Below are 125,384 nucleotides of genomic sequence, written 5' to 3' on the forward strand. Positions count from 1 at the left end.
AATCTGACCATCTGGCAGCTGTTTCTCTCGTGGTGCCAAGTTCCGGGTAGAGAGCTCTGTGTGGATGTCTCCTGGGCTGGGTGCCACGACTAAGAGTCACTGACTCTGGCTCCACTGTCTGGTGGTAGTTTAACTGTTGCTAAAACACAGTCTGAGCAACAGTTGGCTAACAATTTGACATCATATATAGCTGTCGGTTTTTAAAGGGTGGTTGTATCACATTGAACATTGAGGTAGAGTAAGTATCTGTCTCCCTGGACTCATATACCTCATGTAAGTGAAATGGGGGGACATGGTGATGATGATGATTGATTGTGGAAAGATTGTCAAAGTTGTGAATCTGAATAGCATTAGGAAATTAAACAATGTGTAGGCATATTTAGGAAGACCTACCTCACATATTTTGGATGTTTCTGAGTTTGTGGGAAACATGTATTTAATCTCGATAACTAAGAGGTTAAAATGAGGGAGGTCAGTTTACTGTTTTGGTCAGCAGCATGTGCTTGCAACTGATAGGTCACTGGGCAGTGGTCTGCTCTCTCTGGCTCCGAGAGGCGGGGAATGATTGCTCGGATCCAGACTAACGGATTTTGCCCCGCCTACAAGATGCGCTGATTGTTCTTGTTTGTTCAACGAATCAACTTCCCAGTGCGCACTGAACTACTCCGCGTCAATTTCACGTTCAATGAATAGCCTTCTCAGAATTGTTGATGTTGAGGAAACATTTTACAACTTTGAAGAACATATTGAAGGTAAAGCACATTGAAATACAGATAACAATTATGGAATAGGCTTTTTTTGGCGTTTTTCTCTATATAGCCGCACGCTCAACTTCAACAAATTGATAGGCTAAATCAATTAAATCGTACACCAAACAATTAAATATAAGAATGGAGGCAATTTAATATTTCACGTTATAACTGAGAAATCAACGCGTCACACTGGCCACGGTTTGTGCAGGACCTCTGCAAAGGTATGATATTATTTTCCTTCAGCACACAACATTCGTTGTTCACTTGTTGACATTCATTACATCCTACGAGTATAAGTTAGTTTGAGTGAACATCGATGTGGGTAATAGAAATATCATGCATCGACTGTCATGTCAAAAATACAGTATCTGCTTCTGCCATGACTTGAGTCACATCGTTTCCTTATAACATAATCATATTGCTTGGCATGCCTGGCAGTGTTAAAACAAATAACAGTTTATTAGGCATATCACTTAATTGAAAACGTTTTCAAAGACCATAACTCAGGATCCTCTTAAACACTTTTTTAATGGCTATAATGAACTAATCAGACTTTCCATATGGGCAGTAATTAATATTGGGAGGCTGGGTGTGTGATACCCACTAGTCAGTTGGACAGGTTGCTGACATTCTGCACATAGCTCCTCTCTCTATTGGCTTTGTAACAGGACCCCCCAGCCAGCTGTTGTGCAGGGCAGCATGTGTGCAGCTGCAACAACTGGATGAATACCCATAGGGGTCCCCAGTCCTTCTCTCTCCAGTCCTACCCTTGTGCCTCTGATTCTGCATGTTTATAAACACTCCTTTGTATGCATTTACCCCATAAAGCCTTTGTACACTAACTAAACCTTTCTCTCTGTACCATAGACTCTGCCAATAATATGTGCTATCTCCATTTCATTCTGAGTGAAACTCTCTCGGGATGCATGCAGTATGAATGTAGCTAACACTGGCTCTCATCCTAGCCAACTCTAACTGAATAACACCCCTTGCTTCTTACAGCCAGACTCTCTCAGCCTCAGACAGCTTGTCTTCTTCTGTAATGTGTCAGGCCTGGGAAAGTGTGTCTCTAGCTCACAGGAAGTGTCAGTCAGGGCCCTTTCTCTTTCTGTCATATTGAAACTACAATGTTTTCTTCACAGATAAAATAAGTTCACAAACCTTCTCCCACACTGCAGTGCCAGGTGGCTTGGAGGCAAAAATGTCCATTCATTAGAATCCAGATAATAATCCTGTTGCTGCAGGATTATTTCCCTGCTGTAGCAGACTGGCTCAAAGATCCTCCATCTGTACTAGAGAGTTGGAGATACTCTAAAGTGTCTGGTGGTGAAGAAGCATGGGAACGGTCTGTCCGAGAAACTGTGGCGGCACTAATGACTTCTATGGAAATGACAGAGTCAGACTGGCCTTAAAAGGCATTGTTTGTTTGAGATGACCTGAACCAAAATGTCATTTCTGAAAAGGATTCAGTGATTGGTCTGCCTGTTTGTAGCTGGACATAATGTGTGGTTTTGACAGAATGTTAAAGATGTCTATAACACCATTACCATGTAGGATGATTAATACTGTAAACCTGTCTTCTCTACACACTACAAATTAGCCATATCTAGTTAAACCTCTCTCTTCATTCATTCAGTCAGTCAATCAATCAATCAAATGTATTTATAAAGCTCTTTTTACATCAGCCGATCTCACAAAGTGCTATACAGAAACCCAGCCTAAAACCCCAAACAGGAAGCAATGCAGATGTATAAGCACAGTCGCTAGAAAGGCAGGAACATAGGAAGAAACCTAGAGAGGAGCCAGGCTCTGAAGGGTGGCCAGTCCTCTTCTGGCTGTGCCAGGTGGAGATTATAACAGTACATGGCCAAGATGTTCAAACGTTCATTGATGACCAGCAGGGTCAAATAATAATAATCACAGTGGTTGTAGAGGGTGCAACAGGTCAGCACCTCAGGAGTAAATGTCAGTTACCTTTTCATAGCCAATCATTCAGAGTTAGAGACAGCAGGTGAGTAGAGCGAGAATTGAAAACAGCAGGCCCAGGACAAGGTAGCACGTCCGGTGGTCAGGTCAGGGTTCCAGAGCAGGTAGACTGGGTACAGGAGGGGTCAGTAAACACTGTAGCCCCGCCCGACGATACAGGGCCAACCAGGCAGGATATAACCCCACCAACTTTGCCAAAGTAAAGCTCCCACATCACTAGAGAGAGCTCTTCAAAACCACCAACATACTACCCTGAGACATGGCCGAGTATAGCCCACGAAGATCTCCCCCACGGTACAAACCCAAAGGGGGTGCCAACCCAGACACAAAGATCACATCAGTGACTCAACCCGACTCAAATGAGTGGGTTGATCACCCCTCCTAGGAATGGCATGGAAGAGCAGCAGTAAGCCAGTGACTCAGCCCCCCATAATAGGTTTAGAGGCAGAGAATCCCAGTGAAAAGAGGGCACCTGGCCAGGCAGAGACAGCAAGGGCAGTTGGTCGCTCCAGTGCCTTTCCATTCACCTTCACACTCCTGGGCCAGACTACACTCAGTCATAGGACCTACTGAAGAGGTGAGTCTTCAACAAAAACTTTAAGGTCGAGACCAAGTCTGCGTCTCTCACATGGATAGGCAGGCCATTCCATAAAAATTGGGCTCTATAGGAGAAAGCCCTGCCTCCAGCTGTTTGCTAAGACATTCTAGGCACAATAATGAGGCCTGCGTCTTGTGACCGTAGCGTATGTGTTGCAATGTACGGCAGGACCAAATTGGAGCAAGCCCATGTAATACTTTGTAGGTTAACAGTAAAACCTTAAACAGCCCTGGCCTTAACAGGAAGCCAGTGTAGAGAGGCTAGCACTGGAGTAATATGATATTTATTCTCTTTTTTTTCTAATTCATTCCTAACAGTCTCAATCAGGCTTAATAACCCAGACATGTCCTCCTGTGAATTAACAAACACTGTCGGTCTGGTGAAAACCCACATTCACTGTTTTGGAATGAGACTGTGTTAAAGCTTGTCTGTCTGACTGACTATTTCACTCACAGCATACAGTGTCACATGTTCCACACCCCAATCTGGGCCCATGTAGGTGTCCACACTGGAGCAAGTGCTATTTTTAGAACACACAGAATACTGTAAATAAAAGATGAAAGCTCTCCTTTCCTCCATAGACGTGGACCAAAACAACATTCAGCTCTTTTTAGGATGGATAGAGTCAGAGGTAGACATAAGTATTCAATGCCGGGCTGATTAGTTGTGATGCACTTCATCAAGCAGAGTTTGGTTAGGATGGCACTTTAATGTGTGTAGTGTGAAGATACAGTCACAGTACAAGGCCCTCAATGCACACAAGTGTGTATGCCTTTGGGGAGTGTTGGTATGACATGAATCCTTGTAGCCATTGATGTAAGATTCATGTGACAGACAAACAGTACAGATACTTTCCAGAGGCATTTAAAATGTTATTTGTGTTTACACAGGATTTTTCTGCGTAACTAATCTATCTGTGGTCCATTTCGATTGTCATGTACCATCTGACATTGTTGTCACATGCACATACAGTAAGCAACACATAAGCAGTTATATAGCTTCTGTATACAAGATGAATGGTCCTGAATACAGTGGTTTGGTACATAATGTGTCCTACTACAGTGGGTTAATTAGTGATCAGATTCCAGTGAAGCCTGTAGCGTACTGTGAGGCCTGTAGCGTACTGTGAGGCCTGTAGCGTACTGTGAGGCCTGTAGCGTACTGTGAGGCCTGTAGCGTACTGTGAGGCCTGTAGCGTACTGTGAGGCCTGTAGCGTACTGTGAGGCCTGCAGCGTACTGTGAGGCCTGCAACGTACTGTGAGGCCTGCAGCGTACTGTGAGGAATGTGAGATCTGAAGCGTACTGTGAGGCCTGCAGCGTACTGTGAGGCATACGGGATCTGTAGCGTACTGTGAGGTCTGTAGCGTACTGTGAGGCATGTGGGATCGGTAGCGTATTGTGAAGCCTGTAGCGTGCTATGAGGCCTGTAGCGTACCGTGAGGCCTTTAGCGTACTGTGAGGCCTGTAAGCGTACCGTGAGGCCTTTAGCGTACTGTGAGGCCTTTAGCGTACTGTGAGGCCTTTAGCGTACTGTGAGGCCTTTAGCGTACTGTGAGGCCTTTAGCGTACTGTGAGGCCTTTAGCGTACTGTGAGGCCTTTAGCGTACTGTGAGGCCTGTAAGCGTACTGTGAGGCCTGTAAGCGTACTGTGAGGCATATGGGATCTGTAGCAGACTGATGTCTGTAGCGTACTGTGAGGTCTGTAGCGTACTGTGAGCGGATGGTGAAGCCTGTAGCGTTCTGTGAGGCCTGTAGCGTACAGTGAGGTCTATGGCATTCTGTGAGACCTGTGAGGTCTACTTTAACTTTTGTGTGAGAAGGACTGGGTAGGACGGGGTAAATGTGGTTATGTGAGCAAGCAGGGTTTATGTTCTCCTCACAGCTTAACAGCACTCATGCTATTTCTGCATCACCCTCCAGTGCTTTGGAGCATAACGCAATCCTCTTACATTACATATTAAACATCTAAATGGGTCTGAAAGTTTTCTGTTCAAACAGTGTTGTTCTCCAATCTGGTCTCCAAGTCTGTAACCTTTCATCCTGAAAAAAAAAAGAACCTGAATTGCATAAAATCTTCTGCAATGTTTGAATATTTTATGAGTGATAGTACCTACAGTATGTTCGTAATTGTTTGTTTGTTGTTCATGTAGCTTACTTTTGTCGGTCTCATTTTCTTGTTGTTAGTAGTTACCAACTTGTCTCATTGCTACAACTCCCATACGGGCTCGGGAGAGACGAAGGTCGAGAGCCATGCGTCCTCCAAAACACAACCCAACAAAGCCGCACTGCTTCTTAACACAGCGCACATCCAACCCGGAAGCCAGCCGCCCCAACGTGTCAGAGGAAACACTGTGCACCTAGCGATCTGGTCAGCGTGCACTGCGCCCAGCCCGCCACAGGAGTCGCTAATGTGCAAGAGACAAGTGTGCATGAGACAAGGATATCCCTACCGGCCAAACCCTCCCTAACCCGGACGACGCTAGGCCAATTGTGTGCCGTCCCATGGACCTCCCGGTCTCGGCCGGCTGCGACAGAGCCTGGGCTCGAATCCAGAGTCTCTGGTGGCACAGCTAGCACAGTGATGCAGTGCCTTAGACCACTGCACCACCCGGGAGGCCCGTCTGTCTCATTTTCAAGTCGTAGTTTTGTTTGATGACTCGAGTCCACTGCCGTTTTGTATCAGTAGTTCATCTGGCAGTATGGTCACTGTGGATCAAAGTATGATTCTCCTTGAAGAGGAGTCCTAGACATGCAGTAGACATGCAGTAGGAACAAGGGTATAGCCTGAAAGTCTTTGACAAAGGTATAAATCACAGCAGAGCACTAGAGCCCGTAGGCAGCTCTGTCCTCCACAGCACCAGCTGTTTCACTCGCACACTCTTGACTTCCTGCCATGCTGAGAGGAGAGCGGACTACTCTTATCAGTCAGAGATGCTACCATAGCTCTATTATAGTTTAGGCTTATAGAAAAGATGTTGACGATAATTCATGATAGCCCTGTGTGGGATACTTACAGGTAGCACGGTCAAAGTACTTCAAAGTATCTATTTTCTGAGTATTAACCATGCTTTGCACCACAGGAGTTTATTTAATTCTCTGAGAGCAGGCAGGACAATGAAATGTTCAGCTATGTATCCTCTGTGATCTCTCTCTGGATGGTGTAAAAGTCTTAACTGATTGCAGTACTTAGAGCTGCTGTTCTGTTCTCCCCAGAGCCTTACATCATGTGCTTACTTTTCCATGAAAGTCTTAATGATCGTTAACTTGACTCTGTAATCTGCACATGCTTTGTTACTGCGTGCTGTTGACATGGCGATGGACAAACAATAAAATGGGGAGAAGACAGAACAATACTGTGAAATGTTTGATGGTCAGAAATGAGGCATGAAAGGAGGCTAGCTGTCAAGTAGTCAGACTGTAGCGCAGAGCGGTGGACTACAGCGGCCCAAGTAATGGAAAATAGCCATCTATGTCTCAGCTGTAACAGCAAAGTGACTCTGTGGTGGGTCCAGCTGTTGGTCCTAATAATGTACACCAGGCACAATAAATGATGAGGGCATTTGAGGTTCCTCCATCTGTGCCTGATGGCCTAGAGTCGCCTCACGTTCCTTTTTAGGGGGAGGCCAGTATCTTAGGACGGCTCGGGGACAGTGTGGTCTTCTGTACCGCTTTGTTCCTTTTCTTTAGCATATTTATTAATCATTTCCATGTGCACTTTCATGTAGAAACCATATGTTATATGCAGTGGCGATTTTAGCATGTACATCTTGGTGGGGCAAAAAATATATGTTTTTGATGCGTGCCAGGTGGTAAACAGAGCCCTGAATGATGCATTGCCACTGGTTATATGACATGACTTCACTGTTGTGCTGTTACAGTGGAATATAACACCTTATTAATGAAGTGACTGTATAGAGGTGAGACCACTCTTCTCCTCCTGTCTCTTCATTCTTAGCACCAGCCTCTCGTTTAGTGGTGGTTACATCACCTGTTCACCTGAGCATGTCCAGGGCGACCAGAACATGCTGTTTCCCTCCCACTGCCACGCTGAGCCTGCCAACAGCTGAGCCTGCCAACAGCTGTGGATCACGCTCAGACCGGACTAGATGAAAGGTCTAAAGGAGTCCTGCAGTGTCACCATGAGTCTCCGTTTCCCCCGGTAATTTCATCTGCTGCTGATGAGTCACGGACACAATCACCTTGGAATTTGACACCTGGATGAGAGGTGTGTGTGCGTGAAGTGCCGCTTTCTATTGTACTACCTTCCAACTTTAAAGGCATACATTTAATTTCTCCCAAATTTGCTGTTGATCGTTTCACAGATTGTGGGACGTTTGTTCATTACTGTCTGTATTGTTATTACCTAGCATAAAAATAATTGGATGGTTAAGACCTGAAGGTGAACTGTCTCCACATTGTCTTCCTTTTAATAGGTCATTTGACGGAATAATACATTCAGTAGTGTACAGTGTTGTGTAGAAAACCAGCTGATATTACATGGTACAGTATCGTACTGTAGGCAGCTTTTGGAAACAAAAGTAAAAAAATATATAATAATTACCCCCTTTTTCTCCCCAATTTCGTGGTATCCAATTGCAGGTAGTTATTGTATTGTCTCATCGCTACAACTCCCGCACAGACTCGGGAGAGGCGAAGGTCGAGAGCCATGCGTCCTCAGAAACACAACCCAACCAAGCCGCACTGCATCTTAATACAGTGCGCATCCAACCCGGAAGCCAGCCACACCAATGTGTCGGAGGAAACACAGTACACCTAGCGACCTGGTCAGTGTGCACTGCGCCCAGTCGCTAGTGCACGATGAGACAAGGATATACCTACCGGCCAAACCCTTCCTAACCCGGACGACGCTAAGCCAATTGTGTGCCGCCCCATGTGCCTCCCGGTCGCGGCCGGCTGCTACAGAGCCTGGGCTTGAACCCAGAGACTCTGGTGGCACAGCCTTAGACCACTACGCCACCCGGGAGGCACAAAACAGTTTTTGATGTAGTGTCTTCTAGTTCATCATTGGCTGCTAGTAATATTTGTACTGATCTCCAGATAGCCCAATATTTGACCACGGCACCCAGTTGAATGTTGTTATCTCTTGGGGCCAGTGCTGCCTCAGTGATTTTGAATCGCTAGATTTCTTTACTATGTCTCAAATTCAACACCTTGGAACATTCTTCCATCAATCTTCCCAGTTGTTGTAGTAGGCTAGGTCATATTAATACAATTCATCTAACGAAGGTATTATTGTTTCAGTTTTATACAGGTTACAGACCTCTTAAAGTTTGAACTTTGAACATTCAAGATTTAAAAAGTTTGTTTGGAAGCGGAAAACATCCTCTTCCGCTATCAAAGACCAACTTGATTTACAAGATTAAGGCCTGTACCTTTTATATAGAATAAGCAGTATGACTACAAGCAGAATAAGCTATTTCTGCATAACGTTTTCAATACTGTATATTAGTCAATATGCCGAGCTTAGGTCATGGGAAACTGGCTTGTTCAACCCAGATGGTTATGATTACCATTGACTTCTCTGTGTGTCTGCTGTGCTCTGACCTCCAGGCAACTGCCAAAATAATGGAAACACTTGAGTGAATGTTGGTGTTTCCTTTATTTTGGTATTTACCTGTATATCCTCTGTGGGTTGGTTCAACAGCCAGTCTGTTTTAGTGGTTATTTCTACCCACGCTGTCTCTTCACACTGTTTATAAAGAGGCCAAGGAGCAGGCTTGTTGACACATAAAACTGTTAGTGTTGTTGACAGATACAGCCGTTTGAGTGTGTCATAGAGGACATGAAACCTGCCTGTTAGAGTGTGGGGTAGAGGACAGGAAACTCCATACAGTAACAATGGAAGGCTAGAGCTCCATTCTGCAGTTACAGGTTATTACTTCATCAAAGCCTTGTCTTCTTCATACCCCCATGTCTCTGATATTTACACGTTCCCCATGGCAATGTCACTTACCCATCACACAGTTTAACAAATATATCTGCTACTTAAATAAAGTGATCGTCAATGTGTCTTTGGGGCTATGTACAATATATTACACGGTGAGTATATCTGAACCTAATACTACAATTACCTCTGCATTTGTACAGTGAAATGTAGACTTGAGCACATGGCTAGTGGCTAAAACTTCTCTTATTGGTTAATGTTCTCTGAGTTAGTAAGGTGTATGGTGGTGGACTCAGACAGTGGAGACACAGAGTAGCACTGCCTGCTAACAGCATTAAATGCATTACATGGAGATACCAGTGTAAGTACAGGTTAGTGTAAATGAGAAAGTGTGTGTGTGTGTGTGTGTGTGTGTGTGTGTGTGTGTGTGTGTGTGTGTGTGTGTGTGTGTGTGTGTGTGTGTGTGTGTGTGTGTGTGTGTGTGTGTGTGTGTGTGTGTGTGTGTCCCTCTACATATTTGTTTGTATGTGTTTTCTGTCTGTGTTCATTGTGTTTCCTGGGTGCATGTTTGTGTGCGTGTCTTTGTGTGTACGTGCGTGTGTGTGTGTGTGTGTGTCTGCTTTGCTGTGTCATCGCCCTCAGCACCCCTTTCACCTCCCTCTAACCTGTAGGAAGTGTCTGTGCGGAGCCAGAGAGGACAGCGGGACACTGACGCTCCAGACGACGGACTGCAAGATCCTACCCAACCTACAACACAGGCATGGGACAGTAACCAATAACCTGGAGCATACAGTACAGCATACAGTATAGAGCTCATCTTTTCGGTCAACTTCAAGACTGGAGGGTTGCTGATACTTGGAGTCTTCCTGTCTAGCATTGGGAGTAGCAGACAGTCAGTCCTAGCAGCCAACAATAGGCAGCCAGCGAGCAGAGGGAGCGAGTGAGCTGTGAATGTTTAAGTGTGTAACTGGGCCTGCCAGTCCCGAGGGAGAGCGGAGGAGTACTGTTACACTCCCCGACAGACCTTATACATGTTTCATCTGCTCCTTGGAGAACAGACGCCCCCTTTGTTGTCTCATCCATCCGTCTCTCCTGGCCCGAGACGCTGCTGCAAATCGCTAGTCTCGCCCGACGACCAGCAACAGCCACACATCTCCCCACAGCTGAGGACCAGGCCAGGCCCAGGGTATCTGAAGGGCTCACCTGTAAGCTAACCTTGAAAACCAGTGGTGAGGAACCAGAAGAGTATATAAGGCTATATGAGAGATCAGTAAATGAGGACGACCCAGTATTTGAGTGTGTGCTGTGCTATTGGAGCATCTTGGCACCTGACTCTCAACAACCAGCTACCGCCTCAGCTTCCGCCAACTACAGCTCCCAGCAAGCCTGCCAACTACTAAAACGGCGAGCCAGCCAGCACCTCTCCTCCAATATCCACTGTCCTAGTAGCAGTCTCTGAGTGTGATTGTGAGTCTGAGCCTCGACCATGAACGAGAACTTACGGCCCCCTTCGCTCCAGTTGAGCGTCCCCCGCGATGCCCCTGCCTACTCGGATGGGGGGAATGGAGGGGTCTCTGATGGTCCTGTGTGGTCAAGCTCGTCCACCCCAACACTACGACGCAAGCGCTTCAAGATGCGGCGCTTGAAGAACGTGCCCAGCGAGAGAGAGAAGAAGAAAGACAGGGGCAGGCTGGTGAATGGGTGGCTAGTCTCTACCCGCTCCCACTCGGACTCCAAGGAGTACCTGCAGCTGCCCTCCATTGAGATCACCCCATCCAGTGACGAGGATGGGGCCACCTGGTCCAACTGCTCTACGCCCAGTGCCTCACCCCGACGCAAGCGCTTCCTGCTCCGCAAGTGGCTGAGAGTGAGAGAGAAGAAGGAGCACGCCGGCAGCGAGAGCAGGTTGGTATGGAGTATTACCTCCCCCAAACTTAAACTTCTCCTTTCTTCCCTCCTGTTTCTCCCTTAAACCCTTCATGCTGCTTTGAGCCTGATGTCACTGTCCACTAACATTTTAGCCAGTACTAACACGAACAGAAAGAACCTTGTCAAGGTCCTTGTCATGTTAGAATGTCTGTTTTTTTTAATTGAGCTGTAAGATCAAATAAGAATCACAGGTTTATGATCGTGAGGCAGCAGCCTGCTGCCCATTGTGCTGCCCACAAAATCAATGCTGCCCATTGTATTCAACATTATATATGTATATATGTGTGTGTGTGTGCTTTACACACACCACGAGGCAGGAATAGAAGCTGTCAGTTAAAAGCTGTCAGTAGCGCCTGTTCAAATGCAGTGTTCAAATGCACCATGAGCTAGAGGTAACAAAATCATTCTGAAAATCCCTGCTGAACTGCACATAGATGTATTTAGAGAACATAGAGGCCGGGGGTCAGTGGATTCAAGCTGTCTAATGATTTGGTTACTGTGCATTACCATGTAAAGAGCCCCATGATCACTAGTTTCAAGTTATATTGTTATATGCACAGGATACAGCAGGTGTAAAACAGTATAGTGGAATGCTTAACCTCTGCACTATTTCCTAATATTCCACAATAGAAGTAGTAATATAGATAAGAACTAAAACACTTGAAATGCAAGACACTTGAAATGCAAGACAACACAAAAAAAGAAAAGACCAATAATGCAGTTATATATAGGTCTTACAGTATACACAGATCAAATCCAATTTTATTGGTGACATACACATGGTTAGCAGATGTTAATGGGAGTGTAGCGAAATTCTTGTGCTTCTAGTTCCGACAATGCAGTAATACCTAACAAGTACCTTAATCCCACATGTGTAAAGGAATGAATAAGAATATGTACATATAAATATGTGGATGAGCGATGGCCGAACGGCATAGGCAAGATGCAGTAGATGGTATAGAGGACAGTATATACATATGAGATTTTATTTTTTATTTTTTTTATTTCACCTTTATTTAACCAGGTAGGCTAGTTGAGAACAAGTTCTCATTTGCAACTGCGACCTGGCCAAGATAAAGCATAGCAGTGTGAACAGACAACACAGAGTTACACATGGAGTAAACAATAAACAAGTCAATAACACAGTAGAAAAAAAAGGGGGAGACTATATACAATGTGTGCAAGAGGCATGAGGAGGTAGGCGAATAATTACAATTTTTCAGATTAACACTGGAGTGATAAATGATCAGATGGTCATGTACAGGTAGAGATATTGGTGTGCAAAAGAGCAGAAAAGTAAATAAATAAAAACAGTATGGGGATGGGGTAGGTGAAAATGGGTAGGCTATTTACCAATAGACTATGTACAGCTGCAGCGATCGGTTAGCTGCTCAGATAGCAGATGTTTGAAGTTGGTGAGGGAGATAAAAGTCTCCAACTTCAGCGATTTTCTTTTTTCTTTTTCTTTTTTAAGTATTTTTTTTCTTTTTCTTCTTTTTATATTTTTTCCAATTTGTTCCAGTCACAGGCAGCAGAGAACTGGAAAGAAAGGCGGCCAAATGAGGTGTTGGCTTTAGGGATGATCAGTGAGATACACCTGCTGGAGCGCGTGCTACGGATGGGTGTTGCCATCGTGACCAGTGAACTGAGATAAGGCGGAGCTTTACCTAGCATGGAGTTGTAGATGACCTGGAGCCAGTGGGTCTGGCGACGAATATGTAGCGAGGGCCAGCCGACTAGAGCATACAAGTCGCAGTGGTGGGTGGTAGTGACAAAACGGATGGCACTGTGATAAACTGAGTTTGCTAGAGTGTTGGAAGCAATTTTGTAGATGACATCGCCGGGTCGAGGATCGGTAGGATAGTCAGTTTTACTAGGGTAAGTTTGGCGGCGTGAGTGAAGGAGGCTTTGTTGCGGAATAGAAAGCCGACTCTTGATTTGATTTTCGATTGGAGATGTTTGATATGAGTCTGGAAGGAGAGTTTACAGTCTAGCCAGACACCTAGGTACTTATAGATGTCCACATATTCAAGGTCGGAACCATCCAGGGTGGTGATGCTGGTCAGGCGTGCGGGTGCAGGCAGCGAATGGATCAGTGGATCAGGGAATCGCCCGCAGCAAGAGCAACATCATTGATATATACAGAGAAAAGAGTCGGCCCGAGAATTGAACCCTGTGGCACCCCCATAGAGCCTGCCAGAGGACCGGACAGCATGCCCTCCGATTTGACACACTGAACTCTGTCTGCAAAGTAATTGGTGAACCAGGCAAGGCAGTCATCCGAAAAACCGAGGCTGCTGAGTCTGCCGATAAGAATATGGTGATTGACAGAGTCGAAAGCCTTGGCAAGGTTGATGAAGATGGCTGCACAGTACTGTCTTTTATCGATGGCGGTTATGATATCGTTTAGTACCTTGAACGTGGCTGAGGTGCACCCATGACTGGCTCGGAAACCAGATTGCACAGCGGAGAAGGTACGGTGGGATTCGAGATGGTCAGTGACCTGTTTGTTGACTTGGCTTTCGAAGACCTTAGATAGGCAGGACAGGATGGATATAGGTCTGTAACAGTTTGGGTCCAGGGTGTCTCCCCCTTTGAAGAGGGGGATGACTGCGGCAGCTTTCCAATCCTTGGGGATCTCAGACGATATGAAAGAGAGGTTGAACAGGCTGGTAATAGGGGTTGCGACAATGGCGGTGGATAGTTTCAGAAATAGAGGGTCCAGATTGTCACGCCCAGCTGATTTGTACGGGTCCAAGTTTTGCAGCTCTTTCAGAACATCTGCTATCTGGATTTGGGTAAAGGAGAACCTGGAGAGGCTTGGGCGAGTAGCTGCGGGGGGGAGGAGCTGTTGGCCGAGGTTGGAGTAGCCAGGCGGAAGGCATGGCCAGTCGGTGAGAAATGCTCGTTGAAGTTTTCGATAATCATGGATTTATCGGTGGTGACCGTGTTACCTAGCCTCAGTGCAGTGGGCAGCTGGGAGGAGGTGCTCTTGTTCTCCATGGACTTCACAGTGTCCCAGAACTTTTTGAGTTGGAGCTACAGGATGCAAACTTCTGCCTGAAGAAGCTGGCCTTAGCTTTCCTGACTGACTGTGTGTATTGGTTCCTGACTTCCCTGAACAGTTGCATATCGCGGGGACTATTCGATGCTATTGCAGTCCGCCACAGGATGTTTTTGTGCGGGTCGAGGGCAGTCAGGTCTGGAGTGAACCAAGGGCTGTATCTGTTCTTATTTCTGCATTTTTTGAACGGAGCATGCTTATCTAAAATGGTGAGGAAGTTATTTTTAAAGAATGACCAGGCATCCTCAACTGACGGGATGAGGTCAATGTCCTTCCAGGATACCCGGGCCAGGTCGATTAGAAAGGCCTGCTCACAGAAGTGTTTTAGGGAGCGTTTGACAGTGATGAGGGGTGGTCGTTTCACTGCGGCTCCGTAGCGGATACAGGCAATGAGGCAGTGATCGCTGAGATTCTGGTTGAAGACAGCGGAGGTGTATTTGGAGGGCCAGTTGGTCAGGATGACGTCTATGAGGGTGCCCTTGTTTACAGAGTTAGGGTTGTACCTGGTGGGTTCCTTGATGATTTGTGTGAGATTGAGGGCATCTAGCTTAGATTGTAGGACTGCCGGGGTGTTAAGCATATCCCAGTTTAGGTCACCTAACAGAACAAACTCTGAAGCTAGATGGGGGGCGATCAATTCACGAATGGTGTCCAGGGCACAGCCGGGAGCTGAGGGGGGTCGGTAGCAGGCGGCAACAGTGAGAGACTTATTTCTGGAGAGAGTAATTTTCAAAATTAGTAGTTCGAACTGTTTGGGTATGGACCTGGAAAGTATGACATTACTTTGCAGGCTATCTCTGCAGTAGACTGCAACTCCTCCCCCTTTGGCAGTTCTATCTTGACGGAAGATGTTATAGTTGGGTATGGAATTCTCAGAATTTTTGGTGGCCTTCCTGAGCCAAGATTCAGACACTGCAAGGACATCAGGGTAAGCAGAGTGTGCAAAAGCAGTGAGTAAAACAAACTTAGGGAGGAGGCTTCTGATGTTGACATGCATGAAACCAAGGCTTTTTCGATCACAGAAGTCAACAAATGAGGGTGCCTGGGGACATGCAGGGCCTGGATTTACCTCCACATCACCCGCGGAACAGAGAACGAGTAGTATGAGGGTGCGGCTAAAGGCTATCAAAACTGGTCGCCTAGAGCATTGGGGACAGAGAATAAGAGGAGCAGGTTTCTGGGCATGGTAGAATATATTCAGGGAATAATGCGCAGACAGGGGTATGGTGGGGTGCGGGTACAGCGGAGGTAAGCCCAGGCACTGGGTGATGATGAGAGAGGTTGTATCTCTGGACATGCTGGTTGTAATGGGTGAGGTCACCGCATGTGTGGGAGGTGGGACAAAGGAGGTATCAGGGGTATGAAGAGTGGAACTAGGGGCTCCATTGTAAACTAAAACAATGATAACTAACCTGAACAACAGTATACAAGGCATATTGACGTTTGAGAGAGACATACAGTGAGGCATACAGTAATCACAGGTGTTGAATTGGGAGAGCTCGCTAAAACAGTAGGTGAGACAACAATCAGCTAGCACAACAACAGCAGGTAAAATGGCGTTGACTAGGCAGAGGGAGGGTCGGATTAACTACACACAGAGCCTGAGTGCGGCTGGGGCCGACAGATAAAACATAAACAAGCAGAATGGGGTACCGTGATTAATGGACAGTCCAGCGTGCATCAGCTATGTAGCCAAGTGATCAGTGTCCAGGGTGCAGCGGTGGATGGGGCAGGGAAGCTGGACTGGTGAGTGTTATCCAGGTAAAAAAATAATAACAATGACTAAATAGCTTGTAGCTAGTTAACTGGTTAGCTTCTGGAGGTTCTTGAGTGTGTTCTAAAAATAAAAAATAATAGCGATTCCATATCACATTGGGTGAGGCAGGTTACCGGAAGGTATAAACAAATAAAAAATCGAAAAGAGATAGAAAGTAAATATGGGTCCAGTGAGTGTTTGGGACGCGTCGATTCAGACGGTTAGCAGGCCTGTGCTAACAAGCTAACAGTTAGTAGGCCGGGGCTTAACAAGGTAGCCGTTAGCGGACCGGGGCTAAACAAGCTAGCAGTTAGCAGGCCGAATTAGAACGCAAGGAGATAGCAAGGGCTAGAGAGTTAGCCTTTGGGGGATGTCGCGATGGGGTGAGTCTGTTTATTCCTCTTCATGCGGTGATATCGATAGACCGGTCGTGGGTCCGGATATTGTAGCCCAGGAGTATGCTACGGTGGTAGCACAGGTGCTTCAAGCTAAGTGGGTGGAAACGCTAGCCAGGAGTAATCATCCGGGGTTGCGGTTAGCTAGATAGCTAGTTGTGAAGATCCAGCTGAAAATGTTCCGTTTGCGGTGGGAATCCGGGGATAAAAAATAAAAAATAAATAGGTCCGTTAAGCTCTGGTTAGTTGCGTTGTTCGAACTGGCGAGTGCTTTCCGAGCTGAAGGTTAGCTGATGACCGGTTAGCTGAAGACCGCTAGCAATGTTTTGCTGACTGATAGCTGGTAGTTAGCTGGCTAGCTTCAGTTGAGGGGTTCCGGATCCGAAGTAAATATAAATACTTTAGGAAAAATAGCTACATTGGGTGAGGCGAGTATTTAGAAGTTGAGGTTTAGCAAAATGTTTTAAAAGATATGCGAAGAAAAATATGTAAAACTATATATACAAGGGACACGACAAGACGTCTTACTGCTACGCCATTTTGGATCATTGAGTAATGTAGGGTATGTAAACATTATATAAAGTGGCATTGTTTAAAGTGACTAGTGATACATATATTACATCCCATTTTTAATTATTAAAGTGGAGATTTGAGTCAGTATGTTGGCAGCAGCCACTCAATGTTAGTGATGGCTGTTTAACAGTCTGATGGCCTTGAGATAGAAGCTGTTTTTCAGTCTCTCGTTCCCAGATTTGATGCACCTGTACTGACTTCGCAGTGGCTCAGGTGGTTGTTGAACTTGATGAACTTTTTGGCCTTCCTGTAACATCGGGTGGTGTAGGTGGCCTGGAGGGCAGGTAGTTTGCCCCCGGCGATGCGTTGTGCAGACCTCACTACCCTCTGCAGAGCCTTGCGGTTGTGGGCGGAGCAGTTGCTGTACCAGGCGGTGATACAGCCCGACAGGATGCTCTCGATTGTGCATCTGTAAAAGTTTGAGTGCTTTTGGTGACAAGTTCATTTTCTTCAGCCTCCTGAGGTTGAAGAGGCGCTGTTGCGCCTTCACGCTGTCTTTGCGGGTGGACCATTTCAGTTTGTCTGTGATGTGTACGCCGAGGAACTAAAAACTTTCCACCTTCTCCACTACTGTCCCGTCGATGTGGATAGGGGGGTGCTCCCTCTGCTGTTTCCTGAAGTACATGATCATCTCCTTTGTTTTGCTGACGTTGAGTGTGAGGTTGTTTTCCTGACACCACACTCCGAGGGCCCTCACCTCCTCCCTTTAGGCTGTCTTGTCGTTGTTGGTAATCAAGCCTACCAATCTAGTGTCGTCTGCAAACTTGATGATTGAAGCGTGCATGGCCACGCAGTCATGGGTGAACAGGGAGTACATGAGAGGGCTGGGAGCGCACCCTTGTGGGGCCCCAGTGTTGAGGATCAGCGGGGTGGAGATGTTGTTTCCTACCCTCACCACTTGGGGGTGGTCCGTCAAACTCCAGGACCCAGTTGCACAGGGCGGGATCGAGACCCAGGGTGGGTGACGAGTTTGGAGGGTTCAAGGGTGTTAAATGCTGAGCTGTAGTCGATGAACAGCATTCTTACATAGGTATTCCTCTTGTCCAGATGGTTTAGGGCAGTGTGCAGTGTGATTGCGATTGCGTCGTCTACAGACGACGCAATCGGTAAGCAATCGGTAAGCAAATTGGAGTAGATAAGGTCTTACCGAATACACAGGTATTACCATATACACAGGTATTGCCATATACACAGGTATTACAGTATATACAGGTCAGTCCAGTGCCAGCACTGTTAATACAATGTACAGGGGTTCTTGAGTGATTAAGGAAGGAATATACATGTATAGTGCATTCGGAAAGTATTCAGGCTCCTTGACTTTCTCCACGTTTTGTTACGTTGCAGCAATATACAAAAAATGTATTAAATTGTTTTTTTTTGCTCATCAATCTACACACAAGACCCCATAATAACAAAGCAAAAACAAATACAAATATAAGAGAAGAAAATAAGAAAATATCTAATTTCCATAAGTATTCTGACCCTTTACTCAGTACTTTGTTGAAGCACCTTTGGCAGCAATTACAGCCTCTGGCCTTCTTGGGTATGACACAACAAAGCTTGGCACACCTGTATTTGGGGAGTTTTTCCCATTCTTCTCTGCAGACCCTCTCAAGCTCTATCAGGTTGGATGGGGAGCGTTGCTGCACAGCTATTTTCAGGTCTCTTCAGAGATGTTTGATCGGGTTCAAGTCCGGGTTCTGGCTGGGCCGTTGTCCTGTTGGAAGGTGAACCGTCGCCCCAGTCTTTCCCTCGATCCTGATTTAATCTCCAGTACATTACAGTTTTTTGAAATACAGTACTGTAGAGCAGAATACACTGTACTTTACTGTACTGCACTATAGTCTACTGTACCGAACTATTTTATTTGTATTTCTTTTACCTTTATTTTACTAGGCAAGTCAGTTAAGAACAAATTCTTATTTTCAATGACAGCCTAGGAACAGTGGGTTAACTGCCTGTTCAGGGGCAGAACAACAGATTTTGTACCTTGTCAGCTCAGGGATTTGAACTTGCAACCTTTCGGTTACTAGTCCAATGCTCTAACCACTAGGCTACCCTGCCGCTACCTTGTGCTATACTATGTTGTCCAAACTTGTCAAACATAAACAACTATGATGGGTACAGAATTGATCACAAATAATTTTCACATCAATCATTACTCTAATGAGCTCCACCCCCAAACAAAACCAGTCTTCTTCTTTGGGAGTGGGAATCAATAGAATAAAAGCCAGTTTAATTGGACAGATATACACTGCTCAAAAAAATAAAGGGAACACTTAAACAACACAATGTAAATCCAAGTCAATCACACTTCTGTGAAATCAAACTGTCCACTTAGGAAGCAACACTAATTGACAATACATTTCACATGCTGTTGTGCAAATGGAATAGACAACAGGTGGAAATTATAGGCAATTAGCAAGACACCCCCAATAAAGGAGTGGTTCTGCAGGTGGTTACCACAGACCACTTCTCAGTTCCTATGCTTCCTGGCTGATGTTTTGGTCACTTTTGAATGCTGGTGGTGCTTTCACTCTAGTGGTAGCATGAGAAGGAGACTACAACCTACACAAGTGGCTCAGGGAGTGCAGCTCATCCAGGATGGGACATCAATGCGAGCTGTGACAAGAAGGTTTACTGTGTCTGTCAGCGTAGTGTCCAGAGCATGGAGGGGCTACCAGGAGACAGGCCAGTACATCAGGAGACGTGGAGGAGGTCGTAGGAGGGCAACAGCCCAGCAGCAGGACCGCTACCTCTGCCTTTGTGCGAGGAGGAGCAGGAGGAGCACTGCCAGGGCCCGGCAAAATTACCTCCAGCAGGCCACAAATGTGCATGTGTCCACTCAAACGGTCAGAAACAGACTCCATGAGGGTGGTATGAGGGCCTGACATCCACAGGTGGGGGTTGTGCTTACAGCCCAACACAGTGCAGGACGTTTGGCATTTGCCAGAGAACACCAAGATTGGCAAATTCGCCACTGGCGCCCTGTGCTCTTCACAGATGAAAGCAGGTTCACACTGAGCACATGTGACAGACGTGACAGAGTCTGGAGACGCCGTGGAGAACGTTCTGCTGCCTGCAACGTCCTCCAGCATGACCGGTTTGGCGGTGGGTCAGTCATGGTGTGGGGTAGAATTTCTTTGGGGGGCCGCACAGCCCTCCATGTGCTCGCCAGAGGTAGCCTGACTGCCATTAGGTACCGAGATGAGATCCTCAGACCCCTTGTGAGACCATATGCTGGTGCGGTTGGCCCTGGGTTCCTCCTAATGCAAGACAATGCTAGACCTCATGTGGCTGGAGTGTGTCAGCAGTTCCTGCAAGAGGAAGGCATTGACACTATGGACTGGCCCGCCCGTTCCCCAGACCTGAATCCAATTGAGCACATCTGGGACATCATGTCTCGCTCCATCCACCAACGCACCACAGACTGTCTAAGAGTTGGCGGATGCTTTAGTCCAGGTCTGGGAGGAGATCCCTCAGGAGACCATCCGCCACCTTATCAGGAGCATGCCCAGGCGTTGTAGGGAGGTCATACAGGCACGTGGAGGCCACACACACTGCTGAGCCTCATTTTGACTTGTTTTAAGGACATTACATCAAAGTTGGATCAGCCTGTAGTGTGGTTTTCCACTTTAATGTTGAGTGTGACTCCAAATCCAGACCTCCATGGGTTGATAAATTTGATTTCCATTGATCATTTTTGTGTGATTCTGTTGTCAGCACATTCAACTATGTAAAGAAAAAAGTATTTAATAAGAATATTTCATTCAGATCTAGGATGTGTTATTTTAGTGTTCCCTTTATTTTTTTGAGCAGTGTATAAAAATAGGATCCACGAGTTCATCTGACTCTGGGGAAGTAGATAAAATGGTTTTTATTGCTAAAAATCTCAACATATCCTAAAGCGTTAACGTCCCAATTTCTTTATAATGTTTTGACTTTTAAACGTTCACACCCTTACAAAGGCAAAAATGCAGTAACTACATAATTGGTTTTACTGCAAAATCTGAATTCTAAGTATTTTATTGTCCAGGCAAATAACAATTTCTGACACTCCATTATATATTCTGGCTTGTTCTTGTGTCAGCAAAATAAATACCACATGAATCAGATAATATACCTGGGCATTACAGATCAGACTTTTGACCAAATTCGTAGTTACTGCGTTTTGCCTTTGTAGGGCATTGTGTGAATGTTTAAATGTTAAAACTTTTAAATGAAAATGGGAAGTTAATGTTAAAGTGATACTTCCTTTATCTACTTCCCCAGAGTCAGATGAATTTGTGGATACCATTTTTATAGATCTGTCCAGTATGAAGGAAGTTAGAGGTAGTTTCGCAAGACAAATCTAACTAGCATTTGCCCAATGACCGGAAGTCTATGCTATCTGCTAGACGCTAGTTAGCAATTGCGCTAGCGCTAGTTCACAACTTCTTCAAATTGCACGCAGAGACATAGAAGTGGTATCTACGAGTTCATCTGACTCTGGAGAAGTAGATAAAGGGCCTCATTGCCAAAATCCCTAAGTTTCCCCTTGTTTTCTTTCTTCCACAAAATGTAAATCACAGTGCAGGTATCCCAAAACTACCACTAACAGGTCCCGATCATTATCATCATAAAAAAAGATATAGTCTTTAAATAATTCCTAACGCAACACTGCTGTAATGTTAGTAATAGATATGCATCTTTGAAATGATTTGCCAAGGATATAAAGCGCTCCGCACGTGCACAAGACAGGTTGCGGGAGACAATGCACGCAAATGGATTTAGAATTTTGGAATATTTATACCTTTCAGTTGAGACGTCGAGCGTCCATAATCTCAATGTTAATTTTGGCCAAATCACTGCAGACTCAATTGATCACTATCGAACACAACAGAAAGTAGCTACTTGATAAAGGCCTTAGGGGCCAAGTGTTCAGTTTGAGATTCTGCCATTAACTGCAGTAGATAACTTCATTGCCCTCTAGTGGTCATATTCAATATGCCCAAAATACGCAAAAGGAACGTATTCTGCATTGTGCACCTGGAATTTATGAATATTTCTTATTGTTTTAATGGAATACCCCTAATAGCCAGTGTGTAGAGTTAAACATGCGAAGGGAGATATTACACATTCTACCTTTGTGTACCTATTCAGGATACATGACAATGAAGATAATGACAGGGGACCCATGATGTCATACTGTTACCATAATTCTGTTACCGGGTGTTAATCCACATCACTTACTAAATAACTAAAAGAGATGTTTTGCAAACTCAAGGTGCCATGTCATAGCTGACACCACATTCTTTCTGCAGACATCTTTGAATCTTATTTCGGGAGCAGGTAGAGTCTTGAGTTTTTGGAAAACATGGGTCACCTAAAAAACTGAGGGAGATTTTAACCTCATTCTATTACCCAGCTTCACATCTGCACTGTTTTTCAAGTAAATGTTTTTTTTGTAAAATTGACAATGGAATTTGTTAAAAGCAGTCCTTGTGTATAGAGTTTTGTTTAACTTTCCAATCAATGGCTTTAGTTTGGAATACTTTTAAAGTGAAAAAAAGTATCAGCGTCATTCTGTTACCATGGAATTGCCTTACTGTTTGGAGTCACTGTCTAAGAAGCAGAGAATTCCATAGCACACATGATCATCTATTCTCAACTTCTTTCCTGTCCAGTAGAAGAACCAGTAGTTTCTCAATTTATTGACATGAGAAAAGAGCTAGTTGTAATTTGTTCTAATATGTACAGTATGTTGGACATACTGCTCTTTCATTGAAATTGTGAAAACAACGTTGATTCAACCCAGTGGAAGGTTTGCACCGGAGTAACACACAGCACACTAACATCAAGCATGTGTTTCACTGTTCACCTTTATCTGTTGTTTATGAAGCATGTGACAAATAACATTTGATTTGTCAGCAAATTACACAATAAGATGAGAACCTGCAGTGCAGACTATTCTTGTTATGTTAAGGGGAATGGAGAAGATTCTTCTCCCCTAGCAGGGAGCGGAGATGGTAGTAGCAGATGGTAGACATACAGAGGGTTATTATGTCATGTCCATGCCATTTGACTGAAAACATCCTATTTTACCTAGAGGCATGTGTGCATAACCATATCAGCTCCCTAAGTTAGATAAACTGGACCATTACCATTTCAGACTAATCACATCTACAGTGGGGAGAACAAGTATTTGATACACTGACGATTTTGCAGGTTTTCCTACTTACAAGGCATGTAGAGGTATGTCATTTTTATCATAGGTACACTTCAACTGTGAGAGACAGAATCTAAAACAAAAATCCAGAATATCACACTGTATGATTTTGAAGTAATTAATTAGCAGTTTATTGCATGACATAAGTATTTGATACTTAATATTTGGTAGAGAAACCTTTGTTTGCAATTACAGAGATCATATGTTTCCTGTAGTTCTTGACCAGGTTGGCAAACACTGCAGCAGGGATTTTGGCCCACTCCTCCATACAGACCTTCTCCAGATCCTTCAGGTTTCGGGGCTGTCGCTGGGCAATACGGACTTTCACCCAAATTCTCTATTGGGTTCATGTCTGGATACTGGCTAGGCCACTCCAGGACCTTGAGATGCTTCTTACGGAGCCACTCCTTAGTTGCCCTGGCTGTGTGTTTCGAGTCATTGTCATGCTGGAAGACCCAGCCATCTTCAATGCTATGACTGAGGGAAGGAGGTTGTTGGCCAAGATCTCGCGATACATGGCCCCATCCATCCTCCCCTCAATACGGTGCAGTCGTCCTGTCCCCTTTGCAGAAAAGCATCCCCAAAGAATGATGTTTCCACCTCCATGCTTCACGGTTGGGATGGTGTTCTTGGGGTTGTACTCATCCTTCTTCTTCCTCCAAACACGGCGAGTGGAGTTTAGACCAAAATGCTCTATTTTTGTCTCATCAGACCACATGATCTTCTCCCATTCCTCCTCTGGATCATTCAGATGGTCATTGGCAAACTTCAGACGGGACTGGACATGGGCTGGCTTGAGCAGGGGGACCTTGCGTGCGCTGCAGAATTTTAATCTATTGACGGCGTAGTGTGTTACTAATGGTTTTCTTTGAGACTGTGGTCCCAGATCTCTTCAGGTCATTGACCAGGTGCTGCAGTGTTGTTCTGGGCTGATCCCTCACCTTCCTCATGATCATTGATGCCCCACGAGGTGAGATCTTGCATGGAGTCCCAGACTGAGGGTGATTGACCGTCATCTTGAACTTCTTCCATTTTCTAATAATTGCGCCAACAGTTGTTGCCTTCTCACCAAGCTGCTTGCCTATTGTCCTGTAGCCCATCCCAGCCTTGTGCAGGTCTACCATTTTATCCCTGATGTCCTTGCACAGCTCTCTGGTCTTGGCCATTGTGGAGAGGTTGGAGTCTGTTTGAGTGTGTGGACAGGTATCTTTTATACAGGTAACGAGTTCAAACAGGTGCAGTTAATACAGGTAATGAGTGGAGAACAGGAAAACTAACAGGTCTGTGAGAGCCGGAATTCTTACTGGTTGGTAGGTGATCAAATACGTATGTCATGCAATAAAATGCAAATTAATTACTTAAAAATCATACAATGTGATTTTATGGATTTGTGTTTTAGATTTCGTCTCTCACAGTTGAAGTGTACCTATGATACAAAGTACAGACCTCTACATGCTTTGTAAGTAGGAAAACCTGCAAAATCGGCAATGTATCAAATACTTGTTCTCCCCACTATATATCCCCCTCTAGGCATGCAAAACCAGTTTGTTCACACCGTATTATCTGGTTCACATACACAAACAGTATTCCTTTCTGCTGTTGAATAGTCCTGTCTTGGTCTGTTTTGCTGTGAAATAAGTGATATATGAAGACTGAAAAGACCAACAGTGGGCTTATGTTACAAAAACCACCACAACTCAATATTAATGATCCCATCATCAATTATTTATTTGGCAGTATTGCAGACCCAAGATATTTCCATCATGTTGGGTAGAGGCGACACAGATAGCGAATATAACGAGATATTTACATATTTTTCTCCATCTCAACTCTTGTAGCCCTAAGGGAACCACTGCCTCTGACTGCCTCTGCAGCACACAGCCATGAATTAAGCATTCACAAAGGAAGCTGTGACCAATGACGGCACACTATTTTCCGGGCTGTGCCGTTGGTCCAGAATTAACCCACAGTGGATGTCTGTTTGTTATATGCTGCTCTGGCTCCAGCGTTCTCCTCCCAATCTTTATATTGCTATGAGTTATAATGTAGTGCAATGGGGGCTGTCAGTGCCTGCATGGCGTGTAAGTGCATGGTCAGAGCAGCCTTGGTGGGAACAAGGAACTGCTTCTTGCTCAGGTGATGTAGTGAGGAAATTGGGGGATGGTCTGGTGGAAGCTACTGTATATGTCCCCTGGCTGGCTCTCAGTTCCAATACCATGGCCATATCAGAGATGCTTTGTGCAGCCCCTCCCAACTGTAACACCACAATAAATGTACTTCATACATTATTCACTCCCACAGCATGGTTCTGGAAATGGATGGCCTGTCATACTAGCCTTTGCACACCAACAAAGTATGGTTTCCAGGTTTCCTATTTTGCATTGAGATTCTGTCTGTAGCAAGCCTCAGGTGAAGCCATTGTAGTCACATCTGGTTCAAGGCCATTGTCAGTGTACTTGAAAGCAATGCAATAACCATTCATTGTGTTGTAATTGTATTGAAGGCCCTGAACTCAGTCATTTCAACAATGCGAAAAGTAAATCAGTTACAGAGGAAGTATTGTTTTATTGTTACATTCTTACTCAAGGGTGATAGTGTATATACAAATGTGGCTATGAGGTATCTGTTTCACAAGGTAAATCTTGTAACCTGAAGGAATAGATGACTAGTTTCTACGGCTACAGGTTCAGTCCAAGCTCAAGTATGACCTAGCTGTGTATTTGATCAGTTAATGTATAAACATGGTACGATGACATTAATAGTTAAACTGGCTTGTGTGACTTATGTACCCCCTCCGGACGTTCTTAGCACATTTTAGCAGGACTTCACAGAGAACACCCGTCAAACATGCTGTGAGTACAGTACACTAACTACTGATAATGCTATAAGTTGTACCATGGGAGAATACTGGACCATGGTTTGGGCACTATTCCTTAGCAGTTAGCTGAATTCCTGTTCGACAATCCAAGACAGTGCACAACTATGTGTGCTTTGTCTGACTCGGAACAGTGTTTCAAACTAGCGTCTAGGCCTAATCATTGCCAAAGACGTGTTTGATAGCGTCTGAAGTTGTCTTCGATGTACTATTATCTGTCTAGAATTTGAATTGTTTCAATGGCAAATGTATTCCAGTTTGTATACAAATCCCACTGTGTGGATTGTCTATTATTCTCTCATACAGCAGTAAGATTGAAAGTGAGACAGTCGGACATGGCATGACACACTTTGTTTTCAGTCAGAGGTCAGATCTTTCCAGTCTCTGACACAAGGGACAACTCTGTTCGGAGAATATATTGGAGTAGGGTCTTCATTTGTGTCTTACCAGATATCAAATCTGATCCATATCAAAACTGATCCATGTCTACTGTATGATATCAATAAAGTATTTGTTACAGTTTTAGATGGTACTGTATATCAAGTCCTCTTGATATACAGTACCAGTCAAAAGTTTGGACACACCGACTCATTCAAGGGTTTTTCTTTATATTTACTATTTTCAACATTGTAGAATAATAGTGAAAAACATCAACTATGAAATAGCACACATGGAATCATGTAGTAACCAAACAAGTGTTTTAAAAAATCTACATATTTTAGATTCTTCAAAGTAGCCACCTTTTGCCTTGATGACAGCTTTGCACACTCTTGGCATTCTTTCAACCAGTTTAACCTGGAATGCTTTTCCAACACTCTAGAAGGAGTTCCCACATATGCTGAACACTTGTTGGCTGCTTTTCCTTCACTCTTCGCTCATCCCAAACATCTCATTTGGGTTGAGGTCGGGTAATTGTGGAGGCCAGGTCATCTGATGCAGCACTCCATCACTCTCCTTCTTGATCAAATAGCCCTTACACAGCCTGGAGGTCTGCTTGGGGTCATTGTCCTGTTGAAAACAAATGATAGTCCCACGAAGCACAAATGAGAGGATGGCGTATGGCCGCAGATTGTGGTGGTAGACATGCTGGTTAAGTGTGCCTTGAATTCTAAGTAAATCACAGACCGTGTCACCAGTAAAGCACCATCACACCTCCTCCATGCTTCACGGTGGAAAATACACATGCGGAGATCATATGTTCACCTACTCTGCAACTCAGAAAGATACGGCGGTTGGAGCCCAAGATCTCAAATTTGGACTCATCAGACCAAAGGACAGATTTCCACCTGTCTAATGTTCATTTCTCGTGTTTTTTTGGCCCAAGCAAGTCTCTTCTTATTGGTGTCCTTTAGTAGTGGTTTCTTTGCAGCAATTTGACCATGAATTCACCTGATTCACGCAGTCTCCTCTGAACAGTTGATGTTGGAATGTGTATGTTACTTGAAGCATTTATTTGGGCTGCAATTTCTGAGGCTGGTAACTCTACTGAACTTATCCTCTGGGTATCCTTTCCTGTGCTTGATGGTTGAGCTGTTCTTGCCATAATATGGACTTGGTCTTTTACCAAATTGAGCCAATAAGTTGTGTTGTGACAAAGTAGGGGTGGCGTACAGAAGATAACTCTAAGGCATTAAGGAAAGAAATTCCACACATTAACTTTTAACGAGGCACACCCTTTTACTGAAATGCATTCCAGGTGACTACCTCATGAAGCTGGTTGAGAATTGCAAGAGTTTGCAAAGCTGTCTTCACGGCAAAGGGTGGCTACTTTCAAGAATATACAATATATAACACTTTTTTTGGTTACTACATGATTCCATATGTGTTATTTCATAGTTTTGATGTCTAAACTATTATTCTACAATGTAGAAAATAGTAAAAATAAAGATAAACCCTTGAATGAGTAGCTGTATCCAAACTTTTGACTGGTACTGTACATCAAACGTACTCATTGGTAAGTGCAAGTAACTTACTGTAGTTACAATGTAACTTATTGTTTCAGTTTAAGATGTAAAGGTTTGTGTTTAATCTCCATACTGCAATACAGCTATGTACAGCTACAGCTACAGCTATGCAATACAGCTATGCACACTGTATGTCAATATACCACAGCTAAAGGCTTGACGCAAAGTTCTTTGGCACAACGCAAAGTGGTGTGCCTGGATACTGCCTTTAGCCGTGGTATATTGGCCATATAACACAAACCCCCGAGGTGCCTTATTGCTATTATAAACTGGGGGGGCATTGTGTGTGTGTGGGGGGGGTCTGGCAGTGTGTGAGTATAGTGTGTGTGTGGGAGGTCTGGCAGTGGTAGTTGCTTTAGCCCCTGTGGAGTCTCGGAGCAGATAAGACCTGGAATTATTTAGGGAAACAGGACAGTATCTTTCACCAGGCATTAGTGTCTCTGTCTGGACTGTGGATTTAAGTATTTCAGAGACAAAAACTTTCGGCAAGATACTGGAGATTAAAGATAACAGTTAACAAGACTTGGAAAGTGTTGCTAATGCAATAGAAGAGATTAGAAATGCCTCCCAGTTGACATTTTAGAATGGGTATTTCTGATATGGTTTGTTGAAGAGATTTCCAGGAGCAGATGATTATTTTTCTTTAGTGTACAGGTTTTCCTCAGCTTTCAACTAAGGAATGTGGTGAAGGAGAAATGTTAACCCTGCTCACGTTTTTTTTGTAAGAGGCTATTTCTTGCGAATCAACCACTGTTGATACTTATACAGATAACATAATAGGAGATATGGTTGCCGGGGGGATGGTTGTCTCATATTCTATTAAAGTCCTCCATTTTGTTTGGATTGCCTCTCAGAAACTCATCCTGAAAAGCCATTGCTTTGGAATTAATTCAAAGCCCGAAGAAAACACCATGACCACTACTCTGTATGCCTCTAAGTCTGATGCAATGCCAGTGCTCTTTAAACCTACAGTGTTTTGTTACATCTCCTACAGTAGCTATCATGTTCAAAGCACATATTGAACCAATTGTGTATGAGTTATGAATGATTTAGTGAGGCTTTATGCCACTTCAAATTTCATTGCTTGTGTTTTGAAAAAGGCATGCACAATGGTGTACACTCCATACACTAGTCTGACCATCACACACATGCAACCAAACTCAAGAGCAGTGAGTTTACTAATAACCTACACCTGATTTATTGTAGAGCATGTACAATCCAGGCATTGCTGAATGTTTCACAAGAGTATACATACCCTCCAACCCTTAAAACAACATCAATAACTACCTGGAAAACTTAGGCAGAACTTCACTGTCTGGCATGCCAGTTGAGAAACCACAGACTCTAACTTGACAGTGGGGAATATGACCAAAGCAACAACAACAAAAAGGCCCTCTCTAAAAAACCAATGGAGCCATGGACACAACCACCATTTTACAAGGTCTCAAAACACGTAATGATTGACAGTATTTTACTGAAGCATTATTTAGCCTAGTCTGCAGTTTTAAACTGGCTCCTCAGAGGCAACGTAGTGAGCAAAAAAGATTTCATAGGTTCTGTTTTACTTTTGAAGACTGGAGGAAACATAGCTCTCAGTTTCTCTTTGGATAATTCTGAACATCTGTCTTATGCAAATGTATTATGTTAAAAGCTGCCCCTATGACTGTATGATCATGTTACAGACGATGTCAAAGTTCTTCTTTGAAATGTGCTCATCCTTAGACATCGGACCATTTCTCAATGTCGGCTACCTACAACTAATGCCCAAATAAAGGATACACTTGAGTAAATTAGGGATACAAAGTATATTGAAAATAGGTGCTTCCACACAGGTGTGGTTCCTGAGTTAATTCATCAGTAAACATCCCATCATGCTTAGGGTCATGTATAAAAATGCCCACTTTCCTGTTATTTTTAGCTACCATGGCTAGAAGAAGAGATCTCAGTGACTTTAAAAGTGACGTCTCAAAGGAGCATTGTGTGTGTGTGTGTGTGTGTGTGTGTGTGTGTGTGTGTGTGTGTGTGTGTGTGTGTGTGCGCATCTCAGTCACCAGATCTCAACCCAATAAACCACTTATGGTAGATTCTGGAGCGCTGCCTGAAACAGCATTTTCCACCATCAACAAAACACCAATTATAGAATTTATTGTGGAAGAATGGTGTTGCATGCTTCCAGTAGAGTTCCAGACAAGGTGCATTGAAGATGTTCTGGCAGCTCATGGTGGCCCAACACACTATTAAGACACTATCTTGGTACTTCCTTTATTTTGGCAGTTACCTGTATGTCTTCAACATTTCTGGAAGGACTTAAAATGCCTCTAACTGGGAATCAAATCAGTATACAGAGATAGAATGGGTTTAATGGGTATCCAAGCAGCACAACAGGACGGGTGGGATTCTCTTAAATGCCACAGTATATGGTTGGTGAACATCACCAACCATTGCCTCGCCTGGTTCACCAACTACTTCTCTGATAGAGTTCAGTGTGTCAAATTGGAGGGTCTGCTGTCCGGACCTCTGGCAGTCTCTATGGGGGTGCCACAGGGTTCAATTCTTGGACCGACTCTCTTCTCTGTATACATCAATGAGGTCGCTCTTGCTGCTGGTGAGTCCCTGATCCACCTCTACGCAGACGACACCATTCTGTATACTTCCGGCCCTTCTTTGGACACTGTGTTAACCCTCCAGGCAAGCTTCAATGCCATACAACTCTCCTTCCGTGGCCTCCAATTGCTCTTAAATACAAGTAAAACTAAATGCATGCTCTTCAACCGATCGCTACCTGCACCTACCCGCCTGTCCAACATCACTACTCTGGACGGCTCTGACTTAGAATACGTGGACAACTACAAATACTTAGGTGTCTGGTTAGACTGTAAACTCTCCTTCCAGACCCATATCAAACATCTCCAATCCAAAGTTAAATCTAGAATTGGCTTCCTCTTGTTGGCTGGCCCTCGCTTCATACTCATCGCCAAACCCACTGGCTCCATGTCATCTACAAGACCCTGCTAGGTAAAGTCCCCCCTTATCTCAGCTCGCTGGTCACCATAGCATCTCCCACCTGTAGCACATGCTCCAGCAGGTATATCTCTCTAGTCACCCCCAAAACCAATTCTTGCTTTGGCCGCCTCTCCTTCCAGTTCTCTGCTGCCAATGACTGGAACGAACTACAAAAATCTCTGAAACTGGAAACACTTATCTCCCTCACTAGCTTTAAGCACCAACTGTCAGAGCATCTTACAGGTGACTGCACCTGTACATAGCCCACCTATAATTTAGCCCAAACATCTACCTCTTTCCCAACTGTATTTAATTTATTCATTTATTTTGCTCCTTTGCACCCCATTATTTTTATTTCTACTTTGCACATTCTTCCATTGCAAAACCTTAAATAGGAACCTTAAATAAAGGTGAAATAAATAAAAAATAAATAAAAATACCTTTACCTCTGTATCTCTGTATGACTCATGATCAGTGTTTGTGTGTCTTGTAGTGCCATCTAGTGGATATAACTAAGAAGTGCATCTATTGTGGTGAACCGATGTACATATTCTCAGGACACAGAATCACTGTAGCAGTGAAAATGTTGTATGAATACACCTGGAGTAAGTAGGGGCACATGGTATGCTTTCATAAGCTTTATTCTGTGTGATTGTGTATTGGTGTATGACTGACATCTGTTCCTCTCTGTTGTGTTCTGTCACACAGCAGCCAGCAGAGCAGCCAGCAGAGCAGCCATGAAGATGACTCCTCTCGCTTCCTGACTCCCTTCATCCGAGAGGAGAGGTAAATACAAGAAGATTCTGAATTTACTTGTATGTGTATTCTGTTTGTATTCTACGTTTTGTATTTATGCAAAAGGGTTTAATTGTTTGTCTGGTTTGATGAAAGCAAGGGGAGAGCGCTGACTGTATGAATCAGGATGCTCAGGAATTGACTCTATTCTGTCTACTTATTATACTGCTGCTTTTTCACCACTAGATGGCAGTTGGTCCTCAGCCCTACTCTGTTTCACCACTAGATGGCAGTTGGTCCTCAGCCCTACTCTGTTTCACCACTAGATGGCAGTTGGTCCTCAGCCGTGCTTGGCATCTGGACTGTAACGCTCATTATTGATAATTTAGAGACACTTTCTATGGTGTTGGTAATGATTGCAATGAACATGTTCTTCTATGGGACATGTCAGTCTTCAATTTAGCTGTTTTTAATCATTGTAATTTAGCAACAATAACAAGAAGTAATATGATAAATTTAAGGATTCAAGAGAGTATTAACCATTAATACAGAGTATTAACCATTATTGAAGAATCAGCTGAGCTGGTGCTGTTGAAATCCCCCCTTTTTATCTCTCTTTATTTCTCTCTCACTCTTCTATAGTATCTACGGTAGGCTACAACATTCTACTCTCCCTTTCCTCTCTCTCCTGCTCTCCTCTCCGTCCCGCTCTTTTTCTCTACAGTTCCTCCCCCGCTATTTCTCTGTGTACTGCTCCGAATAGGAACCTTACGTTTGACCTTATGGGATTTCTCCTGAATGCTACTCTTTTCTCTCTGCTTGCAATACCTGGCTGCTGCTGCTGGGGGTTGAACGGTCTGTACCCAGCTTTAGAGGGTACGGAATGTCATGTCTCCTCTGCAGGTAACAGCTACATTTAATGACTGCTCTGGATGTTCTGTCTGATCTGTGGCTGTCTGCAGCGGTTTGTTTGCTCACAGTGCAGCTACAGCACGGCACAGGCTAGCTGGCTTACCGGTAGGCTAGCTGGGATGCCGGTGGCAGTGTGTAGATGTTCCTGTGTAATAGGAGCAGGCTAGGTTATTAGCGTTAGCATTTATTGCACCAGCTGAAGAGGTTTTGCTCTGACAAATGCATTCTGTGGTTTGTTGTGTTTGCTAACTGGCTTACAGGATTATCCAGGATGACTGCCTCTTCTCTCATTGTTTTAGGTGCCATTTGCAGAATTCTGCGATTGGAAAATAACTGTTGATTATGCCATGGTTTGTTAAGGTATTCACCTGTATGAGTGAAATGTACGAGGATGTCCCTGTGAATGACATATCCTTTCTCATCTCTCTGCCTTCCAGGTCTGACAGTCCAGCGGACAAGATCAGGTAAGTCTATACTCTTCCCAAGCTTCCTTTTCTCTGCTGGGGTGGTGGAACCTGTGCTGTGGGGTTATGGAGTGGTGTATAGGTTGTGGGGTTAGATGGGGTGGTGTATAGGTTGTGGGGTTAGATGGGGTGGTGTATAGGTTGTGGGGTTAGATGGGGTGGTGTATAGGTTGTGGGGTTAGATGGGGTGGTGTATAGGTTGTGGGGTTAGATGGGGTGGTGTATAGGTTGTGGGGTTAGATGGGGTGGTGTATAGGTTGTGGGGTTAGATGGGGTGGTGTATAGGTTGTGGGGTTAGATGGGGTGGTGTATAGGTTGTGGGGTTAGATGGGGTGGTGTATAGGTTGTGGGGTTAGATGGGGTGGTGTATAGGTTGTGGGGTTAGATGGGGTGGGGTTAGATGCGTGGTGTATAGGTTGTGGGGTTAGATGCGTGGTGTATGGCTGCTGTCCTGTCACCCTATGGCCCCCAGCCCACCTACCCTGCATGTGCTAGATCTGTGGCTTTGTCCCTGCTGACTGAGGTGTCTGAATACGCTTTTCATTTGGAAAGGCGAGTCGGGAATACAGTTGCAAGCCATGGAATGTCATTGTTTGTTTTTTTACTGGAGAAACAACATCAGTCACAATAAGGGAAACAAACAGGGCTTTGTTAGTGGACAGCAGCCTGCTGCGATTCGTCTGTTAGCTACTCTGTTTGGTCAGGTTTGAAGATCTGTGTGCAGTCACTTCATTCTGAAGGGTCTCTTTAGACTCTTACACCTGTGGAGACCATTGCCAGGTCTGAGTAACACTGTTTATATGACACAAGCCTTAAAGGTGAGTGATAGTATTGCAATGGGGAAGGTTTTGATTTGGATGTGCAGTATGGTAGTTGTCTTTGTTCCCCTGTCATTACTCCTTGTGCATGTTTGTAGGAGGGGAAACTACTATCAACACACAATTCACAGTTCAGTAGGTCTGTCAGCAGTGTGTGATTTTAGTGTGGATGTGTGTGTATATGGGATGACTGGTTGTTGTTGTGTTAAGGTTGGGATTGCTGATTTGAAGTGATTTTATAGGTAGGGAGAGGGGTCTAAGGACAATGTTGATGTGTTTGCAGGTGAAGCTGCTGAAAACACAGTGAGCTGATCCTCCGTTGTCCCTCGTCATTGTTAGGCAAGTTTGAAGTAATTTGTCTTGGGTTACCATGGTTACTTACAATTAATGTGTTTACACAGATATATCCTCTTTCATAACTATCTTGTAAAATTTTCAAAATGCATTCCTATTGGTCGTTAATATCTATGACCTTATCTGTTCAGATTGTGGCGGACAGGATATGATCAGGCACACTGGTGGAGTGGTGGTATGTGTCTGGCCTGGGTTGAATAGCCAGTCATGCGGGTTGTGTGATGAACAGACAGAGCCAGGTTTGGACCACTATAGCCCCTGACCACCACCACATCACGGGAGCTACAGATGGTCGACTAAACTCCATCTAATACTCTTTCTTTTGTGTCCAGCCATTAAGTCCCTGCCTTTCAAAATAGCCAATACAGTAAGCCATAATAAGTGTATTGTGGGAGTGTGGATGAAGCCAGGTTTGTTGCTTTTCTATAGCCAAGTGTACCTTCATGTCAACTATGCAACTCAGCAAAATATTATAACTTTGTTTAGAAATGTATCTCATTCTTTAAGACAACACAGGATGGAAGCCTCGGTCTTCAGAAGCTTACCAAGCTCAAACATCCAGCTATAATGCTAGATAGTCATGGTTAAGGCAGATCACTGAGAGCATCTTCATGCATTATTGAGAAGTGTAATTTCAGGGCACAGGAAGTGCCTTTTATCTTTCTAGGCTGTGCAATATAACTCTCGGTTCTGTGGTCAACAGGGTATTTACCCTGTACTGAGACCAGAAGACTGGAGTGCTAGTGCCTTGGTGGTCATGATTCACACAATGTTGACTTGCGATCAGTATGTTGTTGGTTGTATTGAACACTGTAAGTAATACATGCAGAAATCCATTCAGTTGGCTAAAGTGTGGATGTGTTGTCTAAAAACGGTTTAAACCTGCACTTTTCAGGACTAAAATAAAAAGATGTTGACTTGAGTCGTGATATAGGTTTCGCTGCGTAGTAACAACAACGTTTGTACGCTGTTGATCTTTTGGTTGAATACACCAAGCCGATGTGGTAATTGGGGTAATTGGAAGGAAAACATACAAATACAAGGGTGTTACCAATGGTAACGACAGTAAAACTGTTGGCACATTCTCTTAAATAAAATACATTCTGTTTATATACCAGAGGTAGCCAATGTGATGTTATTGGTCAATCGCCTCCTGTTACACAGCTTGTGAATGCCGTATGTATTAGCTCCACACAGGTTCAGCTAAATGGACTGTAAAGTTATTCATTCAGTGCTTGTGAGGCGTTATCCATTTATTCCTCAATGGAATCGATTTCTCACATCGTTTTTCTTCCGCCTTTTAAATCGGTAGATCGTTGATCCATCCCTCCGTCCGTGGGGTGAGACATTACCTATTCCCCGTTCAGTTTGTGAAACCTGGTCCTCCTCGTTAGGGAGCACTGGAGGAAACAAAACAAATAAATCATTTGCAGAAAATTGACAAATTGTTGCAGAGTGGAGTTAAGTGAATCTTTTTTCAAATAAAACTGCACCTTGTTAAGTCTGTTTATACAGTAGCTGCAGTACTCCATCTTTGATTTTATGAGGTGACATTCACTAATGTTTGTCACTGAGCTATATAATGATAATGATGAAGATGATTATGATCATGATGATGGCAATGACACGGTAATGATGATGGTTTGGGATTTTAAATGATGACGTGATAATGGATGACTGATAATTCTGGGTCAGGGCAGCTATGACTGTAGGAGATGCTGTGAGGTCATGACACAGCTGCCCCCCTCTCTCTCTCAGTCTCTGTCTCTCTCTGTCTCCGTGCAGTGGAGTGAAGTGCTGATATGCCTATTCACATAGACACCGCTAGGCTCCAGTCTAGAGCAACTTGAGCTGCTAACACATGTCTCGCAGCTCCTACAGCACAGAGAGAGAGAAAGGACGGGCGAAAGAGAAAGGAGAGGGAGAATGAGAGAGCATCTGTGGAGGAGAGGTATGGTAGGAATGTAACCAATAGAGCACCTGACCTGAGCAGGAAACAACCTCTTTACTGGAGAATTTTAGAGGAAATAGCTTAACATTTTTATTAACCATATGGAATTTAAAGCAGAAGATGAGTCGGATGTTGTGTGTTACATTTTTACTTTGATGGTTATAATGGAAGCATTTGAGCCACTCAACCTTAACTCTTTGGACTTGATGTTGGTTTTAATGCTTCTCAGAAGAACAACCTACTGAGACGTTTGTTGTCTACGTTAGACATCACATTTTATGCTGGCATGAGACATAAGCTGTCTTTGTTAGAGCTTGGGTGTGTTGTGTGAGAGGGGATGTGGTGATTGTACTCGTGGGGGCCGGGAGGATGACATAGCAGGCCAGTAGTGTTGTGACAGACTGTGGCTGACAGAGAGACACAGTGGGACAGAGAGCAGAGCGGGCGAGGCCATGAGAGCCAGGCGAAGGGACAGCATGGTGTCTGTTCACCATGCACAAAAATAAGGTCAGGTTCTTTTGTCTATATTCTTATCAAGTTTTTACCTATAGTTTATTAAGTCTTGTACCACATGTAAAATGAGTCTGTTCTACAGTATTTGCTCTGTTAATAGAATGTGGTGTCTTCATATGGGGTTGACATCTTGTGTGTATAAAAGTGTATTCCACTTTTCTACTTTCCATTTTCTAAGAAAGTGAGTTGTGAGTAAAACTGCTTTGTTAAAGGTCCAATGCAGCCGTTTTATCTCAATATCAAATCATTTCTGGGTAACAATTAAGTACCTCACTGTGATTGTTTTAATTTAAAATGGTCAAAAAGAAACAAAAATAGCTTCTTAGTAAAGAGCAATTTCTCAATCAAGAATTTTGCTAGGACTGTTTGGGGTGGTCTGAGTGAGGAGGGGGAAATGAAAAACGATCTGTTTTTTTGGCAGAGAGGTTTGTAACGCTCTTTCTTACTGGTGTATTAACACATTTACTGCTGGTGATGTCACCAGGTAGGCCAAAATTCTGTCCCACCAAAACTGGCTCTAATTTCAGGTGACCTTTTCAAACAGCTGTTATACAAAAAGGGCATTATCATCATGTTCACAATATATAAAAGGTGTTTGACTGCACTGGGCCTTTTAAGTCGTTTTTTTCTGCTGATGGTGACATTGACTTCTCTAATCTTTGTTGTTAAATGCATTTTATGTTTCAATATCCAATTAACCTCCTGCAACTGTTTCAACAGCCCCAGTTTCCTTCCCTAAGCACTTCATAACAAACATAATACATTGTGGAATTTGATCCTTCGTTACAACACCTAATATATGTAACATAATCAGATCGCCACTCCAGTTAGCAGACGGTAGCTTAAATCACTACAGAACATTAGACAATTATAGATGTTTATAATTGTTTAAGACCTCCAGTGGAGTATAGGGATCTTCCAGCCGGCTTGTGGGCCTCCCAAATCTGTCCTGGGATCTGTGCTCCTCAGTCGGCTCCATTAGGGGTAATTTGGCTAGATTTATGTTCCCTGTAAAGCTGAGAACCCAGTGCGGCCTGCGGGCACTCCCTGTAACCCCACAGTGATGAATACCCGACAGACCATTTTCTGCTATCCTTGCGTAACTCTCTTTGTCTCTTTTCAATTACTGTGAATGATCGTCACTAATGAGCACATAGAGGGCTATTAGGAGAATCCCACCTCAGTCCACCATTACTGCAACATGGAATATGATAATTCTGGAGGTAATAGATTGGTCCAAGTTAACCAGTTTACCAAGAGGGGTTTCTCCGACACACATAATACTATGTGTTTTCAAGTGTCTTGGTTTTTAGAATTTTTTTAAGACTATATTAAGATTTACAGTTTCCAACAGTAAACGTTTGATGTCCCATATGGAGGCTGATTTATTAAACACACAAACAAACCCAATCAGAAAGTCTATCAGTCAGTCTCACAGGGTTGCAACAGCTCCTGCTACATGATGGGTGGGCATCTGTCTCACCTGAGATCTCCCTACACAGGTGAGGCCAGTTGCCCAGCTAGACACTCAGTGGTCCCAACTGGTGTATTAATGATATGGCTGGTACTTTGTCTCTCATCTCTGTCACCAATAGGGAACTGTATATGTTGTACTAATGTTTTCCCCTCACTGATCCATCCTTACACATCCATTAGACCATGTGTCTGCAGGTAGACCTGAACTTGAGCTGCTGTGCTGTGACGTGCTGACTAATCATCAGACCTCTGGTGACTGGCTGTAATTCTGTTATGATCATTAGTGAATCTGTCCTGCTGCTTAGGCACAGTAAACACCTGCATCTCACCACATCAGCAGACAAACTACTGAATGCTAATTTTATTACGTACAAGCATCATGTACCCATCATTATGAGCAGAGTCCATCTGCCCAATACCCAGTTAGGTAATTAAGTTAAATCCTTAATTGTGGAGTAGCGGTGGGCTGGTGATGAAACCACTGCAGCCCCAAATGGGTAACTTACCAGGGATACTGCATAACTACAGAGAACTGTCGACTGGTAGATGTGTTCAAAGAGGACATGCAGAGCCTAAATGAAGTTTAAATATCCCTCTCTTCTTCATCCCATCCCTCTTTTTTTGGGGAGGTATCTCCCAGACTTCATAAATCAATAAGTAATTTGTATCCTATCTGTCCAGACGTGATAGATTTCTCCCAAGCTGGCCTAAAGGTGCCATATATTAATCAATCTAGGGCAGTCCACCTCTAGCCCAGGGGTGGGGAGATAGGAAGACCCTGGTTCAATGTCACTACCCCAGAGGGGCCATCTCTCTGAGGGCATGGGTCTCTGTCACTCTGCCTACCCATGGGATGAAAGCCCTGGAGGTCTGGCACTTATCAGAGGGAGCTGTGAGGGTATGGAGAGACAGATCAACCTAAGCAGATGGTAGAATATGTCATCTGTTTTGAAGCCACCATATTAAACAATATCTCAGGAAAATTGAGCCAAATGTAAGATTTTTTTCTCTAAAGAATTCAGCTGAATGAATTCAGCCTTAAATAACAAGCGTGGGTTTGAGGGAAAATCATCAGCCAGCCAAGCTCAGGGAACCACTTTAATGGGTGCCGGGAAGCACACTTTCATACATAAGTGGGAGAGTGGGAAGTTATGAGTCTGCCTAGTAAGTGGAATCCAGTAATGTACGACTCTCACCCTCTGAGGATATGAATTGATAGAATGAACTAAGGGCCGCCGAACAGTGATTCAAAGGAGGTGTGGGCACAGCGCTGCATGCTGAGTCACTGGTGGAAGAGAGAGGCCTGGAGGATGAGCCACTGGCCTCCCACGCACATCATCACTCCATGACCTTGGGTGATTGTTTTCTCTGTGTTCCCTGTAGTCAGTGGGCACTGGAGAGAGGCAGGGATTTCCCCTATATGGGTTTTAATTCTGCACCATCCCTTGGTAAACCAGTAGCTCTGAATGAGTTAGGCTAGGATAAGGCTATTATTTTGATCTAAGTAGATATCACAGAGTTGGCTCTATTATTATAATCTGAATGAAGCCTGTCTTTCTCTTAAGCTACTCTCCACACATACTCTTTATAATAATATGATAATAGCAGAACAGAGCACGCATCATCCTAAAAGCATTGAAATAGCATGCTGCTCTTCATCACGTTGAGCAAAGCCAGACAGGGACAATGTTCATATCCTCAGGCGTCTGCTCGCCTGGGCCTCCTTTAATAATGGGGGTTCTGCTGTATGTTGTTCCTCAGAGGACCAGGTATACAGATACTGACTCCCCGCCAGTGGGCTGTGGTGAACTAACAGAGCGCTCACAGTGCTCCCACCCCTGCCCGGGGACATGCTTCCAAGTTAGGTATCATAGTAATTCTCCTGTGTGCCACTCCATGTCTTGTTTCCTCAGCCATATTAAAGTCTCACACCTTCTTCTCTACTGATAGGCCAAGCAGAGGAAGTGGAAGAAACTCATATGGAGACCACAAAGGTAGGATATATACTGTATTCAATAAACAGACACAAGTACTGTAGTTTGTTTAAAAACACTCAAATCAAAGCCTTTATTATTCCACCATTCATACTGTACTTCCTATAATGTATATCCTACCCAGATAAAACACTTCACTCAGCTGTAACTATATTCAGGAATACCACCAGAGGGGGCATTCTCCCTATGGTGTGAATGCCATGACTGCCCTGGTACTGTGTTGACCCAATGGCTCGTCAGTCTTCACATATCACAGTCTCATTAAATACTGTACTAGAGTTGCTGCCACTTGTCCTTTCCTGCAAGCACATGGTCTATCAGGTTTCTGTCCGCATTGTGTTGGATAGGGACAGTCACCATGGCTCCAGTGTGCTCTGCACTGCACTGTACTGCCTGCACAGTCACCCTGGTTAGCTGATCCAGAGGTGGCCCACTACTGTACTGTATTGTATGTCCCTAAGGAACAGGATAGCTGTATCCTAAAACTAGATCCAGACTAGATGTATTTTAACAGCTTTACCTGAGTTGCATTGGTGCATTCGCCCCACTCCAATTGTACCGGTGGATTTGTCAAACAAGGGAACGCAACCAAATATGTCAAACCATTAGGGTAATAGATCACCTCTGAGATTACGCTAGCAGAGTTATGTAATATGTGTTGTTTATGTCAGTTTCTGATGTCCATCAGAGTATACTATAACCTCCTTTTTGGTGGTACACGACCTGATGATGATGTAATCTCAATTCATCCCCTGAGGTGGGATTGTAGAGGATGTACTCTGTCTTTTGTGGGATTTTGGAATGTGAAGTTTGGGCCTGCAAGGCTGTTTTCTGGAAGCTTTGGTAAATGATGCTGCTTTTTCACAGTGAGTGGTGTGGATCATCTGCTCAGCTCAAAATAGCTCAAGTGCCATCCTTGAATGCTTTGTGGGGTTTTGTGGCATGACAACTAACAGTGACGTGTGTGTGTGGTGTGTGTGTGTGTGTGTGTGTGTGTGTGTGTGTGTGTGTGTGTGTGTGTGTGTGTGTGTGTGTGTGTGTGTGTGTGTGTGTGTGTGTGTGTGTGTGTGTGTGTGTGTGTGTGTGTGTGTGTGTGTGTGTGTGTGTGTGTGTGTGAATAAAAACAGCAGGCAAGGTCCACATATGGCCTTCAACCAGCAGGCAAACTACTACTGACTTTGATAATGACGCATCCCATGTATCTCTATGGCAACAGAGTATTCTTTTTGGGGTCTGGAAAAATACAGAATGTTTGTTTTGCTCTTGGAATGTTTGTTCGTATGTAAATCGTCATGTGTCACTGATAGGAAAGGTTTAGTAGAGGGTGAGAAGTGGGAATCATGAAGGAATAGGGAGGGTGAAGAATGTGGTACGTAAAGTAACACGTGAAATACTTTATGGTTGTTTAGCTATGGGGAAGAGGTGTCCTGGGGGGGCGGGACCGGTAGTTCGATCTGGTCACGCAGCCTCGACCTTAATAATACCTTCCTCCACCAGGAAGTGCGGTTTGTAAGGATACGGGTTTGTAAGGACACCTCCAGTTCAGATGCAAACCTCCAGTGGTTTGTAAGGACACCTCCAGTTCAGATGCAAACCTCCAGTGGTTTGTAAGGACACCTCCAGTTCAGATGCAAACCTCCAGTGGTTTGTAAGGACACCTCCAGTTCAGATGCAAACCTCCAGTGGTTTGCATCTGAACACAGAGCTATAAACAGACAAGAGGCTTGAAGCTGAAGTTGATCTCTCTATGCATGCACATGGGCATTGTTGTTATGAGAATAGAGGGTTAAGGTTACGTCATGATGCTGTGCCTACACTCAGCACAGCAAGCATCACTGTTGTGTACAGTTTTATCCATTTGGAAAGGATTTAATAATCCAATGTGCAATTGGCTTTTTTGTATTAAAGAGTAGGGGTGAGTTATGTTTCCCAGCTTTATTAGAACAAAGGCACATTCAAATCCAATTTTATTTGTCACATGATTAGTAAACAACAGGTGTCGACTAACAGTGAAATGTTTACTTACAGGCCCTTCCCAACAGGCGCCGCTCCAGAATCTACCATAAGTGTATGATTGGGTTGAGACCTGGTGACTGACACACACACACTTTAAACCATCTATGCTCATTTGAGACCCCTCTTTCAAAGTCACTGAGATCTCCTCTTGTAGCCAAAACAATGAGCAACTGGTTATTTTTCTACATGACTCTGATGTGCATGATGTGATGTATTAATTGCTTAATTAACTCAAGAACCACACCTGTGTGGAAGCACCTGATTTCAATATACTTTGTTTTGGCAGTTACCTGTATGTCCACTGCAGAGATGAATAAGTCAAATATTGAAGGATGAAGTTAGTGAAAAGTAGTGGGTATTGTAAATACAATACTGTAGTACAGACAGGCCCTGGGAGACTGTCCACATAGGCTGTGAGCATCATCAGCGAGGTCACAGCCATACAGAATCAAATAGAATACTGACTAAACCTGATGATAGCAGAACACAATCCTCCAGTCCTCACCACACCATTAGACATCCCTTCCTGGAACAAACACAACTGCCACTACTGTCTGCATTCAGGGCCCATCTTGGGTTTAGTCATTGATATACTGTAAGGGTACAGGAGCACGTCTCTCACGGAAAAGTCTAAGTGGGATCCTTGAGATGTCCCAACTCTGATTTAACCCCATTTTAGTAAAAATGATTAAGGTAAGGGGTTAATGTAAGGGTTATGCTTAAGGTTATGGTAGGGGTTAGGGTTTAGGGTAGGGACGTTCCAAGGTCCCCGGATAGCACAACCCATCTCTCACTGTGGCAGAACACTGCTCCTGTTCACTGCAACCTACAAGTTGTTTGTCATTGTCACATCACTTACTATCCCCTCCATTTGACCCCACCACACACTAAGAGGTGTGTTTAATACCCTGTTGCACTCTCAAGTCTGTTTTCTCTTTCTCTGTCCGTCTTCACAGTAAACAGACAGCAAGAGTTGCTTTGTCAGTCATGGTGTCTGGAAACTTAAATGTTTTTACTCGACTGGCTATGTTGGAGTTGTCTATTGGTTTCTTTATGCATCCAAACAGTCTGTTCCCTGGCCCACCCCTCTCCTCTCCTTTTTTGTTCTGGTATTAATTCTGTGTGTTGGGGATTTGGTGTGAGAGCCTGTCTATTTTGGTCCTGCTTCCCTTGCAGAAGCAGGAAGTGGCAGTGTTTTTAATGAGTGCTTTCATGTACTTTGATTTTTATTGATGGTGGAGCCAGAGCATGATCACATCTCTCTTTTAACTTTTGGGAAAACAGTGTTTCCTTGACTTGGCCATTGTTTCCACCCTGTGGTGTTTTGGTTATGTCTGGGCTGGCTAATCCCATAGTATTTAAACTATTGAACTGTATGTGTGTTAAATTTGTCCATGTGGATTACATCAGGTGTGCGTGGTTGTGACAGTAGGGCCATTACAGCTCTATGTCTCTACCATTGGCCATGTGCGACTGTGGGGTTGGCATTAGCGATGGTGGACACATTTTCCCTGGTCGGTCTGACGGTAAACAAATGTGACAGCCACTCAGTCACCTGATCGCCCATAGCTGTCTGATTTGGCTGGCAGTGGTCAACCTATACGTGTCTGAAAAAAAACAGTGACCATAAATATGGTCCTAGGGAGAGACTCCCAGCAGGCAGCACAAAACCTGGCCTGCCTGCCTGACAGAAGAAAATAGACATCCCATCCCACACACCACACCACAGTGTGGGAGTAATGCAGATTAGCTAGAAATACTATTCTTAGGAACAAATAAAAAGTCTGGTCTGGATTTGGACTCAGGACATTTGAAATAGTTACACAAATCATGCGTGTCTTGCTGCTGACTCGCATAAGTGACATAATAAATGTACAGATATACTGAAACTACAAATGTATGTCAAGATCTACAGCCACTGACATTGCTGTTCTTTAAAAATATATATTTTTTTAAACGCATACCATTTTGTCTTTCTACCGACAATTATAATTCTAATTCCTGTGATAGAGCTTATTATAACTGGCACAAACCTTTAATAGTCAGTGTTGCTGCTGGTGTAGTGCAGTCAGTAGTGGGTGTTGATGAGAGAGGGACAAATCTGTCCCAGCTGCCTGACAGGGAAAAGGCTATACGTACACTCCTGACCTGAAAACCGATATTTCATTCCAGATTTGTTTTAAATTAGGTTAAGGGCTTGGTTAAGGTAAGGATCAGGTTAGTTGTTTGCAGGTCAGTAGTCTCCTTATAATCTCGCCCGCCTGACAGGCTTTCTCTCCTACAGGGAGCTGTCCATTCAGCACCACCCTGCTACTGCACTGGAGCCTCAGCCTCACATACAAACCTCCACAGCATCCTCCTGTTGCATTCTGTACAGTGCAGAAGAACAGCAAGGGCTGAAATCATCTCAACATCAAATGAACAGTCACTGGATGAAACTAACTAGTGAAAATAAATGAATAAATATCAAACCAGTTATAGTAAGCACTCACTTAGCCACAACAACATCCCTAAAAACATCCAACTGTAAAAGGCCACCTGAGCTACCTCCTCAATGCCCATAGATGGCCAGTGTAGTTGATTACATTCATTAGTCTGATGACATCGTTAGAGCAACAAGCTTTTGCGTCATTATTTTGTTCATGGAAGTGTTCTTCACAGGCAGGGACACAATAACCATGTCAGCTATGTACGCAAAGACACTGGGCAAGAGAAAATGTGACGTGTCATTGCTGAAAATTCTGCTGGTTTCCAGGAAACATCATGTGGAGTGGAAGACATTGTGGTCGTTTGTGTCACTCTGTTACTGTGGATCTGGGTATCGTTTATCTGGGAAAACATCTCAGACCTCAAGTATACATCTCTTTGGTAGTGGTTCATCTTTCTCTTTGGTATTCCATAAAGGAACTGGGTATGAGTAAAGTATTGTCCTGCTGTGTGAGTTAATCTGAGTTGATGGCTCCCTCACTGTTCTATCCTTCTGCATCAGCTATAGCACACAAGGAAGCTATAAACAATGTATTTTGTCCATGCTTTCTCAAATCAAATTACATGTTATTGATTGCGTACATTTGAGGCAGATTTTATATAGTCAAATGATTTGTTCCTAGCTCCAACAGTACAGTAATACCTACAATACACTCTAATCCACAAAAGAAAATAATTAAGAAATATTAGAACGAGCAGTGTCAAACGCCGGAATATAAATACAGTGCATTCGGAAAAGTATTCAGACCCCTTGAATTTTCCACATTATGTTAAGTTACATCCTTATTCTAAAATGGATTTAAAATCATACTTTCAAAATCTTAGCTAGCAGTCATCATAAATCAAGTTGACAATCTACTGGCACATTATTTTTAATCATTGTCATATGAAGAGAAATAATGAAGAGAAATTCAACAATGAGTGGTTTGGAAGATATTAGTGGCTAAGCAATCGCTGACTTGCATAAAGCTGGAAAGGGTTACAAAAGTATCTCTAAAAGCCTTGATGTTCATCAGTCCAAGGTAAGACAAATTGTCTATAAATGGAGAAAGTTCAGCACTGTTGCTACTCTCCCTAGGAGTGACTGTCCTGCAAAGATGACTGCAAGAGCACAGCACAGAATGTTCAATGAGGTTAAGAAGAATCCTAGAGTGTCAGCTAAAGACTTACAGAAATCTCTGGAACATGCTAACATCTCTGTTGACGAGTCTACAATACGTAAAACACTAAACAATAATGGTGTTCATGGGAGGAGGGGCCTGGACAGCTTGCTATCATTGATAGACAAATTAATTTTACAGGAGAATGTTAGGCTATCTGCCAATTGAAGCTCAACAGAAGTTGGGTGATGCAACAGGACAACAACCCAAAATGCAGAAGTAAATTAACAACAGAATGGCTTCAACAGAAGAAAATACACCTTCTGGTGTGGCCCAGTCCTGACCTCAACCCGATTGAGATGCTGTGGCATGACCATGAAAGCAGTTCACACCAGACATCCCAAGAATATTGCTGAACTGAAACAGTTTTGTAAAGAGGAATGGTCCAACATTACTCTTGACTGTTGTGCAGGTCTGATCCTCAACTACAGAAAACGTTTGGTTGAGGTTATTGCTGCCAAAGGAGGGTCAACCAGTTTTTAAAACCAAGGGTTCACATTCTTTTTCCATCCTGCACTGTGAATGTTTACGCGGTGTGTTCAATTAAGACAACTAAACTTAATTGTTTGTTATTATTTTAATCAAACTGTGTTTGTCTATTGTGATCTAGATAAAGATCAGATCAAATCTTATGACCAATTTATGCAGAAATCCAGGTATTTCCTAAGGGTTCACATACTTTTTCTTGCCACTGTATGTATACTGTAGCTAAGAAAGTAATACTAAGTGTATGTTCTGTAGTAAGCTATTAGTAGCACATGTGCCTCGTCCTAATAATTTGGTCAGTTTTTTTCCTCTTAATTCCGCCTACTGTTCTGACTTGGTGGTGCACATGTAGCCTATAACCTGTTTTAGAGAAATGTCACCATTGAATATTGTAAGAGCTTTCATTGTCTGCTTTTTGCCCCCTTTATTTATCCTACGGTTCTGACTTGGTGTACAGGGAGAATACTGTAAGAATGGCCCATGTTCTGAATTATGTATGTTTAAAAAGTGCTGAACAAATAGCTATATTGACTACGTCCTAGCTCGCTCACTAATGTCTTTATCGAAATTACGTCGTCCCCTTACTATAGTTTGTACATCTTAATTGTCAGTAGAAACCACCATTTGTTTAAGCAAGTCAGCCACATTAGCTATGTTTTTTTAAGGCAGTAAATTAAGCTGAATTAACTGTTTCACTGCCAGACAAGGCTCCGCTGATAGCCAGGTGTTGCCTTGGTAAGGTTTTGGGACTTCTGTTGGAACTCTGCTGTTGGGACAGCTTAATGTAGGCCCTTAATGTAGGCCCGACTGCTATAGTGTGTGGTCATCCACACCCCCTCCCAAAATGGGTGCTGTGCCATTTTTCACCTTGCATTACTTGACATAGATCCAGAAAAACTAGATGTGTAAACCTCCAAAAAGTCCAGAACTGGCATAGTCCTTTAATGGGTCCTTTAAGACAACGGGGCAGATATTGTATGCACCGTTTGTCACCGTTATAGTGCAATTAATGTATTGTTTAGTGTTGTGTTGTGTAGTGGCTTTGCTGGCATGCATTCCCCCCAAGATTTACATGCTAAAATCCCCCACCAAGATGTACATGCTAAAATTGCCACTGTACATATGAAGTGTGTAAAATAATATGTAGACATTACTAAAGTGACCAGTGTTCAATGACTATGTATACTGAACAATAATATCATAATATCCCTCATATATTATATAAACGCAACATGGAACAATTTCAAAGATTTAATTTAAATCAATTCATTAGGCCCTAATCTATGGATGTCACATGACTAGGAATACAGATATGCATCTGTTGGTCACAGATACCTTAAAGGTAGGGGTGTGTATTAGAAAACCAGTCAATATCTGGTGTGACCACCATTTGCCTCATGCAGCGTGGCACATCTCCTTCGCATAGAGTTTATTAGGCTGTTGATTGTGGCCTGTGGAATGTTGTTCCACTCCTCTTCAATGGTTGCTGGATATTGGTGGGAACTGGAACGATCCAAAGCATCCCAGAGACGTGTGGCATTATGTTGTGTGACAAAACTGAACTTTTTAGAGTGGGCTAAGTGTACATATGGAAGCTGTGTTTAAGGTGCAGGGCTGAGTACTGGGTGGTAGCCGGTTAGTAACAGTGACTAAAGTCATGTCTGTGATAGTGTGACGATGTCTTATCACATCTCTGGAAGATATTTTGGCTCAGCACCTTGTTGGAATCTGACAATTTGGAGTGTAATTTACATCATTCTGTGAGGTAAAGTGCTCATTCTGTGAGCCCCTCTGTTCGATCTCCCTCTCAGGCCCACCGGAATGGGAGCAGAGTGGGGGGAGGGGACAGTGACTCAGCAGCAGGCTCTCTCTCTCTGCTGATGTGGATGGAGCAGCAGATTTATCACGGGTCTGACTCTGAGTCGGATCTCTGCCAGGCTTGTTCTGGTCACCAGAACATTAATATGATCTCACCTTCCTTTCACACCCTGTGTCCCTCCCTCTTTCCTTCCTTTATCAAATCCCTTGCTTGCTTCTTAAACTCACTCTCCTCATGCTCTGTGGATGCACCTCCCTCGTGAGAAAGTGTCAGAGACATTCAAATGAAAAAACATGTCATTTAACTATTTTAAGTCTGCCGTGTTGACAAGTGCTTTGTTTCACCCCATTATTCCCTAATGAATCCCACTTACATATTAGTACAATGAATACACATGATTGAATTTGTGTTATATGTATTCTGCTGTAATTCTACCTACCTAGTGTAATGAGCTAGAGAGTCAGTAAAGGTCTGGGTTGTGGTAACAGACATGGAGAGTGGTTAACATTAGTGATAGCTGCATTAGCTGTCTTAATGAGGTGTCATGTGTGTCCTCTTTAAGGTGATTCCAATGGGGGAATGGGATGCACTCTGACCCAGTCAGTGCCTGTGGTTTAGTTGCCTAATGTGTTTGGAGAGTGTTGTCTTTAAGGGGGCATGGAGAAGGTGCTTTGTGACACTAATGCCCAGTAGCTTCAGGAAGTGATATAGCTTCCTCACCTCCCCATGTATAATACCTTTAATGTTCTCAATGTGTTGTGAAAAGAACATCCATGACAAAAACCATGTCAACCCTCTCACAAAATATGTTCCCATATGTAAGCACACACACACACACACACACACACACACACACACACACACACACACACACACACACACACACAGTCTTGTACAGCTAACCTTGTGGGGACACACAATTCAGTCCCATTCAAAATCCTATTTTCCCTAACCCGTACTCTTACCTTAAACCTAACCCTAAAACTTACCCTAGCTCCTAAACCTAATCCTAACCAGGGGAACCAGGGGATGGAACTCACACTGCACGTGTCTGACTGTTAGTCTACTGTTGGCTGATACTGTAAAGGCAGTTCCTTTATCATGTGGACCAAACACTCGCACTCAGAGCGGACTGCAGTGTTTGTCTGTACACACACACACACACACACACACACACACACACACACACACACACACACACACACACAAAACAGCTATTATACAGTGCTGCCATGTCTTCCTACAGGGACATATTCTGCAGGGTTATTTTCAGTGACATAACAATGGAGGCTCCCCAACCCGGGCTGCACCAAGATGGGGATGCATAATTAAAAGCCGTAAGGGATGAAGAAAGGCCCTTATAAGAGAAATGTCTCTATTATTCAGTAAGGCCAGTGCCATGGTAACTTATGTGGCAAGATGAATTTGTATTATTCGTAATGATTCCGATGGAAGCATCCAACACATGACAAAACGCTAGACAATTTCCCCTATCCCTTAACACATACACAGACACCTACTTACACGCTCTCTCTCTTTCCACTTGCCATGAAAAGAACAACTGCAAAGTGGCCTGGGTTTGCCAGAATTTCGGAACAAAATCTTGTCTCGCTCTTTCTGTCTCTGAGTGAGACACACGATTGTTCTCCCTGGACTGGAGCTTTGCTGTTCCTACTGTCTCTCTCTCAATTCAATTCAATGCAATTCAGAGGGCTTTATTGGCATGAGAAACATATGTTTACATTGCCAAAACAAGTTAAATAGATAATAAACAAAACTGAAATAAACAATCATAAATAAACGGTAAACATTACACTCACAAGAGTTCCAAAGGAATAGAGACATTTCAAATGTCATATTATGGCTATATATGTAACGTCTGCATCCAACTCACACTCTCAAGCATGTAGATCCCCTGAACGCAGTTCACTCTCCAGATCCCAATCGCCTGAATTCTGATCACCTGTTCACACACCTATATGTCATTATCACACACTATTTAGTTCAGTTCTTTGCACCCCATCATTGTGAGGTATTGTTTGTTTTGTAACACTTCTAGTCTGAGCTCTGTTTTTCCAGTAATTTAATCCTCCCATGTATGATAGTTTTTGCCTTCCTCACTAACAACGCCTTTTGCCTATTCCCTGTCTGTACTTTAGCCTATTGTATTTCCTGTTATCAACATATTGCCTGATCTCCCGGAAGACATGAATAGCCTTTTCCCTGCCTGTACTGTTGCCTTTTTGGACCCCTGTGTATGACCTTCTGCCTGCCCCTGGGCCCAGCTACATGCCTCCTCCTGTGGTCCTTTACAAATAAACACCTGTTGCGCCCTGCGCTTGAAACCATCTATCTGTCTCCCATCGTGTTCATTACAATATACAGTGTTGTAACGATGTGCAAATAGTTAAACTACAAAAGGGAAAATAAATCAACATAAATGTGGGTTGTATTTAAAATGGTGTTTGTTCTTCACTGGTTGCCCTTTTCTTGTGGCAACAGGTCACAAATCTTGTGGCTATGATGGCGCACTGTGGAGTTCATCAAAATTCGATTTGTTTTTGGTGGGTTTGTGTAATCTGAGGTAAATATGTGTCTCTAATATGAACATACATTTGGCAGGAGGTTAGGAAGTGCAGCTCAGTTTCCACCTCTCTCTTTAGAGCAAAATAGCATTCTAGTTTTCTTGTTCATTCATTCCAATGTGCCAAGTAATTATCTATTTGTTTTCTCATGATTTGGTTGGGTCTAATTGTGGTGCTGTCCTGGGGCTCTGTGGGGTGTGTTTGTGTTTGAACAGAGCCCCATGGCCAGCTTGCTTAAGGGACTCTTCTCCAGGTTCATCTCTCAGTAGGTGATGACTGTTAATGTTTCTCTGTGTCTCTCTGTCTGTGTCTCTCTGTCTGTGTATTCACCATATTCTCTCCAAGCTGCCTGTTGTCATCTCCAATTCTTTATAAGCTTTCCTCTTGCGTGGTCAGAGCTTTCCAGGGGTATTTCTGCCAAACAGTTAATTTTTTGGGATGGAAAAAAGTTCAGTGTAAACTTTAATGACTAAAACATTACATTACATTTAAGTCATTTAGCATATATTTTTATAATATAATCTTGGTGAACTAACAATCATCCAAAGTGGAACAGCCACGGTCTGGGACAATAGTGCATCTAAAACAATTTTAGGGTATTGATTTTGTTAAGGTTTAGCAAAAAATCACAGCCTAGGTATGACTGAATGATGGGGTTTCAGGTGTCTCCGGAAGGTGCAACATTTTCTCCCTGCTCCATGGCAAAATGTGTAGGAGTTTGTTCCACCATTGGGGGCCTTTAAAGCGAACAGTTTTGGCTGGGCTGATTGCAGGAAATTGGCTTAAATTCCTCAGTGGTAGGGGGCGAGCAGGCCAGATGTTGGATGAACGCAGTGCCCTTGTTTGGGTTAGGGCCTGAAAAAGCCTGGAGGTACTTTCCCTGTATCCCCTCCAGCACCCTGATGTAAGCACCATGGTCTTAGTGCAAGGATAACGTAATAACATGATGCTGTTAATGTGGAGTATGTGACATAGACAAGCACCATAGACGTGCAATATAATCTGACACAGGTTGATACACCAGACGGGCTAAGCGTTCTTTATCTATTTGGGGTTTAATGGCACAGGCAGTGGAGAGCCACCAGCATCCTATAGTAATCCATACAAACCGGGAGATGACACAGTCCTATAAGGACCTGGCCATATTTTGCTTCAACATACTCTGCGGATGTTTGAGCATGAACCACAGGGTAACGGGCCACAGCCTATGATGTTGATTATGTTAAAACCAGTGATGAAATTAGCTTTGGAAAAGATTATTTTGGATTATTTTTATAATATAATCTTGGAGAACTAACAATCATCCAAAGTAAAAGCTGGACGGTCTGGGAGAATAAATTCCTAAAACAATGAATTTAGCAGTATTGATTTTGTTATTAGGTTTGAGCAAAGTAACACAGCATTAGCCATGACTGAATGCATAGAATATGTAGGAAAATAGCTTTAAAAGTGCAACATTTTCTCCCAGCTCCATGGCAAAATGTGTAGAATTGCATAAATTGACCTTTAAAATGTCTATTTTCTATGAACATTTTTGTAGAATTGCAGGAAATTGGCTTAAATTCAAATTCAGTGCGATGGGGGCTTCTAAAATGTTCTCTAACAGTCAGCCCAGCCAACCGTGTCCATTGACATGCCCACCACCTAAGCCCCTTTTAGATCCAGAAAAAACCCTTCTTTCCCTGTATATCCAGCACCCTGATGTAATACATAACATTATTAGTGCAAGGATAACGTAATAACATGATGCTGTTAATGTACAGTATGTGACATAGACAAGCACCATAGACTAGCAATATAATCTGACACAGGTTGATATGTTTTAGGTTCTAAGCTTCCTTTTATCTATTTGTGGTCAAATGAAACGAGCTCTGAAGTGTTCAGAGATGCACCTAGCATCCTATAATAATCCATACAAACCTGCAAAACAACAGTCATATAACTAGCTGGCCATATTTTGCTTCAACATACTCTTGTGTGTTTGATTGCTGGCATTGGCAAGGGGATAGTACAGCCTATATCTGTTGATTATGTGTGAGGAGAAGGGATGGTGATGAATGTATCTCTGCTTTGGGTTATTTTTGGATTGACTGTCATTCAAGTGGAGGTAGAGTCTGGCTAAGACAGTTTTCACAGGCTAAGTGCCATTTCTGCATCATATTCTCACACGTTTCTATACAAGCTTTCCAATACTACTGTGCGTGTAACGTCGTTCTTCGTTTGTAGAAAGAGAGTTGGACCGAAATGCAGCGTGGTGGTTACTCATGACTTTAATGAAAAAAGTGACACATGAAATAACTATACAAATACAAAAACAACAAACGGAACGTGAAACCTAATTACAGCCTATCTGGTGAAACTACACAGAGACAGGAACAATCACCCACGAAATACACAGTGAAACCCAGGCTACCTAAATACGGTTCCCCATCAGAGACAACAAGAATCACCTGACTCTGATTGAGAACCGCCTCAGGCAGCCAAGCCTATACGAGACACACCCCTAATCAACCACAATCCCAATGCCTACAAAAACCCCAATAAGACAATACAATAACCCCATGTCACACCCTGGCCTGAACAAATAATTAAAGAAAACACAAAATACTAAGACCAAGGCGTGAAAGTGTGAGGAACAACTGATATAACTTCTTTATATAGGCGAAACAAGCCTGTTGTAATGATGTATAGAGTCAGGCCGGGGCAGTTGAGTGTTAACAGAATCTGGGAGCATTTAGTCTACAGTGTTAACACTCCCTGTATTCACACAGAGGCCTGCACCTCGTCATTAATGGACCGTGGGCCGTGTTATTTAGGAGCAGCCAGGCGTACACAGTCCACAGCGTCCGTCCGTGCCATTCCTGCCTGACGGGTTCCATCTGTACACTTGTTTTTTCAATGAGCGTTGACTGAACATTAAAGTTCTTTTCCATTAAGATTTTTAAAAGCATAGTAAAGAACCCATTCCCTGAATTTGATATATTACCGCCGTACATGAGAGAGAGACCTTTGAGCACCAGGGGATTTACGGAGCAGTTGGAATATAATCATTCTCTCTCCCAGATAAAAAGAATAGGTCATGTTTTGATTCGTCATAGGCCTGCTGATAAAGGCAGAATGGACATTTCGCCATTTATAACCCCACTCTGCATGTTTTTGTAAAGCACAACATTTTAATTGAATTAAGGCAGTTTCTCTTTTCAATGTTTTTATTATCATTTTCAAAAATTTACAGGATTTCATATAGTTAATTGTGTTTCATCCATATCAGGTTATTTCGATGCATTATGATGATTTCTTTCTAGATAAAATCCCTAATCTCAGACTGGTCATTCTGTAATACAGTCGCTGGGTGTACAGGTACATGAAGTATTGACTTGATCACAGTGGTTCCCTATAGTGGTCAGATTTCTAGGGGTACAGCAGTAAGTTGGGGCCCAAATAAAGAAATACCCCTCTCTCCCAGTCAGTCAGTCCTGCATGTCACAATCACCTCTCCTCACCACCCCCATGCCCAGAAGCCTGCTTCTGCCACGTCCTCCACAGATGGCCCTGTCCCGTTGGCGGTTGGTGCCATGCCGTGTGTCCTGTGGAGGGCTTTGTCCTGTTGGCAGCCTGTTTCCTCTCCCTCTGTCACCTCTCAGTGACCCTGCCCCCACAACTCCCTGCAGTCCCAAGTGCGCTGTCTTTCTGTCCCCAAGTGCCTCTTAAAGCAGGGCAGCAGGGATAGATGTACAGTGGTAGTTTCACTGGTCCTTCTGTAGCTCAGTTGGTAGAGCATGGTGCTTGTAACGCCAGGGTAGTGGGTTCGATCCCCGGGACCACCCATACGTAGAATGTATGCACACATGACTGTAAGTCGCTTTGGATAAAAGCGTCTGCTAAATGGCATATATTATTATTATTATTATATCTAACTTCTAGTCTAGTGTAAAACACTATCAAACTGTGGCTTGTATTCACACACACACACACACACTACAGTTTTGCTGAATTGTCTCAGCAGGACTCACTAAATATCTTCTCCGTGTCCTGTCTGCTGAGTGTAAGGGGGAGAAGTGTTGTTTTGACAAAGTTCTAATGTGAGTAAAGCACATTGATCCATGCTCAGAGGATGATGCTCTCAGATTGGAGCTTGTGCAACACTGCTTTCAGCGAAGTGCACTTTAAAACACCATGCCAGTAGATAACCTAGTGTGTGAGTGCTATCCTAATATGTCCCAACACCCATTGACAGGATAAATATCTGATTGTGAGGCGGTCCATTCTCCCCAACTCCACCCCTCTCTGTTTCTCTCTCTCCCTCCCTTTTTCTCTCACTGTCTTTCTCTGGTCTCCCATTTCAAGAGTGGTGACAACTCACACACATGGCTTGTCACCGTGGTAACCACATGGCCAAATTACTCCCGGCTGAGACAGACACTTCTGATTCAGCTGTGCAATGCCGCATTGGGGTTGCCATGGTGACGGTGTAAACAGTCCCTTGGCCCAGAAAGACAGAACAGAGGCTCTCAACATTGGGCGGTCATTGGAACAGCGTCTAACAGAACACAATACTGACCCGTGTGGCACTAGTAGTAAACCAGGCCTGTGGCAGAACAGCCATTTAGCTACTCATATGGACCCCATACACTACCCAGTCATGCCTTAGTGTTTCTCTCAGTCTTGGTCAGTTGGGCCACCTGGGTCTCCCTTGGGTGCACAACAATGAGAGCAAATAAAAGTAGGCTAGTTTTGATGTGAGGCCAGGCAGTCTTATCCAGGCAGGGAGAGACTGGGCTGGGTACGAGTCTTTGTCCCACAACGCTAGCCAGAGCAGCCACAGGGTCAATTATTTCCAGCATCAGACCTCAGGCTTTTTGGGGGGTGTTTTCTTTACATGAAACTGAGGCTAAATCATTAGGTGTATCATTGCAGTATGTATGGTGCTGTACTATGTACTATACAAAGTTGACAAATGGGTCTTTTTGATAGGTGCAGCTTTCAAATTTAAGAGCATGAGAAGGTTAGGTGTTTTAATCCACTTTACATCAGCATTTTAAGCTATGTGAGTGACCTAACTTTGGACAAAGAGTTCCACCCCCTTGGATAAGGCCTTTTTGGGAGAACCTGTGGGTGAAAATTTCCGCTCAACCTGATGAACTTAGTGATATGGTGTATCCAGGCAGCATACACATCCTTAATAGGCTTTGAAAAAAAGTATAAATCACAACTTTGCCAGTGGTATTTTTAGATGCTCTCTGTCTTGATGGAACCACTCAAGTCCAGCCCTGCGGAAGCAGCAAGAAGCTAAAGCCTGATGAAGGCTAATATTAATTTGTGTAAATGACTTATTAATTATGGCCGTGTTTACACAGGAACCCCAATCTGATCTTTTTTTCACTAATCAGATCATCTCTGAAAAATATATTCTGTGAAAAGATCTAATGGGTTTGGTAAAAAAAAACAATTATTGGAAAAATATCAGAATTGTGCTGCCTGTTTAAACTTAGGCATACCTAGATTGACATAGGCTATGTAGCCTACTGAAGTGGCATTGGCTGATAAATTACCTTGTTGCCAACTTAAAACTACAGTTTCTTAGCGAGTCATGAGGATAACAGTATTTAAAGTGGTAACTTCAAATGCAAAGGTCAGTGAAAATAACTTAAGCAAGCGTTTTTCACTGCAGCAAATTGACTAATGACAAAGGTGTAAATGCGAACGTCTTTGAAGTGCAGATTGACATATGGCTTAAGGTCTGTAGGAGTTGGACTATTAGATTTATGATCCATACGCCAGTGTAATATCAAGTATTTCATTGTTTCCTGTTTTCATTACACCAGCTATTGGTGGTGCTGAAGGCAACTATAAGTAAATAATAAACTGTAAATATTGAATCCACTATATGTTGTGAGATTAAAGTGTTAATACAAACATTATACTGAACAAAATAAAAACAACCTTTAAAGTGTTGGTCCCATGTTTCATGAGCTAAAATAAAATATCCCAGACATTTTCTATATGGACAAAAAGCTTATTTCTCTTAAATTTGTTTACATCACTGTTAGGGAGCATTTCTCCTTTGCCAAGATAATCCATCCACCTGACAGGTGTGGCATATCAAGAAGCTGATTAAACAGCATGATCATCACACTGGTGCACCTTGTGCTGGGGACAATAAAAGGCCACTCTAAAATGTCAGTTTTGTCACACAACACAATGCCACAGATGTCTAAAGTTTTGAGGGAGCATGCAATTGTCATGATGACTGCAGGAATGTCCACCAGATCTGTTGAATGTTAATTTCTCTACCATAAGTCGCTCCAACGTCGTTTTAGAGAATTTGCCAGTATGTCCAACCGGCCTAACAACCGCAGACCACGTGTAACCACACCAGCCCAGGACTTCCACATCCGGCTTCTTCACCTGTAGGATCGTCTGAGACCAGACAGCTGATGAAACTGAGTATTTCTGTCTGTTGTGGGGAAAAACAAATTATTATTGGTTGGGCCTATGCCCCCCAGGCCCTCCCATTGGGTCCTAATGAATTTACAGAGAGACAGGACGGACAGCTGATCGTCCTCTCCAATTGACTGATTTCCTTAAGTGAACTATAACTCAGTAAAATTGGTGAAATTGTTGCATAGTATTTTTGTTCAGTATACTTCACACCTTGTAAATAGACGCATACGGGAAAAGAAAGAGATGATTGTATTTCCTATTGACATTTCATAATTAGAAACGTCCTCTCAGTGTCAACTGCGTTTATTTTCAGCAAACTTAAAACTTCTTAGGGCTGCAATCCCGTTACCGGGATCGATATGACAATAGCCAGTGAAAGTGCAGAGCGCCAAATTCAAACATAAATCTCATAATTAAAATTCCTTAAACATACATGTATCTTATACCATTTTAAAGGTAATCGTGTTGTTAATCCCACCAAAGTGTCCGATTTCAAATAGGCTTTACAGCGAAAGCACCAAACGATTATGTTAGGTCACCACCAAGTCACAGAAGAATTCGGACATTTTTCCAGCCAAAGAGAGGAGTCACAAAAAGCACAAATAGAGAGAAAATGAATCACTAACCTTTGATCATCTTCATCAGATGACACTCATAGGACTTCATGTTACACAATACATATATGTTTTGTTTGATAAAGTGCATATTTATATTTAAAAAATCTCAGTATATATTGGCGCGTTACGTTCACTAGTTCCAAAAACATCCGGTGATATTGCAGAGAGCCACGTCATTTTACAGAAATACTCATTATAAATGTTGATGAAAATACAATTGTTAGACATGGAAATATAGATACACTTCTCCTTAACCTCTAGCGACGAGCAATCCCGTATCCGGGAGCGTAATCATAGCCTCAAGCACATTACCATAACGCAACGTTTCCTATTCATGAAAATCGCAAATGAAATGAAATAAATATATTCAAACACAAGTTTAGCCTTTTGTTAACAACACTGTCATCTCAGATTTTCAAAATATGCGTTACAGCCAACGCTAGACAAGCATTTGTGTAAGTTTAGCATGGCATAATGCTGTGCTGCCGGCAGGCAACATTTTCACAAAAATAAGAAAAGCAACCAAATTAGATCATTTACCTTTGAAGAACTTCAGATGCTTTCATTCAGGAGACTCCCAGTTAGATAGCAAATGTTCCTTTTTTCCAAAAATAATATTTTTGTAGGCGAAAAACGTCACGTTTGTTCATCCTGCTTGGCTGAAACTATAACGGACTATAACGCATTAGCATAACGCAACTTTTTCTATTCATGAAAATCGCAAATGAAATGAAATAAATATATTGAAACACAAGCTTAGCCTTTTGTTAACAACACTGTCATCTCAGATTTTCAAAATATGCTTTTCAACCAAAGCTACACAAGCATTTGTGTAAGAGTATTGATAGCCTAGCATAGCATTAAGCCTAGCATTCAGCAGGCAACATTTTCACAAAAACAAGAAAAGCATTCAAATAAAATAATTTACCTTTGAAGAACTTCGGATGTTTTCAATGAGGAGACTCTCAGTTAGATAGCAAATGTTAATTTTTTCCAAAAATATTATTTGTGTAGGAGAAATCACTCCGTTTTGTTCATCACTTTTGGCTAAGAAAAAAAAAATAATTCACTACAACGCCAAACTTTTTTCCAAATGAACTCCATAATATCGACAGAAACATGGCAAACGTTGTTTAGAATCATCCTCAAGGCGTTTTTCACATATCTATTTGATGATAAATCCTTTGTGGCAGTTGGGTTTCTCCTCAGTAGCAAACGGAAAAGTACTTGCAGCTGGAGATTACGCAATACTTGCAACGGAGGACACCAAGCGACCACCTGGTAAATGTAGTCTCTTAGGGTCAACGTTCCAACGATATGCCTACAAATACGTCACAATGCTGCAGACACCTTGGGGAAAACGTGGAAAAGGTAAGCTGGTGGATCTGGAAGATTCTGGTTGACTGGCAGATCTGGAAGAGACTGGTTGACTGGCAGATCTGGAAGAGACTGGTTGACTGGCAGATCTGGAAGAATCTGGTTGACTGGCAGATCTGGAAGAATCTGGTTGACTGGAAGAATCTGGTTGACTGGCAGATCTGGAAGAATCTGGTTGACTGGAGAACTAGCTGCTCTATGCAGACTGGCAGCTCTGGCTGCTCCATGCAGACTGACATCTCAGGCTGCTCCATGCAGACTGACAGCTCAGGCTGCTCCATGCAGACTGACAGCTCAGGCTGCTCCATGCAGGCTGGCAGCACCTTGCAGATTGGCAGCTCCTTGCAGACTGACAGCTCCTTGCAGACTGACAGCTCTGGCTGCTTCATGCAGACTGACAGCTCAGGCTGCTCCGAACAGGCAGGAGGCTCCGGCAGCGCTGTAGAGGAGGAAGGCTCTAGAAGCGCTGAACAGGCGGGAGACTCCGACAGCGCAGGAGGGTATGAAGGCTCTGGCTGTGCTGAACAGGCGAGGCGCACTGAAGGCCTGGTGCGTGGTGCTGGAACTGGTGATACTGGATCGAGGACACGCACAGGAAGCCTGGTGCGGTGAGCTGCTACCGGAGGACTGGTGTGTGGAGGTGGCTCTGGATAGACCGGACCGTGCAGGCGCACTGGAGCTCTTGAGCACCGAGCCTGCCCAAGCTTACCTGGCTCGATGCCCACTCTAGCCCGGCCAATACGAAGGGCTGGTATGAACCCCCCCGGGCTATGCACCCGCACTGGAAACACTGTGCGCTCCATAGCATAACACGGTGCCTGCCCGGTCTCTCTAGCCCCCCGGTAAGCACAGGGAGTTTGCGCAGGTCTCCTACCTGGCATAGCCATACTCCCTGTAAGCCCCCCCAATACATTTTTTGGGGCTGACTCTCAGGCTTCCATCCGCGTCGCCGTGCTGCCTCCTCATACCAGCTCCTCTCCGCTTTTGCCGCCTCCAGTTCTTCCTTGGGACGGCGATATTCTCCAGGCTGAGCCCAGGGTCCTTTTCCGTCTAATATCTCCTCCCAAGTCCAGAAGTCCTTTGATCGTTGCTCCTCACGATTAACAGGGAGATTTGGCTCAGGTCTGACTCCTGACTCTGCCACTCTCTCCCTGAGCCCTCCCCCAATACATTTTTGGGGCTGACTTTCGGGTTTCTTTCTGCGCCGCCGTGTCTTTCTCTTCGACTCCATTCTCCTATAGCCCTCTTCGCACTGCTCCAGCGAATCCCATGCGGGCTCCGGCACTCTCTCTGGGTCGACCGCCCACCTGTCTATTTCATCCCACGACGTATACTCCATACTTCTGCTGTCCATAACGTCCTCCCTTCGCTGCTCCTGCTGTCGTTGCCTGTAACCACGCCACTCGGTCCGTGTGTGGTGGGTGATTCTGTAACGGCGTTCTTCGTTTGTCGAAAGAGAGTCGGACCGAAATGCAGCGTGGTGGTTACTCATGTCTTTAATGAAACAAATGACGATACATGAAATAACTTAATAAATACAAAAACAACAAACGGAACGTGAAACCTAATTACAGCCTATCTGGTGAACACTACACAGAGACAGGAACAATCACCCACGAAATACACAGTGAAACCCAGGCTACCTAAATACGGTTCCCTATCAGAGACAACAAGAATCACCTGACTCTGATTGAGAAACGCCAAGCCTAAACTAGACACACCCCTAATCAACCACAATCCCAATGCCTACAAAAAACCCAATACGACAATAAACCCATGTCACACCCTGGCCTGAACAAATATATAACGAAAACACAAAATACAATGACCAAGGCGTGACAGTAATACAGCTAACGACATACATTAAAGGCATTGCAATTTGTGAGTAAATGCAACCAACATTGATATGTAAGCATCTCTATCAATAACAAGATTATCATCATTAGCTAAATGCTTGAATCGAACTTACAAACAAATATTTTTCCAAGGCTGAAGCGTGACAAGAAATAACTACATTGAAAGATCTGCACCGTAGCGTTGTTTGTAGCTGTTTCTATGCGTGCAAAACAAATTATGTACTTCCTGTTTGCGTCGTCTTTCTAAGTACCAGAAAGCGCCACTAGGGGGCAAATAACACCATTGAACACAATGAAAATCCAATTTAACCATTGTAATAAAATAATCTGTTACCTTCTAACAGGATGGCAGCACACTCCCCGCCTGGTATAATGAAATTGTGCCACTATGAAATAAAACATCAAGAAACAAATAATGTCCTTTCTATTTTTATCTTTTGTCTCTAGGATGCTTCAGAAAGAAGAACAACAATCTCTGAGATTGGTCTCAGAAACACCTTAGCAGCTCCTTGCTTGACAATTTTTAGTTCTACTTTCCTAACCTTTTTGTCAGTACTGGGAAAGGTTTTTACCACAAGCCCGACTGGCCAGTCATTTCTGTGTGCCTGACTGTCTTTCAATAAGACAACATCTCCCACTTTTACATTTGGCTTTTGTGCTGGCATATTTTTGAACATGATCTTGGATTGACTGCCTCACCACAGATCTCTGTACACTTTGAGGTGACAGATAGAAGAGCATCGTCACCTTGCTCCCCGCCATGCTCTGTCTCTGCTGTAGCGGTGTCTGTATTTGTAGGGGCTGGGCCTGGATGCAGAGCAGCAAGATGCCTGTCGCTGTCGCACTCAGAGCACTTGATTGAAACCTTAGTCTTTAGCTCTGTGCTGAGTTGACCCACAACATCAGAAACAAATGCCATTGTCTTTGAGATATGATTTGCGCTCATCTAGAGTTTTGTATCTAAACCCACGACACCTTTTAAGAGGATGAGGCTTGTTATGTATTGGGCAGTGACGGTCAGGGTTTTCAACCTTTGTCTTACTGGGTTTGGTTTGGTGGTCTGAGGCCTCAGATGACACATCTGTCTTGTATACAGTCACAGGTGTCTTGCTGCTGTACCTGGCAGGTTTCTCACTTTTCATGGACACCTGGTTAGTTGAGGTGTAGAGGGTGAAGCTGGGGTCATTTCTAATTTTCGCCTGGTTCCTGATGAATCTCAAGAAGAACGAGAATGGTGGGAATGCGACCCAATAGTCCTCCTTATATTTGGATCCCTGTGCTACCCATTTTTCTTGTAAACTGAATGGAAGTTTCTCTACAATAGGGTTTACCCCCCGAGATGTGTCCAGATAAGCGAGGCCTGGAAGGTACCCTTCTACTTTAGCACACTCCAGTTCGAGAAGAATGTCACCTAGTTCTCTTAGTTTGTGATTGTCTTTGTTAGTCAGTTTTGGAAAATCATCAATTTTCTTCAACAGTGCATTCTCGATCACTTCTGGTGTACCATAGCACTCTTCTAGTCGTTGCCAGACCATGTTAAGCCCTGCTGTTGCGTTGAAAATATGGACAGATCTAATTCTGTTTGCTTGCTCAGACAACTCTGCCCCTAGCCACTTGGTAATTAGATCTAACTCTTCCCTGGCTGATAAATTCAAGTCTCTGGTCGCATTGAGAAAGGATGCTTTCCATGCCCAATAATTTTCAGGGCGATCATCAAACTTCAGGAGTCCGGAACTCACCATCTCACGTCGTAGGAGGTACTTGATGAGGTCTGGTGCCACTTGTGACTCAGGGAAGTTGTGTGTGTGTGACTGGAAGTGGGCTTGCTTTCCATTTCCACCATGCTGCTGTTCATTTCTTTTGAACGGAGAGTCTCTGCTCATGTTCTGTTTGATATTTTCTTGATTATGGCATGTAGCTGGGTCAACACTAACCTCTTGTTTCTCCACTTCAAATGGAAGTTCAGCAAAGTAGGGCCTAGCATGTTGTTGCACATACTCACATGTACGTTGGACTGGACTTAAGGGCTGTGTCCCTGTGTCTAGCTCTTTGTGAAGCTCTCTGCGTTCTGATCCTACAGCTTCTTCAAAGGCTGCAGCTTCAGCCAACGCAGCAGCAGCTGCTCTCTCAACTTGGAGAACATATAAAGTTGCCTCGAGGTCAGCTTTTTGCTTCATCACAGAAGCTTCCTTCTCAGCATAGGGGACTTGTGCACGCGCTGCGTCTGCCTTGGCGCGTGCTTTGACGGCTGCAGTACTCGCCGTTGAGGATCTGCTTGACTGTTTTGATGACCTTGATCTTGTAGATTGAGACTTGATCCCAATGTGCTGAAGAGGCTCTTCCATCTCTCTGCTGTTGAACACCTGGCTCTGGTTGTTGCATCGTAGACTGCTGGTCTTCCCTAGGATAAGAGGCTTTGTTGGCTGATGAACGTAGAAACATAACCACCGTGTGCAGTTATTCTTGTGCTTGAGCCCGCTGTGATGATGTTTTTTCACTATTCTGCCCTTGAGTTGCGTTCCCATGCAAAACTAGACAGATAGCTAACAACTAAGTCTTCAATAAAACTCCCAAGGTGTGACTTTTCTTGAATGAATATATTGTAAACGTTTATGTTGTGAAACTGCAAAATACAGAAAAGAATATACTTTAGTGTTCAATTCACACCGACATATTGTAGCTGTACATTAAGCATTTGAAGTTGCATAAATACAAAGCACGCGCTAAGGTACCATGCATCTGGCATGATGCCAAACCGTATAGCTAATTGTTAACCATATAGTAATTGGCTCCTTTCATTACTCTAATAATGTATAACCATCTATGTAGAATAACAAAGCATATTACACTAGAAACAGTAACAAAACTACAGTATTGTATATTTTACAATTCGTTTGCATGACGCGTGAGCAAAGTAATACAGCTAACGCATACATTAAAGGCATTGCAATTTGTGAGTAAATGCAACCAACATTGATATATAAGCATCTCTATCAATAACAAGATTATCATCATTAGCTAAATGCTTGAATCGAACTTACAAACAAATATTTTTCCAAGGCTGAAGCGTGACAAGAAATAACTACATTGAAAGACCTGCACCGTAGCGTTGTTTGTAGCTGTTTCTATGCGTGCAAAACAAATTCTGTACTTCCTGTTTGCGTCGTCTTTCTAAGTACCAGAAAGCGCCACTAGGGGGCAAATAACACCATTGAACACAATGAAAATCCAATTTAACCATTGTAATAAAATAATCTGTTACCTTCTAACAGGATGGCAGCACACCCAGGAATCCCAGTTCCACATTAAATGTTTGATTTAGTTCGATAATGTCCATCATTTATGTCCAAAGAACTACTTTTGTTTGCACGTTTGGTAAACAAATCCAAAGTCATGAAGCGCTTTCCCTAGATGCAGACGAAATGTCAAAAAGTTCACTTTCTGTCCGTAGAAACATGTCAAATGATTTATGGAATCAATCTTTAGGATGTTTTTAACATAAAACGTCAATAATGTTCCAACCGGAGAATTCCATTCTCTTCAGAAGTGCGATGGAACAGAGCTCCCTCTCATGGTCAGAGCATGGTCAGCTCATGGCAGACCTTACTCATTCCCTTCTCATTCTGTCCCACTTCACAGTAGAATCCTCAAACTCGTTTCTAAAGATGGTTGACATCTAGTGGAAGCCTTAGGAAGTGCCAACCTCAGATTTCCCACTTCCTGTTTGGATTTCTTCTCATGTCTTTGCCTGCCATATGAGTTCTGCTATACTCACAGACATCATTCAAACAGTTTTAGAAACTTCAGAGTGTTTTCTTTCCAATATTAATGATAATATGCATATATTAGCAACTGGGACTGAGGAGCAGGCCATTTTTCATCCAAGCTACTCTATACTGCCCCTACAGCCATAAGAAGTTTTAACATGACTAAATATTTGTAGGAACATGACAAGATTCAACAACTGAGACAAACTGAACAAGTTCCACAGACATGTGACTAACCGAAATGGAAAAATGTGTCCCTGAATAAAGGGGGGAGTCAAAATCAAAAGTAACAGTCAGTATATGGTGTGGCAACCAGCTGCATTAAGTACTGCAGTGCCTCATCCTCATGGACTGCACCAGATTTGCCCGTTTTTGCTGTGAGGTGTTACCCTACTCTTCCACCAAGGCACCTGCAAGTTCCCGGACATTTCTGGGGAGAATGGCCCTCGCCATCACCCTCTGATCCAATAGGTCCCAGATGTGCTCAATGGGATTGAGTTCCGGGCTCTTTGCTGGCCATGGCAGAACACTGACATTCCTGTCTTGCAGGAAATCACGCACAGAACGAGTAGTATGGCTGGTGGCATTGTCATGCTGGAGGGTCATGTCAGGATGAGCCTGCAGGAAGGGTACCACATGAGGGTGCGTTCCCTGTAACGCACAGCGTTGAGATTGCCTGCAATGACAACAGGCTCAGTCCGATGATGCTGTGACACACCGCCCCAGACCATGACGGACCCTCCACCTCAAAATCGATCCCGCTCCAGAGTACAGGCCTCGGTGTAATGCTCATTCCTTCGACGATAAACTCGAATCCGACCATCACCCCGGGTGAGACAAAACCGTGACTCGTCAGTGAAGAGCACCTCCTGCCAGTCCTGTCTGGTTCAGCGACAGTGGGTTTGTGCCGATAGGCGACGTTGTTGCCGGTGATGTCTGGTGAGGATCTGCCTTAAAACAGGCCTAAAAGCCCTCAGTCCTGCCTCTCTCAGCCTATTGCGGACAGCCTGAGCACTGATGGAGGGATTGTGCGTTCCTGGTGTAACTCAGGCAGTTGTTGTTGCCATCCTGTACCTGTCCCGCAGGTGTGATGTTCGGATGTACTGATCCTGTGCAGGTGTTGTTACACGTGTTCTGCCAATGCGAGGAAGATCAGCTGTCCATCCTGTCTCTCTGTAGCACTGTCTTAGGCGTCTCACAGTACAGACATTGTAATTTATTGCCCTGGCCACATGCCTAAGGCACGTTCACGCAGATGAGCAGGGACCCTGGGCATCTTTCTTTTGGTGTTTTTCAGAGTCAGTAGAAAGGCCTCTTTAGTGTCTTACGTTTTCAGAACTTTACCTTAATTGCCTACCACCTGTAAGCTGTTAGTGTCTTAATGACCGTTCCACAGGTGCATGTTCATTAATTGTTTATGGTTCATTGAACAAGCATGGGAAACAGTGTTTAAACCCTTTACAATAAAGATCTGTAAAGTTATTTTGATTTTTACTAATTAGTTTTGAACGACAGGGTCCTGAAAAAGGGACGTTTCATTTTTTGCTGAGTTTAGGTGGGTTTGTAGGTGGGTGGACTGGACTGTACTGTATGTGTATTGTAAGTTTTATATCAGTGTGCTCTGGGGTGTAGTGGGCCTTCTGGGGATTGGTTGTATGATTCAGAAGAGGCCAGAATGTAAAGTGACCTGAATGCCGGTGATGTCAGCCCCTCCATTCATGAACAGCATGAATAATTGAGTGGCCAGCAGGCTCAGAGCACCAAGCAGTGGCAGAATGCAAAGTAGAGCCACCACTTTCTCTTCCTCCCTCACTCTCTCTGCCACTGTCACTCTCCCTCCCCCACTCTCTCTGCCACTGTCACTCTCCCTCCCTCACTCTCTCTACCACTGTCACTCTCCCGCCCTCACACTCTCTCTGCCACTGTCACTCTCCCTCCCTCACTCTCTCTGCCACTGTCACGTTCCCTCCCTCACTCTCTCTGCCACTGTCACGTTCCCTCCCTCACTCTCTCTGCCACTGTCACGTTCCCTCCCTCACTCTCTATGATACTGTCACATTCCCTCCCTCACTCTCTCTGCCACTGTCACGTTCCCTCCCTCACTCTCTCTGCCACTGTCACGTTCCCTACCTCATACTCTCTCTGCCACTGTCACGTTCCCTACCTCACTCTCTCTGCCACTGTCATTCTCCCTCCCTCACTCTCTCTGCCACTGTCCCTCTCTCACTCTCTCTGCCACTGTCCCTCTCCCTCCCTCACTCTCTCTGCCACTGTCCCTCTCCCTCCCTCACTCACTCTGCCACTGTCACTCTCCCTCCCTCACTCACTCTGCCACTGTCACTCTCCCTCCCTCACTATCTCTACCACTGTCACTCTCCCTCCCTCACTCTCTCTGCCACTGTCCCTCTCCCTCCCTCATACTCACTCTGCCACTGTCCCTCTCCCTCCCTCATACTCTCTCTGCCATTGTCACTCTCCCTCCCTCACTCTCTCTGCCATTGTCACTCTCCCTCCCTCACTCTCTCTGCCACTGTCCCTCTTCCCCCTCTTCTACTCTATCAGCCTGTGTGTGCTTGTGAATATTGGATAAAACTGGTGATTGTGAGAGTCGAGTAGACCCTTGCTTGGATACATACATAGCAGGCGCAAAAATTAAGAGGAAGCGGTGACAAATGCATGGGGAACAGGGCGCACCAGTCAAGAGGAAAAGCTGACAAACGCACAGGGAACAGGAGAGAGGGGAGTCTGTGAGTGAAAAAGGGAGGGAGGGAGCAGCCTCAGAGAGATAAACACCGAGAGATAGAAATAGGCTGTGGACTAGCCTCAGTACACCCTCCAAAAGGAACGATCTGTGCTCTCTCTGCTTCCTCTCATCCGCCTGGCATGCTCCGGAACCCATCCTCCCCCCTTCCCCTCATCCTCCTGTCCCTCCTCCTTTCCCCCATCCGTGGCTCCCTCTGGTTGAATGAAGCCTTGGCTTGAAAGGGGGCTGATCGCATCGGAGCTGGGTCTACATGGCTACCAGGTTAGTGGGGAGGGAGAGAGCAGCCTGCCTCTCTGCATGCAGAAAGACAGACACACTTGTGCTGCATTCCAGTGCTGTATATGCAGATGGGTGGGGGTGGAAGGGGAGTGTCAGTCAACAGCACAGCGATCCTCTTGTCCCGTTTGGCAGGTGTTGTCACAGGGACGTAATCTAGCTTGTTATTAAGAGATCACGCTGGCAGGAGGAGATCAGACCCCTAAGCCTGCTGAAGGAAATCTCCCAGGGCTCTTCTCTTCTCTCTATTCAGTTCTGTTCTCTCCCGGGGAGAGAGGAGGAGAAGGAGCTCTCTGATGAGCCTTGGATGAACGGCTCCTTGCTGTTCCTTTCTCTATATGAGGATATGGAGGTTTTTGAGTGCATCACAGCAACCAACGGAAGCTGGATGTTTGTGAACAATGTAAAGGATGCTGTTGTGCCTATGATTGACTGGTGAGGAGTTGAGACCATCGATCGGCTTGGATATGGTGGCTTTGAAGTTCTGTGGCCCAAGCGGATTTAGTGTGTGTGTGTGTGTGTGTGTGTGTGTGTGTGTGTGTGTGTGTGTGTGTGTGTGTGTGTGTGTGTGTGTGTGTGTGTGTGTGTGTGTGTGTGTGTGTGTGTGTGTGTTAGGCAGGTAGGTAGTTGGGGGGTGTTTATTGTATGGAGTTTATTGCATGGGTGTGTGTACATGATGTTTGAGTGTGGTGTGTGAAAGTTAAGGCTAGTATTAGTTGTGTGTATGTGCTGTTTGAAGCTATGTCATGCATGATTTGTGTGCGTGTGTTGCCGTTGAGCTCGGTCCACCCCTGCACTTTTAGCATGGTGAAGCACAAGGTCCATTGCCAGATGGGTATTTTCCAGGGTCAGCAAAAGCATCAGTGAGAACAAGGCCCCTCGGAACAGCCCGGAACTCTGTGCATTGTGAAGCGAAGCGTTGCCCTCCACATTTGGAAAGCCTGAGCCCAGAGATTTAGAGCACGTTAGAAAAAGACAGCAACAAAGTGTCACCAGCAGACGGATTTGCTTTTCTCACTGGGCATGTGTAGATTACCAAGCTCATTATAATGCTTTTCAACCTGCATCTTATTGCTCAGTGTTCTTTCTTTGACCATCATTTGCTTGTGTGGTCTATATTTGGTCTATTTGTGTTCCATGTGCAGTCCAAGTGCATTGTTTTGTCGTTCTGCTGCAGTATGTACAGTCCATGTTCTTATCAACCTTATCTTACATACAATACAGTCAGGACTGATTGTTTCTGGTGGTGTAATGCAGATCAGCTCAGCTGCTTCCCTGCCTTAGGGACCTGCTGTAGCTACACACACAACCTGGTCTCAGGGCAATTTGTAGGATTTGGTACGTACGTTTAGTATGATATATTACATTACTTTAGGATACGTTATGAATGTAAAAAATATCATACAAATTAGAGGATGTACAGTATCATACGTCTTACCCGATCGTACAGCAGCATATGAATTGCTTGAAGTAACATATTATACATATTTGAGAACGTATAGTATTATATGTCTTTCTCTTAGGCCAGTTTGCTAGTTGCATCGTAACAACAAAGATAATTATGGGCTGACTTTCTGTTGGTGGTTTGGTGAACTAACGACAAAGGTTAGGTCAAATGGGTTAAGGGTAGAATTAGGGTTAGGGGAAAAGTTAAAATGCTACAGTTGTCTTCGACTCGAGCATGCAACCTTTAATCCAAAGGACGGTCGCAACTAAACACTCATACATCCTCCCTAAACACTCATACATCCTCCCTGATAAACCTCCCTACTTTCTGTCTAAAGTAATTAGACCATTAGTAGGTATCATACGTCTTGTAGTGGCTCAGAAATAAGTATTGTATGGCTGTGAGGCCAGGCTTCAAAACTGCAAATTATGTTATTAGATGGCAGATTGAGTATTATACTAATGTAGCGGGAAAAGTGTCAGGTTACCCAGTTCTACTCAATCCTCAATCAAAGTCAACCATGATAGTGTTCTCTCTCTCCCTCCCTCCCTCTCCAAATCCCTTATTTCCAGTTAAAAGGCCAAGCTCAACAGAAGGTCTGTCTCTGCCCAGTAGATTATATATAGAAGCATATTATGAATATTTAAAGAAATTCTCTCTAGCCACAGTTGCTATAGCAATATTCATATAGACTGTGCTTTGTTGCGCTTCATTTGTGGGGGCGAGAAGCCAGATAGGCTTTTTAGCTGTTTAACCACAATCCGCCATGCATTGTCTCTCACTAGTCATGACAACCACATCATTTTCTCTTACGAGTCATAATATACAAATGGTGCAGCTACTTTAATATTTTGTGTCATTGTTCTGGGTCAGCTTCAGGTATAGGCTAACATCCAGAAACAGCTGTCTCTATTGTTCTGCAGTAGGATGCCATTCTTACCGCCCATGTATCTGTCCTCTCCTCTCATGCTGAACAAACGGGAGACAATTTACTTGACAGTAATGTGTTTGGTTCATAGAGTAACCCATTGTAGCATGTGTACTTATTCATCATGTTATTATTTGTTTATATTCTGCATTGTTGGGAAGGGCCCATAAGTAAACGTTTCACTGTTAGTCTACACCTATTGTAAACGAAGCATGTGACATATATCATTTGATTTGGCTAAGGCTACAACGCTCTTGTCTGACTGTACATGTTAGCAGCATGTGTACCTGGTCTTGTCTAATAAGCAAAGACACACATTACTGGGAGTGAGCTGATCAAACCTCCATTCATATGCTGAGGATTTATCCACGTTCCCATTGTTTTGTTTTATCTCGAGGAGAGCACTGCCGAGAATTCCCTGACGAAAAGCAGTGATGTTGGTTTCCATGGAGACGCAGCCTTTATCATGTTGAGGGATGTGTGATCCAACTCTGAATGCTCACGATAACTGGCTGCACTGTTCTGAACATTTTTCAGACGCACATTCAATGCATTTAGGCTCTAGGCATGCAATATTAGTCGGCTTAGGTTGATGATTCATGTTTTGAAATACAGGTGCATAGGCTTCTATCCGATCAGGAGACAGAGAACAGAGCTGACAGCAGGTGATGTTAGGGCCTGTGATCATTATGACCCTGGGGTCAGTCAGAGCCATTACACTTATGGAGTGAGACTGGCCATAATGTGGTTATAAACCCACAGTTAATGGTAATGATGATGACTGGCAGATATCTGACTGGGTAGTTCTAGTATGGTGTGTGCTCAGTTCTGATCTTAACTCTGTCTGGTTCTGTAGATCTGATGAAAGTCAGGTGAGCGTGAGATCGTTAGTAACTGAGCCAGGATGTGACATGAAAGATGATGCAGCTCACACAGCCCACTGGCATATGAGAACTGTTCTGTGTGTGTGCTTGTGTGTGTCAGTGTCTGCGTGAATGTGCACCCAGGTGCATCTGCGCCCTGTGGGTGCGTACGTCTATATCCTGTACACGCATTTATCCTGTACACGCATATATCCTGTACACGCATTTATCCTGTACACGCATATATCCTGTACACGCATTTATCCTGTACACGCATTTATCCTGTACACGCATTTATCCTGTACACGCATTTATCCTGTACACGCATTTATCCTGTATACTCATTTATCCTGTATACTCATTTATCCTGTACACTCATTTATCCTGTACACGCATTTATCCTGTACACGCATTTATCCTGTACACTAATTTATCCTGTACACTCATTTATCCTGTACACGCATTTATCCTGTACACGCATATATCCTGTACACTCATTTATCCTGTACACGCATTTATCCTGTACACGCATTTATCCTGTACACGCATTTATCCTGTACACGCATTTATCCTGTATACGCATTTATCCTGTACACGCATTTATCCTGTACACGCATTTATCCTGTACACGCATTTATCCTGTACACGCATTTTTCCTGTACATGCATTTATCCTGTACACGCATTTATCCTGTACACTCATTTATCCTGTACACGCATTTATCCTGTACACGCATTTATCCTGTATACTCATTTATCCTGTACACGCATTTATCCTGTATACGCATTTATCCTGTACACGCATTTATCCTGTACACGCATTTATCCTGTACACTCATTTATCCTGTACACGCATGTATCCTGTACACGCATGTATCCTGTACACGCATTTATCCTGTACACGCATTTATCCTGTACACGCATTTATCCTGTACACTCATTTATCCTGTACACGCATTTATCCTGTACACTCATTTATCCTGTACACGCATTTATCCTGTACACGCATTTATCCTGTACACGCATTTATCCTGTACACGCATTTATCCTGTACACGCATTTATCCTGTACACGCATTTATCCTGTACACTCATTTATCCTGTACACTCTTATCCTGTACACGAATTTATCCTGTACACGCATTTATCCTGTACACGCATTTATCCTGTATACTCATATATCCTGTACACGCATTTATCCTGTACACGCATATATCCTGTACACGCATATATCCTGTACACGCATATATCCTGTACACGCATTTATCCTATACACGCATTTATCCTGTACACGCATATAGTCCTGTACACGCATATATCCTGTACACGCATATATCCTGTACACTCATATATCCTGTACACTTTTACATGCTTACAGCTGAAGTCGGAAGTTTACATACACCTTAGCCAAATACATTTAAACTCAGTTTTCACAATTCCTCACATTTAAGCCCAGGAAAAAGTCCCTGTTTTAGGTCAGTTAGAATCACCACTTTATTTTAAGAATGTGAAATGTCAGAATAATAGTAGAGATAATTATTTATTTCAGCTTTTATTTCTTTCATCACGTTCCCAGTGGGTACACTCAATTAGTATTTGGTAGCATTGCCTTTAAATTATTTAACTTGGGTCAAACGTTTCGGGTAGCAAGCCACCCCTTTTTCCTCCAAACATAACAACGGTCATTATGGCCAAACAGTTCTACTTTTGTTTCATCAGACCAGAGGACATTTCTCCAAAAAGTACGATCTTTGTCCCCATGTCCCCATCTTTTTTATGGCGGTTTTGGAGCAGTGGCTTCTTCCTTGCTGAGTGGCCTTTCAGGTTATGTCGATATAGGACTCGTTTTACTGTGGATATAGATACTTTTGTACCTGTTTCCTCCAGCATCTTCACAAGGTCCTTTGCTGTTCTGGGATTGAGTTGCACTTTTCGCACCAAAGTACGTTCATCTCTAGGAGAAAGAACGTGTCTCCTTCCTGAGTGGTATGACGGCTGCATACTATTGTTTGTACAGATGAATGTGGTACCTTCAGGCGTTTGGAAATTTCTCCCAAGGATGAACCAGACTTGTGGAGGTCTACAATTTTTTTTTCTGGGGTCTTGGCTGATTTTTTAAAATTTTCCCATGATGTCAAGCAAAGAGGCACTGAGTTTGAAGGTAGGCCTTGAAATACATCCACAGGTACACCTCCAATTGACTCAAATGATGTCAATTAGCCTATCAGAAGCTTCTAAAGCCATGACATTTTCTGGAATTTTCCAAGCTGTTTAAAGGCACAGTCAACTTAGTGTATGTAAACTTATGAACCACTGGAATTGTGATACAGTGAAATAATCTGTCTGTAAACAATTGTTGGAAAAATGACTTGTGTCATGCGCAAAGTAGATGTCCTAACCGACTTGCCAAAACTATAGTTTGTTAACAAGAAATTTGTGGAGTGGTTGAAAAACAAGTGTATGTAAACTTCCGACTTAAATTGTATACCCTTACACACACGAGTATAGGCCTATACTCACAAATGCTCAAACATATTCTGAATCATCATTGTCTTGTATATTGAAGTATTATGCAGTAGGTACGTGTGCATACAGTCAGTTCTCCAGACACATGCAGTACATTTGTACAAACACACTTTTGCTTATCAAATAATAACACCACATAATTTATTTGTAACCACAATATACTCGATCAGAGCTGATGATCCATCCCATTAGTTAGATGAGAGGTCAGCTCTGGGTACTGCAGAGCACAGCCACAGAGATCCCTGACAGTTAGGATCAGCCAGTTCACTACCCAGCCCCACCCAGTTCACTACCCACAGCACCACCCAGTTCCCCACCTAGTTCACTACCCAGTTCCCCACCTAGTTCACTACCCAGTTCCCCACCTAGTTATCCACCCAGTTCACTACCCAGTTATCCACCCAGTTCACTACCCAGGTTCCCCACCTAGTTCACTACCCAGGTTCCCCACCTAGTTCACTACCCAGGTTCCCCACCTAGTTCACTACCCAGGTTCCCCACCTAGTTCACTACCCAGTTCCCCACCTAGTTCACTACCCAGTTCCCCACCTAGTCCACTACCCAGTTCCCCACCTAGTCTACTATCCAGTTCCCCACCTAGTTGTCCACCCAGTTCACTACCCAGTTCCCCACCTAGTTCACTACCCAGTTCCCCACCTAGTTCAATGCCCAGTTCCACACCTAGCCACTACCCAGTTCCCCACCTAGTTATCCACCCAGTTCACTACCCAGATCCCCACCCAGTTCCCCAACCAGTTCACTAGCGTTGACCAATAGCAGTGGATTATAAAGGGAATAGGGTGTCATTTGGGAAGTTGTCTTTGCAGGCTGGTCTCAAGAGACAGGACCTAATAAACAGGTTGGCCTGTGGTTCAGGAAGGGAAGCGTCCCTTGCTCCACTCCTCCACTTCTCTCCTCCTTTCCTCTCCTCTCTTCCTCACCTCTCCTTTACTCCTCTCCTATCCTCCTCCTCTCCTCTCCTATCCTCCTCTGCACTCCTCTTCTATTAGCGCTACTGTTTCTCTACCTCTATCCAATCTGTCTGTCTTGATCGTCTGTAATGTAGGCAGTATACAATGGCCAGGAGAGTTTGACTTTGGGAAGGCTGGAGATGGAGGGAGAGATTGAGAGAGAGAGAGGCTGGCACCGTTCCTCCTGTCCCCTGCTACAGTGTTCTCTGGTCATATTGTCAGATTGACAATTGCACCATAACTCAACTGAATATCAACAACATTATAATAACCATGGTACTTAACTGTCTCTGTTACTCTGAGGTTGTAACGTCGTTCTTCGTTTGTAGAAAGAGAGTCGGACCGAAATGCAGCGTGGTGGTTACTCATGACTTTAATTTAAAAAAGCGACACATGAAATAACTATACAAATACAAAACAACAAACGGAACGTGAAACCTAATTACAGCCTATCTGGTGAAACTACACAGAGACAGGAACAATCACCCACGAAATACACAGAGAAACCCCGGCTACCTAAATACGGTTCCCAATCAGAGACAACGAGAATCACCTGACTCTGATTGAGAACCGCCTCAGGCAGCCAAGCCTATACAACACCCCTACTCAGCCGCAATCCCAAATACTACAAACCCCAATACGAAAATACAATATATAAACCCATGTCACACCCTGGCCTGACCAAATATATAACGAAAACACAAAATACAATGACCAAGGCGTGACAGAGGTCTGCTCATGGACTTGTTCTCATCTGTCCAGAATCGTTAGAAAAGCCTTATTTTGTCTATAGCTCATCTTTCCATGGTGTCGATAACTTGTTCAGTCTGAAGAGATTGAAAACAGCACCTACATCATTAGGATTTTTAAGCATGAAAATGAGATTGCAGAAAAGCTATCCAATAAAGGTTTAAATGTCAATGTTAGGTGGATTAAGTCCAATTATTTTCCAAATATAATTTTTCAGTGTGTATTTACATGTGCACCCCAGGTGAGTGCTTCTCCTGGCTCTTCAAAGATACAGCAGTGGGATATTACATCTATTATCTGACTCATGGTTTTCACTAATCCTCATGACTCATGTAGAGAATGCCATCTGTTTTTTCTGGTGCTTGCTGCTGCTGCTGTTGTTGGTCTGTGGGTTATGTAGGCTAGCTGCTGCTGCTGCTGTTGTTGGTCTGTGGGTTATGTAGGCTAGCTGCTGCTGCTGTTGTTGTTGGTCTGTGGGTTATGTAGGCTAGCTGCTGCTGCTGCTGTTGTTGGTCTGTGGATTATGTAGGCTAGCTGCTGCTGCTGCTGTTGTTGGTCTGTGGGTTATGTAGGCTAGCTGCTGCTGCTGCTGTTGTTGGTCTGTGGGTTATGTAGGCTAGCTGCTGCTGCTGCTGTTGTTGGTCTGTGGGTTATGTAGGCTAGCTGCTGCTGTTGTTGGTCTGTGGGTTATGTAGGCTAGCTGCTGCTGTTGTTGGTCTGTGGATTATGTAGGCTAGCTGCTGCTGTTGTTGGTCTGTGGATTATGTAGGCTAGCTGCTGCTGTTGTTGGTCTGTGGATTATGTAGGCTAGCTGCTGCTGCTGCTGTTGTTGGTCTGTGGGTTATGTAGGCTAGCTGCTGCTGTTGTTGGTCTGTGGGTTATGTAGGCTAGCTGCTGCTGTTGTGGTCTGTGGGTTATGTAGGCTAGCTGCTGCTGTTGTTGGTCTGTGGATTATGTAGGCTAGCTGCTGCTGTTGTTGGTCTGTGGATTATGTAGGCTAGCTGCTGCTGCTGCTGTTGTTGGTCTGTGGGTTATGTAGGCTAGCTGCTGCTGTTGTTGGTCTGAGGGTTATGTAGGCTAGCTGCTGCTGCTGCTGTTGTTGGTCTGAGGGTTATAATAATAATAATAATATATGCCATTTAGCAGCGCTTTTATTTCTGTAGGCTAGGCTGCTGCTGCTGCTGCTGTTGTTGGTCTGTGGGTTATGTAGGGCTGCTGCTGCTGCTGTTGTTGGTCAGTGGGTTTTGTAGGCTAGCTGCTGCTGTTGTTGGTCTGTGGATTATGTAGGCTAGCTGCTGCTGCTGCTGTTGTTGGTCTGTGGGTTATGTAGGCTTGCTGCTGCTGTTGTTGGTCTGTGGGTTAGGTAGGCTAGCTGCTGCTGTTGTTGGTCTGTGGATTATGTAGGCTAGCTGCTGCTGCTGTTGTTGGTCTGTGGGTTATGTAGGCTTGCTGCTGCTGTTGTTGGTCTGAGGGTTTTGTAGGCTAGCTGCTGCTTCTGCTGTTGGTCTGTGGGTCTTGTAGGCTAGCTGCTGCTGCTGCTGTTGTTGGTCTGAGGGTTTTGTAGGCTAGCTGCTGCTGCTGCTGCTGTTGTTGGTCTGTGGGTTATGTAGGCTAGCTGCTGCTGTTGTTGGTCTGTGGGTTATGTAGGCTAGCTGCTGCTGTTGTTGGTCTGTGGGTTATGTAGGCTAGCTGCTGCTGTTGTTGGTCTGTGGATTATGTAGGCTAGCTGCTGCTGCTGCTGTTGTTGGTCTGTGGGTTATGTAGGCTAGCTGCTGCTGTTGTTGGTCTGTGGGTTATGTAGGCTAGCTGCTGCTGTTGTTGGTCTGTGGGTTATGTAGGCTAGCTGCTGCTGTTGTTGGTCTGTGGATTATGTAGGCTAGCTGCTGCTGTTGTTGGTCTGTGGATTATGTAGGCTAGCTGCTGCTGTTGTTGGTCTGTGGGTTATGTAGGCTAGCTGCTGCTGTTGTTGGTCTGTGGGTTATGTAGGCTAGCTGCTGCTGTTGTTGGTCTGAGGGTTATGTAGGCTAGCTGCTGCTGCTGCTGTTGTTGGTCTGAGGGTTATGTAGGCTAGCTGCTGCTGCTGCTGTTGTTGGTCTGTGGGTTATGTAGGCTAGCTGCTGCTGCTGCTGTTGTTGGTCAGTGGGTTTTGTAGGCTAGCTGCTGCTGTTGTTGGTCTGTGGATTATGTAGGCTAGCTGCTGCTGCTGCTGTTGTTGGTCTGTGGGTTATGTAGGCTTGCTGCTGCTGTTGTTGGTCTGAGGGTTTTGTAGGCTAGCTGCTGCTTCTGCTGTTGGTCTGTGGGTTTTGTAGGCTAGCTGCTGCTGCTGCTGTTGTTGGTCTGAGGGTTTTTTAGGCTAGCTGCTGCTGCTGCTGTTGTTGGTCTGAGGGTTTTTAGGCTAGCTGCTGCTGCTGTTGTTGGTCTGAGGGTTTTGTAGGCTAGCTGCTGCTGCTTCTGCTGTTGGTCTGTGGATTATGTAGGCTAGCTGCTGCTGCTGCTGTTGTTTTTGGTCTTTGGGTTATGTAGGCTAGTTGCTGCTGCTGCTGTTGTTGTTGGTCTGTGGGTTATGTAGGCTAGCTGCTGCTGCTGCTGTTGTTGGTCTGTGGGTTATGTAGGCTAGCTGCTGCTGCTGCTGTTGTTGGTCTGTGGGTTATGTAGGCTAGCTGCTGCTGTTGTTGGTCTGAGGGTTATGTAGGCTAGCTGCTGCTGCTGCTGCTGTTGTTGGTCTGTGGGTTATGTAGGCTTGCTGCTGCTGTTGTTGGTCTGATGGTTTTGTAGGCTAGCTGCTGCTTCTGCTGTTGGTCTGTGGGTTTTGTAGGCTAGCTGCTGCTGCTGCTGTTGTTGGTCTGTGGGTTATGTAGGCTAGCTGCTGCTGCTGTTGTTTTTGGTCTGTGGGTTATGTAGGCTAGCTGCTGCTGCTGTTGGTCTGTGGGTTATGTAGGCTAGCTGCTGCTGTTGTTGGTCTGTGGGTTATGTAGGCTAGCTGCTGCTGCTGCTGTTGTTGGTCTGTGGGTTATGTAGGCTAGCTGCTGCTGCTGCTGTTGTTGGTCTGAGGGTCTTGTAGGCTAGCTGCTGCTGCTGCTGTTGTTGGTCTGTGGGTTATGTAGGCTAGCTGCTGCTGCTGCTGTTGTTGGTCTGTGGGTTATGTAGGCTAGCTGCTGCTGCTGCTGTTGTTGGTCTGTGGGTTATGTAGGCTAGCTGCTGCTGTTGTTGGTCTGTGGGTTATGTAGGCTAGCTGCTGCTGCTGCTGTTGTTGGTCAGTGGGTTTTGTAGGCTAGCTGCTGCTGTTGTTGGTCTGTGGGTTATGTAGGCTAGCTGCTGCTGCTGCTGTTGTTGGTCTGTGGGTTATGTAGGCTAGCTGCTGCTGCTGCTGTTGTTGGTCTGAGGGTTTTGTAGGCTAGCTGCTGCTTCTGCTGTTGGTCTGTGGGTTTTGTAGGCTAGCTGCTGCTGCTGCTGCTGCTGCTGTTGTTGGTCTGTGGGTTATGTAGGCTAGCTGCTGCTGTTGTTGGTCTGTGGGTTATGTAGGCTGTGGGTTATGCTGCTGCTGCTGTTCTTTTTGGTCTGTGGGTTATGTAGGCTAGCTGCTGCTGCTGTTGGTCTGTGGGTTATGTAGGCTAGCTGCTGCTGTTGTTGGTCTGTGGGTTATGTAGGCTAGCTGCTGCTGCTGCTGCTGCTGTTGTTGGTCTGTGGGTTATGTAGGCTAGCTGCTGCTGCTGCTGTTGTTGGTCTGTGGGTTATGTAGGCTAGCTGCTGCTGCTGCTGTTGTTGGTCTGTGGATTATGTAGGCTATGTAGGCTGCTGCTGCTGCTGCTGTTGTTGGTCTGTGGGTTATGTAGGCTAGCTGCTGCTGCTGCTGTTGTTGGTCTGTGGGTTATGTAGGCTAGCTGCTGCTGTTGTTGGTCTGTGGGTTGTTGTAGGCTAGGCTGCTGCTGCTGCTGTTGTTGGTCAGTGGGTTTTGTAGGCTAGCTGCTGCTGTTGTTCGTCTGTGGGTTATGTAGGCTAGCTGCTGCTGCTGGTCTGTGGGTTATGTAGGCTAGCTGCTGCTGCTGCTGTTGTTGGTCTGAGGGTTTTATAATAATAATAATAATATATGCCATTTAGCAGACGCTTTTATCCAAAGCGACTTACAGTCATGTGTGCATACATTCTACGTATGGGTGGTGGTCTGTGGGATCGAACCCACTACCCTGGCGTTACAAGCGCCATGCTCTACCAACTGAGCTACAGAAGGACCATATTTTGTAGGCTAGCTGCTGCTTCTGCTGTTGGTCTGTGGGTTTTGTAGGCTAGCTGCTGCTGCTGCTGCTGCTGTTGTTGGTCTGTGGGTTATGTAGGCTAGCTGCTGCTGTTGTTGGTCTGTGGGTTATGTAGGCTAGCTGCTGCTGCTGTTGTTTTTGGTCTGTGGGTTATGTAGGCTAGCTGCTGCTGCTGCTGTTGTTGGTCTGTGGGTTATGTAGGCTAGCTGCTGCTGTTGTTGTTGGTCTGTGGGTTATGTAGGCTAGCTGCTGCTGTTGTTGGTCTGTGGGTTATGTAGGCTAGCTGCTGCTGCTGTTGTTTTTGGTCTGTGGGTTATGTAGGCTAGCTGCTGCTGCTGCTGTTGTTGGTCTGTGGGTTATGTAGGCTAGCTGCTGCTGTTGTTGGTCTGTGGGTTATGTAGGCTTGCTGCTGCTGTTGTTGGTCTGTGGGTTATGTAGGCTAGCTGCTGCTGCTGCTGTTGTTGGTCTGTGGGTTATGTAGGCTAGCTGCTGCTGTTGTTGGTCTGTGGGTTATGTAGGCTAGCTGCTGCTGCTGCTGTTGTTGGTCTGTGGGTTATGGTCTGTGGTTATGTAGGCTAGCTGCTGCTGTTGTTGGTCTGTGGATTATGTAGGCTAGCTGCTGCTGCTGCTGTTGTTGGTCTGTGGGTTATGTAGGCTCTGTTGTTGGCTGCTGCTGCTGCTGCTGTTGTTGGTCAGTGGGTTTTGTAGGCTAGCTGCTGCTGTTGTTGGTCTGTGGGTTATGTAGGCTAGCTGCTGCTGCTGCTGTTGTTGGTCTGTGGGTTATGTAGGCTAGCTGCTGCTGCTGCTGCTGTTGTTGGTCTGAGGGTTTTGTAGGCTAGCTGCTGCTTCTGCTGTTGGTCTGTGGGTTTTGTAGGCTAGCTGCTGCTGCTGCTGTTGTTGGTCTGTGGGTTATGTAGGCTAGCTGCTGCTGCTGCTGTTGTTGGTCTGAGGGTTTTGTAGGCTAGCTGCTGCTGCTGCTGTTGTTTTTGGTCTTTGGGTTATGTAGGCTAGCTGCTGCTGCTGCTGTTGTTGGTCTGTGGGTTATGTAGGCTAGCTGCTGCTGCTGCTGTTGTTGGTCTGTGGGTTATGTAGGCTAGCTGCTGCTGCTGCTGCTGTTGTTGGTCTGAGGGTTTTGTAGGCTAGCTGCTGCTGCTGCTGTTGTTGGTCTGAGGGTTTTGTAGGCTAGCTGCTGCTGCTGCTGTTGTTGGTCGGTGGGTTATGTAGGCTAGCTGCTGCTGCTGCTGTTGTTGGTCTGAGGGTTTTGTAGGCTAGCTGCTGCTGCTGCTGTTGTTGTTGGTCTGTGGGTTATGTAGGCTAGCTGCTGCTGCTGCTGTTGTTGGTCTGTGGGTTATGTAGGCTAGCTGCTGCTGCTGCTGTTGTTGGTCTGTGGGTTATGTTGGCTAGCTGCTGCTGCTGCTGCTGCTGTTGTTGGTCTGTGGGTTATGTAGGCTAGCTGCTGCTGCTGCTGTTGTTGGTCTGTGGGTTATGTAGGCTAGCTGCTGCTGCTTCTGCTGTTGGTCTGTGGGTTTTGTAGACTAGCTGCTGCTGTTGTTTTTGGTCTTTGGATTATGTAGGCTAGCTGCTGTTGTTATTAACTGTATTAGTGGGTAGCTTTCAAGCCTATTTGCTGTGATATAACCTGAATACTCACTCCGGGGATGAATGGGAACATACGTCTCGGTCTTTACATGGTACACTAGTAGGCCTAGCATTACCTGTGGGACGGCAACACATTAGCATCATTAACATTTAGCCAGCAGCATACCACCCTGCATCCCATTGCTGGCTTTCCTCTGAAGCTAAGCTGGGTTTGTCCTGGTTGGTCCCTTGATGGGGGACCAGATGCTGCTGGAAGTTAGAGGGCCAGTAGGAGGCACAGTGATTGGGGACAGGGCAGTCATTGGGGATATTGCCCTGTGTAGGGGGCAGTCTTTTAGATGGGACGTTAAACAGCTGACCTGACTTTCTGTGGTCAGTAAAGAACCCATGGCACTTATCATAAGAGTAGGGGTGTTAACCCCGGTGTCCTAGCTAAATTCCCAATCTGGCCGTCATACCATCACGGTCACCTAATCACCCCCAGCTTCCAATTGGCTCATTCATCCCCCTTCTTCTCCCATATAACTATTCCACAGGTCGTTGCTATAAATATGTTCTCAGTCAACTTAACTTACCTGGTAAAATAAGTGTAAAGAAAATGGCTTACACTTAGATAAGGTGTTTAAAGAACTGTAGAGTGGTACTATTAGTTACTACTATGTTATTCATGTAATGTGTGTCAATGGGTTTTGCTCCGTCCCTACATTTTCAAACAGTGCAGAATATGTAGTTTCATGATGTGATGAAAGTGTTTAGAGAAATATAATTAATACTCCCTCTCTCTCTTTCTCACCCCCAGCACTGCCAGTAACTCGAACAGGAGTACGCCTGCTTGCTCGCCCGTCCTGCGACCTAAACGCTCGCGCTCACCTACGCACCAGAGCCTGGAGCCTGGTGAGAATATGGTGGAGAAGGGCCACTCGGAACACTCCTCTGATAAGTCTCCCTCCACCCCCGAGCAAGTGGTCCAGCGAACCTACTCTCTGCAGTCCGCCCGCAGCGGAGGCAAGAACTCCAAGGTGAGCCTCACTGCGCAGGTGGGCCGTCTCCGTCTCAGTGCCCTCTTCTTTCCACCACCCACACTACAGTACAATATCATTGTCCTCTTTCCACCAATCGCACTACAGCACAGTACAGGATCATAGTCCTCTTCCACCAATCACACTGCAGCACAGTACAGGATCATATTCCTCTTCCACCAATTACACTACAGCACAGTACAGGGGCATAGTCCTCTTCCACCAATCACACTACAAGACAGTAGGTCATAGTCTCAAATAGTACTGCCAACAGTGCCGTTTTCAAAATGACTAGTTCATCATAGAGTGCATTCATAACTCACAAATAAATAATGTCAGTCTGGCCTATCACGTCAGTTCAGCAAGACATTTGTATCCTCCCTGAACATCACTTCCAATACAATCTGAAATCAACATTTATTTGGTGATCACTGGGGTGATACAGGGGGATTAATTATGTTTTGTGATAAGATTTTTGTTTTTTTACTGTTTACCCCTGACATAGTGTCTTGATAACCTCCAAATGTTGCCAGTAAAGTCGTATTGTCTTCCTGCATTCCATAAAACATGTTCTGTAAGAAATAGTCAACGAGAAGGAGTGAGATATAGTGATATCTTGTGAAACGGCATGGTTTTATCAGCTTTTATTTTCCATTCCATAGTGATTTTACCCCCATCATACCTCTGCATTAGGCACACCATACTGGATCAAACATGCCATCCTCATGTAGCCCCAATTGACAGTGGTATAATGTACTCCTGATAAATGCTGCTATGACTCTGATAGGGTAATGTCCAACTCCCATCCTCAAACTATAGGTCAGATCTAACTGTCACTCTCGTACAATTGGCCAATCATAGACTGAGTAACGAGACCCTCAGCACATCAATTGTGGATAAGGACCCATCATCATCAGGAAAGATGCTTCACTGTATTCAGATTCACTGTATTCACTGTATTCTTCCCTTATTACCTCCCTCCCTTTCTCCCTCCCTCCCTTTTCCCACCCTCCATCCCTCTCTCCCTCCCTACATCCCCTGGACCCATCTGGTCCTATCAGAGCAGCATTGTAATCACAGGCCGGGCACTCAGTCAGTCAGCCCACTCCATCGCAGCACTCAGGCAGTCATTAACTGCAGCTATCTCAACTCTGCAAGGCTCGTTCTGACAGAGGGTAGTAGGCAGGTCAAGAGGCTGTAGTCTCACTTCTCGCTCATCAGAATCTGAATTGAAGAGTAAGGTAGTGGAGTGAAGGACAGGAGCTTTGACTGTGGGTAACTCAGCGTACATCTCAAGCAAAACATGAACATGAGAATATTGGGTGATATATTTAGTACTTTCCTCCACTGAAAATCTTATTGTTGTGAAGTGATAAGGAGTGTGGTAGTTGGCAGTAATGGCTCTCTCACCTCTCATCCGTTTTCCCATTCACTCACTGTTCACAGTGCTCCCCAGTCCTTGTGGTGTCAGACATCTGTTGCTTTTGTCATTGTGTTCTCCTCTTCTCTCATCCTTTCTTCTTGACACAGAGCGCTTGCTTTCTCTTACTTTCGCTGCCGCCATATGAAATGTCTGTGATCTGAAACTGACTGTTTAAAAAAAATGGGTTCTTTCAGCTGTTGTATCTTGCAGTTTTTTAGTTTCTGATTTCTTTGTTCTTCTCCTGATGCATGCTAGTCTCACAAGCGACTTTCCAAAGTAAGCATTACTCTTTTCTGTTCTTTAATCCCACCCCACCTCCATGTCTTGTGAGCTGTCCTGTGCCCCCTCCACCCACCTCTTCCATCTGAACACACTCCCTGCAGATGGTATCCATGTTGCTATAACCTTCTCCTCTACCCCCCTCTGCCACCCTGCCACCTTTCCTCTCATCTAACTCCCTGCAGGGCTGCTGGCTTTCAGACACATCTCTCTCCCAGCTTGTCTCAGTGTGCTTCTGTTCCATCTCCTCCAACCCCTGTCCCAAGTCCATTAAAACTTCAACATAGCTCGTTGTTGTGTCTAAACTAAGAGCACCCTAATCTCTGAGATGCTGAGTATGTGCCTGAATGCAGAGGGACGGTGGCAGGGGGAGACTGTAAAATTCCTTCCGCATCCCTTTCCACCACTCCTGTGTGACATTAATTTTTGATGACCCTAGAGATTTCTACATCAGAAGCTCCTTTTCTCTGCCTCACATCAAAAGCCCAGAATACACCACTCCTCTCCTCAGACAAGACAGCAGCAGAGGCCATGTGTCACCGGTTAGTTACAGCATTCTCATGTAAGGACCCTTGCACATCAGCACATTCGCTGCATTCGGCTACATTCAGCTTTGTCACGGACTATGAGACAGGCAGACAGGATGGGGTAAATGGCAGCCAAGCGACATTTGGTCAGTTGAGTTGGTGTTCAGGCGGTGTCTGTCCCATTTCACAGCACACCCAGTCGATGACATCACCCCTCAGGCCCGTGGTGTGGCCGAGTGCCAACCCTCTCTGGTCCCGCGTGAGCACCCAGCCGGCGGTCAGCAGGAGTCACATGACCCTGGCACTGTGTGCAGTCGCCCAGGCAACGTGAGCTCTGTCACCCTAGTCTAATGCAATCCAGAAACACACAGACAGACAGGCAGGGAGAGGGGCTCCTCTCTGTATAGGACCTGGGCCGGCGTTCCCACACTAACTAATTGGCTGGCCGCTTCAGTGATGACGGCTCTGCTCAGTCTCCCACTGTCACCAATCAATGAGGCTGTTTATGGAACTGTAAACAGTAAGCAGCACTACAGAGAGAGTACATAGAGACTCAGCATAAAGACCCATCTCAGACCAAAACACTGAGACATGGACACATCATGAAAGTAGAGTTAGATAGGACAATAGTGTGTCTTGGCACTACAAATACGCAAACCTGGATATTTTAGTGTTTTAGCCTAGTACTCTTAGTACACATGTAAATCAAAAACAAAGCCTTTTCCCCTCTCTTGTTTCTGATCTCTTTCCTTCATGTTGGTTAACTCTTCATTTTCTCTTTAATTTCCTTTCAGTATGACAGACTTAACCTGATTAAAGTAAGCATTTCCTCTTGCTTTTATTTGCCCATTGATCCCCTAGCCTGATTTGACCAATGACCTTCTCTTCCCATCATCTGTAGATGTGTGATGCACAGGTGGCCGGTGGCACCTTAATTGGGGAGGATGGGCTCATAGTAGTGACTGGGAAGGAATAAATGGAGTGGTATCAAAGACATGGTTTCCATTTACTCCTTTCCAGCCATCCTCCCCTCAGCAGCCTCCTGTGGTGTGATGTCAGTCAGCGCCCCTACCTGTTTCCATTTCCTGTCTCAGACCAGAACTTCCTCCTCTCCTCTCTCTCCTCCCCCCTTAAAGTGTCCCTCCTTTTGTACAATGTTATATATCAAAACGTTGATATAACATCTCAGTTGGTAGAGCATGGTTGGTTATGTGTTTTAGTAGTTGTGGAATTTTGGGATTTAGCAGTTGTTTGTGGGTTCAATTCCCATGGGAGACCAGTGTGAAAAAGTATGAAAATGTATGCACTTAGATCTGATTATTATTTAGGCTTGGTGCTACAGTCTTTATTTACTGTTCCACTAGGTTGAACAGGCCTGCTCAGTTCTGTTCATCAGAACTACGTTGTTGTTCTAGTGTTGATTGAAGCTATGTGGGTTATACCTGATAGGTTTGTCTGGGTTACAGCTAGTGCTGGCCAGTTCTGGTTTGGCCCAGTTGGTTGGTTGAGAGAGCTGACCCTGACTCTGGCCTGGTTGTGTAAAGTAACTAGTCGTTCCAGGCCTTTCTGAGCCTCAGGGGAATCCAGGCCAAGACACTACTACCGTACACAAGCTCTCTCTGTTACACAGTCCACTTAATCAGTGTTAACCTGATTCGTAGTGCTGCTGACACACATCCCCAGACACACATGTGCTTCGTGGGGAAGCAAATATGTGATTTAGACATGCATGCACATTTACACACATGTAGGCTATAAAGATGCACTTACAAACATGCAATTACACCAACTCCAAAACACATTTACAATGGCAGGCATACACACACACACTTTGCAGACACCTTAAGGCTTAAGTCGTCTCTCACGCCTCTGTCACCTTCAGATAAGATTAGCCCTGTCCACGTCAGAGCCCAAAGCCCAGGGACAGGACTGGGGCCTCACAACTCTCAGACAGGAAACACTACACGCTTATCTGATAGCTGAAATATTGGATTATCTACATTCACATCTCCAAAGGATTGATTGACAGTAGTAGCCTCGCACCAGTATGCCTCTTGTATGTTGTCACTGAAATGACAAAACATATTATTTGTAGTTGCCTGGTTAAATTTTTTTATGACGTCAAGGGGAAGCCATTTTGTTCTACTCCTGCTATTTACTACTTGACACAAACTGACATTTATTTACCGCTAAAATCGTGCTTGATTATCCTGCCATTTATTCACCCACTGGATCCCCCTAGCATGCCTACCTCTCGGATCACAATGGTGAGACGTATTACACTCTCTTTATAGCCCCATAAAACAGAAGCAGGTGAGTTATGGTTGGAATAAGCACTCTTGTTATGGTCCTGCCAATAACAGTGTGTACACTGCCCTCTGCTGTTAGAAAATATACAACACACAGCAGTACACAATTCATGTCTATACGCAAGCATTTAGAAGCAACTCTAAATCGTTAATACATTATTTTAAACACTTAGAAACAAAGATAAATATATTGTACCACACACAACCCTAGCCCAATCTACCATCTGCTTATCAAATATCCATGCAAATGAATATTTGTGAGGCCCAAAAACAACAAAGAAATCGTTGAAAAGTCTAACTAAAATATGTGACAAGCTCAAAGGGATACAACTCTGTTGGATAGCAGCAGAGGTCTGTTTTCAATGTAGGAGGTGCCCACCCAGAGGTTGACATTCACACATTCTATAAATACTCACTGTCGGTTTTTATCGTCCCTTGACCTCTATGTGTTTATGATATTGAGCCCTGTGGCCAAGTATTGGTGTATCCTTGTCTCATTGACTTACACTTGTCTTTGTTCTCTCCTATCTGCTTTGTTCCTCGCTGTCTACAGAAGAGCCAGAGCTGGTACAATGTAAGTTTCATCCTCTTCTTACTCTTTCTGTTAAGAGGTGTGTGTGTGTGTGTGTGTGTGTGTGTGTGTGTGTGTGTGTGTGTGTGTGTGTGTGTGTGTGTGTGTGTGTGTGTGTGTGTGTGTGTGTGTGTGTGTGTGTGTGTGTGAATCACATAAGGTTATATGTCAAAGGTCACTTTCATATGGAGCTCAGGCTTACCCAGGATGCTAACCAGTGGGATTTAGAGTTCTAAGAGTCTAGGGTTACAGTGTGATGGCATGCTGAATTAATCAGAAAAATTACTGATGAATAATGAATGAACCAAATGCTGTGAGGATGAATAAAAGTGTCCATTTTGTTGCAAATTCCTATACCTTACTACAGATGTGATTCATAGATGAAATGTTTGACAGACAGAAGCGTCTTGTAGCGAAAGTGTGGTGACAGCCTGATCCAGTGATCTCAGTCCAACACCAAGACCATTACACCAAGAGGTCCTGACTTAACACAAGGTTGCCGGCCAGTGTACTAAGAGACAAGGTTGCTACAGTGCCTTGCGAAAGTATTCGGCCCCCTTGAACTTTGCGACCTTTTGCCACATTTCAGGCTTGAAACATAAAGATATAAAACTGTATTTTTTTGTGAAGAATCAACAAGTGGGACACAATCATGAAGTGGAACGACATTTATTGGATATTTCAAACTTTTTTAACAAATCAAAAACTGAAAAATTGGGCGTGCAAAATTATTCAGCCCCTTTACTTTCAGTGCAGCAAACTCTCTCCAGAAGTTCAGTGAGGATCTCTGAATGATCCAATGTTGACCTAAATGACTAATGATGATAAATACAATCCACCTGTGTGTAATCAAGTCTCCGTATAAATGCACCTGCACTGTGACAGTCTCAGAGGTCCGTTAAAAGCGCAGAGAGAATCATGAAGAACAAGGAACACACCAGACAAAGTATTAACTTAAGGGGGCTGAATAATTTTGCACGCACAATTTTTCAGTTTTTGATTTGTTAAAAAAGTTTGAAATATCCAATAAATGTTGTTACACTTCATGACTGTGTCCCACTTGTTGTTGATTCTTCACAAAAAAATACAGTTTTATATCTTTATGTTTCAAGCCTGAAATGTGGCAAAAGGTTGCAAAGTTCAAGGGGGCCGAATACTTTCGCAAGGCACTGTACATTCTTATGGGGCTGAAATGAGTTCCTTTCGTTATGATTCTTCTAAAACAGCCAAGTAAATCTACTTGATGGCTCAGTTGGCCATCTTTATGTGAGAAAGGATTTGATACCCAGATATGGTGGTATTATGAAGCCATGGTTTCTCCTATGGTGTCTCTGTGGGACTCTTTTCCCTTGTTCTGTTGTTTTATTCCTTTCTTTTGTTGTTCTTTGTGTTTATATATTCCCCCTCTCTCCCTAGCATGAAAGACAACACATCCTGAGAGTAAGCATGACTTGTATTCTTGTGCAACTTTTCAAATATCTCTCTGCTTATTCCTTTTTCTTGGATCACTTGGCTGGTCTGCCTTTCCACTTGTCTGCTCCTCATCCCTCATTGATTTGGTTGATCAGTATGTTGTTTTCACCTGAGAGCGAAGCCACAATATGCAGCACTATGGTGGTTAGATGACCCAATGCCATGGCCACATTGTGGTTGTGTCTGGAAAAATTGTGTTTTCAAAATGGCTGCTGTGTGAAGGGGAACTATAGGCTTCTCAGAGCTGTGATGGTGGTGATGCAACAGGGGTGTATTCATTAGTCGGAGACCGTTGCAAAACATTTTGTCTGTTGCGAAAATTTCACCAACGGAAACTGTTTACTCCAAATGGAAAATGTTTATTTTTCTTTTGTTTCTTTTTTGAGGTAAACAAAAACAAGAGTTTCTAATGGATGAATTATTGTATGTCCCTCCGTGTTTCGTTCCGTTTGCTTCCATTTGGTTCCTAGAGTAAACGATAAACAGTTTCCATTGCAAAACATTTTGCAACAGGCCAGTTTGCTCAATGTATCATACTAAACCCATGGACCATGGTCAGTGTCTGGAGCAGCCCTGAATGCCTTGAATGACAGGGGAATGGAGCATGAGACTGGTTAGCATGTTCCAGTCCTCACACGTCTTCAAATGTGTTTGTTTTGTCATTATGGACTCATTGGTTATAGTTGGGCATTGTTGCATAGTGAAACCTGATATGGGGATTCTCCAGAATGTTGAGGAAAAACATGGTCCACATCTAATGCTTTCTGATACTCTCACCTTTAGCTACTCACATTCATTTCTCTACTGTTCTACCATTACTAAAGGAAAGCATTCATAATGCCAATCTAGACATGATGTTGCTCCCATTAACTATGTAATTATACCTAATCTCTGTTCTGGACCATTGAAACATATATTGGTATGTGTCTGATGCAGTGCTATACCTGAGGGCATGTGGTAGGCTATGTGGTAGGCCATGCAGTCACTGTGTTTCTCTACAAGGCAGTGATGTTCTCCCGTGGCACTGAACCTACTGGGATTACATCACAACCGTCCTGATATGAGGTCTAAGCCCAGTAGAGACACACAACAGGCCCCACCCTGCCGTATCAACTTTCCTAATGACTCTGTTGCAATGCTTTCATGGCAACTGTACAGGACCTACGCAGGGAGTTGAGGTATTAACAAGGAAATCAATGTCTGCCAGACACCGAATGTAGTGGCTCATAGTATCGACAGTGACTAAAGTGGCTGGTTTAAGAGACTGCTTTTCTCCTAGAGATTTGTGAGGTGAAATGTCTGCCTCCTCATACTCTCTGGTCTATGAAAACATTATAGTTTATCTCCCCTGCATATGAGAGAGGGGGGGGACAGACATGTTTACTCTGAGGTAGATTCTCACACAAAGGACACCACTGTAGATCTCCTAACACATGTTTTTTACAGCAGTGTGTCTTATGCAGGACAGGGTGAATAGTCAGAGATCCTGGCTTGACTGTGTTTCTAAACCAGCCAGCACCTCTCTGCTGAGCTGTTCCCACATCTGGTTCTAATCAACAGACCCTCCCAGCATCAACAGACCATTGGCAGGGAAATTGACAAAGAAAGGTGTGTTTCAGATAGAGACGAAAGTCTTCACACGCACATTCATACACACTCCCTTGACAGTGCCACTTACAATGGCTATACACATGCATACACCTTCCTGACCACTCCTCTCTACAATGGTTTTGTAGCAACCTACGGACAGTGGGGTGAGAGACTGGCCTCATTGTTTGTGTGAGGATAGACCGTAAACCATCCCTGAAACTAATGGGGCCCCACCCTGGTTGACTGTGCCAGTCTCCGACATCTCTCTCTGTTTACCCAGCAGGTTAATGATTAACCGCCACCTCGGGGACTGTCTATAGCCCCATCACCACCTGGCAGCTACACTGTCCTAGGACTTGTCACATTGTCACCTGGAGAAGATGGGAGATAGTCGTATCAATAGCTTCTGCGTTTGCTTTAGTCTTCATTTTCCTTTTTAGGAAAAGCTCTTGGAAAAACTTTGAATTCAGATACTACTCGATTATCTGACTGTTTTTCTTGGATGCAGTTTTAGAAGAGAGTGGGCTTGCATGGCTCGCAAACGTCTGATGGAACCTTATTCCCTGGATGCAGAGGCATTTTCAACAGGATGAAAGCAGTTCACGTCTGAGAGGGGTCTGTGAATGATCTGCACTGGTTTCAATAGTGTGCTGAGGATTATTTTGCTTCCCTTCACATTCAGTTTCCTGGAGCGTATTTCTCCTCACTGATTTGGTTAGATGTTGAGGGGGGTTGTGGAAATTGAGTAAGCAGGAAAGGTGTAGAACTTGTAGCGGAATTCCAGGGCACAATTCCATCCACAACTGAGACTAATGGAGTGCCAAATGTAGCCACAGTTTTTGTTTTGTTGCTGTTGTCGTGTCCACCTCCCACCACTGTGCTGATTGGTTCTCATCTGACTCTGAGCTGGGTAAAACAACCTATCTCTGTGCCTGTCTATCTAGTCTGATCGTAGTAACTGACAGGGATCTGGTTTCAGGAGTGCATTACTTGACCTTAAGGGCCAGGAGAGTTGTGGGGGGTAGAGAGTAGGGAAATAGGTCACAGGGATCCGGGGGGTGTTTAGTAATAGTAACACCTCTAAATGTGTTAAGCCTCTCATGCAATTGCTTTCTAATACCTGAATGGTCAACAACAGGGGAAGTGGACATACTCCCAGAGGTGCAATACTCCGTGCCGCACCACTCAAGATTAATGGACATGTTTTTCTTCACGGAGCATAGATGTAACTGAAGGTTGTGTGCACATCTGTCCTCTGTAACTCAATCTCCTTGTCAGCCAGTGAGACGGGGCTGCACTCCTTTCCAGTTAGGAAACACTCTCTCTTTCTCTGTGTTTTTCTCTTTACCAAGGATATTTTTCTTGCTTTCGCTGCTGGTGTGTCTGAGCTGTGCTCACCAAAGCACTCTGAGGCGTCTGGATCTGGACAGGGTAACACTGCATGCCTGCCAGAGCTGCCATTATAATAAAAGACTTGTGGCCAGGGTTACTAGAGGCCAACGGCCGCAGCTCCTCTCTGTGTTTGATAGAGACAGAGGGAGAGGGAGAGAGGACTGGAATCATGTGGCAGCAGTCAGCTGGGTCCAGCTCTCACACTGAAAGGGAGTAGCACCCATACCGGGTCAGTCACAGCAGTCTCCAAGAAACAACCACTGGACACACAACAGCTCTGTCTGTTTGTCTGCAGCAGACCTGGACCCTAACCCACTCGCATTTAAATCGACCGCTCTGAGGACCCCACAAGAGCACCACTGGTTTAGGTGTCCGCCCGTGTGCCTGAGGGAAGTGAGTGGAATATGGAGGCTCAGGAGGCTCACAGAGGACTGGAGTCAGACTGGCAGGTGGTGCTGGAGCTGGATAAAGCCCTGGCTGGGTGGCTCCCACAGAATCCGTCCCAGGGAGAGTTTGGCTGGGAGTGGGGCTGGGTCGCCTTGGACAACCAAGACCAGGACTGGGAGTCAGAGGAGGTCCCTGCAGTAAGTGACTGACCCTCCCCCCAGAGAGCTGATGCCAGGAGGGGTAGCGGCGGGGAGGGAAGAGGGGTGAGAAGGTTGGGATGGGCAGTTTGTGTACTGTACCTGCTCCAAGAGCATAACTCTGTGGTTCCCTCCCGCAATTATATTTTTGAGAGCAAATTAAATTAAAGGCATGAGACAGTAGCTATTTGCATTCCCATAGTACCCATGTACCCTTTCCCTGGACAAAGTAAGAAGGCTGCAGTTTAAGGGGAATAGGCAGGCTTTTGTTGTGAAATGGGAGCTCTAATACTCTTGATATGTTAGGCAGTTATAGAGAGTACTTTCTGTGAACATTTCTAGACTGTAAATATGTCCGACTCATAATCCATTTTTCCAGCCTTCAAAGTTCTCGAATTTACCAAGTTTTCTTGACAGGCACCAGTGGTTTTCATTCATAGCTTAACAGAAACAGATTATGTCTATCCATTCTGGGCTGTTCTGGTTATATGAGTATAGAACATGTACTGTATGTAGCTAGTTGATGTTAATGTGAACAGTCTGATGTTTTCCTTCAGATGGAAGCAGCGAGAGGTTTTTCCCATGAAGGGGTGTATTTGGTTACCGTACTGGCAGGCATTGTTTCCTGAAGCTGTTCCTGTTAAAAGACAACATCTGGCTCAGACACATAGAGCCCTCACCCCTGCACTCACACTGGCTGTGGGTCACAGCAATTACTTCCCTCTTTAAACAAGCCTGAATCCAGGCCCAAGATAAGATGTACCTTAATGCCTGAGAATGTAACAAGAGAGAATTAATTCCTCTGTGTGAGAACAGAACATTTCTTAACCGACAATGGACAGAGACTAAATTTGATAAGATAAACCAATTGCTACATAAGGGTTTGCTAACAGAACAGATTTGATTTGTGTCTTTGTCCCTCTCTGTCCTACATATTAACTGTTGCGCCACAAAAAGCAGCATTGTGTGTGTTCGTATAATGATGTTACTATATATTGTTGTCTTGGGAATGTGACTCTCATTAGGAATGCTCACGATGCTCAAAAGCATGCTTATTTAATGTTTTGAATTGGCTAAATGTCAACAGGGGATTGTGCTTTTGTATAAAATGTGAAAATGGATGCAGTCCAGTGTGTATATGTGAGATAGAGAGCGTGTGTTCAGGAATGTGTATGTGTGAGATAGAGAGCGTGTGTTCAGGAATGTGTATGTGTGAGATAGAGAGCGTGTGTTCAGGAGTGTGTATGTGTGAGATAGAGAGCGTGTGTTCAGGAGTGTGTATGTGTGAGATAGAGAGCGTGTGTTCAGGAGTGTGTATGTGTGAGATAGAGAGCGTGTGTTCAGGAATGTGTATGTGTGAGATAGAGAGCGTGTGTTCAGGAATGTGTATGTGTGAGATAGAGAGCGTGTGTTCAGGAATGTGTATGTGTGAGATAGAGAGCGTGTGTTCAGGAATGTGTATGTGTGAGATAGAGAGCGTGTGTTCAGGAATGTGTATGTGTGAGATAGAGAGCGTGTGTTCAGGAATGTGTATGTGTGAGATAGAGAGCGTGTGTTCAGGAGTGTGTATGTGTGAGATAGAGAGCGTGTGTTCAGGAGTGTGTATGTGTGAGATAGAGAGCGTGTGTTCAGGAGTGTGTATGTGTGAGATAGAGAGCGTGTGTTCAGGAATGTGTATGTGTGAGATAGAGAGCGTGTGTTCAGGAATGTGTATGTGTGAGATAGAGAGCGTGTGTTCAGGAATGTGTATGTTTGAGATAGAGAGCGTGTGTTCAGGAATGTGTATGTGTGAGATAGAGAGCGTGTGTTCAGGAATGTGTATGTGTGAGATAGAGAGCGTGTGTTCAGGAATGTGTATGTGTGAGATAGAGAGCGTGTGTTCAGGAATGTGTATGTGTGAGATAGAGAGCGTGTGTTCAGGAATGTGTATGTGTGAGTCGTCCCTCTCTCAAGAAGTTATCATTGTTGCTCTCCGTCTCTCCAGGTGTTGAGCCCCACATACAAACAGCGTAATGAGGACTTCAGGAAGCTCTTCAAGCAGCTACCGGACACAGAGCGACTCATCGTGGGTGAGTTACAAACGCAAAATACTAGGCAACTATGACCAATTCTGTCAGCAATACGGTGGATATAGGAACATCTTTTGGTTTTGGACACGTTTGCATTGGCTGGTTGGAGTCCATTCCATTTAAACTATCAATTCAGGTAATTCATCTTTTGAATTGACTATGTTGAAATATAATGAACCCCGACCTTGATGGGTGGATGTATTCTTCCTGGGCTCTGATATTTGACCTCTGACCTGTGCTGGCAGATTACTCCTGCGCCCTACAACGAGACATCCTCCTGCAGGGCCGACTCTACCTCTCAGAAAACTGGATCTGTTTTTATAGCAACATCTTCCGCTGGGAAACGCTGGTATGCACTGGGCCTCTGCCTGGGGCTTTCTGTTCTTTTGATCTTATCTATATTTCTCTGTTGGTTAGTTTGCAATATTGAAATAGAATTGATTGTATTTCTATAGTTTGCATCACAGTATATATTGCATTATTGTGGTTCAGTAACAGTTCAACAGATATATTTATCTGATTATTAAGCAATGCTGGAACAAAAACTATTTTGCTTGCATGTGTGTGCAGCTGACAGTGAGGCTGAAGGACATCTGCACCATGACGAAGGAGAAGACAGCCCGCCTCATCCCCAATGCCATCCAGGTGTCCACAGATGGTGAGAAGGTAAGACAGGATAGGGACTTAATTTTTGGCATTCACTGACTGAGGGGAGGCTCAAACCTTCTCCTTGGCCTTATTTCAGAGCATATATATATATATTTTTTCCATTCTCTCCTCACAGCACTTTTTCACCTCATTTGGAGCACGGGACAGGACCTACATGATGATGTTCAGATTATGGCAGAATGCACTGCTGGACAAAGTAAGCCAGCAACCTCAATTAACCTCATCACAAATAGATCTACATGTTCAGTATATTGCTACTTTTCTTTTCCATTGAATCCAAGTCTCTGCCGTACTGAGTGTCGTCTCTAACCCTGTGCTCTAGCCCCTGTGCCCCAAAGAGCTATGGCACTTTGTCCATCAGTGCTATGGCAACGAACTAGGCCTGACCAGTGACGACGAAGACTACGTGCCCCCTGACGACGACTTCAACACCATGGGGTGGGTGTGGTTTCCATGGCAACAGATATAAACAATGCCTCATCAATTACCATGGTTGGTTAAAATGCCCTTGATCTTCTGCGGGTTGTTATGAGAGGCTGGCCTCATTACTGAAGCATACACAAATACACACCACTCTCTCAGCACCGCTTCACATCCCTCTCAGCAACACTCCAGAACTCCTAACCCTAACCTCCAGCTGGTCCCTGTTCCCCCACGGTGATGGTGCAGGTTCTGTGAGGAGATCCCTAACGAGGAGAATGAGATCAGTAATGACAACTCGTCTAAGAGCAGCGCGGAGGCCAAACACGATGGCAGCCCACCATCCATACACAAGAAATGCATCATCACCAACAGCACCATCAGCTCATCCATCAGCAGCGAGCCCCTCTCTGTGAGTCTCAGCGACATAATAGAGGTCAGAGGTTAAATCAATTACTGTTATGTTATTTGTTTTGATGGAATGGGAAATGCATTTGTTATTCTGCCTATAACTTGCATATGGGGAATGTTTTGTAATTTGTTAACCAAAACATAAACACAGCCCAATCCTACTCGTAACTATGTACTAAAGTATCCTACAGTGCCTTTCTAGTGACTGACCCCCACCCCCCTTCCCACTCTGTGTGTCCTAGTTTGACCTCCCTCCAGAGGAGTACATCGACTGCCTCCCTGACGGAGAACTGCTGGCCTTACCCCTGGTGCTGGAACAGAGGCTAGCGGAGGCCAGCGGCCTGGTGCCCTCTACCTCCCTGGACTTCAACGACAATGAAGACATCCCCACTGAACTTAGCGACTCCTCCGAGACCCACGACGAGGGTACGGCTTCAATCTTCCGTCCATTAACAGATTTGATGCATATACTGTATATATGGCATGAAACAGGCTCTTCAGTGATGCCGCTAAGTCTTGGTAATACTGTCTCCATATGATATTATGTCCCCAAGGGCACTTCATCTAAAGTGTGTTTCCCTCTATGGTTCTCCAGCAGGGGAGGTGCAGGCCTTCCACGATGACCTTAAAGGGAGACAGTACATCGATGAGGTTTACAAGTTCAGTGTGGACAAGATGTATGACATCCTCTTCACAGAATCCCAGTTTATGACTGACTTCATGGAGCAGCGCAGGTTTTCAGGTCAGTCAGACATTCTGTCCGTTGGCGTTAGCATCACATTATTGTCTCTTCCATTGGTGTTGTCCTTTGACTATGTAGTGATCGAATGTGTATCCATATAATGCCACACAGATATAGTGTTTCACCCCTGGAAGAAGGACGATGCAGCGGGGAACCAGACGAGAGAGATCATGTACACCATCTCCCTGTCCAACCCGCTGGCCCCCAAGACAGCCACGGTCACAGAGACGCAGACACTGTACAAGGCCAGCCATGAGAGTGAGTGCTACATCATCGATGCTGAGGTCATCACACACGACGTGCCCTACCACGACTACTTCTACACCCTCAACCGTTACATGCTGACACGGGTGGCCAAGAACAAGTGCCGGTTAAGGTGAGGAGGGCCTTATGGCAGCTGTTGTAATTACATGTGGCTCTTGAAACTATTACATGTTCATTTAGAAACACTGCCTCAACTTATACCAGTGGATGCCTTGTCCCTAGGGTGTCCACTGAGCTGCGTTATAGAAAACAGCCATGGGGATTAGTGAAGGGCTTTATCGAGAAGAACTTCTGGAGCGGGCTGGATGAGAATTTCCACCATCTTGGTAAATTCCTCTACTAGCTGTTATGTCTGTCACACCAAATATCCAGCAACATTTAATCTGATGACCGAATGCCATCCTAATGTATGAACGTAAAAACGGCTTCTGTGGTGCCCTGTCAGAGTTGGAGCTGTCGAAGGTGGAGGATGTGGTTTTGGGGTCGACCCTGCCTTCTCCCAAGATCAAGGGGGTGAAGACGTCTGTGAGACGGAGGAAGAGACCCCTGGTCCACCTACGGAGCCAGCACCTGGACGACGCCCTACTCAGCCCCGTCACCACGCCAACCGACGATGAGGTCATCCACCGCATCAAACATGCGGGCGTGACAGGTCAGAGGGCAGGGGGACACTTTAAAAAAGTTTATATTATATAAACTATATATATTATATATTATATCTTTTATATTTTTGATACTCTTATAAACTCTTAGTGCACTGTAGATTCTTATACACTTTCATAAGGTACATACATTACATACACTGTTATACATTTCCACACATCATATTGTGTTAAATATATCTAGTTGACCTTGTCCGTGTTTGTGCTGCCCCCCTCAGGTTCCACTCAGACCAGGCACATGCCTGAGCACCTTCCTGGAGGCTTCGCCCTCTACAGTGTGTCCAAACTGCTGCTCATCATCAGCTTTGTGTGAGTACACACTCATACACACACACACATGCAGTATACACACTCACTTTCAGATCCATCTTAACAATTTGTGTTTCATTTGTAGTTATTTCAGTTCAACTCTCTTTGAAATATTTAGTAGTTAGCAAAAATCTGATTCTGTGTTAAACATTTGTTTTGTTTGTCTTCTGAATGTGATTCTCCTCTCCTCTCCTCTCCTCTCCTCTCCTCTCCTCTCCTCTCCTCTCCTCTCCTTTCATTGCTTGCCATAGGATCTGTCTAAGGTACATCTGGCTAAAGATAAACCACTTAGACCTGACCAGGAAACATACTCCTCCCTCATTTTAACTGGTTCATTAAAACCTCTTAAGGATCCGCCCCTTTTTTTCAATTTTTGCCTAAAATGACATACCCAAATCTAACTGCCTCTGGCTCAGGACCTGAAGCAAGGACATGCATAATCTTGATACCATTTGAAAGGAAACACTTTGAAGTTTGTGGAAATGTGAAATTAATGTAGGAGAATATAACACATTAGATCTGGTAAAAGATAATAAAAAAAAATACATGTTTTTTTGTATTTTTCTTTGAAATGTAAGAGAGGCCATAATGAATTAATCTAGCCCCGGTGCAATTTAGACTTTGGCCACTAGATGGCGTCAATATATGTTCAAAGTTTTAGACTGATCCAATGAACTATTGCATACTATTCAAAATGTTGTCAAGACTGCCTAAATGTGCCTAATTGGTTTATTCATATATTTTCAAGTTCATAATTGTGCACTCTCCTCAAACAATAGCTTGATATTTGTTCACTGTAATAGCTACTGTATATTGGACAGTGCAGTTAGATTAACAAGAATTTAAGCTTTCTGCCCATATCAGATATGTCTATGTCCTGGGATTTTTGTTTTGTTTCTGACAACCTCATGCTAATCACATTAGCCTACATTAGCTCAACCATCCCGAGGTCTGGACAACGATCCTGTAGAGGTTAATGAATATGCAGACTAAAGCACCTGTGTAGCTTTCATTACTCATCTTCTTTCCTTTGTCCCTTACATTCTTCTGTTTTCCTCTCCTCCTTCAGCCTGGTTTTGCTGGTGTTCCTCAACATGATGCTGTTCTATAAGCTGTGGATGCTGGAGTATTCTGCACAGCATCTTACCACCTGGCAAGGGCTGCGGATACATGAAAGGTACGCTAAGTCGCTAACCACCCATAGGTTTTTGGCATTATGCCTATTGCCTACATATTACTATAATTGATATGAATGTGTACTTAGTCAAACCCAGACTGCATATGCCTGTTTAGTTTCATCTGAAAACCACATGGGCTTCATCCTGTTTTCCCAACCTCAAAAAACAATGCTGCAGAATTGCCCCTGAACAATACTTAGCTTTGAGTTGCTCTTGGCCGTGGCATCTGGGTGTGTTTGACAGTATGTGTGTATTTCTGTCTAGTAAACTGCCCCAGACGCAGATGGAGTGGGCCCAGCTCCTGGAGTCCCAACAGCTTTACCATGACGCTGAGCTGCAGAAGTGGAGAGAGATCATCAAATCCTCAGTGGTACTATTAGACCAGGTAGGGAACAGTGGTACTATCAGACCAGGTAGGGAACAGTGGTACTATCAGACCAGGTAGGGAACAGTGGTACTATTAGACCAGGTAGGGAACAGTGGTACTATTAGACCAGGTAGGGAACAGTGGTACTATTAGACCAGGTAGGGAACAGTGGTACTATTAGACCAGGTAGGGAACAGTGGTACTATCAGACCAGGTAGGGAACAGTGGTACTATCAGACCAGGTAGGGAACAGTGGTACTATTAGACCAGGTAGGCAACAGTGGTACTATTAGACCAGGTAGGGAACAGTGGTACTATCAGACCAGGTAGGGAACAGTGGTACTATTAGACCAGGTAGGGAACAGTGGTACTATCAGACCAGGTAGGGAACAGTGGTACTATTAGACCAGGTAGGGAACAGTGGTACTATCAGACCAGGTAGGGAACAGTGGTGCTATTAGTCCAGGTAGGGAACAGTGCTGCTATTAGACCAGGTAGGGAACATTGGTACTATTAGACCAGGTAGGGAACAGTGCTGCTATTAGTCCAGGTAGGGAACAGTGCTGCTATTAGACCAGGTAGGGAACAGTGGTACTATTAGACCAGGTAGGGAACAGTGGTGCTATTAGTCCAGGTAGGGAACAGTGGTACTATTAGACCAGGTAGGGAACAGTGGTGCTATTAGTCCAGGTAGGGAACAGTGCTGCTATTAGACCAGGTAGGGAACAGTGGTACTATTACTCCAGGTAGGGAACACAGAGGACAGATACAGTTACAAGCATTAACACAAGGCTAAGAATCAAATCCTCTAGGTTTTTGTGCAGGGTCTCAAAGTGTGAAAGATATTTCTCATAAGAAACTATGATTATAGTTACTTGCAAGGTTTTAATGTTTTCTGTTTCCCTCTACAGATGAAAGGCTCTCTACTGAACCTTCAAAGGGGCATTGGCTTAAGGGACTACAGCTCAGAAGCTGAGGACAAAAGAAGCGCTTACAACTGACATACGAGCTTAGGCCATGAGGGCATGGTGTGCAATATAGAAACTGTTTGTGTGTAAGTATGCAAACAAAACAATGAGAGACAAGAGACCAACAGACTGCCAGGCAAGCTGGCCCCAGTGTGACAGGGGACCGCCTACCGGCTGCCGTCCCCCAGCTCAGAGGTCATGACCCCGCAGGTCAGGACGTGCCCCTATCACAGACAGGAATTGAACAGTGTGGTTCCCACAGCACTGAGGCATCGTGGGAAGGCAACAGCTCCGCTTACCTTGAAGCCACTTCTGTCTCTTATTTTTCTTTGTCTTTTAATGTTGGAAGGACATCGTACTGTCAGCCATTGCCACATGGGGAATGGAGGACAACAAAAAGCTCAGCATGTGATTTTACTCATCACCTTAACTCCTCTCAATGAGGTGGTCCCATTCCTGCTCTGTGAGTGTCTAAAGACAAACAAAAGAGGAGAGATAGATGAGGAAAGGGGACCTACAGTCTCAAGACTTCCTACACTCCCTTGACTGTTCCATACCGATCCTCCCCTACAGGTCCCCGCTGCAGTGTCCCTTTTATGAACTCCTCTGATCGTGACCACAGATCATGCTCTAGAGTAGCAGGATCACCAGCAAATATATATTACAGAGTATGTGTATGTGCAAGCGCATTTCCACTGAAATGTCTCAACTGCCTTGTTTTTGCCCCGGGCTCAACAGTGCATCAGGGCTGGTTTCCCTAATCACCTAGAGCTAGGCTGTTGTGTTGGAATTTGCATAATGATTGACTTAGATGGAGGAGGTTCCTTCTCACAGGTACTCAATAAAGAGAAACGTTAAGAGATTGCAGGATGTTGTTGGGGATATGTAATGTGGCGTGTCAAAACATCCATGCTTGGTGGCAAATGGATCTCCTGTTAACAACAGGAATTTATGGAATTTAGAGTCTTCTTGAAGGTTTATGAATGAGCTTTACGTGGTATTGCCACTGTTGTACTAGTTGGGTAATGCAGTTCATTGTCCATCAGACTTATCAACTTATCAGTTGTGGAACAGTATTTTGATCCATTTTTAAGAATGATAGCTAGCCTGTCACTTCTACTTTCAAAGTACGGCAACAATACAGAGCTTTTATTTATCAGTTACTGGTGAGTTGTTTTATGCACAGTGTTAATTAGTTCCATTATTTGTTGCACATTTATCAAAATGAGTTTGTACTGATCCATAAGACCTGAGAATGTAGTACAACTTGACCCGTAGTCTTTTCTGTAGGAAAAGACAGCATGCAGACTAAGAAGTCATTGATACTTGAAAAAGGGATACTGCAGCAAGACAATTAGGGAGACCTGTGTTCTTATGTAAGTGTTTTATTACTAAACTGTGACTATATCTCTTAAAAATGTTTGAGGATGAAAAAAATTATATAAATATATTTGAAATATATATATATATTTCAATATAGAATATTTCAAGATATATACATAGCATATATTCATTGTTTATTTATGTATATAGGAAAGTTATCAAAGCTCTAGCTGGGTACAAGAATCTATGAAGAAATCTGTTTTCTTCAGAAAAGCATGCCAGATATGTCTGTGACATGTCTAGTATGCATGTGTGCTTGAGTGTACTGTATGTTTCTGTGTGTGTGTGTGTGTGTGTGTGCACATGTGTTAATTTCTACAGTGTGACATTTCTATCATTCCACACATGGATGCATCTCAACAGTTCATTTCTGGCACATGTAGCCAAACTGCCTTTTATAATGCCCATGCGTTTGGATGCAGCCTTGCATTAGCCTCTCTGGCTAACAGTTTACAATCAGCCCATATGGACATCTCTGTGTCCATGCCAAGTGGCTTGACTCAACCACACACACACACACACACACACACACACACACACACACACACACACACCTCTTTGCTTATCCATATCAACAACCTGCATCCCTGCTTATTCCAAATCATATACACACCCCCACTCTCCATGTCCAGTGTTTGGGTTGGAATTTGTACACAATTCAATTGAACCATAACAGAGGGTAGATAAAGCCTTCAGAAGATGTCATTCATTTTCAATTAGCTATTTATCATTGATTTATTGAAAGACAAGTAAATACCTGCTGGATTAACCTCAGGTAGGCAATGTCTGAAGTGTAACCCCTAGCTGCGGCATGAGCTCAGTGATAAAATCACTTCCAAAAAGAGAAACAGTACTGCACTTTAACGACCTTCCAAATAGTGAATGAAAGAAATTCAGTGGTATTGCAGCCCTTATGTTATAGTGAAACGGAAGCCCTTTTGCATTCTAAAAAGTATTATGTTTATCCAATATAATATAGAATGCTTACTCTGTATCTTTGATTGAAATTTCCTTTCAATACATTTCTGTTCACTTGATGATGTAATTACATGATTTTGTGAGTGACTGTTCTCTTAAATATTTCAGGGTTAGACAGGACAGGAGTGGGTTGTGCGTGAACTGTGGAGGAGTGGATATCTATCTCTTTAATGCAGGGGCGTCAAACGGATTTTGCCCCAGGGGCCGCATTCGGTCCTCAATGAACGAGTGACGTTTTGAAAATGTGTTATACAGTATTTACTCGCAATCAAAATGTGCAACAAAGAAAATCATCTATTCTGACTGTCTAGCTTTAATTTTGGTGATTGATAACAAGCTGGACACAGTCAAGAAACTGTATGAATGAAAGTCCATTATATGATTTCTACACAGTTTCGATTTGGTTTTAGTCGTTTTAAAGTATGTTGAGAATGTTTGACTCCCCGGCTTTAATGTGTGCTGGCGTTGCATTGGTGAGTTACTGAATGAGTGATCTCTCATGACAGACTGACTATAGGCTAGATACTAGTTCTGGGTTTCCAAGGTTACTGAATGAACATGTTTTAGGCTTGGCTCTCCTGCAGCGTGTCATATGATGACTTTTAATATCACAAGGTTTATTATTGATCATTTGTGGAAATCTTACGATCTGAACAACAGTGATTGGAAAGTATTTCTGTTTTATAGAAATCCCTTTCACAATCAAGCTATATTATACTGAAAGATGTGCAGAGGTTATGTTTCAAATATGTGATTATATTTCATATGTGAAAATGTGATTGAAATACTTTGTTTAAGTGTATGGACTTTTTGAGTTATAAAATTGCTTGGATTTCTATATTTATTTCAGTAATTGAAATGGACCATTTCAAATAATCTGAAAGAAGCACGGTAACATACCCATTGGGTTTCTCATGTTAGCAACTAGAATGTCTCCATAAGATAGGTGTATTAATTGTCATTCATTCCAAATGTTAACTTAAACTCATCTAATTCTGAAATTCATGACAATACCACAAAACATTACAACTAGTTTATAAGTATGGAATTAGCTGTTATGCAGAATTATAGCATGTTATGTATCATATGAGTAAACATCTTATGCTCGTGCTTATGAACTTATAAGGGTATGGTTGATGTTTGTTTATGCAACAAGCTATTATACCATAGTGTAACAATATTCATAGAAAACACAGGATTTCAATCATATTATTCAGCATTACAAGCAATCACTTAAAAAATAAAACTCTTGTCCCCTTATAGATCTGATTAGCTTTTTTTTTTTTCGCACTCGCTCTCACATATTTTGGCATTAGCAAGTATGATTGCTATTCTGGCTCTATAGCTCTAAACAAGGCTCCAGAAGTCTTGACAGCGCAATTATGTTGTCATCAACACTGCATACATTGTGTTCTTCACTGACTACATTAATTGAAATATGCCTTGCTGAATCTCTGGCTAACTTACAGGAGTCCCAACCTCCTTGAAAATGACTACTGAACAAATGACTACTGAACACTTCTAACAAGTGTGTCTTGGCATTATCTTACTGGTGTAGCTCAGTTCAAAAACCCAATGTTTTGTTTTTTAGACCTGTTTTGATCTGTAAAATGATTCTTAATTAGATTTATATATGGTATACTGTACGTATACGTTGTGTATATCTGCAGTCTACACACACTGACAAGAGAATCGAACCTGCGCTGTGCGTGGGTTTTGACTTGCCAATGACTTTGCCTAATAGAGACTAAGATAAAGTGGCTTTCTGGTAGATGTGAAGTTGAGATTGGAGGTATGAATAAAAATTGAACAAAAAGATTCAAGATTGTGACGTTTCCTCTTTTAAAAAACATGTTCTCCATGATGAAGCCAACAAGAACTACATCAGCAACAACTGAACATGCAGGGCAAAGAGGGGAACATTGGTGAGTTAGATTCTGGGGTTCTTGCAGTCTTGGTTAATAACACATTTTATCAAGCACACCTGGACATACTATATTTAATCTCTGTTAACCCAGAAGTAATATTTTGCGTAATTTGGTCAGCTGTGTGATTAATTTGTGTTTATACCCGTTAGAACGAAGTCTCCACCCTTGCAAAAGGAAACCAGAGACACAAAAACCTAGACACGTCACAGGGGATATGAAACTGAAGCATCCGTTTAGAACGTTTTCTCAACACCTAATAATGTTCTCATCGATTAATTAAACATCTGTGCACAGTCGAAATTGGTTTGTGCACACGCTCACTTCAGAGGAGCCGTTCCCTAACATCAATATGCAAATGACTGATTCTACAATAGGATCAGTAGGATCTCCCTAGCTCATGCTTGTCTTCGCCCCATCTCCTTACTGGTTCTGCCCACTATGCTAAATAGCTCCAGTGTAAACGACACAGATGAACCAACTATGTGGTTAGTTATAAATATATTTCAAGAAACGCTCAGCCATGCCCCGGTGGCATGCTAATGCAATTATTATTTAGGCCACGTGGTTCATCTACGCATACTAAGTAGGCTATCAATGAGGGACGGATTTACGTGTTTTTTAGAATAATGCCATCCCACGCTTGTAGTATGGATACATATTTACCAGACTAATATCACGCTATGTAACCTGTAAAATAAATGTACATCTGGCACTATAGTGTGTGGGTTGTTCCTGCTTCAGCCATTATTCTACAACACATCAGTAATTAATTTGTACAGAAATCCCCATGCGCACAACAAATTCATTACTCATACCTTCTCAAAATGTGTCAATATTTTGACCATCAGATTTCAGACTTCACTGTTCTCCTTGCAAAATCAGTTCCTTATCCTCAAAGACCTTTCTTGACATTCAGAAATGTGTATTGGGGAACATGTTGGACCCACACACACACCAATGTAATACTGATATATTTCTGCACTTTTTCTCATTCAAAATTGTATATGGATATTTCTATGAAATATTGATAGAAATGAATAAAGTGTATGTGTTGCTATTTTGGAACATATCAGGATAAGTAAGGTAAGACCCAGATTCAGACCGTGTCAAAGTAACAATGTTTATTACAGCAACAACCGCTACGACTCCATTTTGTTGATCCCTGCCTACAGGCAGAAACTTAAACAAGAGGCCCCCACGCTGAGGTCTGTCCAACGCTGGTCCGACCAAGCTGACTCCACACTCCAAGACTGCTTCCATCACGTGGACTGGGACATGTTTCGTATTGCGTCAGATAAAAATATTGACGAATACGCTGATTCGGTGTGCGAGTTCATTAGAACGTGCGTCGAAGATGTCGTTCCCATAGCAACGATAAAAACATTCCCTAACCAGAAACCGTGGATTGATGGCAGCATTCGCGTGAAACTGTAAGCGCCTTCGAAGCACTGCTTTTAATCAGGGCAAGGTGTCTGGCAACATGACCGAATACAAACAGTGCAGCTATTCCCTCCGCAAGGCTATTAAACAAGCTAAGCGTCAGTACAGAGACAAAGTAGAATCTCAATTCAACGGCTCAGACACAAGAGGCATGTGGCAGGGTCTACAGTCAATCACGGACTACAAGAAGAAACCCAGCCCAGTCACGGACCAGGATGTCTTGCTCCCAGGCAGACTAAATAACTTTTTTGCCCGATTTGAGGACAATACACACTGACACGGCCTGAAACGAAAACATGCGGTCTCTCCTTCACTGCAGCCGAGGTGAGTAAGACATTTAAACGTGTTAAAACCCTCGCAAGGCTGCAGGCCCAGACGGCATCCCCAGCCTCGCCCTCAGAGCATGCGCAGACCAGCTGGCCGGCCGCCGGTGTGTTTACGGACATATTCAATCAATCCCTGATACCAGTCTGCTGTTCCCACATGCTTCAAGAGGGCCACCATTGTTCCTGTTCCCAAGAAAGCTAAGGTAACTGAGCTAAACGACTACCGCCCCCGTAGCACTCACTTCCGTCATCATGAAGTGCTTTGAGAGACTAGTCAAGGACCATATCACCTCCACCCTACCTGACACCCTAGACCCACTCCAATTTGCTTACCGCCCAAATAGGTCCACAGACGATGCAATCTCAACCACACTGCACACTGCCCTAACCCATCTGGACAAGAGGAATACCTATGTGAGAATGCTGTTCATCGACTACAGCTCGGCATTCAACACCATAGTACCCTCCAAGCTCGTCATCAAGCTCGAGACCCTGGGTCTCGACCCCGCCCTGTGCAACTGGGTACTGGACTTCCTGACGGGCCGGGCCGCCCCCAGGTGGTGGGTAGGCAACAACATCTCCTTCCCGCTGATCCTCAACACGGGGGCCCCACAAGGGTGTGTTCTGAGCCCTCTCCTAGACTCCCTGTTCACCCACGACTGCGTGGCCACGCACGCCTCCAACTCAATCATCAAGTTTGCGGACGACACAACAGTGGTAGAGGTAGGCTTGATTACTTACCAACAACGACGAGACTGCCTACAGGGAGGAGGTGAGGGCCCTCGGAGTGTGGTGTCAGGAAAATAACCTCACACTCAACGTCAACAAAACTAAGGAGATGATTGTGGACTTCAGGAAACAGCAGAGGGAACACCCCCCTATCCACATCGATGGAACAGTAGTGGAGAGGGTAGCAAGTTTTAAGTTCCTCGGCATACACATACATCACAGACAAACTGAATTGGTCCACTCACACTGACAGCGTCGTGAAGAAGGCGCAGCAGCGCCTCTTCAACCTCAGGAGGCTGAAGAAATTCGGCTTGTCACCAAAAGCACTCACAAACTTCTACAGATGCACATCCTGGCGGGCTGTATCACCCACCGCCTGGTACGGCAACTGCTCCGCCCTCAACCGTAAGGCTCTCCAGAGGGTAGTGAGGTCTGCACACCGCATCACCGGGGTCAAACTACCTGCCCTCCAGGACACCTACACCACCCGATGTTACAGGAAGGCCATAAAGATCATCAAGGACATCAACCACCCGAACCACTGCCTGTTCACCCCGCTATCATCCAGAAGGCGAGGGAGGTCAAGTACAGGTGCATCAAAGCTGGGACCGAGAGACTGAAAAACAGCTTCTATCTCAAGGCCATCAGACTGTTAAACAGCCACCACTAACATTGAGTGGCTGCTGCCAACACACTGTCATTGACACTGACCCAACTCCAGCCACTTTAATAATGGGAATTGATGGGGAATTATGTAAATATATCACTAGCCACTTTAAACAAACCTTATAATGTTACTTACCCTACATTATTCATCTCATATGCATACATACGTATGTATATACTGTACTCTCTACATCATCGACTGCATCCTTATGTTAATACATGTATCACTAGCCACTTTGTCTACATACTCACTTTGTCTACATACTCATCTCATATGTATATACTGTACTCGATACCATCTACTGTATGCTGCTCTGTACCATCACTCATTCATATATCCTTATGTACATATTCTTTATCCCCTTACACTTCCAAAACAGTAGTTTTGGAATTGTTAGTTAGATTACTTGTTGGTTATCACTGCATTGTCGGAACTAGAAGCACAAGCATTTCGCTACACTCGCATTAACATCTGCTAACCATGTCATGTGTATGTGACAAATACAATTTGATTTGATTTGATTTGAGGCAAAGGTACAGGAAGGCAGGTAGGCACAGGGTCAGGTCAGGCAGGTCGGAAATCAGATGGGGCAAAGGTACAGGACGGCAGGCAGGCTCAGGTAGAGTGGTCAGGCAGCAGGTTCAGGGTCCCAGGACAGGCAACCAGGAGTTGACAGGACAAAGGCTGGTAAGCTTGACAAACAAGACGAACTGGCAACAGGCAAACAGAGAACACAGGTATAAATAAATACACAGGGGAAGATGGGCGACACCTGGATGAGGCAATCACAAAGACGGGTGAAACAGATCAGGGTGTGACAGAACAAGCTAATATGTCTTACATAAAGGCCTTTTCAAGGTAATTGAGATACCCATTTTAAGAGAAACATGGTATTTTGAGCCTCCACATTTTAAGTGTGTAATTTTTATCTCTTTGAAGTTATATTTAATTTGTATCAAATATATACAAAGACATACGACATAAATAATGAAAGTTATATTAAAATATATTTATTTATTCAAATAAATATACTTTTGAAATAAACATTTTAAGCAAAGAAAATAAAAAAATAAATAGAGAAATCCACCAGATTTTCAATGGGTGATTGCCGCAGCTCTTGTTGTCAAGGCTGGCCTGCTCCAGACAAGTATTGCCGGGCCACCACTGAAGGGACTTTTGGGGTGTAACTTCTCATTGTGGCGCGGGAGTAGAACTACAGTAGAACCACATCTGTGGCAGCTTTGCCGCTATTGTTGATGCTTCTGATTTAGTATAAAACTATTGAATCCATGATCGTTTCAAAATATCATCTGAATTCAGAGGGATGCCGTGCAGTCCCTTTTTATAGTCCCATGGGGATGACGTCACAAGTGATTTGCTTTATTGGTTGTTGCGTCATGTGAATGTGATGACGTATGTCACTGACGCGGAAAGCTGTAAATAGCGCGGGTTCAGCCGCTCAATCTGTATAGTTTGAAATATCATCTATCATCATAAGCCCAGACGCAGACGCTACTCTCGTGCTCGCCCAGTCCCTAGGAGGCGCAGACACAGGACTGACTGTGAGGCATAGGAAGTGTGGGAGCAAAAGGAGGCTGTGTGGGAGCAGAAGGAGGATTTAGGATGTGTGGATTTAGGCTGTGTGGGGGGCAGAATGAAGCGTTGGGCTGTGTGGTAGCAGAGGAGGCGTTAGGCTGCGTGGGAGAGATCGGTAGCCCCCAAAAAAAAAAAAAACAATAAAAAACAACAATAATACAATAATACTAATTTTAAGAACTCAGTCCGGCTCTCAACTTACTCCTAAAGTTGTAATAGAATGCACAAGGTGCAATTTCGAAATTGGGTAGTGCATCATCAGCTTTCCTCTTGTCATGTCAGTCATTGCATGCACCTTACAAAGCTATTTATAACTTGTCAGAAATGTCCAGATCAGCTAACGTTTTTTAGCTAGGGGACAGTAGAGTACAGTAAAGAAAAGTAGGGTACTGTATTATTTCCAACTTTACTCTAATGTACTGTACTCTATCTACTTTTATCCGGAGTCACTTACAGACCAGACCGTGCATTCAACTAAGGTAGATAGATCTACACAACAACATACAATAGTCATAGCAACACAATAAAATTCTGTAAACCTTACTGATAATGTTATTCTAGTTGGAATGGTCTATTGGTTTATTCTATAGGTTTGAACATAATTGCTGCCAGTTCTAACATAAGTGGATGTGACAGAAGGGACATAAAATATACAGTATGTGCAGTTGAAATTTAATCGTAGAATCAATGACAACAAAAAAAAGACGTATTTTCAAAGTCATTTTTTACATTCAACATCCGGAAAATATATATTTTTTAATGTATTTTCATCTTTCATTCAGCACCTAAATTGCACCTGATGGCAACGCCTGGAAAATATGTCTAAAATATATGTGTTAATTCATGTTGCTTACTGGGATATGACTAACGATGCCATTGATGATAAGGGTTAATGGCCAGTTCATATCTCTTGATCCTCTTATTTATCGTCAAATTTCATTCAAAATGTCCCAATGAAGCATGCCATCAACAGGATGACACCATCCGGCCAGCCCACAGTATTCGAGTGTGCATGGCTGGGGAAGATGTATAGTGCGTAAAAGTAATGAGAAAATACATAGGGAATGGGCTATAGCCATCTCACCAAGACACACAGCATTCTTCATCAAATGACAATTGAGGCTAGTTTGCAAGGGGTGGATGAAATCCTGACTGTGATATCAGAGCCAATAGACTGTGGAGGAGGGCGGAGCACACCATTCTACGTCTGACAGCTACGAAATAGAAAATGTATAGCGCACAGCCACAGGCACTCATGCTGCAAATAGGCAACCAGCGTTATAGCCTAACCTAAATGCAAAGAAATCAGCTTGGATATCCACATGTGCGATGAAGAACAAAAGTGGTTGCAACAAGGGGGGGTCAAAAACAACAAGATAAGGACTTGAGCAAGAATATTTTGTAAAAATAAATATTGCAAGTTATTCAGGTGTTTCTATCAAACCATTGGAAAAGGTTTTGGAACCATGTACGGTGCCTTTTCTTTCCCAATGACTGCGGAGCGCAGTCGGAATAAGGAACGTATGGAGGCCAGTCTGACCGGACTTTGTGAGCTGGAGATCCGCAAGCAGAGGCAGGAGTGCCTGGTCCTCGGTGCTCTGGCCCTGGGGGAGCCCATGCCCGAAAATTACACAAGGAACGAGCTATCGGGTTTCAGCAGTTGGGGGCAAGAGAACTTGACATTGAGACGTCATCTGGTAAGACGTTAAAAGAGGTGGAGGTAGTTTGGACATTGTTGCCTTTTTATGTGACAAATATATAGGCTAATTCACCTCGTAGGAACATTGTTGTAGTGCACAGAATGGCTACTCGACCCGGGTGGTCGGTCGCCACCGCGATTAACCCCCAGTTTACCCCTAGGCTCTATAGAGGGATAGGCTACGTAGCCTATATAAAATACGATTTATTTTCCCCCGTTAGTGGACAATGCATTGGTGGTGTGCGCCTATTGTCCAGCGACGAAACTTATCTGCAAGAAAAGTTACTTAACTTGATTAATAGTATCCCCATCTGAAAGGATCTAATCGTTTCCATCCTTCGGCTGCAAATATATGCCTTGGGGAAACGGAATGGGGGGTGGAGCACCCGTCTTTTGGAGTCCACTGTTTAATGACCCATTGTTCCCTGCATGTTCCCTGCATGGTCCTACATTTATGTTGTATTTTACTTAGCAAGTGTTTATACATATTCATTCGTTGACTTTTATTTTTCAAATGAGTTCACAACGGGAGCTGATAGGACGTGTGAATAGTTACATTTGTATTACATACATGTTCATCTGATATTAATAGTATAGTATCATATATGATATGATTTAGATATAAGTTATGAGGCACGTTTCTTTAGACTGTGGAGATTTTCGTTGTCCTTGTGGGAACTAACGTTAGTTTATAGGCAGGGATGTACTATGCTGCCAGAGGTGGGCGTGATGCGTGTCCCACCACTCAAATCACCTCGCGTACGGAGAATCCGACCATCCAACCGATGGCATCCCAAATAATAATAAAAAGAGCGTTAACTATCCGTGATAGCAACTATTACGCATGCTTAACATTAGCCTATTATAGAGAAAATGGGCTTTTGTAAAAAAATATATATATATATATTCAAACAATACATGTTTTTCTTTTGCATGAAAGGGATGTAACAGTTATTTCCTTACGCCCAATTTTCAGCCCTCTAAAAAAAGAAAGATATACAGGCTAGTGGCCTTTAGACTATACTACACCATCGACTCGCACACGGCCCACTGTTCTCAATAGAACGCTCCTATAAAAGAGGGTGAAAGAAATTAAAGCAGCCGCCTCCCTCTCCTCCCAGCTCCCCCCCGCGTTCCTCTCCTCCGCCGCGGCCCAAACAATAGGCGCATATGGAGAGGAATACTAATGCACACGAGGGCCTCGATGTGCCGACAGGCGAATCATGCACCTCGGCCGCCGCTTTGAATGCACAACTGGAACACATCACCCAATAAGATGCCAACCCAGAGCAAACTGGCTCCGCTTCGACGGTGATGGTGAATACTATTTTTTACACTGTGCGACGAGTGACTGCCCCTAAATGCCGCACATTTTCTCGCAATTTGTTGTGCACGTTTCATTAAGTCATTCCGGTCGGTCCATTTGAGGGATCTGTAAATTTGGATCGATAGATACTGACAGATATGAACTTAATTGTCTTTCCAAGCATGCAAATAATTTTGCAGAAAATTCCTTGGAGATTATTGGTTGGAGAATTGTGTAACAAGAATGTCTAATTGAACCGCCTCTATTGAGCCCTTCAAACATCACTTCTCCATGTGTTTCCCACTGGACCCAATCTCATATTGCATGTAGAGAGTCAATGTTGTGTGGTCTTTTTAAGGTAGGTTCACACAGAAGCTACTGACCCATGTTGCCCTCTCCTGGGAGTGTTTGGGACAGTTACCTTGGCCTTTGCTTTTGCCCCAGGGCCTCCTGTCCTGTCTATAGGCCCAGAGGCCCAGTGTGTAGTTGCTGATAGCCATGCCATGCCAGACAGCAGCTGGTAAAGCACAAGACATTGACCGCACTCTGAGCCACCATGCTGTGTGTGTTTGGAGAGTGCAAGCATTAGCAAGCCCGTGTGTGCGTGTGTGTCAATAGACTTGTGTGTGTGCGAGCGCATACATCTGCGTCTCTATTGATCTATGTGCTTGGCCTCAGTGTGTGGTGATTTGGGCATGTCTAAGATGCTGTGTGCCCATGTCTTCCATAGAGTGCCACATCATTACTGTGAGTGCCACATCATTAGTGTGAGTTCCCTTCTCCGTGGTGAGTGACTGATGTCTGGGTGGGTGAGAACTGCCTGGTCCTGGGGCTTTGAGTGACTGATGATATGGGTAGGTGAGAGCTGCCTGGGTCCGGGGATTTGAGTGACTGATGATATGGGTGGGTGAGAGCTGCCTGGGTCCGGGGATTTGAGTGACTGATATCTGGGTGGGTGAGAACTGCCTGGGCCCGGGACTTTGAGTGACTGATATCTGGATGGGTGAGAGCTGCCTGGGTCCGGGGATTTGAGTGACTGATGATATGGGTAGGTGAGAGCTGCCTGGGCTCGGGGATTTGAGTGACTGATGATGTGGGTAGGTGAGAGCTGCCTGGGCTCGGGCCTTGTCCCGTAATGTCTTCTTTAACCTAGCTTCCCCCTGAGCTGGAGATTCTGAGCAGCTGTGTCACCTGAGCACTGACTGACTGAAGTCAAGCTGGATAGAGTCCATCAAGAGCCTGTTGTCCTTGCTGGTGAGGCAGACCACAGAGGCTGGCGTGTGCAGCCTGCATGCCCCATTCACGCCTGTTATGTAAACATGGTGTGTGTGTGCGTGCATGTCTGTGCTGCCACGAAGCTGCCTGACTGCTCCCCTTCCATCCCTCTCTCCACCGGAGAGAGCACAGGATGCAGTCAAATGGTAATGACACCAGGCAGTGTGCGTTATGAGATCAAGAGGCGTCAATGAATAATGCAGCAGAATCAAAAGTATCGTCATGAAAGGGAGCTGCCAGAGACCCCTACAGAGCTACACACTCTGGAAGTCAGCTATGTTTGTGTGTGGTCCTTCTGTAGCACAGTTGGTAGAGCATGGCGCTTGTAACGCCAGGGTAGTGGGTTCGATTCCCGGGACCACCCATACGTAGAATGTATGCACACATGACTGTAAGTCGCTTTGGATAAAAGCGTCTGCTAAATGGCATATATTATATTATTATGTCTCCTGTGTGTGTGTGTCCTCAAAGCTTTGTTTGTGTTCTGTGTCATTATGTTTTAATTAGCCAGCCTAATTGTCACAGTGTCTGCTAGTTCTAGATCCATGTGAGCTTGCCGGAGGACCTAGGCCTAATGATCAATTGGGTGAAAGTGTGTCATGGATATATTGATTTCCAATACACTCTCTTCCTCCTTCTTTCCTTGTATTATTTATTTTGCTCGCACTCAGGTAGCTATAAAACTTGGAGATCTCTTCCACTCACCTATTAGTAACCACCATAATACAATGGTTTCATGTTTGATATTATTTTAGTGACAGAAAGCATATCTCCAATAGGTTTCATTGCATAATGGATGCTTGGGTAGACACAGCCTGGCTTGGGTATTTTGTCTCTTCGCAAACACAGAGCTTCTATCACACTGATCTACTCTTGTCTGCCTGAGAAAAATGACCCAGAATCCCAGAAATTATTCCAGCGCTGCTGAGTGACCAAAACAGCAGCCAACCTCATGACCAGATATGGTGCTGCTTGTTGTTTTTTGACTCAGCATCCGAATAGGAAAGTTGGGATCTACAGTATATGGAGTGTTTTTATACTGTCTAGCTCATTATGTTAGCTTGCATTGGTATGATGCTGGTTTGGCTCAGGTTAAGGTTGGCTCCTTATTATGACAAAATGACAGACTGAATTTTTCATTAATCTGTCTTTGCACACTCTACATACTGTCATTTAATTCAAGGAAGAATTGTCCCTCCCTGCCACACTGATGGAGTCAGCTTGCTGCTGAAACCTTGGTCACTTTTAATAAATCCTTTGCATTCCAGCAGTGTACAGCTACATCCTTTTTGAATTTAGCCCCTTGCGCGCCTTGTTGGCTGTGAGTGCTCCTCAGATGACCTGAAATTGCCTGGCTGACTTGAACAAGCATGTCCAATTGCACTTTTTCTTCCTCCCTGCTGTCCACAAAAATAACATCTCAGCTAGAGGTCGACCGATTATGATTTTTCAATACCGATACTGATTATTGGAGGACCAAAAAAAGCCGATGCCGATTAATCGGCCGATTTAAAAAAAACTTTTTTATTTGTAATAATGACATTTACAACAATACTGAATGTACACTTGTTTAACCTAACATAATACATCAATAAAATCAATTTAGCCTCAAATAAATAATGAAACATGTTCAATTTGGTTTAAATAATGCAAAAACAAAGTGTTGGAGAAGAAAGTAATATGTGCCATGTAAAAATGTGTGCCATGTAAAATATGTGCCATGTAAAAAAGCTAACGTTTAAGTTCCTTGCTCAGAACATGAGAAGGTAAGGTAAGAGGTTTTAGGTTGTAGTTAATATAGTATTTTTAGGACTATTTCTCTCTATACCATTTGTATTTCATATACCTTTGACTATTGGATGTTCTTATAGGCACTTTAGTATTGCCAGTGTAACAGTATAGCTTCCGTCCCTCTCCTCGCCCCAGGAACACATCGACAACAGCCACCCTCGAAGCAGCGTTACCCATGCAGAGCAAGGGGAACCACCACTCCAAGTATCAGAGCGAGTGACGTTTGAAACGCTATTAGTGCGCACCCCGCTAACTAGCTAGCCATTTCACATCGGTTACACCAGCCTAATCTCAGAAGTTGATAGGCTTGAAGTCATAAACAGCTCCATGCTTGAAGCATTGTGAAGAGCTGCTGGCAAAACGCACTAAAGTGCTGTTTGAGTGAATGCTTACGAGCCTGCTGGTGCCAACCATCGCTCAGTCAGACTGCTCTATCAAATCATAGACTTAATTATAACATAATAACACACTGAAATACGAGCCTTAGGTCATTAATATGGTTGAATCTGGAAACTATCATCTCGAAAAGAAGACGTTTATTCTTTCAGTGAAATACGGAACCGTTCCGTATTTTATCTAACGGGTGGCATCCATCAGTCTAAATATTCCTGTTACATGACACAACCTTCAATGTTATGTCATAATTACGTAAAATTTAGGCAAATTAGGCGGCCCAAACTGTTGCATATACCCTGACTCTGCGTGCGATGAACGCAAGAGAAGTGACACAATTTCACCTGGTAATATTGCCTGCTAACCTGGATTTCTTTTAGCTAAATATGCAGGTTTAAAAATATATACTTCTGTGTATTGATTTTAAAACGGGAATGTTTTTCATCCAAAAATGAAATACTGTCCCTAGAGTCTCAAGAGGAAAGGCATTTTTTAATTGTACCTTTATTTAACCAGGCAAGTCAGTTAAGAACAAATTCTTATTTTCAAAGACGGCCTAGGAACAGCGGCTTAACTGCCTGTTCAGGGGCAGAACGACAGATTTGTACCTTGACAGCTCGGGGGTTTGAACTTGCAACCTTCTGGTTATTAGTCCAACGCTCTAACCACTAGGCTACCCTGCCGCATTGATGTTTATGGTTAAGATACACATTGGAACAACAACAGTCCTTTTTCGCAAGTACACACCACATCGATAATATGCAGGACACGCTAGATAAACTAGTAATATCATCAACCATGTGTAGTTAACTAGTGATTATGATTGATTGATTGTTTTTTATAAGATAAGTTTAATTCTAGCTAGCAACTTACTTTGGCTTACTGCATTCGCGTAACAGGCAGGATCCTCACGAGGCAGGTGGTTAGAGCGTTGGACTTGTTAACTGTAAGGTTGCAAGATTGAATCCCCGAGCTGACAAGGTAAAAATCTGTTGTTCTGACCCTGAACAAGGCAGTTAACCCAGTCATTGAAGTCATTGAAAATAAGATTGTGTTCTTAACTGACATGCCTAGTTAAATAAAGATTCAATGATGGTGTAAAAAAAAAAAAAACATCTTGGCCATCTTGGCCCAATCGATGTCCAAAAATACAGATTTCCGATTGTTATGAAATCGGCCCTAATTATCAAATCAAATTTATTTATATAGCCCTTTTTACATCAGCTGATATCTCAAAGTGCTGTACAGAAACCCAGCCTAAAACCCCAAACAGCAAGCAATGCAGGTGTAGAAGCACGGTGGCTAGGAAAAACTCCCTAGAAAGGCCAAAACCTAGGAAGAAACCTAGAGAGGAACCAGGCTATGAGGGGTGGCCAGTCCTCTTCTGGCTGTGCCGGGTGGATGTTCAAATGTTCATAAATGACCAGCATGGTCAAATAATAATAATCACAGTAGTTGTCGAGGGTGCAGCAAGTCAGCACCTCAGGAGTAAATGTCAGTTGGCTTTTCATGGCCGATCATTAAGAGTATCTCTACCGCTATTTTGATTTGTTTAACACTTTTTTGATTGGTACAGGATTCCATATGTGTTATTTCATAGTTTTGAGGTCTTCGCTATTATTCTACCATGTAGAAAATAGTAAAAAATAAATAAAAACCTTGAATGAGGTGTGTCCAAACTTTTGAGTTGTACATGTCTTGGGTTTGTGTGATCATGCTTGTGTATTGGTCTGTCTCAGAGTGCGCTCCAGAGCTCCCCCTGGGGGCTGATGCTGGCACTGGAACAGCAGGTGGGCGAGCTGAGAGTGGACACAGATGATGTCACCTATGAGGGGACCCAAGGGGACAGTCGGCCCAACTCAGGTACTCCTCATGCTACCACCTTTCAATTCTCTGACCTCTGAACTTTAACCTCTGATCCACATCAGAGGGGCATTGTGTGGTTATATTTTTCTTAATGTAGACACTTTAATTAAACTTATTTTTTGCATGTTTGACCCATGTTCTGTATATTTTCTGTGTACTTTTTTACATGAATTGTGGCCCTATATTTCACTGAAGTACATATATAATGACTAACATTTCATTAGTTTTGACAAAGGTTGTTTTCATGCCCTTCTTGCTACTGTTAGTTGTTCTGTGGTTTGTCAAAGGGACATAAAATTGGAAATGAGTTTTGTCAGCATATGGTTTGAGAAAGCCTGATAGCGGTCTTATGAGTGACATCATCTGTGTTTCCCAGGGCTCTATGAGTTGAGTGAGAGCCAGTCTCCAAAGGGGCATTCCTGTCGCTCTGACTTCCTAGAGCCCCACCCTGGCTGGGGCTTCAGCAGCACAGAGAGGCCGAAGTCTCTGGGTGAGTTCAGTTCCACTCTCCACTTTCAACAGCTCTCTTTCAACCACAATAGGGTTCATGGTATCATAGCAACAATACCATGGACTGTCTTTACTTTATTGCATCATTATTTTAGTTGCATTAAGTGCTCGTATCAGTAGTAAAACAAACCCGTCAAATGATCATTTGACTTCTCTCTGTGCTCTCTGTCTACAGGCTATGCCCTCCAGCTGACAGGTGAGAGTCTGATGGAGCCAGCCCCTCATGCTACTGTTCCTCTCTCCTTCGCCGCCCCCTATCCACACCTTGAGGAAATCGCTGAGGAGGGTACGGCCGAGGAGCCCTGGCGGTGGGACCTACACTGTGCCCAGGGTTGGGAGGATGAGGACCAGGCCACCCAGGAGGATTTCCAGCAGGCCATGAGGGTTAAAGGCTACATCCTGGGTCTCATCCATCGCTACGCGCTCTCACCCCGGCCATGCATGCCTCGTACCAGCCTGGGGCCTGACCCCTCCACCCCCTACTCCTCCAGCATAAACAGGCAGAGCAGCCTGCGAAGGAAACCTACTCTTCACACCTCCGAGCACTGCATCTCTGACCCACAGGACCTCTACCCTGACCCTGAGTGCCAGGCCTGGTGGTGTGACTCGCTAGACAGGGAGGAATGGGGGGGAGAGGCCCCATCCATGGAGAAGGACTGTTATCGGTCTTTACCCTACCCCCACTTTAGACCCCACTTCCTGGCCGGGGGCCATACACCCTCCCTGGACCCCACTTGTGGAGCTCTGGACCCTTGTATTAGTAGTGCGTCTGATTCCCCCAAGCACTACCCTGCGCTGCCCCACTCCCCGGCTTCATATAACCACTTGGTCAGTGCCCAGTACATCCCTGGGCAGGCCTGCCACACCTCTGTACGCTCCCCCTCACACTTTCCTCCAGAACGCTCCCCCTCACACTATCTTCTAGAGCCCTCCAAGCCCAGCCAAACCTTTGTGTCCCCAGACCAGAGCAGCTCAAAGCCCAGGGCCATGGAGAAGAAAAGCCATGAGGAGAGACAGAGCTCCAAGAAGCCTGGCCACAAGACCTGCCGCTCCCAGTCTGAGAACAGTCTGATGGGGAAGAGGGCTCTCCCTAAACGCAGGTACAGCACAGCCGAGCACCCCCAGCACCAGAGGGGCCAGGTCCCATATGCAGGCCCCCAGCATAAGAACAATGCTGGGGGACGACGCTGGTGCTCCACCCTGGAGCTCAGCCAGGAGGAAGGGGAGACCCAGGGTGAGCAGGCCCACAGACGCCCACCTCGTAGGGCCCGCCACACTCAGGCCTGCTCTCATCCCAACCCCAACCACCACTCCCAGGTCCATGCCCAGCCTTGCCTCTTAGAATACCCAGAGAGAGCACCTCTGTGTCGGGGAGAGGAGGGCTATGTGCGGGCCGCCCCTGGGGAGTCAGAGTCCAGCATGAGTGAGGTGTACTCCCCTGCCTCCAGCTCTCTCTCCAGTGATTCTGATGAGGGGGGGCTGGTATGGCCCCAGCAGCTGCCCCCTCGCCTGGCCCCCTCCGCTTCCTCCTCCCCTAAGGCCTCCCCAGAGGCCTCCTCGCAGCCGAAGGCCTTTGTCAAAATCAAAGCCTCTCACGCCCTGAAGAAGAAGATTCTGCGATTCCGCGCCGGCTCTCTCAAAGTCATGACTACAGTTTGAGACACATGTCACTGTTTCTACTGCCCATATCTTGCACAGTTTAATCCTACATAACCTACAGTTTACACCCTCCGTCTACCTCTGCTGGTTCATGCAGCACTGTCATAAAAAAAAATCTGCTACTTTACCTTTGGGAAAAACTATGATGTCTGTAACTGGCCTAAGATCAGCATCATGATATCATCTAGCTAAACCACATTTCACCATCATCAGAATGTGCATTAACCATCAACTTGTCTAATGAAGTCATCCTCTGATGGTTACACTGCCATGTCACATATGGACACCTGAACGTGAACTGCTACCTCTCTTCTCTTAGCTGCACCACCTTGCAGCCTTGACCTGAAGCCAATGTCTGTAGCACTGGCCATGTAGGGGGTGACTGCAGTGAGGGGTCAACACATACACACACACACACACACTTCTGTAAATACCTACAGTGCCTTGCGAAAGTATTCGTCCCCCTTGAACTTTGCGACCTTTTGCCACATTTCAGGCTTTAAACATAAAGATATAAAACTGTATTTTTTTGTGAAGAATCAACAACAAGTGGGACACAATCATGAAGTGGAACGACATTTATTGGATATTTCAAACTTTTTTAACAAATCAAAAACTGAAAAATTGGGCGTGCAAAATTATTCAGCCCCTTTACTTTCAGTGCAGCAAACTCTCTCCAGAAGTTCAGTGAGGATCTCTGAATGATCCAATGTTGACCTAAATGACTAATGATGATAAATACAATCCACCTGTGTGTAATCAAGTCTCCGTATAAATGCACCTGCACTTTGATAGTCTCAGAGGTCCGTTAAAAGCGCAAAGGTGAAGAACAATGAACACACCGGGCAGGTCCGAGATACTGTTGTGAAGAAGTTTGAAGCCGGATTTGGATACAAAAAGATTTCCCAAGCTTTAAACATCCCAAGGAGCACTGTGCAAGCGATAATATTGAAATGGAAGGAGTATCAGACCACTGCAAATCTACCAAGACCTGGCCGTCCCTCTAAACTTTCAGCTCATACAAGGAGAAGACTGATCAGAGATGCAGCCAAGAGGCCCATGATCACTCTGGATGAACTGCAGAGATCTACAGCTGAGGTGGGAGACTCTGTCCATAGGACAACAATTAGTCGTATATTGCACAAATCTGGCCTTTATGGAAGAGTGGCAAGAAGAAAGCCATTTCTTAAAGATCCATAAAAAGTGTTGTTTAATGTTTACCACAAGCCACCTGGGAGACACACCAAACATGTGGAAGAAGGTGCTCTGGTCAGATGAAACCAAAATTGAACTTTTTGGCAACAATGAAAAACGTTATGTTTGGCGTAAAAGTAACACAGCTTATCACCCTGAACACACCATCCCCACTGTCAAACATGGTGGTGGCAGCATCATGGTTTGGGCCTGCTTTTCTTCAGCAGGGACAGGGAAGATGGTTAAAATTGATGGGAAGATGGATGGAGCCAAATACAGGACCATTCTGGAAGAAAACCTGATGGAGTCTGCAAAAGACCTGAGACTGGGACGGAGATTTGTCTTCCAACAAGACAATGATCCAAAACATAAAGCAAAATCTACAATGGAATGGTTCAAAAATAAACATATCCAGGTGTTAGAATGGCCAAGTCAAAGTCCAGACCTGAATCCAATCGAGAATCTGTGGAAAGAACTGAAAACTGCTGTTCACAAATGCTCTCCATCCAACCTCGCTGAGCTCGGGCTGTTTTGCAAGGAGGAATGGGAAAGAAATTCAGTCTCTCGATGTGCAAAACTGATAGAGACATACCCCAAGCGACTTACAGCTGTAATCGCAGCAAAAGGTGGCGCTACAAAGTATTAACTTAAGGGGGCTGAATAATTTTGCACGCCCAATTGTTCCGTTTTTGATTTGTTAAAAAAGTTTGAAATATCCAATAAATATCGTTCCACTTCATGATTGTGTCCCACTTGTTGTTGATTCTTCACAAAAAAATGCAGTTTTATATCTTTGTTTGAAGCCTGAAATGTGGCAAAAGGTCGCAAAGTTCAAGGGGGCCGAATACTTTCGCAAGGCACTGTACCTGTGGCCTTGTTTGTATGAATGTAGTTTGTAAATAAAAGTTTTGTGGTCTCTTAAGCCATGTGTTTCATTTTACACGTTCTAGTATTCAACCTGGAATGGTGGACTCATGTTTGCCTACTGGATATTTCTCACACATAAATAGTTATTTTCAAATCAGATATTTTTCAGAGCTGATCTGATTGGTCAAAAGACCAATTAGTGAAAAAAAGATCAGAATTGAACTGCCTGTGTAGTCATAGCCTCTCTGGCAGCCTAAATCGCTTTCCGTGTGCAACATTGTATAACAGAAAGTGTACATCAATGTCGCCCCCCTGGGGTGTATCAGTAAACCTGCCTTAAACGTACAGCAATAATTGCTTAATCTTTCTCCAAACATCTGCTTCCGCATATTTTCACAGATCAAGTTATGAAAAAGTTGTTAATTCTGAAATATAATGACATTATTCCATCACTTCATGCATGATTGAAAGTATGCTAGAAAATACTAACCCTAACCTGGGCCTTACCCTTTTAACTTAAAAATAACTATGTCCCAAGGTTGAACCCCCTCACCTTTAGGCAAGCACAGAGCACAGAGATTGTGAATGATAAACAATTTAGTCACACTTTATTTGGATAGATTGTGCCTGTAGATGCTCTACAGATTATCATGCTATCAACAAACTAATTATTGATAAGCAAATGCCTGCTAAGCTTACGGTTAGGGTTAGGTTTAGAATAAGGGTTAGGTTAAGGTTATGCCAAGGGTTAACTTTAAGTCAAGGATGAGGTTAGTAGATAGTTAGTCTAAAGCATCTACATATGAACTATGCAAATAAAGTGTTTGAAATGATTGCTAAGTGACACCTGGGAAATAAAACATTGAGGGAATGCAGGGGTGGTTTATTGAGAAAGGGACACGGTTGATTACCACAGATGATATGTGAAAGAGAATATCTGCTTTAGGAATAATGTCAGGAACCACGTGTGGATTTAACAGCTCTAACACAGTTCCACCTCCGACACCGCAAAAACAACAACCTCTATGTGGATGTCAGCTAAAGCGGATCTGATCGAAAACAGCCTTTAAATACAGATAAAGCCAAATCTAATTGCCAAGTGTGATTACTGCTGGAAACATATTACAGAGATAGTTCTGTTGCACAACACTGGATTCAAATCACATATCTTTTGTTTTTATATCTATATCACATATTTATTTTCAAATTTGAGAACATGGCGACATTGACATCACAACATCCCCAGTCCTTTATCGCAACCACCAAGGCATTTTACAAAAAAACTATATAATAATACAAAACATGAAATAACACAAAAGAGAAAATAAAATACAATGGGAGTCACAATAACAGTGGAATCCTATCTGCACACCGTAGCCTCTGACATATGACATAACTGCCTATACTGAAAAAATTACAGCCATTCTCCATTAGCAGCTCACACACCATCAGGCCCACGACAGCGTCCCCCAGTCCTGGCCCCGGGGACCCGAGGGGGCACACATCCCCGCCCCCACATTCAACTCGCTCGACTCCAGTCACAAGTTTGGTAATGAGTTGGTAAATTGAATCAAGTGTTCCATCACTTGGGCAAGTACAAAGACTTGCACCCTCTGGGCCCCCAGGACCAGGAGAATCCAGTCTATACAATGGCTGGAGACAACAACAAGGCAACAGAGAACAGAATAGTAAATATAACAAAGATAAAACAGGTATGACAGTAACAGTGGATTCCTATTAAAAAATCGTGGCCACTTACACAGGACCTGACTGCCTATACTGAAATGTGAGAGCTAAACTATATGAAAAATGGGCTCTCTACATGTTCACTGAAAGAGGACCAAGTCAGGACAAACTTCTCTCAGGACCCCTGCACAAAATGTATCTAACCATTTCAAGTGGCAGAGATGACATCACATCCATAACGCACTACGTAAGAGAAGGAAGCTTGCCACCCATGTCTTGTTCCCATGCAGACTTGGTATTTGCCCAGGAAGGCAGGTTAATGTTCTGTATCATGTTGTATAACCTGGATATTGTGCTCTTCAGATAGGGGTTAAGGTCTAAGCACCTCTCAACTAGACACTTTAAAAAGGCAGGAGCGGAAATGAAGGGGAATATTTTTTTAGGTAAGTCGCGATTTTAGAAATACCTAAAAAAGTGTGTATTGGGAATATTATGGTCAACACTCAGAGTTTCAAATGAGACACGTGTTATTAACAAAGAGGTCACTGAAAAACACCAGGCCATTCCTATGCCAGAACTGGAATGCTGTGTATCTGTGACAGGGTTGGGTAGCTTACTTTCTAAATGTAATCCGTTAGAGTTACTAGTTATCTATCCAAAATTGTAATCAGTAACGTAACTTTTGGATTACCCAAACTCAGTAACGTAATCTGATTACATGCAGTTACTTTTAGATTACTTCCCCCTTAAGAGGCATTAGAAGACAAAAATGTACACTACCATTCAAAAGTTAGGTGTCACTTAGAAATGCCCTTGTTTTTGAAAGAAAAGCACATTTTCATTCCATTAAAATAACATAAATTGATCAGAAATACAGTGTAGACATTGTTAATGTTGTAGCTGGAAACGGCTGATTGTTAATGGAATATCTACATAGGCCCATATCAGCAACTATTACTCCTGTGTTCCAATGGCACGTTGTATTAGTCTTTTAAAATGATAGACTTGGATTAGCTAATTGATCATTAGAAAACCCTTTTGCAATTATGCTAGCACAGCTGAAAACTGTTGTCCTGATTAAAGAAGCAATACAACTGGCCTTCTTTAGACTAGAAGAGATGAGTCTTCAGTAAAGACTTAGGTTGAGACCGAGTCTGCGTCTCTCACATGGGTATCTTCACTGACATTTTCAACCTGTCCTTGGCATAGTCTGTAATACCTACATGTTTCAAGCAGACCATCATAATCCATATGCTTAAGAACACCAAGGTAACCTGCTTAAATAACCCACTCCAATTTGCATACCGCCCCAACAGATCCACAGATGACACAATCTCTATTGCACTCCACACTGCCCTTTCCCACCTGGACAAAAGGAACACCTATGTGAGAATCCTGTTCATTGACTACAGCTCAGCATTCAACACCATTGTGCCCTCAAAGCTCATCAATAAGCTAAGGACCCTGGGACTTAACACCTGCCTCTGCAACAGGATCCTGGACTTTCTGACGGGCTGCACCCAGGTGGTAAGGGTAGTTAACAACACATCTGCCACTCTTATCCTCAACACAGGGGCCCCCCAGGGGTGCATGCTTAGTCCCCTCCTGTACTCCCTGTCCACCCATGACTGCGTGGCCAAGCACGACTCC

General features: G+C 44.2%; 2 protein-coding genes across 10 annotated transcripts; both read left to right on the forward strand.

Moving 5' to 3' along the window:
• The first annotated feature begins 609 nt into the window (after positions 1–609).
• On the forward strand, positions 610–104,625 carry LOC118397250 (protein Aster-B-like). 9 transcript variants are annotated; one of them, XM_035791955.2, is made up of 22 exons: positions 610–752; positions 9,914–11,147; positions 31,718–31,795; positions 33,094–33,120; positions 82,015–82,234; positions 87,326–87,346; positions 88,760–88,783; positions 94,367–94,451; positions 94,697–94,800; positions 95,022–95,117; positions 95,236–95,316; positions 95,443–95,558; positions 95,790–95,976; positions 96,194–96,377; positions 96,547–96,693; positions 96,805–97,069; positions 97,180–97,283; positions 97,403–97,609; positions 97,838–97,928; positions 98,998–99,105; positions 99,371–99,491; positions 100,385–104,625. In XM_035791955.2, exons 2-22 carry the CDS (start codon positions 10,729–10,731, stop codon positions 100,472–100,474), a joined length of 2,775 nt encoding a protein of 924 aa, XP_035647848.1. In that variant the 5' UTR covers positions 610–752; positions 9,914–10,728; the 3' UTR covers positions 100,475–104,625. The 9 variants fall into 9 exon arrangements, with proteins under 9 accessions (XP_035647848.1, XP_052374833.1, XP_052374845.1 ...); XM_052518873.1 differs by having other exon boundaries at positions 96,550–96,693; XM_052518885.1 differs by having other exon boundaries at positions 95,790–95,952.
• Positions 104,626–110,757: 6,132 nt separating this feature from the next.
• LOC118394914 (dapper homolog 3-like) lies at positions 110,758–122,009 on the forward strand. Its single transcript, XM_035788575.2, has 4 exons — positions 110,758–111,185; positions 117,692–117,815; positions 118,195–118,308; positions 118,504–122,009. The coding sequence occupies exons 1-4, from the start codon at positions 110,955–110,957 to the stop codon at positions 119,985–119,987; spliced, it is 1,953 nt and encodes a 650-aa protein (XP_035644468.1). The 5' UTR covers positions 110,758–110,954; the 3' UTR covers positions 119,988–122,009.
• The last annotated feature ends 3,375 nt before the right edge of the window (positions 122,010–125,384 follow it).

The sequence above is a fragment of the Oncorhynchus keta genome, chromosome 1 (assembly GCF_023373465.1).
Source record: "Oncorhynchus keta strain PuntledgeMale-10-30-2019 chromosome 1, Oket_V2, whole genome shotgun sequence".
Classification (NCBI taxonomy): Eukaryota; Metazoa; Chordata; class Actinopteri; order Salmoniformes; family Salmonidae; genus Oncorhynchus; species Oncorhynchus keta.

What these genes read in the sequence shown, in the direction of transcription:
- LOC118394914 (XM_035788575.2), top strand. Translation starts at nt 110,955, where the DNA reads ATGTACGGTGCCTTTTCTTTCCCAATGACTGCGGAGCGCAGTCGGAAT. An exon ending in TGACATTGAGACGTCATCTG is followed by an intron (nt 111,186 to 117,691) that starts GTAAGACGTTAA and finishes GGTCTGTCTCAG; the next exon opens with AGTGCGCTCCAGAGCTCCCC. An exon ending in GGACAGTCGGCCCAACTCAG is followed by an intron (nt 117,816 to 118,194) that starts GTACTCCTCATG and finishes TGTGTTTCCCAG; the next exon opens with GGCTCTATGAGTTGAGTGAG.
- LOC118397250 (XM_035791955.2), top strand. Translation starts at nt 10,729, where the DNA reads ATGAACGAGAACTTACGGCCCCCTTCGCTCCAGTTGAGCGTCCCCCGC. An exon ending in AGAGCCAGAGCTGGTACAAT is followed by an intron (nt 87,347 to 88,759) that starts GTAAGTTTCATC and finishes CTCTCTCCCTAG; the next exon opens with CATGAAAGACAACACATCCT. An exon ending in TGAGAATTTCCACCATCTTG is followed by an intron (nt 97,284 to 97,402) that starts GTAAATTCCTCT and finishes GTGCCCTGTCAG; the next exon opens with AGTTGGAGCTGTCGAAGGTG.